Source organism: Capricornis sumatraensis, chromosome 2 (genome assembly GCF_032405125.1).
Source record: "Capricornis sumatraensis isolate serow.1 chromosome 2, serow.2, whole genome shotgun sequence".
Classification (NCBI taxonomy): domain Eukaryota; kingdom Metazoa; phylum Chordata; class Mammalia; order Artiodactyla; family Bovidae; genus Capricornis; species Capricornis sumatraensis.
In genome coordinates, this window is record NC_091070.1 from 119,632,541 (window position 1) to 119,776,719 (window position 144,179).

The 144,179-nt window shown below is 40.9% G+C and overlaps 2 protein-coding genes and 1 non-coding gene across 3 annotated transcripts; all 3 read left to right on the plus strand.

Moving 5' to 3' along the window:
• Window positions 1–53,201: 53,201 nt before the first annotated feature.
• On the plus strand, window positions 53,202–55,299 carry LOC138098078 (hornerin-like). The gene is made up of 3 exons (XM_068994323.1): window positions 53,202–53,339; window positions 54,738–54,978; window positions 55,235–55,299. Exons 1-3 carry the CDS (start codon window positions 53,202–53,204, stop codon window positions 55,297–55,299), a joined length of 444 nt encoding a protein of 147 aa, XP_068850424.1.
• Window positions 55,300–55,413: 114 nt separating this feature from the next.
• LOC138098087 (hornerin-like) lies at window positions 55,414–118,777 on the plus strand. Its single transcript, XM_068994335.1, has 7 exons — window positions 55,414–55,593; window positions 55,929–56,389; window positions 56,474–57,088; window positions 57,158–57,462; window positions 57,574–58,287; window positions 107,124–107,189; window positions 118,557–118,777. Exons 1-7 carry the CDS (start codon window positions 55,414–55,416, stop codon window positions 118,775–118,777), a joined length of 2,562 nt encoding a protein of 853 aa, XP_068850436.1.
• TRNAS-GGA (transfer RNA serine (anticodon GGA)) lies at window positions 61,382–61,453 on the plus strand. The gene has a single exon. It is a non-coding gene; the product is annotated as a tRNA-Ser (tRNA).
• Window positions 118,778–144,179: the final 25,402 nt, after the last annotated feature.

Genomic DNA, 144,179 nt, shown 5'->3' on the forward strand with positions numbered 1-144,179 from the left:
TAACATATATCACATTGTTTATATGTCTGTTTTCTTCATTATATTATGAACACTTTGAGGACAGGCAGCATAATTTCTTCATTGATGGCCCTATGGTAGGCATGATGATTGATGAGTAGTCAGCTAGTAACTGATGTTTGTGGAATGAATGAATGATCCCTGAATACTGTGACCTGTTCTTCATCTGAACCTCACTCTGACACCTGCAAAAAAAATGTCCCTCCAGAATACACTCTATCTTCTGTCTATAATATCCTTACATACAAATGGAGCAGGTAGGAAAGGAAGTAGGAGTTTATTCCAAGTTCTAGCCCTTCCTAATCTTCCACAGTCTCCTGTAATCAATGGTGTATGCTAGTCCCTGTCTGAATAAGTGACACTGGTGCAGTCTGGTCATAATGGCTATAAAGTCTCTGTCCTAGCTTCCTCCTAGATCCTTCTTTTCCAGTTTCCTAATGCTGCACCACTCTGTCACCAAAACTCACTGTTTCTATGGAACACAGAATAGAGCCTGGTTAATACTTTAGTGCTGGTACTGGTCATTGCCAATGTGGCCACTCTAAAGATCTCATAATCCCTCTGTTCATAACCATTTGAAAGTTAAGTCATGAAGGCTTTCCCTTAACTACAATGAGGTGATCTGTTACATTTCTATCATCCTTTCTATTATTTTTTCTCTTTTTACTTTTGTTTCTAATTGTTAGAAAAAACTTTCAAAAGACACAGTACTGCATAGATGCCATTTCCTTCTCATCCTAGAAAGCCTCTGGCCATCTTTTCAGTTGTGCTTGAGGGGTTTAATAAACCACTATGGCTTTTAGAAAAATAATGCCTTTGGGCTGGAGGAAGCACAAACTGGAATCAAGATTGCCAGGAGAAATATCAATAACCTCAGATATACAGATAACACCACCCTTATGGAAGAAAGTGAAGAAGAACTAAAGAGCCTCTTGATGAAAGTGAAAGAAGAGAGTGAAAAAGTTGACTTAAAGCTGAACATTGAGAAAACTAAGATCATGGCATCTGGTCCCATCACTTCAAGGGAAATAGATGGGGAAACAGTGGAAACAGCATCAGACTTTATTTTGGGGGCTCCAAAATCAGTGCAGATGGTGATTGCAGCCATGAAATTAAAAGACGCTTGCTCCTTGGAAGGAAAGTTATGACCAACCAACCTAGACAGATTAAAAAGCAGAGACATTACTTTGCCAACAAAGGTGTGTCTAGTCAAGGCTATGGTTTTTCTAGTAGTCATGTATGGATGTGGGAGTCGGACCATAAAGAAATCTGAGCACCAAAGAATTGATGCTTTTGAACTGTGGTGTTGGAGAAGACTCTTGAGAGTCCCTTGGACTGCAAGGAGATTCAACCAGTCCATCCTAAGGGAGATCGGTCCTGGGTGTTCATTGGAGGGACTGATGTTGAAGCTGAAATAGCAATCCTTTGGCCACCTGATGCAAAGAGCTGACTCATTTGAAAAGACCCTGATGCGTGCTGCTGTTCATGGGGTCGCAAAGAGTCAGACACAACTGAGCAACTGAACTGAACTGAATTGATAAAAATACTTCTGGAAATACTTCCCCACTATTCAAAAGACATGTCTTTTAATTTTTGTTTTCTCTGAATCTCTCTTTCATTCTCATCTGGAGTGTGTGTGTGTATGACTCTTGCATCTGCAGTAGCTGAAATAACATGTTACACATGCATACACACACACCCTCAAAACCACATGTCTGTCCCATGTTCCTTCAATTCTATTCTCAATTTCCAATGCTGAGGCCACTTCATCTTTTCTCCATACCTAAATAAAACTGTCAGTGAGTACCTAGGAATTATTATGTTCAGTTCAGTTTATGCGAACTGTCGTGTCCGACTCTGTGATCCCATGGACTGCAGCATGCCAGGCCTCCCTGTCCATCACCAACTCCCAGAGTTTACTCAAACTCATGTCCATTGAGTCGGTGATGCCATCCAACCATCTCATCCTCTGTCATCCCACCTTCAGTCTTTCCCAGCATCAGGGTCTTTTCAAATGAATCAGTTCTTCGCATCAGGTGGCCAAAGTATTATGTTTCAGCTTTAGCATCAGTCCTTCCAATGAATATTCAGGACTGATTTCCTTTAGATGGACTGGTTGGAACTCCCTGCAGTCCAAGGGACTCTCAAGAGCCTTCTCCAACACCACAGTTCAAAAGCATCAATTCTTCGGTGCTCAGCTCTCTTTATAGTCCATCTCTCACATCCATACATGACCACAGGAAAAACCATAACTTTGACTAGATGCATCTTTGTTGGCAACTAATATTTCTTCTTTTTAATATGCTGTCTAGGTTGGTCATAACTTTTCTTCCAAGGAGTAAACATGTTTTAATTTCATGGCATCTATTTGCCATGAAGGGATGGGACCAGATGCCATGATCTTAGTTTTCTGAATGTTGAGCTTTAAGCCAACTTTTTCACTCTCCTCTTTCATTTTCATCAAGAGGCTCCTTAGTTCTTCACTTTCTGCCATAAGGGTGGTGTCATCTGCATACCTGAGGTTATTGATATTTCTCCTGGCAATCTTGATTCCAGCTTATGCTTCCTCCAGCCCAGTATTTTTCATGATGTACCCTGCATGTATGTTAAATAATTAGGCTGATAATATACAGCCTTGATGTACTACTTCTTTTCCTATTTGAAACCAGTCTGTTGCTCCATGTTCAGTTCTAACTCTTGTTTCCTGATCTGCATGCAGATTTCTCAGGAGGCAGGTCAGGTGGTCTGGTATTCCTATCTCTTGAAGAATTTTCCACAGTTTATTGTCATCCACACAGTGAAAGGCTTTGGCATAGTCAATAACACAGTAGATGTTTTTCTGGAACTCTCTTGCCCACTTATTATGTTGGGTATTTAAAAAACTGAGAGGCAATCCAGACTGGCATAAAATATCATGCTTATATATAGAATAAGCTCATCCTTACTTTCCCTCTACCTACAACATTTCTCTCTCCCCCTCTCTTTATCTTTCCTTTACATACACACACTCACACACACAGAGACACAAAGATTAAAGTAAGAAGAAGCTGAAATCACTGAGGACAACTTGAAATCTTTCCTTGGAATCAACACTACTTTTCTTCACTACTGTCCTGGTAAATACCAGCTATAGGTAGAGATGTTCCTACCAGATAGTGCTCCACCACCAGATAGCTAAGCAGGAACATCACCTACAATATGCCAAGGAACCCAAGAGAATATTCAACCACGAAAAATTCCATCCCCAAAATAGCACCTCCCAGGAGATGACTACAACTCCAATAGGAAATCATTTAACCACAAATCCCAGCTCCCCTTCACTCCTACAGCCTCAGTCACACATCTCAAAGGACTGCTTCCTTGAATCGTGACAGCTTGACCCACATCAGCAGCCTATAGGCCATATGGCAGCATAATGCCCTTATAGCCCATTGGATAGGAAAAGGGAGGGACAACTACAAATTAATGATTGCAACTGAAATCCTGTAATTTCTGATTTGTCAATAATGCTTGACATTTGGGGATTGTCTTCATACCTTAATACATCTCGGCAGCCAGAAGATATAACTGTGGACACCTAAAATGCCTCTGAAAGCATTTTATTGTCTGGGAATAATCAGGCAAAGAGTTAAGTTCTGTCTGAGGATAGAGAAGATGCCCTAAATCTCAGATTGTATTATCCCTTGATCAGTAATTTTAAAGATTTAGGGGGTAAAGTTTCTTTGGCATTCTAAAGATAAAAAGCTAAGATGCAAGAGGGATCAGGTATGTTGGCAGGAAGTGGAATATGGAAACATATACCATATACATAGGATGTGGTGGGAATTCCACATAAAGTGGAATTGATAGTCCTATTATGCCTGCAGTTACCAAACTGCACTGACCAAACAGGCATCTGAGCTGAGTTGAATCAAGTCAGGCAAAGAAATTTACATGAATAACAGAATCATAGCTCTCACCCATGTGAGAGGGATTTATCAGACATCCTCCAAATGTTCCTCTACTTAATGACCCTCCAAAATATCCTTGTCTGATGCTCATCTCCCAGTAATAGATGCAACCTGTGCAATATGAAGTGCATTTTGAGGGAAAATCTGAGTTGCAGGCCTAAGTCCTGAACTGTCGATTTATCAGCCATGCAGCATTGGACCTCCTGATTGTCAACCACAATATGAGGAGCCTAGACTAATTGACTGCCAACAACTCATTCAATTCAACATTCTCTAGGCAGTGATAGGGAATTATCTCCAGAGATAATTCTTTTCGTGACTGGATAATTCTGCCTATTAAAATGTTCTTACTGATTCAAAGTTAAAGTACACTTGCCTATGCTTTCTACCAATCTGAGTTTTTATACAGCCCATTACAAGAGATTCCCATAACCACTGAAAACAGATAATCTTCTCCCACCAGCTGCTTCTCACTTTGTTCCCTTTGTTGTTGTTGTTGTTGTTGTTTAGTTGCTAAGTCGTGTCCAACTCTTTTGTGACCCCATGGAGCATAGCCCCACCAGGCCCCTCTGTCCATGGGATTTCCCAGACAAGAATACTGGAGTGGACTGCCATTTCCTTCTCCAGGGGTCCTTTCTGACCCAGGGATCAAACCTGAAGCTCCTTCATTGGCAGGTGGATTCTTTACCACTAAGTTACCTAGAAAGCCCTTGTTCCCTTTACCACCCATCTGGCCGATCATCTGCTTACTTGATTCAGAACACATAGCAAGCTGTCCACATCCGTATTGAGAAGTGAGTGTCAGAACTGAATGAAAAGCTAAAGAAACCATCTGACAAGGGCCAACTGAAGGACACCACCCCTTATTTTGTTCTAGTTAATGTACTTTTCTTAATGCATCCTGAAGTAGCATTACCTTTTGGGCCACAACATCACACCACCACTTCCACAAAACCCCTTCTTTACTCATGGCTTCTACCCTGTACTTGCGAAGTAGAATTTAGAACCAAAGTCAGAATTTTACTTTTAACTCAGTAAGATTCAATTTTATTAAATTTGAGCTACTTATGTGATATGTTAAAATCTCCTTGGATCTTCAGTCTCTCCTAAAAATATTTGCCATCTTCTACCGTTTATTTTCTTTTTCTTCTTTTGGCTGTACCACCCAGCATGGGGATCTTAATTCTGAAACCAAGGATCAAATCATGCCCCCTGCAATGGAAGCACAGAATCCTCACCACTGGACCACCAGGGAAATCCCTCTGCCCAAATTTTCATCCAAGTCACTAATAAGAATATAATGATCATAACATGGTCCAGAAAACAGTCCTGGAGCCAATTACTAGGACTGTCCTCTATATGGATAGGAAATTGTAAGATTTGTGTCCTCTGATCATTAAAACATTGCAGCCTAGATTGCCCCAGCATTGCCACTGTCTGGACTCCACTTTTCTCAGTTCACTCACTGCTGCCCCTGCAATGATTCCACCATTAAGGTCACCCAGGACATAGGATACTTTGAAATAAACCACTGTTTCAAATGCCAAAAATATAAAAATGTCTTTCTAAAACGGAGAAAAGTTCACTCCTAGAGTAATGTGGTATACGGGAAATAATGCAGAAGCTGGAGTCAGAATGACCTGGAATTGAATCCTGGTTCTGTAACTTACACGCTGGATAATCTTCTCCCTATCACTATCAGCTCCCTCATCTCAAAATTAGGGATGATAATAAGGACCTCACAGGATTGTTTCTGAGGATTAGAAGAAATATGCGCAAAATCCTAGCCCATTCTTGGCACATACTGAATGGGCATACAGTATAGATTATGACTATTATTATATCTTGGTGAGAGAGAGACAGTAGCTCCTGGCACACAAAGATAAACCTAAGAAGAAAAGAGAAGAAAATGAAGATCTATGTTCTGTGGATGTTAACTACTAATGTTCCACAAAAGGAAAGAAAATGAGGACATTAAACAAAGATTTTAAAGCTCTGACATATGCATACCTCACCAACTCTAAACAAGATCATCTCACCCCATACCCGCACCCCTGCCAACCATCACACCCATGCATTCATTTCATCATGTCTCAGGAACTATTACAGGGTCCAAGAATGCGAAAGATGATTCAAGACCCAGTCAATACCAGAATGAGAAGAAATACAAAATGGGGCATTGGGCACTACAGATACATAAGTAATTAAAGTATCATCAGTGCTGTAAGGGAGATTAATATAAAGTATATGAGAGGACAGTGATCTACCTGGAGATGTAAGGTGAGGCTTTATGAAGGAGGTGGTGATTCTGGAGAGGCTTAAATAATGAAAAGAAGCTAAGATTGAGGGACTCCCCAGTAGTAAGGACAGCATATAGAGAATCTGAATAGTAGTAGACCATTAAAAGGTTATGCAAGGAACATGGATCAGTATAGAGTGACTTTCCCATAAAATGCAGGTGATAAGAGAAGTAACTAAAAGGATACAGATTCATTGCTACTGTGAAGGGGCTTATACGTCCGGTAAAGAAATTTGGAATTCTCCAGGCAAGTAGGAGCAATTAGAAGGAATGATAAGAGTAAAAGATGAATCAAGCAGGCTAATAGTGGAAGGGTTGGTTATGACATTTTTTACTAATGTCCAGATCGGAGAAGGCAATGGCACCCCACTCCAGTACTCTTGCCTGGAAAATCCCATGGGCAGCAGAGCCGGGTAGGCTGCAGTCCATGAGGTTGCTAAGAGTAAGACACGACTGAGCGACTTAACTTTCACTTTTCAGTTTCATGCATTGGAGAAGGAAATGGCAACCCCGTCCAGTGTTCTTGCCTGGAGAATCCCAGGGACAGGGGAGCCTGGTGGGCTGCCGTCTGTAGGGTCGCACAGAGTTGGACACGACTGAAGCGACTTAGCAGCAGCAGCAGCAGTCAAAAGATGGTGAAGTCTAGAGCTAAGATTGCCATGCTAGAGGTAGAGGAATGTCTGCATAATAGACCCTCATATAGAAGTGACGCATCATGACATGCCGTGAAGGCTAAAGAGAGAGAGAAACGGAAATGACTTTGTGGGGCTTTAGACACTCAGCAGATAGAGGTGTCAGGTAAGTGCTCTCAGGATTCAGAGATGGAATTTATTAATAAAAAGGGGCCTGTGGTAGGTGCTTGTAACGTTGGCATGTAACATGGGCCATGATCCCAGACTTCAGCACCCAGTAAGCTCCTCCAGGCTACAATCTCCTTGCTCTTCTGGTGAAGGAAGGAAGTAAGAGGGAATACATTTCACCTTGTCTACTTGTTCCTAAGCAAGGTGGAGATCTGGGTGTACATGTGGTCTCATCCTCCTCAACCTGGAAGATGGTATATTTTGGTACAAGGCATGATAATTAGTTCAGTTTGAATAGTACGGACTGAGATACAAGGGGACATCCAAATAGAAATGTAATCTGTTCAATATACAGTCTAGGAATAAAGAGAGAGGCCAAGGATAGGCATCTCCTGTATATTTATGAGGTCAATGAGAAAAGCCACAGCTTATTCCACAGGAAGAGTAGGTAGAACATGCCTCTGATACCCCAATTAACAACCTTGAAAACAAGACTAATGATTCTTGTCCAATAAGTTTATGCCATCTCCTAGTGATCACTGCTTTTAATTCAAGAGCCCACCTTGTTCTGTTTTGAAAAATCAAAATTAAATTTGCCTACCTTCTCTGAATTCATTACACTTTGTAGAAGATCAACATTCATCATGGCAAATTCTCTCAGGATTCAGAGATGAAATTTATTAATAAAAAGGGATCTGTAGGTAGATGCATGTAATGTTGGCTTAAATATAAACCAAATTTAATTTTTTTCAAAAATGTGTACTCTACTACTCCTCTAGAGACAAGGATAAGGAAGCACACTTATCAGTAGATATTTATCAAGCATTTACCTTTCGAAGTGGGAGTAATAAAAACAACAACAACACCCAGAAGGTGTGGACCCTGCACACAAAGAGCCTGTGCTAGCCAAAGGGAATCTTTCATGAAAGCTACAGTATGCACAGGAATGATGTAAACCTAAATTGTAACTTGGTAAAAACAAGTACAGATGAGTACGTGAGCAAGTTGGGAAGTAAACAGGTCGCTAGAGAAATAGAGGTGGAGATTTGGGTGGATCTGAGTTTGGTTAGGAATGAATCAGACCATCCTACAGAGGATGGCTCCTCCCCTGGATGGACCTGCTATAAAAAGGCGATGATCCCAGACTTCAGCACCCAGCAAGCTCCTCCGGGCTACAATCTCCTTGCTCTTCTGGTGAAGGAAGGAAGTAAGTAAGAGGGACTAACTCTCACCTTGTCTACTTGTTCTTAAGCAAGGTGGAGATCTGGATGTACATGTTGTCTCAGGTCAAAAGTTCTGGATGTTTGGGGTCCTTTATTTTTAGCCGCTATGTTACTAAAAGTTTATTTTGACACAGAAGGAAAATGAGGGCATAAATTTGCTTTCCACCTGGCTACTCTGTTAATATTATTTATTTATCTGTTTACCTATTCACTGAACAAATATATATTAACTACCTTCTATTTGCCATATGTTGTCTCTTGGCTGATTATGCAGCAATGAACAACATAAACTTAGTAGCAGAAGAAAACATTCAGTAAACAAGAAATGAATATAAATTTAAACAGTGATAAGAACAATGAAGAAAAAAGACAGTGATATAGTAAAGTAATAGAATAGTACCTGAGATTGAAGGGTTAGGAAAGGACTCTTTGGGGAATTATCTTTTGAGCAGAGATCTTAAACACAGAAGAAACTAGTCGAGGCAAACAAGAGGATTCTAAAGCAAGAGTAAATCCTTTAAAGGACAAAAAGATGCTTGGGTGCCTAGAGCATGTTTAACATGAGGAATAGTGGTATATAGTGAGTCACAGAACTAGACAGGCCATGTAAAGAGGGGCACAGTAGAGTTTGTACATTGTCTGAAGTAGATGAGAAGACATTGGAGAGTATTAAGCAGGAAGAATAACAAGATCACTCTGAGCTGCTATATGGAAAATAGGATCATAGGCAATGGTGGGAGAAAGGAGATGGACTGCAGTTTAGCTGAGAGATGACAGGGTAATAGACATAGTGAGAAATAACTCTTTGTTCAAACACAAATCTAGAAACTATGTATCTCTCCATTCTCTCCTTTACACCACACTGATTTATCGCTCTGACCAACCAAATCTGACTGTAAGACATGCCAATCCATCTGTCTTCCTATCCACATTACCATCTTAATCTAGGCTATCCCTTCATTCCCACCTCTATTATATGGAAATACCACAATTTTTTTACTCATTTTTTATTGATAGATATTTGGGTTGTTTTCCTTTGGGGAGATAATATAAATAATGGAGCTATGAACATTTTTGTTCATGATTTTTAGTTATAAATGTGTATATATTTCTACTGGGGTTATTCCTAGGAGTAAATCGCTGGTCTTGGGTATTATCAAACAATTCTTGAAAGTATTTCTGCCAGCTTATGCTCCTTCTAGGATTGTATGAAACACCTAGTTTCTCCATATCTTCACCAATATGTAGAATTAGTATTCTTTTTTCTTTTTGTCTTTTTAGCCATTTTGGTGGGGGTGTTATAGTCTCACACTGTTAATTTTAATTTGTAGCTCCTTGATAATTAACAAAATTGAGAACTTTTTGTGTCTATTAGCCATTTGTATATCCTATTTTGCAAAGCTCTTGTACTGTCTAACCATTTTGCTATGGGGCCATCCATATTTCTTGAATTGATTTATAGGAGTTATTTTTATATTCAAGAGAGAGCCCTTTATTGGTTAAATGTGTTGCATATATTCTTCCACTCAATGGCTTTCCTTCTCTCCTTAATAGAGTCTTTGAATAAACAGACATTCCTATTTTTAATGCACTCCAATTCATCAATCTTGTTCTTTATCATTAATATTTTTTAAGTTAACTACCCCAAGTTCTTGAAAATATTCTCCTATGTTATCTCCTTCACCATTTTTGAAAGACTATGTTTAGACTTTGTAGGCAAATAATCTCTCTTTTTTTAAAAATATTCACTTATTTGTTTGGCTGTGCTGGGTCTTAGTTGCAGCGCATGGGATCTTTGATCTTCATTGTGGCATGCGGGATGTTTTAGTTGCAGCATGTGGAATCTAGTTCCCTCACCAGAAATTGAACCTGGGCCCCTGCATTAGGAGTGTGGAGTCTTAGCCACTGAAGTTCAGTCTCCTTTATTTTTCACATGTAAAATCCACCTGGGAACAAATTCATTTTTCCATATGGGAATTCAATTAACCCGGCACCATTTATTCCAAAGACCATATTTTCCCTGCCAACTCTCATCAAAACCTGTTTCATAAATTAAATGTGCATAATGATATATCTGATCTTTCACTTATCTATTTGTTTAATGTTGCATCAGTGTCATGCTGTCTTCTTTTATAATACACTTAACATCCTATATGTCCACAAAGTTGCTCTTCTTCAGTGTTGTTCTGGCTAATCCTGGACCCTTCCCCCCGCCCCACATTTCACAGATTCTGAATGAAATCTTACTGCACGTAAAAATGAGTTTGGGGAGATCTGACATCTTGACAACATTGACACCTTCAACACACAAACAAGACACAATCTTCCATTTATCCATATCTTTTTAAATTAGTCTCAATAATGTTTATAATTTTCTGAGTACGTATATTTCATATTTTTTGTTAGATTTCAGTTCTGTTCAGTTCATTTCAGTCACTCCGTTGTGTCTGACTCTGCAATGCTATGGACTGCAGCACGCCAGGCTTCCCTGTCCAACACCAACTGCCAGAGTCTACTCAAACTCATGTCCATTGTGTCAGTGATGCCATCCATCTCATCCTCTGTCATCCCCTTCTCCTCCCACCTTCAATTTTTCTCAACATCAGGGTCTTTTCAAATGAATCAGTTCTTTGCATCAGGTGGCCAAAGTATTGAAGTTTCAGCTTCACCATCAGTCCTTCCAGTGAATATTCAGGATTGATTTCCTTTAGGATGGACTGGCTGGATCTCCTTGCAGTCCAAGGGACTCTCAACAGTCTTCTCCAATACCACAGGTCAAAAAGCATCAATTCCTCGACATTCAGCTTTCTTATGGTCCAACTCTCACATCCATACATTACTACTGGAAAAACCATAGCTTTGACTTGACAGACTTTTGTTGGCAAAGTAATGTTTCTGCTTTTTAATATGCTATCTAGGTTGGTCATAACTTTTCTTCCAAGGAGTAAGTGTCTTTTAATTTCATGGCTGCAATCACTATCTGCAGTGATTTTGAAGTGCAAAAAGATAGTCTGTCACTGTTTCCATTGTTTCCCCACCTATTTGCCATGAAGTGATGGGACCAGATGCCATGATCTTAGTTTTCTTAATGTTGAGTTTTTTTTTTAATTTAAATTTATTTATTTTAATTGGAGGCTAATTACTTTACAATATTGTATTGGTTTTGCCATGTTGAGTTTTAAGCCAACTTTTTCACTCTCCTCTTTCACTTTCATCAAGGGGCTCTTTTGTTCTTCTTCTCTTTCTGCCGTAAGGGTAGTGTCATCTGCATATCTGAAGTTATTGATATTTCTCCTGGCAATATTGATTCCAGCTTGTGTTTCACCCAGTTCAGCGTTTCTCATGATGCATTCTGCATATAAGTTAAACAAGCAGGGTGACAATATACAGCCTTGACGTACTCCTTTTCCCATTTGGAAGGAGTCTGTTGTTCCATGTCCAGTTCTAACTGTTGCTTCTTGACCTGCATACAGATTTCTCAGGAGGCAGGTCAGGTAGTCTGGCATTCCCATCTCTTGAAGAATTTTCCACAGTTTCTTTTGATCTACAGTCAAAGGCTTTGGCATAGTCAATAAAGCAGAAGTAGATGTTTTTTCTGGAACTCTCTTGCTTTTTCGGTGATCCAGTGCATGTTGGCAATTTGATCTCTGGTTCCTCTGCCTTTTCTAAATCCAGCTTGAACATCTGGAAGTTCATGGTTCACATACTGTTGAAGCCTGGCTTGGAGAATTTTGAGCATTACTTTACTTGTGGGTGAGATGAGTACAACTGTGTGGTAGTCTGAGCATTCTTTGGCATTGGCTTTCTTTGGGATTAAATCTTTGTTAGATTTAACTTCTAGCAGTTTCCTGACTTTTTATACTTTTGTAAATAGCATCATTCCTTATTTCAATTCTGTTTCTTGATTTTGTATAGAAGCACAAATGAATTTTGTATATTTATCTTGTATCCAGCAACATTGTTAATTTTATGTATTCTAGTAATTTATACATTTTTTAAAATTTTCTACTTATGGAAGTCACATCATTCTTAATAATGACAGTTTTGTTACTTCATTTCCAATTATTCTGTTTCTCATTCTTTGTCTTAATTTTTGCTGTACCTAGGAACTTCAAAACAATGTTGCATAGTATACTAGCAGGTGTACTGATCTCATTCAAAAACTGAGGGAGAAAAGTATTCACCATGTAACCATTAAATATGCTGTTTACTATAGTACCATCAAGCTGAAAGTGAAAGTGAAAATTGTTCAACTCTGTCCGACTGTTTCGGACCCGATGGACTATACAGTCCATGGAACTCTCCAGGCCAGAATACTGAAGTGGGTAGCCTTTCCCTTCTCCAGCGGATCTTTCCAACCCAGTGATCGAACTCAGGTCTCCCGCATTGCAGGCGGATTCTTTACCAGCTGAGCCACAAGGGAAGCCCAAGAATACTCGAGTGGGTAATCTATTCCTTCTCCAGCAGATCTTCCTGACCCAGGAATCCAACCAGGGTCTCCTGCATTGCAGGCGGATTCTTTACCAACTGAACTATCAGGGAAGTCGGACAGGATTGAGCGACTTCACTTTCACTTTTCACTTTCATGCACTGGAGAAGGAAATAGCAACCCACTCCAGTGTTCTTGCCTGGAGAATCCCAGGGACGGGGGAGCCTAGTGTGCTGCCTTCTATGGGGTCGCACAGAATCGGACACGACTGAAGTGACTTAGCAGCAGCAGCAGCAGGTACAACTCATATTTGTAAATAAAAATTAATGTTGGATTTTTTTATGGACAAGAATATATTTTTATTATAATTACTTCTTTATAATGCATTTTATTCATTCACTGCCAGAATTTTCAGATTCCATTGGAATGAAAGAAAAATTGAGCCAGGAATATGCTAAGCTTTAATTTGCATGTCCATTGTAGGGGTTTTATCAAATGTTTTTTGCATCTATTAAGAGGTTCAAAAAAACTGTTTTCCCAGTATTCTATCAGTTCTCATATATTAAAACAAACATGATTTTTAAGAATAAAACTTTCTTAAGTATAATGCATATTCTTTTTGTACAATACTAGATTGAGTTTATTATTTTCTTTCAGATTCTTTCTATATTCATAAAGGAAATTCTTCTGAAAACGTTGTTTCTTGTAATATCCTTGTCAGGTTATGGGTACTGAGGTTATGTTGGATTCATAAAATCAGTGTTCTCCTTTTTTAATTTCCCTGAAACAATCTGTGGTATTAGAGTTATTTCTTACATATTAAACAAAATTCACTACTAAAGCCAACTGATTTGTAGTCACCCCTCCCTTCAATATGGAATACTTCCTGTTGTTTACATTTGCATAGGAAGCATTTTTCTAGAAATATGTCTTCATTTAACTTTTCAGAAATTTTCTATAAAGTTTATAATATGCACTTATCTTTCTAGCACCTATAAAACATAAGGCAATATCCCCTTTTATTTTCCTGATATTGACTACTTATGCCTTTCTCCTCTTTTCTTATTTACTCAGAGTTTCTCAGTTTTATCAAATTTTCAAAAATCTTGGCTTTTTGATCTCTAAATTTGTTTCCTATTTCATTAATATCACTTTTTATCTTTATTATACTTTCTTTGGACTGAATTTGTTGTTCTTTTCCAAACTTCATAACATATATGGTTAGGTTATTGATTTTTCAGCCTTTCTTTTATAATATATGTAATAAAACTATAAATTTTTCATTAGGCATGGAATGACTGTATCCCACAAGTTTTGCTATTTCATATTTTCTCATTTGTATTTAGCTCAAAATATTTTCTCATTTACACTGCAATGTATTGTATGACCTATTTATTATTTAGAAGTTACTGCTTAATTTCCAAACATTTGTGGAGATTTTTGTATGTTTCTTTCTATCGTTGAAATCTAGCTTCATTTCACTGTGGTACAAAACAAATTCTGCATGATTTTAATCCTTTAAAATTTGTTGAAATTTTCTTTATGATTAGCATATAGTAAATTTTCAAAAGTCTCATATTCATTTCAGTACGATGTGTATATTATATTTGTTACACACAGTGTTCCATATATATTAGTTACTGTCTTATGAATTTTGTGGAACTCTTCTATAGCCTTATAATATTTTTGTTTACTTGTTCTATCGGTTGCTGAGAGAAGTATGTTGCCTACTATAATTACAGATTTGTCAATTTGTCCTTATAATTCTGTCATTTTTTATTGTACATATTATGAGGCTATGTTATTAAGTACGTATCAATGTAAATTCTTATATCTTCCTCATGAACTAGCCATTTATTGTTATGAAATATCCTTCTAGTTATACTTTTGTCTTAAAATCTACTCTACAGATGTTAATATAGCAAAAACAATAGCTCTCCTTTAACATTTGAATAACATATCTTTTTCCAACATATATCAGACTTAAGTGTGTCTCTTGCAGATTTAGTCCATTCTTATTCAGTCTCATTGCTGTTTAAATCTATCTGGTTTAAATCTACCATATTACTACGTGGTGTCTAATATCCTACCTGTTTTACATTTCTTTTTCTCTTTTCTAACTTTTTTGGATGAATTACATATTCATCAGTTAATTTTTGTCATATCAGCTTATTAATTGCACATCCTTTTACTGGTCTTTTCATGTTTACCTTAGACATTACAACACAACACCTACCCTTGGGCTTACTAGAGTATGTTACACTCCAACAATCCAAGTATCCTATAGCACCGGAACTCTGTTTACCCTTTCCAACCTTATTTATGACAGTTATATACTATCATAAATCTTGAAAGATATTATTATTGCTGTTTTTTCCATCACTATTCATTTAGATTTTCCCCTATACTTACACTTTTGACTTTTTCTTCATTCTTTCCTACCTCTCTGTGCTTCTGACTAGGATCATTCTTTAATATTTCCTTTAGAGTAAATCTTACGGTGTAAGGTAAATCTGCTTTGTTTGCTTGAAAACATCCTTACTTAAGCTTTCTTTTTCATATATACTTTCACTGGGTATAGAATTCTAGGGTAGAACTTACTTTCCTACAGGAAGATAAGAAAAACATTTCACTGTCTCCTGGCTTCCATTATTTCTTTTGAAAAGTCAGTAGTTGGTTTTTTGAAGATAATATGTTTTTTCTCTGGCTGGTTTTAAGATTTCCTCATTGTCTTAAGTGTTCAGACATTTTTTATTATGTATCTAGGTATTATTTTCTTGTATATATCTGCTTGGAGTTGATAATACTTCTTGAATCTGTGGCTTGATATCTTCCACCAGTTTTTAATAATTGCAGTTATTTAACTCCCCAAATTACTGTAGTTCCCTTCTAATCTGAATGTAAGCTTCAACAAATTATCACAATTTTGATAGTGTTATGATACCTACACACACACACATAAACACCAGCTTTCCAGTTGTCCTTAAAAGAATCTTACTTTGAAAGAACCCTAATTAGTGATTCTACAAATTGATCCTTTAAAAACTGAATCAGATTGCTCTGTTTAAAAAAAAATCATTTAGTGACTTCCCATTACACTTACAATAAAAACCACAAATGTTACCCTATTTAGAAGATCATCATTTTCTAACCTCTGTCTGTAAGTCTGACTTTAAGTTGTATTACTCCTGATTTGTTCTGGAATTGGTATTTTTTTCTATATCACTAATCTTCCAAGTTGATTCCCACATTCACATGACTGCACTGTTCCTTTTACCTAAAATTATTCAAATAATCAACAAGGTTAATTCCTTCTTATTTTTCTATTTTAAGCTCAAATGTCCCTTTTTAACACAAAATCTCCTCTGATCAATCTAAAGCACATCCCTCACAATAACACTATATATTAAGAGCACCATTCTTATTTTAATGGTATGCATGTCACTTCTCAATATCTAATTTCTTCATTCATTTGTTTACTGCCTTCAGAAGAATAGGTACTTCATTCATCTTGTTTATTATTATATCCCCAGAGCATAAAATAGTACCTAATCCTGTAGTAGGTGTTGAATATTTGTTAAATAAATCAAGGTATGAATGAGTGAGTGTAGAAATCAAAGGTAAGGTCATGCTTGGAGGTATCAATCTAGAAGTAATTAGACAGTATCTGAAGTCAAGAGGTCCAATGAGATTTCAGTGAATAGATATATTTTAAAAGAGAAGGTCAAGGACATAGGCCATGGGGATTTTCCAACATTTTGAAATTAAGCAAAAGATGAGAGATTAGTGAAGAATATTGAGAAAGAGCAGCTGATAGACTAGAGGTATATAAGAAGAATGCAGTGTTAAGATCCAAGAAACAACCAACCAAAAATTCCATGAAAAGGGGAATGAGCAATTCTACACCCCTAAGAGGATGAAAGATGAGGAGGATGAACAACTGACCACTGCATTTAGCAACTTATAGACCATAGGTTATTTAACACAAATCAGTTTCAAGTTTGGAGACAAAAATTTGAGAGAACTGGTTGTAAATGAGTGGTAAACATAAAATGAGGGCAAGCACAGAAAATTCTTTGAAGACTCTTTGCTGAGAAAGTAAACCATTCACTAGGAGAGCTGGATAGAGTGGAATATCTTGATGGTGGGTGAAATATTGTTCAAGGGAAGATCTTCAAGATGGAACAAACTCCAGCATGTTTTTGCTATGAATCAAAATTAATTACTAGATAAGGCAATAGTGTGGAGGGAAGAAAAGTGGCCAATTTAAGGGATATTTTAAAAGTGCACTCAATAAAACATGTTGATGAATTAGATACAGGATGTGAAAAAAAGGATAACCAAGACTAAATCCCAGGTTTGTGGCTTGAGCAATCAGTAAGATAGGGATAACTGGGGAGGAGAGGTAGGTGGCATAAAGCATTTGGAAATTAAGGCTTCTGTCATAAACATGGTAGACTTAAGGTCTCTTTTAGGCCCAATCAGAAATATTTAATAGGTACTTAGACATACATATGTCAAGCTTGGAGGAGACTTTATGGCTAGATATATAAATTTCAGAGTTGTCAACCTACATAGGATTTAAAGTTACACAGCCAGTTGAGACCCCTCCACTCCTCCCAAGGGAGCATAAAATACATAAAAGGAACTAAGGACTCAATCTCAGGCACATCAACATTAGAGCCTGGGATAAGAGACTAAGAAAAATAGTCAGTGAGGTCAGAAGAAAAAAACTAAAGAGAATGGGGTCTCTGAAGGAGGATGTAGCCACCTACATCAAATGCTGCTGATATGTCTAGTGTATGTGAAATGAAAATGGATAGTTGGACGTAGTAAGATAAAGGGTATTTTTTTAATCATCATGAGAGCTTTAGTGGATTTTTGGGACAGAAAGATAATCTGAATAAAAGAAAATAGAAAGTGAAGAAAAAATATAGGTATATCTTGTGAAGGGTTTTGGTATAGTAGAGAAAAGATAAATCAGGTGGTGCACAAAGGAAGATGTAGGATGAGGGAAGGGATATAAATAAGAGAGATTTCAGCATGAACACATGCTGTAGTGAACGTTTCAGAAAAAAAAATTGATGAGGTAGGAGAAAAAGTGAATGACTACAAAAGCAAATTGTTTGAATAGGCAAGAGAGAGGGAGATCCAGTGTCAAAACAAAGGACAGAAGGACAATTTATCCACAAAACAGCGGTGAAAGTTAAAGTATATGGATACAAATGCAATAGGCTGGATGAACAGATTCTGGAAAAATAAAATTCTTTCCTAATAGATTACAAGTTTTTAATGAAATAAAAATCAACGTCATCTTCTGAGATAAAGGAAAGGAAGAATCTATTGCAGCTTTTGCCAAAGGTCTGTGAGAGTATCTAAATTCCACTGTGAAAAACAACAATACAGTACATTAATGCATATATATGAAATTTAGAAAGATGGTAACGATAACCCTATATGTGAGACAGCAAAAGAGACACAGATGTATAGAACAGTCTTTTGGACTCTGGGAGAAGGCGAGGGTGGGATGATCTGAGAGAATAGCATTGAAACATGCATATTATCATATGTGAAACAGATCGCCAGTCCAGGGTTGATGCATGAGACAGGGTGTTCAGGGTTGGTGCACTGGAATGACCTAAAGGGATAGGATGGGGAGGGAGGTGGGAGGGGGGTTCAGGATGGGGAACACATGTACACGCATGACTGATTCATTGAATGTATAGCAAAAACCACTACAATATTGTAAAGCAATTAGCCCCCAATTAAATAAATTTTTAAAAATAAAGCTATTGAGTAGAAAAGTAAAAAAGAAAAGTGAGTTTTGAGAGATATTTTGATATTTTGTGACTTATGATATTCTAGGCATGCAAATAAAAGAATAGTTTGATGTGGGGGGAAAAAAAAAGAGAGATCAAGGCCAAAATGTTGGCAGTCCAGTCAAACTCTGTGTTGATATTCATCATGCAGGTAATGGATAGAAGTTTTCCGTGGCCACCTTCCATTTTTAAAGGTGGACTACCTAGGAAAAGATATAGGTTTATAAATGTGAAAATTTATCATCATAATTGATATGACCTACAAAACAAAATAAATTAATGTGCACTTTAAATTCTTTCTAGGTTCACCTATAATTCCAAAAGATGTTGACTCTCCTGGAAAACATCAAAGGCATCATCAAAATATTCCACAAATATTCAAAAACAGATAAGAAGGCTGACACATTGAGTAAAAAAGAGCTGAAGGAACTGCTGGAAGTGGAGTTTCGGCCCGTCTTGAAGGTAAAAGTTATTTGCCAGATTAAACAGTATATCATTTTTGTTCTGCATCAAAAAAATGTCAAAATATTACTGTGAAATCTTTATGAGTTGTTTTTCTTGGCATAGGAACAAATATAATTTTATTTCAAAACAGATATAATTTGTTCAGCTCTTTATACCTCTATATATATCATACACACACATTGTCTATGGAAAAACACAAATATTTGTTAAAAAGAAGTAAACAAAAGTTAACTTATCATAATAGTCCCTCTAATTTCTAGAATGTAAAGAGGGTATGTCTAAAAGATAATTCCATGGAAAAATTTACAAAATGCTGACACCTGAAGAATTAAAAGAAGAACATGCCCCATCAGATATTTTGTGTCACCATACTAGCATTTAAGATTTAGGTCTTTTAGGACAGTACCAACAGCTCTTTACTAAGTCAAGATAAAACAAACATCATTAAAGAAAACATTCGGTTCTACTTTTATATAGCAAGAATTCACATTTCCAAAGTTCACTTTAATTATTTAATCTTCCACTTCAGTCACTCTCATGTACTCTTCCTGTCTTTCCTGTTTACAGAATCCAGATGACCCAGACACCACTGAAGTTTTCATGCATATCCTCGATGTAGATCACAACAAGAAAATAGACTTTACAGAGTTTTTTCTTATGGTATTCAAGTTGGCTCAAGCATATTATAATTATACTCAAAGACAGAATTTACAGACAGCAGGACAAAAACAGAAAAAGTATACATACCGCTATGAAGATGAAGAAGATGATACAGAAGAAGAAAAAGAAGAAACAAAAAGAAAGTACAGTCATTCAAGAAGTGGTGGAAAGAATCAAGACAGATCCAAGAGCCCAAGAGGAAGAGGAAAAAAGAGACATGGATCTAAATCTGGAAGCAAACAAAGAAGAGCTGACACACCAACCTCTGGACACAGACATGGATGTAGCAAAAAACATCATGAGTCAAGAAGGGAAAAGAAAAGGAGATCAAGCTCTACTGAACCAAAAGAAAGAAGGCACATGTCAAGTGTTAGCCCAACCAGGGGATATGAAGAAAAAGAAGAAGAATGTGGTTATGAAAATAAAGGTAAAAGAAGTGCAAAATGTATAAGATCAGAGTATGATGACTCCTATCAAGTTTGTGAAGACAAAGTGACTACGAATTTTCAATCCAGTCACAGTAAAAACTATGGGTCAAACATCATGAAGAGCAGAGACACGGAAGGACATTCACGAGATACAGGTAGGAAATTCGTATTCACTCATGGAAGATCAGGGTCCAGTTCAAGGAATCAAAATGATTCTGTCCAGACTCATGCAGGAGATAATTCTACCCACTCAGAATCCCAACAAGAGACACACAGTGAATCTGTCAACAGAAGGTCAAGAAACACTGGGCAAAGACAGGGGAGCCACCATGAGCAGTCAAGAGACAGCTCCAGACTCTCTGGAACTGGACATGGACAAACTTCAGCTGAATCTGGAAATGGCAGACATAGAGAATCCAGTGTTAGTCAAGCCAGTGACAGTGTGGGACATGCCAGAGATTCAGGTAGGCGTTCGGAGACAACTCACGGAAGACCTGGTTCCAGCTCAAGGAATCAACATGGTTCCTCCCATGGTCAGACAGGGGACAGTTATAGGCACTCAGAGACCAATCAAGGGAGCCACAATGAGAGACACGCCAGAGATTCAGGTAGGCATTCTGAGACAACTCATGGAAGACCTGGTTTCAGCTCAAGAAATCAACATGGATCTTCCCATGGCCATACTGGAGACAGTTCTAGGCACTCAGAGTCCCATCAAGAGAGACATAGTGAATCTGTCCATGGAAGGTCAGGATCCAGCACTGGGCAAAGGCAGAGGAGCCACCATGAGCAGTCAAGAGACAGTTCCAGACACTCTGGGTCTCAAGAGGGACAAACCTCCACTGGATCCAGAAGCAGCAGGCACAGCGAATCCAGTATTAGTCAGGCCAGTGACAATGAGGGACATGCAAGAGATTCAGGTAGGCATTCTGAGACAACTCATGGAAGATCTGGTTCCAGCTCAAGAAACCAACATGGATTTTCACATGGCCAGACAGGAGACAGTCCTAGGCACTCAGAGTCCCATCAAGGGAGCCATGGTGAATCTATCCACCAAAGGTCTGGATCAAGCACTGGGCAAAAAGAGGGGAGACACCATGAGCAGTCAAGAGACAGCTCCAGACAGTCTGGGTCTCAACAGGGACAAACCTCCATAGGATCCAGAAGCAGTAGGCACAGGGAATCCAGTGCTAATCAGGCCAGTGATAATGAGGGACATGCAAGAGATTCAGGTAGGCATTCTGAGACAACTCATGGAAGATCCAGTTCCACCTCAAGAAACCAACATGGATTTTCCCATGGCCAGACAGGAGACAGTTCAAGGTACTCAGAGTCTCATCAACGCAGGTACAGTGATTCTCTCCAAGGAAGGTCAGGATCTAGCACTGGGCAAAGACAGGGGAGTCACCATGAACAGTCAAGTGACAGCTCCAGACAGTCTGGAACTCGACATGAACAATCCTCAGCTGGATATGGAAGCAGGAAACATAGGGAATCCAGTGCTAGTCAGGCCAGTGACAGCGAAGGACATTCAGAAGACTCAGGTAGACAGTCTGTGACATCTCATGGAAGACCTGGTTCAGCTTCAAGAAATCAACATGGATCTGTCCATGGACAGACAAGAGACAGTTCTAGGCACTCAGAGTCCCATCAAGGGAGGCACAGTGATACTGTCCACCAAAGGTCTGGATCAAGCACGGGGCAAAGACAGGGGAGCCACCATGAGCAATCAAGAGACAGCTCCAGACAGTCTGGAACTGGTCATGGACAAACCTCCACTGGATCCAGAAGCAGTAGGCACAGGCAATCCAGTGTTACTCAGGCCAGTGACAGTGAAGGACATTCAGAAGACTCAGGTAGACAGTCCGTGGCAACTCAAGGAAGATTTGGTTCCAGCTCAAGAAACCAACGTGGATCATCACATGGCCAGACAGGAGACAGTTCTAGGCACTCAGCATCTCATCAAGGGAGGCACAGCGAATCTGTCCATGAAAGGTCAGCATCTAGACCTGGGCAAAGAGAGGGGAGCCACCATGAGCAGTCAAGGGACAGCTCCAGACAGTCTGCAACTGGACATGGACAATCCTCTGCTGGATTTGGAAGCAGCAGACATAGGGAATCCAGTGTTAGTCAGGCCAGTGACAGCGAAGGACATTCAGAAGACTCAGGTAGACGGTCCGTGACAACTCATGGAAGGCCCAGTTCCAGCTCAAGAAACCAACATGGATCTTCCCATGACCAGACAGGAGACAGTTCTAGGTACTCAGAGTCTCATCAAGGCAGGCACAGTGATTCTCTCCAAAGAAGGTCAGGATCTAGCACTGGGCAAAGGCAGGGGAGCCACCATGAGCAGTCAAGTGACAGCTCCAGAGACTCTGGAACTCGACATGGACAAACCTCTACTGCATCCAGAAGCAGTAGGCACAGGCAATCCAGTGTTAGTCAGGCCAGTGACAGCGAAGGACATTCAGAAGACTCAGGTAGACAGTCCGTGACAACTCATGGAAGGCCCGGTTCCAGCTCAAGAAACCAACATGGATCTTCCCATGACCAGACAGGAGACAGTTCTAGGTACTCAGAGTCTCATCAAGGCAGGCACAGTGATACTGTCCACCAAAGGTCTGGATCAAGCACGGGGCAAAGACAGGGGAGCCACCATGAGCAATCAAGAGACAGCTCCAGACAGTCTGGAACTGGTCATGGACAAACCTCCACTGGATCCAGAAGCAGTAGGCACAGGCAATCCAGTGTTACTCAGGCCAGTGACAGTGAAGGACATTCAGAAGACTCAGGTAGACAGTCCGTGGCAACTCAAGGAAGATTTGGTTCCAGCTCAAGAAACCAACGTGGATCATCACATGGCCAGACAGGAGACAGTTCTAGGCACTCAGCATCTCATCAAGGGAGGCACAGCGAATCTGTCCATGAAAGGTCAGCATCTAGACCTGGGCAAAGAGAGGGGAGCCACCATGAGCAGTCAAGGGACAGCTCCAGACAGTCTGCAACTGGACATGGACAATCCTCTGCTGGATCTGGAAGCAGCAGACATAGGGAATCCAGTGTTAGTCAGGCCAGTGACAGCGAAGGACATTCAGAAGACTCAGGTAGACGGTCTGTGACAACTCATGGAAGGCCCGGTTCCAGCTCAAGAAACCAACATGGATCTTCCCATGACCAGACAGGAGACAGTTCTAGGTACTCAGAGTCTCATCAAGGCAGGCACAGTGATTCTCTCCAAAGAAGGTCAGGATCTAGCACTGGGCAAAGGCAGGGGAGCCACCATGAGCAGTCAAGTGACAGCTCCAGAGACTCTGGAACTCGACATGGACAAACCTCTACTGCATCCAGAAGCAGTAGGCACAGGCAATCCAGTGTTAGTCAGGCCAGTGACAGCGAAGGACATTCAGAAGACTCAGGTAGACGGTCTGTGACAACTCATGGAAGACCTGGTTCAGCTTCAAGAAATCAACATGGATCTGTCCATGGACAGACAAGAGACAGTTCTAGGCACTCAGAGTCCCATCAAGGGAGGCACAGTGATACTGTCCACCAAAGGTCTGGATCAAGCACGGGGCAAAGACAGGGGAGCCACCATGAGCAATCAAGAGACAGCTCCAGACAGTCTGGAACTGGTCATGGACAAACCTCCACTGGATCCGGAAGCAGTAGGCACAGGCAATCCAGTGTTACTCAGGCCAGTGACAGTGAAGGACATTCAGAAGACTCAGGTAGACAGTCCGTGGCAACTCAAGGAAGATTTGGTTCCAGCTCAAGAAACCAACGTGGATCTTCACATGGCCAGACAGGAGACAGTTCTAGGCACTCAGCATCTCATCAAGGGAGGCACAGCGAATCTGTCCATGAAAGGTCAGCATCTAGACCTGGGCAAAGAGAGGGGAGCCTCCATGAGCAGTCAAGGGACAGCTCCAGACAGTCTGCAACTGGACATGGACAATCCTCTGCTGGATCTGGAAGCAGCAGACATAGGGAATCCAGTGTTAGTCAGGCCAGTGACAGCGAAGGACATTCAGAAGACTCAGGTAGACGGTCCGTGACAACTCATGGAAGGCCCGGTTCCAGCTCAAGAAACCAACATGGATCTTCCCATGACCAGACAGGAGACAGTTCTAGGTACTCAGAGTCTCATCAAGGCAGGCACAGTGATTCTCTCCAAAGAAGGTCAGGATCTAGCACTGGGCAAAGGCAGGGGAGCCACCATGAGCAGTCAAGTGACAGCTCCAGAGACTCTGGAACTCGACATGGACAAACCTCTACTGCATCCAGAAGCAGTAGGCACAGGCAATCCAGTGTTAGTCAGGCCAGTGACAGCGAAGGACATTCAGAAGACTCAGGTAGACGGTCTGTGACAACTTATGGAAGACCTGGTTCAGCTTCAAGAAATCAACATGGATCTGTCCATGGACAGACAAGAGACAGTTCTAGGCACTCAGAGTCCCATCAAGGGAGGCACAGTGATACTGTCCACCAAAGGTCTGGATCAAGCACGGGGCAAAGACAGGGGAGCCACCATGAGCAATCAAGAGACAGCTCCAGACAGTCTGGAACTGGTCATGGACAAACCTCCACTGGATCCGGAAGCAGTAGGCACAGGCAATCCAGTGTTACTCAGGCCAGTGACAGTGAAGGACATTCAGAAGACTCAGGTAGACGGTCCGTGGCAACTCAAGGAAGATTTGGTTCCAGCTCAAGAAACCAACATGGATCTTCCCATGACCAGACAGGAGACAGTTCTAGGTACTCAGAGTCTCATCAAGGCAGGCACAGTGATACTGTCCATCAAAGGTCTGGATCAAGCACGGGGCAAAGACAGGGGAGCCACCATGAGCAATCAAGAGACAGCTGCAGACAGTCTGGAACTGGTCATGGACAAACCTCCACTGGATCCAGAAGCAGTAGGCACAGGCAATCCAGTGTTAGTCAGGCCAGTGACAGTGAAGGACATTCAGAAGACTCAGGTAGACAGTCCGTGGCAACTCAAGGAAGATTTGGTTCCAGCTCAAGAAACCAACGTGGATCTTCACATGGCCAGACAGGAGACAGTTCTAGGCACTCAGCATCTCATCAAGGGAGGCACAGCGAATCTGTCCATGAAAGGTCAGCATCTAGACCTGGGCAAAGAGAGGGGAGCCTCCATGAGCAGTCAAGGGACAGCTCCAGACAGTCTGCAACTGGACATGGACAATCCTCTGCTGGATCTGGAAGCAGCAGACATAGGGAATCCAGTGTTAGTCAGGCCAGTGACAGCGAAGGACATTCAGAAGACTCAGGTAGACGGTCCGTGACAACTCATGGAAGGCCCGGTTCCAGCTCAAGAAACCAACATGGATCTTCCCATGACCAGACAGGAGACAGTTCTAGGTACTCAGAGTCTCATCAAGGCAGGCACAGTGATTCTCTCCAAAGAAGGTCAGGATCTAGCACTGGGCAAAGGCAGGGGAGCCACCATGAGCAGTCAAGTGACAGCTCCAGACAGTCTGGAACTCGACATGGACAAACCTCTACTGCATCCAGAAGCAGTAGGCACAGGCAATCCAGTGTTAGTCAGGCCAGTGACAGCGAAGGACATTCAGAAGACTCAGGTAGACGGTCTGTGACAACTCATGGAAGACCTGGTTCAGCTTCAAGAAATCAACATGGATCTGTCCATGGACAGACAAGAGACAGTTCTAGGCACTCAGAGTCCCATCAAGGGAGGCACAGTGATACTGTCCACCAAAGGTCTGGATCAAGCACGGGGCAAAGACAGGGGAGCCACCATGAGCAATCAAGAGACAGCTCCAGACAGTCTGGAACTGGTCATGGACAAACCTCCACTGGATCCGGAAGCAGTAGGCACAGGCAATCCAGTGTTACTCAGGCCAGTGACAGTGAAGGACATTCAGAAGACTCAGGTAGACGGTCCGTGGCAACTCAAGGAAGATTTGGTTCCAGCTCAAGAAACCAACGTGGATCTTCACATGGCCAGACAGGAGACAGTTCTAGGCACTCAGCATCTCATCAAGGGAGGCACAGTGAATCTGTCCATGAAAGGTCAGCATCTAGACCTGGGCAAAGAGAGGGGAGCCTCCATGAGCAGTCAAGGGACAGCTCCAGACAGTCTGCAACTGGACATGGACAATCCTCTGCTGGATCTGGAAGCAGCAGACATAGGGAATCCAGTGTTAGTCAGGCCAGTGACAGCGAAGGACATTCAGAAGACTCAGGTAGACGGTCCGTGACAACTCATGGAAGGCCCGGTTCCAGCTCAAGAAACCAACATGGATCTTCCCATGACCAGACAGGAGACAGTTCTAGGTACTCAGAGTCTCATCAAGGCAGGCACAGTGATTCTCTCCAAAGAAGGTCAGGATCTAGCACTGGGCAAAGGCAGGGGAGCCACCATGAGCAGTCAAGTGACAGCTCCAGAGACTCTGGAACTCGACAGGGACAAACCTCTACTGCATCCAGAAGCAGTAGGCACAGGCAATCCAGTGTTAGTCAGGCCAGTGACAGTGAAGGACATTCAGAAGACTCAGGTAGACAGTCCGTGGCAACTCAAGGAAGATTTGGTTCCAGCTCAAGAAACCAACGTGGATCTTCACATGGCCAGACAGGAGACAGTTCTAGGCACTCAGCATCTCATCAAGGGAGGCACAGTGAATCTGTCCATGAAAGTTCAGCATCTAGACCTGGGCAAAGAGAGGGGAGCCACCATGAGCAGTCAAGGGACAGCTCCAGACAGTCTGGAACTGGTCATGGGCAAACCTCTACTGCATCCAGAAGCAGTAGGCACAGGCAATCCAGTGTTAGTCAGGCCAGTGACAGTGAAGGACATTCAGAAGACTCAGGTAGACGGTCCGTGACAACTCATGGAAGGCCTGGTTCAGCTTCAAGAAATCAACATGGATCTGTCCATGGACAGACAAGAGACAGTTCTAGGCACTCAGAGTCCCATCAAGGAAGGCACAGTGATACTGTCCACCAAAGGTCTGGATCAAGCACGGGGCAAAGACAGGGGAGCCACCATGAGCAGTCAAGGGACAGCTCCAGCCACTCTTGGTCTCAACAGGGACAAACCTCCTCTGGATCTGGAAGCAGCAGGCACAGGGAATCCAGTGTTAGTCAGGCCAGTGACAGTGAGGGACATGCAAGAGATTTAGGTAGGCATTGTGAGACAACTCATGGAAGATCTGGTTCCAGCTCAAGGAACCAACATGGATCTGTCCATGGCCAGACAGGAGACAGTTCTAGGCACTCACAGTTCCATCAAGGGAGCCACAGTGCATCTATCCTCCAAAGGTCTGGATCAAGCACTGGGCAAAGACAGGGGAGCCACCATGAGCAGTCAAGGGACAGCTCCAGATACTCTGGAACTGGTCATGGAGAAACATCCACTGGATCTGGAAGCAGCAGATATAGGGAATCCAGAGTTAGTCAGTCCAGTGACAGCAAGGGTCATTCGAGAGGTTCAGGTAATCAGATTGTGACCAACCAAGGAATGTCAGCATTCTACTCAAGGATCCAAAATCATGGTGCAGCCCAAGTTTGGAGACATGGCAGCTATGGCAGTTCCAGTTATGACTATGGACAGCTAGGGACTGGTTCTCCAGCTGAAAATTTCAGTCACAATTCCAGTCATATGGAAAACAGGGACAAACCTGAATATAGAGAACTAATGAGATCCAATATAACAGTCCATAATATACACCCTGGAACTTATGGCCATTCAAATTATATTTCAAAGCAGCTGGGCTTTGGACAGTCATGGAGAAACTATTATTATGAATGAGTATTAATAAAGTATTAATAAAGTAATTAACCCAAAGTTTAGGATTACAAAGGCATAACTTTGATTCAAGGAAATTTTCATTACCCTCAGGGTGTTACTTCTTCTTATCATTTTTTAAAAATTAGTGACACTATTTCTTTACATTGGTGATAATTTCTTTTTATTCTATAGGAAACTTTGAGCTTTGTGGTTAAGAACTGGTAATAGAAGAAATAGATATCATGGAGTGTTAAACTTGAAAAACCATGAGTATTTGTGGAGCTGTGGTTCAAGGAAGGATTTTTCTTTTGAGAGGTACATATCTGGACCTCTCCAGATTGGTACAGATTAATATTAATCAAAAATATTAAAGGAACCAATAGGACAAAGTCACTGTTACATCAAGCAAATCTGCTATATCTTATTATCAGTCAGCACACCTGCCTCAAGTATCCTTCTTTGGAACTCTGTATTATTCTGCATTTATTAATCACTTTGGGCATATAGAATATAAAAGAGTGAATGGCATGAAAATGGAAAATAAACAATTGATCACATATCATAGTTTGTCTCTTCCATGCTTATTTCTCATAGACCCTAAAAGACTTCTCTCCCCTTGGTAAGAATGACATCTTTTTCTTCTGTCACTGACAACTGTATGTCCAAATGGCAGATGTATACCATGCAAAGAAATAAGGAGTCCAAGGAAGAAATAATTTAATCAAATCCTGTATTTTTCTCCAACATAGTCTTTGTTCCATACAATCACCATCAAGATGAAAAAAGGCTTAGCGCCATCACAGACAGCAACATAATTATCAGAACATCAGTCCAAGTTACTATTAACCATGTCAAACCAAGATCAGCAAACAAAACACTGACCAGAAGTCCTTCTTACAAAGACATAAAGACATTTTCCAAAGGAAACTGAGACATGCTGTATTATAGTATGTGAAGATGTTTCCCTTTTTAAGGCCAAATAACATTCCACTGTGTGTATATTCCACCTTTTGTCTATCTATTCGTCTGTTAGAAAGACATTTAGGTTTCTTCCACTTTGGGGCTATTTTGAATAATGCCTCTATGAACATGGTTGTAGATATATATCTTCCACACCCTGCTTTCAATTATTTTGTTGCTGGATCATATGGAAATTTCATACTTAATTGAGGTACTAGCATACTTTTTTCCATAGGAGCTATAGCATTTTACATTCCCACCAACAGTGCACAAGAGTTCGAATTCCTCCAGGTCCTCACCAACACCTGTTATTTTTGTTTTTTTGATAGTGGCTATCTCAATGAGTATGAGGTGGTATCACATTATGGTTTTGATTTGCATTTCTCTAATAATTGGGGTGTTACACACCTGATCTTTTATATATCATCTTTGGGTAACTGTCTCTTCAAGACCTTTGCCCATTTTTTAATCAGTTCTTTAATTGCTGATATGTTAATAGGACTTCACATATTTTGGATACTAGCCCCTTAGAGATATGTAATTTACAAATTTTCTCCTGTAACATACATTTCTTTTTCATTCTGCTCTTTTTTAAAAAATATATTTGTTTATTTATTCATCTATTTGGTTGTAAGCCAGGTCTTAGTTATGGCACATGGGATCTTCGATCTTCACTGTGGTAAGAGGGATCTTTAGTTGCAGCATGAGAACTCTTAGTTATAGCATGTGGGATCTAATTCCCTGCCCAGAATTTGAACCTGTGCTCCCCACATTGGGACTGCAGAGTCTTAGCCACTAGATTGCCAGAGAAGTTGCTTTTCTATCTTTTCATGTATTGAACTTTTTAAGTCTGATATAGTCCCATTTGTTTAATTTTGGTTTCGGTGCCTGGGCTGGAGGCTGAATTTTATTCTGATTTGATAGGAAGTTTTTGAAGGATTTCAACCAGTAGAGTGATAATAATATGATTTTTCATTTCAAAAACATCATTTTAACTGCCTGATGGAAGATATGTTTTAGTGGGGTTTAAAGGCAAGACTGAAGAATAACAGGAGTCAATACAAAATATTATAGCAGCTGGGATGAGGGCAGAGGCAATAGAGGGAGTAAGAAATGGTTATAATTGGTATATATTTTAAAAACAGAATCAGTAGAACTTGCTTATGGATTTGTTCTGGAGTATATGAGACAGTGTAGATTCAAGGCTAACTCCCAGATCTTTGGGCTTGGAAGGGCTTGGCTGAGCAGTTCTAACTTGGGGTTTCTCATCAAGTTGTAAGTAATAATTAGATGTCAGCTGGGGTTTCAATCATCTGAAGGCTCAACTAGATAAAAGATACAAATACATGTGGTTCATCAACAAGACTGGCTGTCAGTTGGGAGCTGAACTGGGCCATTGACTGGAGCACCTCTATGTGTCCTCTCCAGCCTGGTAATCCCAAAGTGGTCTGATGTCTTACATGCCTGTCTTCCCCAGAGAAAGCATGCCAAGAAAACCAAGTAGAAGCTACATGGTTTTTTCTAAATTACTCTCAGAAATGGCATAAGAATCACTTCCTCTGTATTCTAGTGGGTTACAAGCAAGTCACAAAGGTTGGCCCAAATTCAAGCAGAAGGACCCCCATCTTTCAGAGAGAATTGCCAAGCAATTGAAGCACATTTTTCAAAACCACTACAGTTTGTCAATTTTTTCTACGATAAAAATTTTAAAGGTAAAGAATTTAAGTGAATTCCTCAATTAGAATATATGGATGAGAGGTCAGCTTCCTGTAGTTAAAGGAATATGCAGAAACTTGGAATACAATTAGATAATCTGTGTAGGCTCAAACGTGAAATCTAAGGAACTCAAGGAAAGAAGTTAAGTTTGAATACCATCAGCTTAAAGTCAAGATTCATCCAAGGCAGCACACTGAGTAGGAGAAAATACTTGCAAGTCATATATCTGATAAGGAGTTAATATCCAAAGTAGTGTATGAAGAATTCATACAACTCAATAGCAAAAACAAAAACAAGAACAAAAAACTAATTCTTAAAAAACAAGCAGATCTCAATAGAAAGTTTTTCAAAGAAGACATATAGATGGCCAACAGATGCATGAAAAGACCATCAACACAACTAATGAGGAAAATGCAAATCAAAACCACAGTGAGACATCACCTCAGACTTGCTAGAATGGCTATTATCAAAAAGATAAGAGATAACAAGTGTTGGTGAGAATAAGGGGGAGAAAAGAACCCTTATGCACTGCTGGTGGGAAAGTAAATCAGTACAGTCACTATGTAAAACAGTGTGGAGGTACCTCAAAAAAGTAAAATTAGAACTATATATAATCTAGTTAGAACTATATATAATCTAATCACTATCACTTCCAGATAGTGAAGGACAGGGAAGCCTGGCATGCTGCAGTCCACGGGGTCACAAAGAGTCAGACACAACTTAGCGACTGAACAACAACAATAATCCAGCAAGTCCACTTTGGGGTATTTATCCAAAGAAAACAAAAACAGTAACTCAAAAAGATATACTCCATATGAATCCACATATTCACTGCAGCATTACTTATAATAACCATGATCTGGAAACAACATGAATGTCCATCAGTAGATAAATGAATACGGAAAATGTGACATATATACACACAATGGAATATTATTCAGCCATTAAAAAGGAATGAAATCTTGACATCTGCAACAACATGGATGGACCTTGAGGGCATTATGCTAAGGGAACTAAGTCAGACAGAGGAAGACAAATACCACATGATCTCTCTTACAGGTGGAATATAAAAGAAATAAATTAAAAAAAGAGAAAACAAGCTCACAGATATAGAGAACACACTGGTGGCTGGTGGAGGTTTCAGGGTGGTCGAAATGGGTACTGGATGCCAAAACTTCTTCAGTTGTAAAATAAATAAGTCAAGGGGACATAATGCACAGTATAGTGGCTATAGTTAATAATATTGTGTTGCATATTTGAAAGTACTAAAAGAGTAAATCTTTAAAGTTCCCATCACAAGAAAAAACATTTACTATATATGGTGATGGATGTTAAGCAGACTTATTGAAGTAAACAGTTTGCAATGTATACAAAATACTGAATTAGGTTGTAAATCTGAAACTAATATAATGTTACCTGTCAAATACATAAATTAAAAAAAAAAAATTCATCCACAGCTAGCAACATTCTACTTCACTGGTAGTAAACTTCTATAAGTTGACCTTACTCAAAATATTGAATTACAGTGTTATTTTTTCTACCGTATAAAAAGAGAGTGGAACTTTATTGATTTCTCACTACACATCACCTTACTCACAATATAGTAAAGAAAAGGATTATAATTTACCCTTTACAAATTATAAAACTGATGAGCAAAGACATCAACAATAATTTACCTACAGGTAAGAGGAACAAAAAAGCCTCTTGATGAAAGTGAAAGAGGAGAGTGAAAAAGTTGGCTTAAGCTCAACAATCAGAAAACGAAGATCATGGCATCTGGTCCTGTCACTTCATGGGAAATAGACAGGGAAACAGTGGAAACAGTGTCAGACTTTATTTTGGGGGGGCTCCAAAATCACTGCAGATGGTGACTGCAGCCATGAAATTAAAAGACGCTTACTCCTTGGTAGGAAAGTTATGACCAACCTAGACAGTATATTGAAAAGCAGAGACATTACTTTGTCAACAAAGGTCCGTCTAGTCAAGGCTATGGTTTTTCCAGTGGTCATGTATGGATATGAGAGTTGGACTGTGAAGAAGGCTGAGTGCCAAAGAACTGATGCTTTTGAACTGTGGTGTTGGAGAAGACTCTTGAGAGTCCCTTGGACTGGCAAGGAGATCCAACCAGTCCATCCTAAAGGAGATCAGCCCTGGGTGTTCATTGGAAGGACTGATGTTGAAGCTGAATCTCCAATACTTTGGCCATCTCATGTGAAGAGTTGACTCATTGGAAAAGACCCTGATGCTGGGAAGGATTGGGGACAGGAGAAGAAGGGGATGACAGAGGATGAGATGGCTGGATGGCATCACCGACTTGATGGACATAAGTTTGAGTGAACTCTGGACATGAGTTTGAGTGAACTCCAGGAGTTGGTGATGGACAGGGAGGCCTGGCATGCTGTGATTCACGGGGTCACAAAGAGTCGGACACGACTGAGTGACTGAACTGAACTGAACTGATGGACTGAATGATAAAGCCTCAAAGCCCAGGCCCCATCTACTACAACATACTGGCTAGCAGCATTTCTGACACACAATGGATCCAGATTAAGCAAGTTTCCTTTCCTATTTTCCTCTAAAAATACAGCTCACGGCTCTAGTTTTAGAGTCTAAAAAGAGAGGGCAAATTTTCACATTCACTCAGCAATGCCTTTTTCCCTCCTTGGCAGTAAAACTTTAGTAGAAAATCAGTTGAACCTAAAATTCTCAAAATAAAAGCTTATCATAATCCAAGCAGAGTCTCTTCTTGATTCTAGAAAATATACCATTAAAATGTACAAAAGCATCAATCATTGACTAATGGTGCCATTTCAGGTTCTAAGCAGTTAAGAAATCATACCACCAAGATGACCACTTACTGCTAAGATGTTAACATTCAGGGGACTAGGAGACATGAGAAGAAAATGAGTAAATTACAATCATATCATATGCTATTACCAAAGTGACAACTCTTGGCAATAAGACTGCAGTTTTAATTTAACAAAAGACTTATCTATATAGCTTCATATGAAAATGAACAAAATAGTCCCTAGCTCTTTGTGGGCCCATATAGCCATCAATTTTCATTGCTCTTCCCTTCCAAAAATTTGTTCCTCTTTTCAGCACCTCTCCCAGCCTGTCATGTGAGGGAAGGTTTGGCTAAGTACATGTCAATGGATGTCTGGCTCTAGACAAACATACTTCCACACATCTTCAAACAGAAAGCTGAGAATAAGGATTAGACTAATCAGAATCTAGATAATATGGGTTGTTGGTTGGCTCCTGATGAACATTACTTCATTCTTTCATCAGGAGGATTCAAGGAAATTATTAATAATTTAATTGTTAGTCTCTATACTAAATATTAGAGTTACAAAAATGAGACAGATCTGTTTCTTTAAGAAATCACTAATGATGGAGGAAAGCCATAATAGCATGACAAGTAGATTAAAAAATATATTATTAATATGAAGTAGTGATTGAAAGTAAAGGTGCTAGTTAACAGTATTTACTGGTAAGGAAGACCTGGTTCAGATAAAACTTTTGAATTTAGAAGAAACATACACTGAATCTCTACAAATGCCTGGAAATGTGCCATGATGACTTAGATGGGAGAGTATTCCAGGGGAGTTAACCATCCTGTGCAGAACCCCAAAGACGAAATAAATTAATAAATAAAGGTGCAGTAAAGGAAGCGATAGTAGCTCGACATAGCTAAGATATGAGATGAATGTTGGGACACAGCATTAGGTGATTCTGGAAACCTAGGAACCAGATCAAAAGGCCCCTGGTAAGCCATCCTAAAGGATTTGGTCTCCACAGTCTGATAGGAAGAGCCAACAAAGGGTTTTAATAGAAAATATGATTACAGTTGCATTTTGAAAGATCATTTGGTGGCAAGACATGAAAGGGATGACATCAGTGGCAAGAAGACTAGCTAGGAGACCATTGCAAATCTACGCAAAATTATGTTATGGGTCAGTAACAGCAAAGCAGAACTGAATATCAAAGACATGACTGAGACAAAATGAATATGATTGGGGGATACACTGAATGTGGTGATTGTGCAAGAGGAAAGTCTCAGAAACTCTACTAGATTTCTGGCTTGGATTTCTAAGTAAATAGAGCATATCAAAGGTGGAAAACAAGACTTTAATAGATGACTGTACTTTACTAGGAACTTTCTAATAGTTTTAAAGTTGAATCACATCCCAATCAGAGGTTTTACTAGTCAGCTAAAGGCAAAATCTGGCCTACAGATGTGTTTTATTTGGTCTGCACCATTTTAGCTCAAGTATTCTGAATCTGATTTAGTTGGATGATTCCACATAAAAACATGAACAGCTGCCTTCCTTCTTGTATTTTTAATTGGAGAATAATTGCTTTATAATGTGTTGACTTCTGCTGTACAATAACTCAAATCAGCCATGAGTATATATATATATATATATACTCACATATATCCCCTCCCTCTTGAGCCTCCTTCCCACTGTCTACCCCCCAACCCTCTAGTTCATCACAGGGTGCCAGGCTGGGCTCCCTGTGTTATATAGCAGCTTCCCATTAGCTATCCATTTTACACATGGTAGTATATATATATATATATATATATGTCAATGCTATTTTCTCAATTCATCCCACCTTCCCCTTCCCACACTGTGTAAAAAAATCTGTTCTCTATGTGAGGACCTCTATTCCTGCCCTACAAATAGGTTCATCAGTACCATTTTTCTAGATTCCAAATATATGCGTTAATATATGATATGAGTTTTCTCTTTCTGACTTACTTCACTCTGTATAATGGGTTCTATGTTCATTCACTTCAGTTCAACTGACTCATATTCATTCCTTTTTATGGTTGAGTAATATTCCATTGTCTATATATACCATACCTTCTTTATCCATCTATCTGTCTATGGACATAGAAGTTGCTACCATGTCATGGCTACCGTAAATAGTGTAGAAATGAACATTGGCATACATGTGTCTTTTTGAATTATGGTTTTCTCAGGGTATATACCCAGAACTGGGATCACTGGGTCATATGGTAGTTTTATTCCTAGTTTGTTTTTTTTTTAAGGAATATTCATACTGTTCTCCATAGTGGCTGTATCAATTTACATTCCCACCAACAGTGCAAGAGGGTTCCCTTTTCTCCACATCCTCTCCAGCATTTACAGTTTGTAGATTTTTTTTGATGATGTGAGCTAAGGCACAGATTTATTAGCATCTTCTTCTGAGGACAGGGCTTCCCTTGTGGCTCAGCTGGTAAAGAATCCCCCTGCAATGTGGGAGCCCTGAGTTCGATCCCTGGGTGGATAGGATTCCCTGGAGAAAGGAAAAAGCACTATTTGGAGGAACTCTACTCACAAGTCACAATTTCCCCAAGGTTGTACTCCAAGTGACATGAAAACCTACCATGATTTTCTGAAGTTCAGAAAGGGGGTTGGGCAGCACCCAGATCACACTGTACCCACTGCAGTATGCTCCCTGAGCGCTCCAGGGAAGTATCCCCTAAAAGGAAAAGTCCTGAAAAAGACATTTACATTCTTAGATCTTCTCTTACTGGAAACACATACAAGTACATAAGTTCACCCAATTAAGACAGTCAACATTAGGCTGACAACTAAACTCTGATAATTATATAATTAATTATTAGCTACGAGTTTTAACATCACTAAACTTTGAGGAAATGTGCCAGATACTTGACAGAATTAACTTATTTAATGTTCTCAATAGCCCTTTAAAACAGGCATTTTATCCCCATCTTAAAGATGAGAGGTTTCCCAGGTGGCACTAGTAGTAAAGAACCCATCTGCCAAGGTAGGAGACGTAAGAGTCATGAGCTCGATTCCTGGGTCAGGAAGATCCCCTGGAGAAGGGCATGGCAACCCACTCCAGAATTCTGGCCTGGAGAATCCCATGGACAGAGGAGCCTGGAGGGCCACAGTCCATAGGATCGCAAAAAAGTCGGCCAAGACTGAAGCAACTTAGCATGCACACAAAGATAAAAGACCAACTCAAAAGCACTAGATAACTTGCCTGAGGTCATGGAGCTGCAAACGGAAGAGTCTGGAGGCAAACTCAGTGGGTCAGACTCCAAAACTTTAGCAGTCGACATTGTTCTAGGCTGGCTTATGGTCTGGTCTACTCAAAAGTAGTGGTGGGTGTGTTTTTTAGGTCAACCCCAAGATATAAACTTAACTCACAAGATTTTTAAAAATAGAATTGCACTAAAAATTTAGTTGAAATATAACCACACCACATATTAATTACACACAATTCAGTGATAGTTATCTTGAGTGACAGGGGTACATGGTGCATGGGCACTTAATGGGTCCCAAGAGAGGGAATGTAAAATAGCGGGAGAAGAGTTGGATCCCAAGGAATGAGGATGAAGAGTTTTGATGAAAGGAGAAAGACAGCCCCAAACCTCTTGAAAGAATATCCCTGAGGGAAGAGAATTCACCCTGAAGTAGTGAAAGAGCCTGGGTTCCACATCACTTCCCTGGTATGCTCACCACCACTGGGGATACCACTAAAAATATCTGATCCAGTGTGAAGGGCTTTGTCTTCAGTTGATCAGAAAATCCTAAAGTAGAGCTGGGAAACTACAGGACATGGTAAACATGATTCAAAACTGAGATGCTGGTGAAGGAATTAAAATGCTGATGGAGAGACTGAGCCAAACTTCACCATGAAATCAGCACTACTTGAGGATGCTATGGCTTCAACATAAAAGGGTGTCATTGATGACACAAGGTCATACTTGAAGGACTTTTGGAACTGTATCTCAGTGATTATTCTGGTTTTATAGAGGTTCACAGCCCAAGATAACTTTTTATACTATTGTTATTATCTGCTACCTTTTGAATAATCTCCCCCAGTTTATGTGGGCAGAAAATTGCAAATAATATGCAAAGTGGTACACAGAGTCTTGTGCAAAGCTAGGTCAATAATCTTGAAGATAAGGATGCTATTTTATTTCTAAACTCAGATTTTAACATTTATCACATTTATCACATTTATCACTATTAGAATGACCTCTGCTAAATTTTTACACCATTTCTTTCTGAGTCTATATCTTCAGTGGTGTTGAATCTTACATACAACATATTGGCCATCTATTCACTTTGTTGTTCAAGTCACTGATTAAAATGGCCACCTACTTACAAATCAGGGAAACAGTTTTTCAGCACACCAGCTAACCACCCTGCAAACTGTTAGCAACCCATGAGTCGACAAGATTCAGATGCCTTTCTTTCATCATAAGGACAGAGCCTGCCACCATTCCCCTGAGGGCCTCAGCTACCTCATACATTTCCAGCAATGTGGCTAGAGTCATTAAGTGCCAAAAGCTTCTGAGAAGGGGCTTCCCAGGTGGCTCAATGGTAAAGAATTCACTTGCCAGCGCAGAAGACATAGTAGATGTGAGTTCAATCCCTGGGCTAGGAGGAGCCCCTGGAGCAGGAAATGGCAACCTACTCCAATATTCTTGACTGGAAAATTCCATGGACAGAGGAGCCTGGCAGACCACACCGCATGGGGTCACAAAAAAAGCTGACATAACTGAGCGCACACACACACAAATAGAGGAGAAATTAAGAGGAGTGAATGCTTAAAAAAATTGATTTTTTTGTCCTTTTATTATGCTTCAGAGAGTGTTTAATATAGGGAACTATTTCCCTTACTATCTTCCTAACTAATAATGCATTCTTCTTCAAAACAACAATTCCAAAGTAAAAAAACATTTGGGAAATCCTGGTTAGACAAGGGTCTTAGGTGCAGCACCTCAGAGTCAGAGCCTTTCATAGTTTACTGCACATGGTGCCTCCAAGAGAACAGTGTGTGCCTTCCTTAATGGTCCTGAATACTGTAGCTTAACTTTTGGCTCAGACGATAAAGAATCTGCCTGCAATGCAGGAGACCCAGGTTCAACCCCTGGGTCAGCAAAATCCCCTGGAGAAGGGAATGGCAACCCACTTCATTATTATTGCCTTGGAAATCCCAAGGCAAGAGGAGCCTGGTGGGATCCATAGGATCGTAAAGTCCATGGCCTCAGAGGAAGTCACAGAAAGCATATGTGATGGCATTTCAGGCAGATCTTACAGTATATACAGGAGAACTTGTTGGACAGAGAATATATGCAGCAGAAAAAATAGCATAGGCAATGACATGAGATTAAGAGTGAGGGTGTGATCAAGAACAATTTTAACATTCAAAAGGACAATCCCATAAGAGACGGTGGTAGGAGAACAAGCTAAAAAAGTGGATTCCTATCCAATTTCAAGGAGGCTTGTGGGTCCAAATTTCAAATAATTTGAAATTATTCTATAGGCCAAAGAGAGACACCATGAGCTTTAAAGCAGGAAAATGACATGATAAGATTTATTTATAGGAAGATGAACTGGGCAGCAGTATAGAAGGAGTAGCAGGGAGATATCCAGGTGGTAGAGAAAGACTGATTGCAAAGCTGCTGTAAAGGTCAAGATGCAAGGTGACCAGGGTCAAAATAAAACTAGCAGTGCTGAAGACAGAGCAGAGCTGGGTCTAGAAGAAAAGTCTGGTGTAGGACTAACAGGATAGGATGTGGTGGTTATCTCAGGATGCAGGTTTAAAAAAAGGTGAGAAATGAAGAATGATGATAGAAGCTCATAGCCTGACGATGATGATATTACTGATACAACAAAAGGTAACAGAAGAAAAGATACTTCTCATTATATGTTATAAGGAATCAGTTTGAACTTCTTAGGTTTGAGAAAACAGGGACATCTAAGTACCAAGTGGAGAATGAATCATTAGTCAGTGAGAAATAATGGTCTAGAAAAATGAAGTGCAAGGCTGAATGTGTCCCCAAAGAGTCAGTGATGTTTTTGTAGCAGTAAAAACACTATATATGGTCTATGCCTAATATTCCAGAGTAACAACAATGATAAAAGAGAGAAAAATAGACTGTCCTTCCAACTTAGGATGATATAACTAAATTTTCCCACCTACAATGTCCTCTCTGTCCCATTTACCACAGTACTTCAGAGTGAAAAAAGTGAAAGTCACTCAGTCATTGTTTAACTCTTTGTGACCCCATGGACTGTAGCCTGCCAGGCAAGAGTACTGCAGTGGGTTGCCATTTTCTTCTCCAAGGGAGCTTTCCAACCCAGGGACTGAACCTAGGTCTCCTGCATTGCAGACAGATTCTTTCCTGTTTGAGCCACTAGGGAAAGAGAGAGAAATAGAAAGTGAAAGTCGCTCAGTCATCTCCAACTCTATACAGTCCATGGAATTCTCCAGGCCAGAATACTGGAGCAGGCAGGAATCAAACTGGGGTGTCCTGCATTGCAGGTGGATTACCAACTGAGCCATCGGGTAGCCCTGAGAGAAACAGACCCTCCTCCCAACTCAGGAGGACATAACTAAATTTTTCCTTCTACAATGTTCTTTCTGTCCTATTTACCACAGTGCTTCAAAAACTACTATTCAGATCAGTTCAGTCGCTCAGTCGTGTCCGACTCTTTGCGACCCCATGAATCGCAGCACGCCAGGCCTCCCTGTCCATCACCAACTCCCGGAGTTCACTGAGACTCACATCCATCGAGTCAGTGATGCCATCCAGCCACCTCATCCTCTGTTGTCCCCTTCTCCTCCTGCCCCCAATCCCTCCCAGCATCAGAGTCTTTTCCAATGAGTCAACTCTTCGCATGAGGTGGCCAAAGTACTGGAGTTTCAGCTTTAGCATCATTCCTTCCAAAGAAATCCCAGGGCTGATCTCCTTCAGAATGGACTGGTTGGATCTCCTTGCAGTCCATGGGACTCTCAAGAGTCTTCTCCAACACCACAGTTCAAAAGCATCAATTCTTTGGCGCTCAGCCTTCTTCACAGTCCAACTCTCACATCCAAACATGACTACTGGAAAAACCATAGCCTTGATTAGACGGACCTTAGTCGGCAAAGTAATTTCTGCTTTTGAATATGCTATCTAGGTTGGTCATAACTTTTCTTCCAAGGAGTAAGCATCTTTTAATTTCATGGCTGCAGTCACCATCTGCAGTGATTTTGGAGCCCAAAAATATAAAGTCTGATACTGTTTCCACTGTTTCCCTATCTATTTCCCATGAAGTGAGTGACTCACTAATCTCATAGGCAGGTTTCTTCAATACTCAGAGATGGAATTCACAGTAACCAACCAGGTCACATGGAATCCTAGCTGGGCATACTCTTTGACACTCTTGACCTCTCTTGGACCTCTTCACATGCATATTCTTTCATTCTCAGTTCAAGGATCTCTACTCTTCAGCAAATTACATCAAGCATTTGTTAAGTCACAATGGCAGACACAAGGATGTATAAGGGATGATAGATGTATACAAGGAACGTGTGATTTCCAAAGAAATCTTTCTGTAAAAATGTCTTGTAGATGGCACTAGTACTAATCTAAACCTGGAAGTTGTGAGTATTAGCAGAAACGAGTACTTAAAGAAGCTATGAGGGGCTTCTCTGGTGATCCAATGGTTAAGAATCCACCTGCCAATGCACGGGACATGGATTCAATCTCTGGTTTGGGAAGATTCCCACATACCATGAGGCAACTAAGCCCAAATATATATTTCACCATATGAATCAGACCATCTCATAAAGGATAAGTCCTCCTAAGTATGAAGCTTTAGCTGCTATAAATTGGCCACTCTCCTGACCTTCAGCAACCTGCCAACTCCTTCAGGCCACATCCTGCCAACTCCTTTAGCACCCTGCCAACTCCTTTGGCAAACTATGTAAGAAAAAATGTATACAACTATTCCTACTTAATATTACCCAAGGTGGAAATCTAGGAATGTGCTCTAAAGCATAATACCACTGGAAGCTTGGCTTTCTGTTTTTTCTTTATTTTAGGCTCCCTATTAGCATGACATTTTGTATAGAGAGCAAACTGATGACAGAAATGAGTCTTTTTGGAGATTACCCTTTACTCTCCTTGCAGAGCTGTACTATACAGCCCTAAGACATGTGAGGCCAAAAGAGAGTCAGCATCACTGATAGTCTCTGCTGTCTTCAGAGTGTGTGTTTGTGCCCAGTTGCTGACTCTTTTGTGACCCCATGGAGTTTCTAAGGCAAGAATACTGGAGTGGGTTGCCATTTCCTCCTCCAGGGGATCTTCCTGACCCAGAGATCAAACCGATATCTCTTGTGTCTTCTGTATTGGCAGGTGGATTCTTTACCACTGTGCTACCTGGGAAGCCCTGTCTTCCAGGGCTTTATCTAAATATCATACAGCTCTTCCTGTGGATCAGATGAGTCAGACTGCCTCCTGCACTGTTGAATCTAAAGATGCGAGAAACTCTTATGTCCCACTAAAACCTTTAGTTCAGTTCAGTTCAGTTCAGTCACCCAGTCATGTCCGACTCTTTGTGACCCCATGAATCTCAGCACGCCAGGCCTCCCTGTCCATCAATAACTCCCGGAGTTCATTCAAACTCATGTCCATTGAGTCAGTGATGCCATCCAGCCATCTCACCCTCTGTCGTCCCCTTCTCCTCCTGCCCCCAATCCCTCCCAGCATCAGAGTCTTTTCCAATGAGTCAACTCTTTGCATGAGGTGGCCAAAGTACTGGAGTTTCAGCTTTAGCATCTTACCTTCCAAAGAAATCCCAGGGCTGATCTCCTTTAGGATGGACTGGTTGGATCTCCTTGCAGTCCAAGGGACTCTCAAGAGTCTTCTGCAACACCACAGTTCAAAAGCATCAATTCTTCGGTGCTCAGCTTTCTTCACAGTTGGGATATATGAAAATTTAGATAAATCTTTAGTAAGATAGAAGCTTATTTCAGGAGACCAATCCCATGACTGTCTATTATCTACATTAATAATGGCTAAATTCTAATTCAATTCATCTGATTATAATTCAATGACTCCATTTATTCAGGTAGTATTTATTGAGTTCTACCATTGACTAGGTACTTTCATACCTGTTGGAGACACAAAGATGAATAAGCTGTGGGAGATACAAAAATCAATAAACCATCCTCACAAAGATCACTTTCCACATATGAGACAATTCCATAAAATGTTAACTACAATTTAGTACATTACATACTATATGTAGAACAATGTGCTAAGTGTGCAAAGGACGCAATATGAACATGTGCTAAGGAAAAATGAAGGAAGGAGACTCTACATAGATGAATATATTCATGTGTTCACTTTTGCAACAGATATAAATAAGTGCCTACTCTGATCCAGGTTCTATACTAGGCTCTGGGTTCACTGCAGATGGCAAAACAGAGAAAATCACTCTCTCAAAAAGCTTATACATTCTATAGGGGGTGATAGACACTACAGGAATTTCAAATGGTAGTACTGTAAAGAAAATAAATGTATCAGAGAATCTAGGCAGGAAGGAGAGTTACTCTGAGGAGGACTCTTTGAGCAGAGAACAGAATTACAAATAGAAGTCAGCTATGTGGAGAACAAAGAATCAATAACCAAGTCAGAGAACAAAGTCTTCAGGAAGGTACATCTGAAAAGACATGATACTCTTCTGAGATGAAAGCTCAGTGTATGTTTAGCGTGATGAAAGAAGGGAGAATAGAGGTACAAAATGAGAACAGAGAGGCAGATGGGGGTCCAATCACAAAGAGAATAGTAGTAAAAAGCTTTCAATTAAGTATGAAAAAGAGTTCTTGCAGTATTTTAAACAGGAAAGCGACATTTTGGTTTACATTTTTAAACTTTAGGCTATTACTGTGTTGAAAGTAGATTGTGGGACAAAGTAGTAAGAAAGAAGGACATTAATTTCACTGTATAGTTGAAACAGTGGTCTGGGACTAGGCTAGTGGCAGTAAAGATGGAAAAAAGAGATAAGTGGAGGGTATTTTGAAGGGAAGTCAATCACATTTGCTGCTGTACACCAAAGATGAGGAAAAGATGAATGGAGAATGACTTCTAACAACTGACTCTAAGTTGATAGACAATGGTCCCTTTTATGTTCCCTCTGGTTTGGTCATGTTAAGTTTGAAGCCTACAAACACCTTGAAATTCAAAAAAGGCATCTGGATAATATTCATGTGCCAAACTGAATGTTCATTTTTACTGCTTGATATCTTAGCAGCATTTAGCACAGTTGACCTCTTCCTCTTGAATCCTCTTGTATTCCATGACACCATATTCTCATGGGTTTCTCTTGCCTCATTATCACTACTTCTGGGTCTGCTTGGCGGGCTCTGCTTGACTGCTAAAGGTCAATTCTACAATTTAATTCTACAATTCTACCTTTTGCTTTTCTCCATATATCTCTACACATCTACTAGGGAGTCAAACCCAGTACCTTGGCATGCCATCAATTTGTCAGTGGGTACAGCTAGAGTCAGTCCAGTGACAGTAAAGAACAATCAGAAGATTCAGAAGAATAGTCCATATCCATGCATGACCAGTCTAAAGATAGCCATAGGCAACAGGGATCCAGCACAAGAGAAAAACAACAGTCTAACCATGGTCAAAGAGGAAACAACCATAGACAGTCAAGATCTCAACAAGCCCCAAAACTAGTCCTGGATAGATTGGGTCTATGCAAGAAAATCTGGGTCAGCAATAAGAGGATATGTATCCAAGCATGGCTAGTCAGGAAAGAGTTCCAGACATTCAGGATCATCTCATGGCCAATGTTTACCTACAGAGGCTAGAGTCAGTATAAGTACACAGTGGTGCCCAGGTACAGTCAATCTAGTGACAGTGAAAGACAATCAGAAAACTGAGATAGACAGTCAGCATCAAGTCATGAATAGTCTGAGTATAGTCATAAACAATCAGTTCAGTTCAGTCGCTCAGTCGTGTCCGACTCTTTGTGACCCCATGAATCACAGCACACCAGGCCTCCCTGTCCATCATCAACCCCCGGAGTTCACTCAAACTCACATCCATAAAGTCAGTGATGCCATCCAGCCATCTCATCCTCAGTCGTCCCCTTCTCCTCCTGCCCCCAATCCAGCATCAGAGTCTTTTCCAATGAGTCAACTCTTCACATGAGGCGGCCAAAGTACTGGAATTTCAGCTTTAGCATCATTCCTTCCAAAGAAATCCCAGGGCTGATCACAATCAAAATATGACAAAATAAGAAACAAGGTTCTAGTCCCAGACAATCATAAAATAGTGCTAGATCCTCAAGACAAACATCTGTCCATGGGCAGTTTGAATATATACACAGAGAATCTGGGCCCAATACAGGGCCCGATACAAGAAGACATGGATCCAGCCACAGTCATTTAAGAGAGAGCTCCAGACACTTCTCACCTCTGCAGTCTAGATTTAGTACAAACAAACAGTAGTAATCTAATTTTACTCAGTCCAGTGACAATGGACAACCAGGAGACTGGATAGACAGTCACTTACTTCCCATAGTCCACCTCAGTGTTACCAAACAATGAAATGGTTTCAGAGGCATTTCAGGTGTCCACAGTGCATCTCCTTATGGTGTGACGTGCTCAGTCTAAACTGCCAGGCTCCTCTGTCCATGGGATTTCCCAGGCAAGAATACTGGAGTGGGTTGCCATTTCCTTCTCCATAGCGGTGGTAAAGGAGACTCAAAGAGTCAACATAAACCTATAGACAATGTGAGTAGGGGCCATGGACAAACAGAACCAAAAAAATAACTCCCCAAAAGATCCATTCATGAACATTTCTGAAGACAATGTTAGAAATTCAGGGTCTAGCCATAAATAAATGTTAGAGCAGCCAGAATCCAACACCAAAAGAACAATGTATACAACAAGTTATTTCCATGAAAAATTTAGGCACAGTAATAATTAGGCAGGAGATAGTACACTCAGAAGACAGACAAGTCAAACCAAGGTCAATTTGGGTCTAATCACATACAGACAGCCATTAGTAGAGACAAAGGCAAACGTCTGGGTTGTAACTACAAACATCGTAGTTACAGAAGTGCTAAATATGACTACAGATGCCTGAACATAATAGAACAGAACATTAAGCCTTGATTCCAGTCACTGAAATTTGGGATTAAAAGTACAACAAGCTTAGGCTTGATCACTTAGGATCTGCTTCTAATCATTCAGAGTTCAGATCAACAGGTAAGACAGGAAGGCAAGGATTTCATTTTAGGTACTCACGAAATATCAATAACCTCAGATATTCAGATGACACCACCCTTATGGCAGAAAGTGAAGAACTTTAGCCTCTTGATGAAAGTGAAAGAGGAGAGTGAAAAAGTTGGCTTAAAGCTCAACATTCAGTATACTAAGATCATAGCATCCACTCCCATCACTTCATGGCAAATAGATGCGGAAACAGTGGAAACAGTGGCTGACTTTATTGGGGGGGGCGGCACCAAAATCACTGCAGATGGTGATTGCAGCCATGAAATTACAAGACATTTACTCCTTGGAAGGAAAGTCATGACCAACCTAGACAGCATATTAAAAAGCAGAGACATTACTTTGTCAACAAAGGTCTGTCTAGTCAAGGCTATGGTTTTTTCAGTGGTCATGTATGGATGTGAGAGTTGGACTACAAAGAAAGCTGAGCACTAAAGTATTGATGCTTTTGAACTGTGGTGTTGGAGAAGACTTTTGAGAGTCCCTTGGACTTCAGGGAGATCCAACCAGTCCCTTCTAAAGGAGATCAGTCCTGGGTATTCATTGGAAGGACTGATGTTGAAACTGAAACAGCAATACTTTGGCCACCTGATGCAAAGAGCTGACTCATTGGAAAAGACCCTGATGCTGGGAAAGATTGAGGGCAGGAGGAGAAGGGGACGGCAGAGGATGAGATGGTTGGATGGCATCACCAATTCAATGGACATGGGTTTGGGTAGACTCCAGCAGTTGGTGATGGACAGGGAGGCCTGGAGTGCTGCAGTTCATGGGGTCGCAAAGAGTTGGACAGGACTGAGTGACTGAAATGAACTGAACTGAACTCAAGAATAAGTTATAAACTTAATTTGATACCAGTGATCAGTCTGAATCTAACAGAGGTGGAAGACCATCAACTGCAGGATTCAATAAGAGTTAAATATGAGCACTCAAGTTTTGAAGTTTCTGCCAAGTCTGATATTACATGTGACTCAAAGCTGACCTATTAGGTCTTACAGCCTCATCAGATCACTATGACTGCAATATCTTGAGTTTATAGACAGAGGTTTCAAGTGTTTGGTTTCAGACTGTCTAACTGCATAAAAGTTGCCAATAAAAAGCATAAATATTCTGTCTTGCCTCATTCATTATCCATTATCTAACTTTGTAAGTGGTTAAAAAAAAATTGATCCAGACAGGCTGAGAACTAAGGATGGAACTTTGCAGAACGAAAGCATTTACAGGACTTGAAGATGAGCCTTCAAAATATCCTGAAACTTAGGTCATAAAGGGTTGACAAGTAAATAGAAGATAAGGAAGTCAGAGACAGGGAGTGCTCACTGCTCTCTTAGAAAGCAGAGTTATGAATGGGTGGGAAGAATAAGATGATGGAGATAACTTAGATGACAATTCATCGTCTCCTATCTCAAGCCCTCCCTTTCTCATGCATTGCTTTTCTCAGTGTGTATGATAACAACACAGTCATCCAAGCCAGAAGACGGGTACTCCCACTCCCTCATCTCTCACCTCACTGACCTTCCTGATTCGACCTCATCTCCCTACTGTCAAGTAACACAGCAGTGAATCAGATCATGCCTCCCCTCTGCTCAAAACACTACACAATAAATAAGCCAACCATAATATAGTATGTTAGACATTTGGATTGCATAGAACAAGCAGGGGACGCCTTATGAGGCGGTAATATTTCAACAAAGACTTGAAGGAGATAAAAGATTAAGCCAAATGGAGGCTGAGGGAAGACATTCTTAAAATAAAATTCCTAAGGGAAGAGTGTGCCTGAAGGTTCTGGAGAATAACAAGGAAGCAGTGGGGCTTCCGATTCTAAGCAGCAGAGTCTACGAGGAGAGGGCAAGTAAAAAGAGAAAAGGTCAGAAAGGAAAGTAAGGCCCAATCAGCTTCACACTCAAAAGATTCACTACATTTCCTCTGTTCTTCCAGCCCTCTCCTTCCTCTGCCCTTCCCCATCCCCATGCCCCTCCTCCACCCCCACTAACACACACACACACACACACACTAAAAGACAAAGGTTCCGGATCTCACTCCCAACAACCAAGGTCTTAGCTTACCCCCTCCCACACATGAAGTTCCAACAATCCCTTTGCTGTCTCCCATGCTAGCAGGTTTTTTGTGCCACCTCTGTAACACCTGGAGAATCCCTAGGGAGCACTCCCAATCACCCTCCTTCACCTGCCCACATTGATGGACTAGGTGTACATGCAGAAAGCCTCACATATTTAGGAACTAAGGGGTCCTTAAGCTATAAATGGCCATGTCAATAAGAGAATCAAATAGCAAGTTAAAGAGATAGAAACACACTAGTGAAAGATATTGACAGAATAAATAAAAGGATACAAGTAAGAATGAGCACTAGATTCCCAGTATATGGGGCATTTGTCAGCACTTCAAGGAGAAAAGTGAGAATCAGTTCAGTCTCTCAGTCGTGTCCAACTCTTTGCAACCCCATGGACTGCAGCACACCAGGCTTCCCTGTCTATCACGAACTCCCAGAGCTTGCTCAAATTCATGTCCATCAAGTTGGTGACGCCATCCAACCATCTCATAATCTTTCCCAGCATCAGGGTCTTTTCCAATGAGTCAGGTCTTCACATCAGGTGGCCAAAAAAAGAGAGAATACTGAGACAGAATAGGAAAAGGAAGGCCAGTCCTCAAGCAGATATATTCCAGGGCCTGGGACTGGAGCTTAAAATAGATCAACATATCATACAAAGCTATAAAATTATACAAGATCCATTGTTTATTCTTTTGAGATAAGGAAGAAATTAGCCCTGTACCTAGGGAGAATATGAGGGGAAAGGCTTCCTGGCCAGTTTTATATTACAGCTAACTTCTTTTGATTCCATTTATCCCCTAATCAAGACCAGAAACACTCTCTGCAGTTATTCCCATGTCTTTACACAGTCTCCTCTTTCAAAGACACTAAACTTTAAAGAACACTCAGAAATTACTTGAGGATTTGAAGGTAAAAGGACGAGGCTTTCCCTAGCATTTCCATCAGACTCAGCAGATGGCGCTATAGGAACAGTGCGCCTTGCAGACAAGGGTGAAAATGTGACTGAACAGGGGTGGAAAGGAGCTATTTATCCTCACCAGTCTTATTTGTTTATTGGTTGTTTTGTTTTGTTAAAATTAGAGTCCTCATGAACTGTCCTTCACACCCTTTCTTTTCCAAGAGAAGAAAAAAAAATTTGAGTTTGAATCCTCCTTCTCAATAACTGAGTGACTAGAAACAAGTTTTGTTTTTGAACTTCAGTTTTTTCATCTGAAAAATGGAGGTAAGATTACCCACATCATATGGTTGTTGTGAGGATTGACAGAATGAAGTACATAAGGGCACAGCAGATAATAGGTCTGTGGCGGATTCATGTCAATGTATGGCAAAACCAATACAATATTGTAAAGTAATTAGCCTCCAATTAAGATAAATAAATTTATATTTTAAAAAATAAAACAGTTCTAAAATTTTTTGAAATGCAAAAAAAAAGAAGAAGAAGAAATCTCTTCTCCTGAATCCTGTCACCTCCAAGGGGAAAACCAAGAACCAAACTGATGGTGGACTGGGGAACAGGACTTCATGCCCACCCTGTTAATGTAAAGAACATGCTCTGGTAAAATCACAAATCTCAGTTTTAGAAAGGACTTCTGTGACAATCATTCCAACTCTGACATTAGTAATTCTCAAAAGGTAGACAAGAGGCCAAAAGGCACACTCAACATGCTTGTTTTCTCATGACAATAAACTGAGAAGTAAAGCTCATCAAACACCAGTTGTTGATTTTGGAGGAAAATCAGGAAATAAAGTACTGAAAGGATTAAAACTGCTACATGATACATGAAAGTTCCTTTAATACCCCTGACAATAAATACAGTTACTTTGTAAAAAGCTCACTGCACTTTCAGCCAACACAGATGTTAAAAGTTTACCCCTAATATCAAGTCAAAATTTACCACCCTTGAACAGTCACTTTTTCCCCTTCCTGCCACCTCATGTATGCTGATTTTCACAGACATACACACTTTTCTCTCCCAACTGTTTGTGGTTCTGACGTCCCACACTTCCCAGACCTTCTCTTCCCTTTAGTTTCTCATCTCCTGTGAATAATTCTCCTCTCCTTTCTTGGCAAGTAAATACAGAACAGGGCCAGCAGGAGGCAAACTACAGCCCACAGGCCATACATAGGGCATCATCGATTTGTTAAAAATGGCACACAGCCAAGAATGCTTTCTATACCCTTAAGGATTGGGAAAAAAAAATATGTCACATGTGAAATTATGAAATTTAAGGGTCAAGTCAGTCAATAGGTTTTACTGAAACACAGCCATGCTGATCTGTTTACACATCATCTATGATGCTTTCACGCTACAAGAACAGAGGTGAGTAGTTGCAACAAAGTCCACCTGGTCTACAAGCCTATAATATTTAATACCTGATCCTAATAATTTAATAATTATTAATTATTAAATTAATAATTTTAATACAGAAAAGCTTGCCAACCCCTCCTGCAGGGGCCCCAAAAACATGTTTCACCCACAATGCGTTCTTCCCTCTGTGGTGACAGCCAGCTCCTACAGGAAATTAGCCCTCAACAAATTCCACCTCCCCTGCAATTCCACAGTCTCGGTCACACCTCTGATGAAGCGTGACAACCTGGCCCAAATCAGGCATCCAGAGGAAACATGGCCACAGAATGGATACTGACTCTGCAGCTCTCTGAGTAACACTTAGAACAAAGCATGCAGCCTAATAATGGTTGAATTTGGAATCATATAATTTATCATTTCCCAATAGTTGCTACCACTCCTTCCCAATCCCTGATGATCATAATGTGTAAGCTGTAAGTCTATGTCACTTCACCCAGCTTCAGTGAGACTTGTGCTACACATTTCCAACAGACGGAGTGTAAAGTCTTCAGGGACGATTCCTAGTGTAAAGGAAGATTTAGTTAAGATTTAGTTTATATCCAGGGAAAATCATGTCCTCTGAAGAGAACAGAGGAAGAGAGAAGGCAGACCCTAACCTGTGAAAAAACAGAAGTGATCAGTGCAGATACTGCAGTCATGAGCTTTACTCCTCTTTCAATTCAATTTGACAGACATCTATGGGGACCTTTATGTGCCAACCAATGTGGTGTGTCTGCAAATGACACAGAGCTTATATAAAGCCTGTTCTCTGTTCTAAGGAGTTCATAGCCTGGAAGTGACAAAGGCACATGGACAAATAAATACGTGTGTGTATGAATGGATATCCATCATATAACTAACAGCAGCTATTTCTGGGCAATAAGAGTACATGCATTTTCATTAACCTTTCTATATTTATCTATATTTTCTAATTTTATTAATATTAATTACATAGTAAGACAATTTTAAAAGGCTATGATAGTGTGTGATTAATACAAATAAGAGATAAAATTATATCTCTCTCTTAAGTAATTCAGGAAAGATTTCCTACAGAATATGAAAGGTAAGCTTCAAAAATGAATAGCAATTTTCCAAGCAGATAACAACAAAACATATTCCAAAATATATATATGAAATAGTATGATATATTCAGAAATGTTTATGAAGTTAATTACTGGTTGAGCACAAAGAAGAATAGGGAGTAAACAGATGTGGTTGTAGAGTGGCCAAAGGCCAGATTATGAGGAACTCTGAATACCATGCTAGAAAGAGCTTGGATTTCTTTCCAAGGTTAAATACTGGTTGAGTGAAAGCTGCATTTATGAATGGTCACTAAGGTTTCAGACAGTAAAGAATCCACTTGCAATGCAGGAAACCCAGATTCGATCCCTAGATCAGGAAGATCCCCTGGAGAAGGGCATGGCAACCAACTCCAGTATCCTTTCCTGGGGAATTCCATGGACAGAGGAGACTGGTAGGCTACACTGCATGGGGTCACAAAGAGTTGGACACGACTGAGTGGCTTAGCACACACACAGGCACACACTATGGTCTCATAAACAGACTCAAGTAAAGAGATAAAAGAGCCTCTGCAATCATTATCCATTCCAAGAGTTAATAATAGCATGGGTGACACCTTGACTGGAATCTTAAATAAGAAAAAAGTTTTAAAAAGACAGTTTGACTAGATGATCTTCAGGGTTCTTTCTAAAGATCTGATTTCATGATTTATCAACATTTGGTCTCTGGTGTCCCTGCACACACTCCACTCAACTTCAATTAAAGTTGATAATTCATAATCAGTACATTATGCTTCATACCTTGTTGAACAGCAAAGAGGTCTCTGGCAGGTGGGGTTGATACTAGCCCAGATTTGGGAACTGCTAATGCAATCTCAGGTGGGTGGGTAAGGAAGTGACAAGGTGGAGATGGAGGTGGAACTGGACTTGTGTGGGAATGAATTAGGACATCTCAAAGAGAGCAGCTCCTCCCTAAGATGGACCTTTATTCCTTCTATAAAAGGCCACTGTCCCCATTAGCAGCACCCTGTAAGCTACTTCAGCCTCCATCCTACTTGTTCCTCTGGTGAACCAGGTAAGTGAGGAGCATTTAGGGGTATAAATTATGAGAATCCATGACGTGCTCTAAGGCAAACAGGCTCTGGGTACCAGGCTCCTTTTTAATATATATACTTGGGGGAACTTTGGTATAAATTTAACTTTGTTGAGGAGGAAAGTGAAGACTGAGATGAGTAGTATGTCCTTCTTTGGTGTCATTTCCTTAAAGATCACAAGGCTCGTTATCCACCAGGAAATTTGCCTCCTTTGAGATTTTTCTCTCTGCTGTAAAGCCTGAGAGTCATGCTCATCATCTGCAGTCACACTCAACTCTTTGCTACACCATAGACTGTAGCCTGTCAGGCTTCTCTGTCCATGGGATTCTCTAGGCAAGAATACTGGAGTGGATTGCCATTTCCTCTTCCAGGGGATCTTTCTGACCCAGGGATTGCACTCACATCTCCTGGGTCTCCTGCATTGGCAGGAGGATCCTTTACCACTCACTGGACCACTTGGGAAGCCCGAAGACTGAGGGTCAGTCCTGTTTAAAGAATAAAAACAGAAGCTGAGCCTCATAGCCAACAGCCCCTAGCTCCATATTGCCTAGGCTTATGGTTGGCTTTGCCTATTTTGTCTACTTCCTCTGGCCTAGAGTCTTGAGCATCCAAGTGAGTCCTGGTGCCTCTCAGCTAGAGTCAGGCACAAACAAAGATGATGGGGCTGTCCCTGCCTAGAGTGAGGGTTGTATCTAGAGAGAACTGAGGAAGTGGATAGACTAGAGCACCTAGGATTCCTATAGCTCCACAACAAAGCTCTTAAAACTATCCCTGGTAGAAGCAGGGAGCCTGAAACAGAAAGTGATTGCTGCTGCGTTTACTAAGGCATAGAAAGAAGAGACACTGTTCCTAATTACATCACTTTCTTGCTACTTGGGTTGAACCAGTCATTCAACTCTGGATTGGTTCTTGATTGCGACAGGATGAAATTAATTATGGCTGACTAATGCTGCACAATTATTACAAATGACTCTACTTATCTATTTAAACATGAGAAAAGGATAATAGTAGGTGGATCTCTGTCCTTATTTTCCCTCTAGGTTAATTTGAATTTACAAAAGGATGTCAAAACTCCTAAAAAGCATCATTACTGTCATCGATATTTTCTACCAATATGCCAACCAGGATGGGGAGTGTGACATGTTGAACAAGGCAGAACTGAAAGAACTTTTGGAAAATGAGTTTGGTCAAATTCTGAAGGTAAGAATTCCATGTCAGGACTGAACACAGCTGCAATTCTTTTTGTCACCCCTTCCTACCCTTTTGTCATAGATGTCAAACTCATAGAGGACTTTTCCTACTTGGTGATAACAGAGTTTAGCACAGGCTTGCAGTAAGGTCAAAAGTTGATGCATAATTTTTCCATAACATGTCCAAGGGAAGTGATCCTACTAAACAATAGGGGGAAAATCAATGGATTAAACAATGTCCTGTGTGAGTAATTCTTCTGGAAAGAAACTGAGCTGGTTCTCAGAAAAACTGAAAAATAGATGAAATTTATCTTCTTCCCTTTCTTTGCCTTTCTTCAGATATCCTGACCACTGTCCATTTCTGAGATTCTGGCATAATAATGCTTCTGAGTTCAGGAAACTAGCATGTTACTCCTAAAACATAAAATAAAGTAAATACCACCCTCTAATGTTAGCTAAGGAGTAAATATTTGTAAACTTAGATCTAGCTCTTGATCTTCAATTCATTAAATCAAGCTGTGTACTGAATAGTTTTATTTGGATTCGTATGGAGGTCTTAAATTCGATACCAAATGTGAAATTCGTCATCTGCCCCTCTAAACTCCTTACTCCTCTTCAACCAAGGCATAATCTGGTGCAATTCTTGGCTTTCTCTCTCAGCAGGATCCTCCACTCTCCAACCCCATAAAATTCACCAACAGTCTCTCAACAGCTCATTTCTCTCCATCACTATTACTAATCCTTGGGTTCAGACCACCTTCTACTTCCAAGCTCAATATTATATGCAAATAGAATCATTTCACAGCTCAACTCAAAATCCTTCACAGTTCCCAGTGCTAAAATTCCAAATTTCCTTAGCACAACTCAAAACGCATGATCTAGTCCTGATTTATCTCTCCAGCCATATCTCTTGACTATTGAGACTCCACATTTAGCAATCCCGAATCTCTCAGTTCCTTGTATGAGCCATGCTTTCTTTCAACTCCAGCTCTCTTTTCATATTGTTCCCTCTGTCTGCAACAACCTTTCTCCCCTCCCCTTTCTCTACCTCTTTATTTGACTAATCCAACCCATCACTCAAAAGACATCACTTCCTCTCATTAACCATCCTTGAACCCCCAGTGGTTGTTATTATTTATAAATTAGCTAATCATATTCATTTGACTCATTCCTTAAAAAATAATTCCCTGTTCCTTGTCATCCCCAGTTGCATCCTCCTCTAGGTCTTCATTGAATATTCCTTTCTCTCTTTCTGCCAAGAATGGGGCAGTCCAGCCTAAAGGACTATGAGATTGAGCTTCACTTAATTAAGCTAAGCACTCACATTTCTACAGTCTTCCTTTAGCTGGTTAGCTCAGTGTGTGCTGCACACTCACAGAGCCTCCTTTTGTACTTTGTTCCTATACAGAATCCAGATGATCCAGACACTGTAGATATCATCATGCAAAATCTAGATCAAGACCATAACAAGAAAGTACAATTTACTGAGTACCTTCTGATGATATTCAAGCTGGCTCGGGCCTGTAATAAAATCGTCAGCAAAGATTACTGCCAAGCTTCAGGGTCAAAGCAAAGAGATCACAGTCACCAGGACCAAGAGGAACAGAGTGAAATAGAAGAGGAGGATGAAGGGCAAAAATCATCTTCCAGTAACTTAAGTTGGAGTGAAGGAGAGAATGATTCCCATTCCAGAGGCTCGGGAGGCAGCATTAGACACAGGTCTAGGTCCAGGTCCAGAATAACTGGGCATCAAGGAGGCTTGTCTAGTTCTGGGGACAGGCAAAGCTTTAGGGAAAGAAGGAGGGAGTCAAATTCAGGCCACTCCAAGGGTAGCAAGAAAAACAAGCATGGCTCTCATCAGCACAAAAGGTCTAGGAGTGAAGAAGTTGTTTATACTCATTCAAGCAACCACAGAACAAGATCAAACTCAGGAAATTGGTCAGGCACTTATGGAGAAGAAGGGCATGTGAGCCACTCAGAGGATCAGTCTTTCAGTTCTGATCAAAACTGGTCTGACTCAGATGAATCTCCGGGGAATAGACAACATAAGAAAAAACCAAGCCAGTCACCTAGTAAGGAGCATCATGGATTCATCTCAGGGAGTTGTGGAGGACAAGACCACTGGTCAAATTCAAATAAGCCTGCTGGTTATGGTCATGGCTATGGCTCAAGCCAGCCTTCTCAGCAGAGATGGCATGAATCAAATGAAGGATATCAATCAGGAAATTGTGAAGAACAAGGAAACTGTTCTACTTCTAGTTCAAGTGAGGTATCTAGTTATGACCAACGCAGGTCAGGCTCAAGACAGCCATCTAGCAGTATCCAACATGGGTCTGGATCAGGTCAATCCTCTGGCTATGGACAACATAGATCTAGCTCAAGTCAGGCTTCTGGCTTTAGTCACCACGGAACTGGCATAGGTCAATCCTCTAGCTATGAACAGCATAGTTCTACTTCAAGACAGTCACCGAACTGTAGCCAACATGGATCTAGCTTAAGTCACTCTACTAGCTGTGGTCAGTATGGATCTGGGTCAGGTCATTCATCCAGCTGTGGCCAACAGAGTTCTGGATCAAGTCAATCTCTTAATCATGGCCAGCATAGGTCTGAATCAAGTCAGACATCTAGCTATGGCCAACAAAGGACTGGCTCCAGTCAGTCTTCTGGCTGTAGACAACACAGGTCTGGCTCAGGAGAGTCTTCTGGATTTAATCAGCATAGAACTGGCTTAGGTCAATCCTCTAGCTATGAACAACATGGTTCTACCTCAGGACAGTCACAAAGCTGTGGCCAACATAGATCGAGCTTAGGTCAGTCCTCTAGCTATGGTCAACATGGCTCAAGTCAGTATTCTGGTCACAGTCAACACAGGTCTGGCTCACGTCAGTCTTCTGGCCACAGCCAACATGGATCTGGCTCAGGTCAGTCTTCCAGCTGTGGTCAGTCTTCCGGCTGTGGTCAGCATGGTTCTAGGTCGAGAGAGTCATCTGGCTTTGGTCAACATGGATCTGGCTTGGGTCAGTCCTCTAGCTATGGACAACACGGTTCTACTTCTGGACAGTCATCAGGCTGTGGCCAGCAGGGATCTAACTTAGGTCAGTCCTCTAGCTATGGACAACAGGGCTCAAGTCAATATGGCTCAAGTCAGTCTTATAGCCACAGCCAACACAGGTCTGGCTCACGTCAGTCTTCTGGCCACAGCCGACATGGGTCTGGCTCAGGTCAGTCTTCCAGCTTTGGTCAGTGTGGTTCTAGATCAAGAGAGTCATCTGGCTTTGGTCAGCATGGCTCAGGCTTAGGTCAATCCTCTAGCTTTGGGCAACATGGTTCTACTTCAGGACAGTCGTCACGCTGTGGCCAGCAGAGATCTAACTTAGGTCAGTCCTCCAGCTATGGTCAACATGGCTCAAGTCAATCTTACAGCCACAGCAGACGCAGATCTAGCTCAAGTCAGTCTTCTGGCCACAGCCGACATGGATCTGGCTTAGGTCAGTCCTCTAGCTATGGACAACATGGTTCTACTTCAGGACAGTCATCAAGCTGCAGCCAACAGGGATCTAACTTAGGTCAGTCCTCCAGCTATGGTCAACATGGCTCAAGTCAATCTTACAGCCACAGCAGACGCAGATCTGGCTCAAGTCAGTTTTCTGGCCACAGCCGACATGGATCTGGCTTAGGTCAGTCCTCTAGCTATGGACAACATGGTTCTACTTCAGGACAGTCATCAAGCTGCAGCCAACAGGGATCTAACTTAGGTCAGTCCTCCAGCTATGGTCAACATGGCTCAAGTCAATCTTACAGCCACCGCCGACACAGATCTGGCTCAAGTCAGTCTTCTGGCCACAGCCGACATGGATCTGGCTTAGGTCAGTCCTCTAGCTATGGACAACATGGTTCTACTTCAGGACAGTCATCAAGCTGCAGCCAACAGGGATCTAACTTAGGTCAGTCCTCCAGCTATGGTCAACATGGCTCAAGTCAATCTTACAGCCACCGCCGACACAGATCTGGCTCAAGTCAGTCTTCTGGCCACAGCCGACATGGATCTGGCTTAGGTCAGTCCTCTAGCTATGGACAACATGGTTCTACTTCAGGACAGTCATCAAGCTGCAGCCAACAGGGATCTAACTTAGGTCAGTCCTCCAGCTATGGTCAACATGGCTCAAGTCAATCTTACAGCCACCACCGACACAGATCTGGCTCAAGTCAGTCTTCTGGCCACAGCCGACATGGATCTGGCTTAGGTCAGTCCTCTAGCTATGGACAACATGGTTCTACTTCAGGACAGTCATCAAGCTGCAGCCAACAGGGATCTAACTTAGGTCAGTCCTCCAGCTATGGTCAACATGGCTCAAGTCAATCTTACAGCCACAGCAGACGCAGATCTGGCTCAAGTCAGTTTTCTGGCCACAGCCGACATGGATCTGGCTTAGGTCAGTCCTCTAGCTATGGACAACATGGTTCTACTTCAGGACAGTCATCAAGCTGCAGCCAACAGGGATCTAACTTAGGTCAGTCCTCCAGCTATGGTCAACATGGCTCAAGTCAGTATGGCTCAAGTCAATCTTACAGCCACCGCCGACACAGATCTGGCTCAAGTCAGTCTTCTGGCCACAGCCGACATGGATCTGGCTCAGGTCAGTCTTCTAGCTGTGGTCAGCGTGGTTCTAGCTCAAGAGAGTCATCTGGCTTTGGTCAACATGGCTCAGGCCTAGGTCAATCCTCTAGCTACAGACAACATGGTTCTACTTCAGGACAGTCATCAAGCTGCAGCCAACAGGGATCTAACTTAGGTCAGTCTTCCAGCTATGGTCAACATGGCTCAAGTCAGTATGGTTCAAGTCAGTCTTCTGGCTGCAGACAACAAGGATCTGGCTCAGGTCAGTCTTCTAGCTGTGGTCAGCATGGTTCTAGCTCAAGACAGTCATCTGGCTTTGGTCAACATGGATGTGGCTTAGGTCAGTCCTCTACATATGGACACCATGGGTCTACTTCAGGACAATCATCAAGCTGTGGTCAAAATATATCTGGATCTGGTCAGTCTTCCAGTTATGGTCAACATATATCTGGATCAGGTCAGTCTTCTAGCTATGGCCAATGTGGGTCTGGATTAGGTCAATCTTCTCACTATAGTCAACAGAGGTCTGGATTAGGACAGTCTTCTGGCCATGTCCAGTGTGGCACTGGCTCAAGTCAGTCCTCTAGCCACAGTCAATTTGGGTCTGGATGGAGTCAGTCTTCTAGCTATGGCCAACACAGATCTGGCTCAGGTCAGTGTTCTACCCAGAGTCAGCATGGATCAGGCTTGGGTCAGTGTTCTACTTCTGAACAACATGGGCCTGGCTCATGTCACTCATCTAGCTCTGGACAATGTGATTCTGGATCTGGTCAGTGTTCTAGCTATGAGCAATATGAATTACAAGGGAGATGTAGGTCAAGTTCAAGTGGCATTCACGGTGGGTATAGTAGACCCCAAATAGGCTCAACTCCCAATCAATCAAGAAGAAACAGCCAGGAATGCTCAGGATACAGTCAAAAAGAAAGAAGTAGGAGTTGTAGCCCAACAAGTAGCAAGTCTGATGGATATGAGAGTATTTGTGGACCATCAGAAACGTGTAGGCAACAAAGCCAAGGATGCAGCCAGGGTCAAACGGAATCTGGCTACAGCTATTTAAATTGTAAAGAAGGGCAACCAGGAGGTAGTTATAGACAAGAGGAAAGCTCCTCAAGTTGTGGCTTTAGACAGTTTACACCATGCTATGGAGAATCTAGATCTAACACTAGCAATACATTGTTAATTTGCAAGGAGGATAACAGACAGGGTGGCTATTATGACCAGAGAGAAGGAGGTCACTATGGAGGGAGAGATACAAACTCAAGTTTCTACAAGTTACGGAGCAGCACTCCACTCTATGAGTATGTCAAAGAGCAGAGGTGTTAATTCAAGTGATGAATAGTAAATGGAAGTGAACTCAAGTAGTAGTTTAAAAAATATGAAACTTACATACAAGCAATTCATTACCAAACTTCTTTCTAAAAGTAGATATATCTATTTCTGTCTTTTCCTTTTAAACATGTAACTGTAATTAATTCCTTGTTATTGTGTTCCTTCCAAAGAATGTAGGGTATGGGGACTACTTTGCTAGGAAATACAGAGTTAAATAAATGATGTATGAAAATAAATTCAGAAGAATAATGCAAAACATTTAAGGAGCTTGGGGTTTAGGTGAGGTGTCTTTTTGACAGCTCCTTACTCATCATATGATGCCAAAACTAATCTTTCATCTCTAAAGAGCAAAAAATTATACATGTGTTACCAGTTCTGGAGCCAAAGCTTCGCTTATAGAAACATGGACCATAATTTTCTGTATACTCCACAATGGATGGTGGCAGAAAAGACCCTAAAAGCAAAGATGTAGCATCAATAGCATCTTTGCTTATCAAAACCACCAAGCTCCTTTTCTTAGCTGCATTTTTAATGAATAAACTAACAAGAGGCATTAAAAATTGGCACCAGGTGCTTCTCCCTAACCTGTGAGTGAGAGCATTTTTTTCTTAAAGGGCAGGGATGAATCAATTCAGGATTGAAGGATCTAAATGTTAGCTCTGACTTGGTTTCAGCAAGAAAGATTTTGACTCCTACTACTAAGAATTTCCTCCAGGTTAAAAAAAAAAAATAGAGAGAGAGCATGAAAACACAATGGCTCCAAACTACCTCTGTAGTTCACTGGCCTTCCTCAGAGGAAAATATCATTTATACAGCAATGGAACAAAATACTGTCAGCAACTACTTTACAGTTTCTTAGTTTGACTGTAGTATATTTGTTTCAAGTCTCTGGATTCAAATAAACGACTGCATTAAAACTGACAATAAATAATGATGATGAAATACTGAGGTTTGTCTCATCTCTGCTTCAGTTCACTCTCACACACAGGTGGTCATACTAGAAACTAACTTAAATAGTTATTGTCCAAGACCCAGTCCTTCACAAATAACCCAGAATATACAAATATTTTTTAATTCGAGAAAACAAGACAAACAACCTAGTTTTAAAATGAACAAAAGCTCTGATTTGACACTTACCAAACAAGATGACCAATAAGTACTTGAAAAGATGCTCAATGTCCTTAGTCATCAGAGAAATGCAAATTAAAACATAGTAAGATACTACCACACAAACACTAGAATGGCCAAAGTTTAAAATGTGGGCAATACCAAGAGCTGGTATTACTGGTGAAAAGTAAAATGACATATTCACTTTGAAAAATAGTGAGGCAATTTCTTCAATTCAGTCCAGTCACTCAGTCATGTCCGACTCTCTGTGACCCCATGGACTACAGCATGCCAGGCCTCCCTGTCCATTGCCAACTCATGTCCAGTTTACTCAAACTCATGTCCATTGAGTCGGTGATGTCATCCAACCATCTCATCCTCTGTCATCCCCTTATCCTCCTGCCTTCAATCTTTCCCAGCATCAGGGTCTTTTCAAATGAGTCAGTTCTTCCTCTAATTTGATATTTATAAGTTCTTTGTATGGTGATGGTTCTTTGTATGGTGGGGAAAAACAGGAAAACATATAAAAAGAAAGTTCACCAAAATAGAAATTTTAACAGCCAAGTGGCATTTTTAAAACAATGCTCAGAGAAACATAAAATTAAGATATAATGAAATATCATTTCATACCAATCAGATTACAAAAAATTATTCTGGCATAGAACATTAGAGAGGATATTGAGCAATGAAGATCTACATTGGTAACCACTTAGGAAGCAATTTGGCGATGACATGAGAGTCAGAAAATGTTGCAAATAACTTAAAAGTTCAAGAGAAGAATAGATAAATCAATTGTGATATATCCATACACTAGAATGCTATACAACAGTTAAAATTAATGAGATATACCTGAGGCAGGGGTGGAGGGAGTACAGATTACAACACCAAAAATTATGCTACGTTGGCATATGGATTATTCAGAGCTGAAGGTAATCAAGGCCTAGCTGACTCGGGAAGAGCTCCTTTTCTGGGGTTTGTTTGTTTTTGCCACTCCCACTTCCCTGGTGGCTCAGAGGTTAAAGCGTCTGCCTGGAATGCAGGAGACCCGGGTTCGATCCCTGGGTAGGAAAGATCCCCTGGAGAAGGAAATGGCAACCCATTCCAGTGCTCTTTTTTTTTTTTTAATTTATTTATTATTTTTTACTTTATTTTACTTTACAATACTGTATTGGTTTTGCCATACATTGACATGAATCCACCACGGGTGTACATGCGTTCCCAAACATGAACCCCCCTCCCACCTCCCTCCCCATAACATCTCTCTGGGTCATCACCATCCACCAGCCCCAAGCATGCTGTATCCTGCGTCAGACATAGACTGGCGATTCAATTCTTACATGATAGTATACATGTTACAGTGCCATTCTCCCAAATCATCCCACCCTCTCCCTCTCCCTCTGAGTCCAAAAGTCCACTATACACATCTGTGTCTTTTTTGCTGTCTTGCATACAGGGTCATCATTGCCATCTTTCTAAATTCCATATATATGTGTTAGTATACTGTATTGGTGTTTTTCTTTCTGGCTTACTTCACTCTGTATAATCGGCTCCAGTTTCATCCATCTCATCAGGACTGATTCAAATGTATTCTTTTTAACAGCTGAGTAATACTCCATTGTGTACATGTACCAAAGCTTTCTTATCCATTCATCTGCTGATGGACATCTAGGTTGTTTCCATGTCCTGGCTATTATAAACAGTGCTGCAATGAACATTGGGGTACATGTGTCTCTTTCTATTCTGGTTTCCTCGGTGTGTATGCCCAGCAGTGGGATTGCTGGGTCATAAGGTAGTTCTATTTGCAATTTTTTAAGGAATCTCCACACTGTTCTCCATAGTGGCTGTACTAGTTTGCATTCCCACCAACAGTGTAGGAGGGTTCCCTTTTCTCCACACCCTCTCCAGCATTTATTGCTTGCAGATTTTTGGATCGCAGCCATTCTGACTGGTGTGAAGTGGTACCTCATTGTGGTTTTGATTTGCATTTCTCTGATAATGAGTGACGTTGAGCATCTTTTCATGTGTTTGTTAGCCATCTGTATGTCTTCTTTGGAGAAATGTCTATTTAGTTCTTTGGCCCATTTTTTGATTGGGTCGTTTATTTTTCTGGAATTGAGCTGCAGGAGTTGCTTGTATATTTTTGAGATTAGTTGTTTGTCAGTTGCTTCATTTGCTATTATTTTCTCCCATTCAGAAGGCTGTCTTTTCACTTTGTTTATATTTCCCTTTGTTGTGCAGAAGCTTTTAATTTTAATTAGATCCCATTTGTTTATTTTTGCTTTTATTTCCAGTATTCTGGGAGGTGGATCATAGAGGATCCTGCTGTGATTTATGTCGGAGAGTGTTTTGCCTATATTCTTCTCTCGGAGTTTTATAGGTTCTGGTCTTACATTTAGATCTTTAATCCATTTTGAGTTTATTTTTGTGTATGGTGTTAGAAAGTGATCTAGTTTCATTCTTTTACAAAGTGGTTGACCAGTTTTCCCAGCACCACTTGTTAAAGAGATTGTCTTTACTCCATTGTATATTCTTGCCTCCTTTGTCAAAGATAAGGTGTCCATATGTGTGTGGATTTATCTCTGGGCTTTCTATTTTGTTCCATTGATCTATATTTCTGTCTTTGTGCCAGTACCATACTGTCTTGATGACTGTGGCTTTGTAGTAGAGCCTGAAGTCAAGCAAGTTGATTCCTCCAGTTCCATTCTTCTTTCTCAAGATTGCTTTGGCTATTCGAGGTTTTTTGTATTTCCATACAAATCTTGAAATTATTTGTTCTAGTTCTGTGAAAAATATGGCTGGTAGCTTAATAGGGATTGCGTTGAATTTGTAAATTGCTTTGGAGAAATATACCATGTTCATGTATCGGAAGAATCAATATAGTGAAAATGAGTATACTACCCAAAGCAATTCACCGTTGCAATGGTGAATGGAATTGTTTCCTTAATTTCTTTTTCTACTTTCTCATTATTAGTGTATAGGAATGCAAGGGATTTCTGTGTGTTGATTTTATATCCTGCAGCTTTACTATATTCATTGATGAGCTCTAGTAATTTTCTGGTGGAGTCTTTAGGGTTTTCTATGTAGAGGATCATGTCATCTGCAAACAGTGAAAGTTTTACTTCTTCTTTTCCAATTTGGATTCCTTTTATTTCTTTTTCTGCTCTGATTGCTGTGGCCAAAACTTCCAGAACTATGTTGAATAGTAGCGGTGAAAGTGGGCACCCTTATCTTGTTCCTGACTTTAGGGGAAATGCTTTCAATTTTTCACCATTGAGGATAATGTTTGCTGTGGGTTTGTCATATATAGCTTTTATTATGTTGAGGTATGTTCCTTCTATTCCTGCTTTCTGGAGAGTTTTTATCATAAATGGATGTTGAATTTTGTCAAAGGCCTTCTCTGCATCTATTGAGATAATCATATGATTTTTATTTTTCAATTTGTTAATGTGGTGAATTACATTGATTGATTTGCGGATATTGAAGAATCCTTGCATCCCTGGGATAAAGCCCACTTGGTCATGGTGTATGATCTTTTTAATGTGTTGTTGGATTCTGATTGCTAGAATTTTGTTGAGGATTTTTGCATCTATGTTCATCAGTGATATTGGCCTGTAGTTTTCTTTCTTTGTGACATCTTTGTCAGGTTTTGGTATTAGGGTGATGGTGGCCTCATAGAATGAGTTTGGAAGTTTACCTTCCTCTGCAATTTTCTGGAAGAGTTTGAGTAGGATATGTGTTAGCTCTTCTCGAAATTTTTGGTAGAATTCAGCTGTGAAGCTGTCTGGACCTGGGCTTTTGTTTGCTGGAAGATTTCTGATTACAGTTTCAATTTCCGTGCTTGTGATGGGTCTGTTAAGATTTTCTATTTCTTCCTGGTTCAGTTTTGGAAAATTGTACTTTTCTAAGAATTTGTCCATTTCTTCCACGTTGTCCATTTTATTGGCATATAACTGCTGATAGTAGTCTCTTATGATCCTTTGTATTTCTGTGTTGTCTGTTGTGATCTCTCCATTTTCATTTCTAATTTTATTGATTTGATTTTTCTCTCTTTGCTTCTTGATGAGTCTGACTAATGGTTTGTCAATTTTATTTATCCTTTCAAAGAACCAGCTTTTGGCTTTGTTGATTTTTGCTATGGTCTCTTTTGCTTCTTTTGCATTTATTTCTGCCCTAATTTTTAAGATTTCTTTCCTTCTACTAACTCTGGGGTTCTCCAATTCTTCCTTTTCTAGTTGCTTTATGTGTAGAGTTAGGTTATTTATTTGACTTTTTTCTTGTTTCTTGAGGTATGCCTATATTGCTATGAACTTTCCTCTTAGCACTGCTTTTATAGTGTCCCACAGGTTTTGGGTTGTTGTGTTTTCATTTTCATTCGTTTCTATGCATATTTTGATTTCTTTTTTGATTTCTTCTGTGATTTGTTGGTTACCACTCCAGTACTCTTGACTCCAGTACTCTTGCCTAGAGAATCCCATGGACAGAGGAGCCTGGTAGGCTACTAGTCCATGGGGTCGCAAAGAGTCGGACACGACTGAGCAACTTCACTCACTCACTCACTCACTCACTTAACTGTCTAAAAGAGTTTAGGTACAGGGCCTACTCGGGCTTCTCGAGTGGCTCAGACAGTGAAGAATCTTCCATAATACAGGACAGCTAGGTTTGATCCTTGGGTTGGGACGATCCCCTGGAGAAGGGAATTCTCACCTGGAGAATTCTATAGACAGAGGAGCCTGGTGGGCTACAGTCATTGCAAAGAGTCAGACACAACTGAGTGACTAACAAACACTTTCACTTTTCACAAGGCCTATACTAGGATCAAAGCTATTAGCAGAAATAACTGTTTGTATCAGGAAGACTTATCTCCATGGCCTGGAAAACATTTGTTTACCAAACATTTGCTCTTCTCATCTTCTTTTTTTTTTTTTAATTTTTTTTATTTATTTATTTTTCTTTTTTTTTAATTTTAATTTTAATTATTTTTTAAATTTTAAAATCTTTAATTCTTACATGTGTGCCCAAACATGAACCGCCCTCCCACCTCCCTCCCCATAACATCTCTCTGGGTCATCACCATCCACCAGCCCCAAGCATGCTGTATCCTGCGTCAGACATAGACTGGCGATTCAATTCTTACATGATAGTATACATGATAGAATGCCATTCTCCCAAATCATCCCACCCTCTCCATCTCCCTCTGAGTCCAAGTGTCCGTTATACACCGCTGTGTCTTTTTTCCTGTCTTGCATACAGGGTCGTCATTGCTATCTTTCTAAATTCCATATATATGTGTTAGTATACTGTATTGGTGTTTTTCTTTCTGGCTTACTTCACTCTGTATAATCGGCTCCAGTTTCATCCATCTCATCAGGACTGATTCAAATGAATTCTTCTTAACAGCTGAGTAATACTCCATTGTGTACATGTACCAAAGCTTTCTTATCCATTCATCTGCTGATGGACATCTAGGTTGTTTCCATGTCCTGGCTATTATAAACAGTGCTGCAATGAACATTGGGGTACATGTGTCTCTTTCAATTCTGGTTTCCTCGGTGTGTATGCCCAGCAGTGGGATTGCTGGGTCATAAGGTAGTTCTATTTGCAATTTTTTAAGGAATCTCCACACTGTTCTCCATAGTGGCTGTACTAGTTTGCATTCCCACCAACAGTGTAGGAGGGTTCCCTTTTCTCCACACCCTCTCCAGCATTTATTGCTTGCAGATTTTTGGATCGCAGCCATTCTGACTGGTGTGAAGTGGTACCTCATTGTGGTTTTGATTTGCATTTCTCTGATAATGAGTGATGTTGAGCATCTTTTCATGTGTTTGTTAGCCATCCGTATGTCTTTTTTGTAGAAATGTCTATTTAGTTCTTTGGCCCATTTTTTGATTGGGTCGTTTATTTTTCTGGAATTGAGCTGCAGGAGTTGCTTGTATATTTTTGAGATTAGTTGTTTGTCAGTTGCTTCATTTGCTATTATTTTCTCCCATTCAGAAGGCTGTCTTTTCACCTTGCTTATATTTTCCTTTGTTGTGCAGAAGCTTTTAATTTTAATTAGATCCCATTTGTTTATTTTTGCTTTTATTTCCAGTATTCTGGGAGGTGTGTCATAGAGGATCCTGCTGTGATTTATGTCTGAGAGTGTTTTGCCTATGTTCTCCTCTAGGAGTTTTATAGTTTCTGGTCTTATATTTAGATCTTTAATCCATTTTGAGTTTATTTTTGTGTGTGGTGTTAGAAAGTGATCTAGTTTCATTCTTTTACAAGTGTTTGACCAGTTTTCCCAGCACCACTTGTTAAAGAGATTGTCTTTACTCCATTGTATATTCTTGCCTCCTTTGTCAAAGATAAGGTGTCCATATGTGTGTGGATTTATCTCTGGGCTTTCTATTTTGTTCCATTGATCTATATGTCTGTTTTTGTGCCAGTACCATACTGTCTTGATGACTGTGGCTTTGTAGTAGAGCCTGAAGTCAAGCAAGTTGATTCCTCCCGTTCCATTCTTCTTTCTCAAGATTGCTTTGGCAATTCGAGGTTTTTTGTATTTCCATACAAATCTTGAAATTATTTGTTCTAGTTCTGTGAAAAATATGGCTGGTAGCTTGATAGGGATTGCATTGGATTTGTAAATTGCTTTGGGTAGTATACTCATTTCCACTATATTGATTCTTCCAACCCATGAACATGGTATATTTCTCCATCTATTAGTGTCCTCTTTGATTTCTTTCATCAGTGTTTTATAGTTTTCTATATATAGGTCTTTGGTTTCTTTGGGTAGATATATTCCTAAGTATTTTATTCTTTTCATTGCAATGGTGAATGGAATTGTTTCCTTAATTTCTTTTTCTACTTTCTCATTATTAGTGTATAGGAATGCAAGGGATTTCTGTGTGTTGATTTTATATCCTGCAGCTTTACTATATTCATTGATGAGCTCTAGTAATTTTCTGGTGGAGTCTTTAGGGTTTTCCATGTAGAGGATCATGTCATCTGCAAACAGTGAGAGTTTTACTTCTTCTTTTCCAATTTGGATTCCTTTTATTTCTTTTTCTGCTCTGATTGCTGTGGCCAAAACTTCCAGGACTATGTTGAATAGTAGCGGTGAAAGTGGGCACCCTTGTCTTGTTCCTGACTTTAGGGGAAATGCTTTCAATTTTTCACCATTGAGGATAATGTTTGCTGTGGGTTTGTCATATATAGCTTTTATTATGTTGAGGTATGTTCCTTCTATTCCTGCTTTCTGGAGAGTTTTTATCATAAATGGATGTTGAATTTTGTCAAAGGCCTTCTCTGCATCTATTGAGATAATCATATGATTTTTATTTTTCAATTTGTTAATGTGGTGAGTTACATTGATTGATTTGTGGATATTGAAGAATCCTTGCATCCCTGGGATAAAGCCCACTTGGTCATGGTGTATGATCTTTTTAATGTGTTGTTGGATTCTGATTGCTAGAATTTTGTTGAGGATTTTTGCATCTATGTTCATCAGTGATATTGGCCTGTAGTTTTCTTTCTTTGTGACATCTTTGTCAGGTTTTGGTATTAGGGTGATGGTGGCCTCATAGAATGAGTTTGGAAGTTTACCTTCCTCTGCAATTTTCTGGAAGAGTTTGAGTAGGATATGTGTTAGCTCTTCTCGAAATTTTTGGTAGAATTCAGCTGTGAAGCTGTCTGGACCTGGGCTTTTGTTTGCTGGAAGATTTCTGATTACAGTTTCAATTTCCGTGCTTGTGATGGGTCTGTTAAGATTTTCTATTTCTTCCTGGTTCAGTTTTGGAAAATTGTACTTTTCTAAGAATTTGTCCATTTCTTCCACGTTGTCCATTTTATTGGCATATAACTGCTGATAGTAGTCTCTTATGATCCTTTGTATTTCTGTGTTGTCTGTTGTGATCTCTCCATTTTCATTTCTAATTTTATTGATTTGATTTTTCTCTCTTTGCTTCTTGATGAGTCTAACTAATGGTTTGTCAATTTTATTTATCCTTTCAAAGAACCAGCTTTTGGCTTTGTTGATTTTTGCTATGGTCTCTTTTGCTTCTTTTGCATTTATTTCTGCCCTAATTTTTAAGATTTCTTTCCTTCTACTAACTCTGGGGTTCTCCAATTCTTCCTTTTCTAGTTGCTTTATGTGTAGAGTTAGGTTATTTATTTGACTTTTTTCTTGTTTCTTGAGGTATGCCTATATTGCTATGAACTTTCCTCTTAGCACTGCTTTTATAGTGTCCCACAGGTTTTGGGTTGTTGTGTTTTCATTTTCATTCGTTTCTATGCATATTTTGATTTCTTTTTTGATTTCTTCTGTGATTTGTTGGTTACCACTCCAGTACTCTTGACTCCAGTACTCTTGCCTAGAGAATCCCATGGACAGAGGAGCCTGGTAGGCTACTAGTCCATGGGGTTGCAAAGAGTCGGACACGACTGAGCAACTTCACTCACTCACTCACTCACTCACTCACTTAACTGTCTAAAAGAGTTTAGGTACAGGGCCTACTCGGGCTTCTCGAGTGGCTCAGACAGTGAAGAATCTTCCATAATACAGGACAGCTAGGTTTGATCCTTGGGTTGGGACGATCCCCTGGAGAAGGGAATTCTCACCTGGAGAATTCTATAGACAGAGGAGCCTGGTGGGCTACAGTCATTGCAAACAGTCAGACACAACTGAGTGACTAACAAACACTTTCACTTTTCACAAGGCCTATACTAGGATCAAAGCTATTAGCAGAAATAACTGTTTGTATCAGGAAGACTTATCTCCATGGCCTGGAAAACATTTGTTTACCAAACATTTGCTCTTCTCATCTTCTTATGAACTGTCTTCCTCCCTTTGAAGTCCCCTACCCTCGTCTCTGGGCTTCCCTGGTAACTCGACTGGTAAAGAATCCACCACAATGCAGAAGACCCCAGTTCAATTCATGGCTCAGGAAGATGCCCTGGAGAAAGGAATGGCTACCCACTCCAGCATTCTTGCCTGGAGAACTCCATGGACAGAGGAGGCTGGCAGGCTACATTCCATGGGGTAGCAAAGAGTTGGACACAACTGAGCAACTAAGCACAACATAGCACAGCACCCTCTTCTCCTTTGCTCAGAACGTTTATATAAGCCTCAACTGCCTGACTGCCTTTGAGTCTCATATTCTTATGGAACTCCCATATGTATGAAATTAAAATTGTTTTTCTCCAGTTAATCTATATCAACTTAATTAATAGGCTAGCCACATAAACTAGAAGGGAAGAAGTTTTCTGCTCCTAAGTGTATTCACATCTTCCTCAACTTATGATGGGAGCTACATCCCAATAAAATCATTGTGAGGTTAAATACATTACACTGAAAATGCATTTAATACATCTATACTACCAAACATCATAGTTTAGTCTAGCCTACTTTAAATATGCTCAGAACACTTATATTAGTCTTTAGCTGGGCAAAATCATCTAAAACAAAGCCTATTTTATAACAAATTGTAGTACATGTAATTTATTGTACTGCATGTAATTTATTGAACATTATACTGAAAGAGAAAAACAGAATGGTTGTATCAGTTGTTTACCCTCGTGATTGCATAGCTGCCCAGGAGCTATGGCTCCTTGCCACTGACCAGCACCTAGAGAGAATTGTACCAAATGTCACTAGCCTAGGGAAAGATCTAAATTCAAAATTCAAATAACAGTTTCCACTGAAGGCTTATTATTTTCAAACCATCACAAAGCTGAAAACAGTATAAGCCAAACCACTGTAAGTCAGAGACTATCTGTGTATCTCAATATGGAGAAGTCCCCAAAATATAAACATTACATGAAAACCTGTAAAACATCTCTATACTGTGTGTTACCCTTTATAAAGTCTTATAATATACATCATAATACCTATATTATTATTTGTGGTGGTGGTTTAGTCGCTAAGTAGAGTCTGACTCTTGCAACCCATAGACTGTAGCCTGCCAGGCTCCACTGTCCATGAGATTCTCCAGGTAAGAATACTGGAGTGGGTTGCCATTTCCTTCTCCAGGGGATCTTCCCAACTGAGGAACTGAACCCGGGTCTCCTGCATTGCAGGCAGATTCTTTCCCAACTGAGCTATAAGGGGAGCCCATTATTACTTGTCAAATATGTGTTAACTTAATTATTATTTGTAATTAACACATATTTGGTAAATATAAAAGTCCTTATGGGAATGTAAAACACCAGATTCAGAACAGCAGTTACCTCTGGAGAGAGGGAAGAAAATGGGACTGAACAAAAAAACAAGTCCACAAGTTTTCTTAAGTAAGTTGATATTTATTCTTATATTACTCCCTATACTAATTTATAAGCCATAATTATTCAATATTTCACAAAAATAAGGACACAAAGATCAACGTGAGCATGCCATCAAAGACCATTCAAGGAAGAAAGTGTTCTGACAAGCTACTCAACTGACATATGGTTGAAATAAATGAATCAGCACATCAACACCCAATGAGATTCACCATCCAAATCATACAACCACCTGTGTGATTTAGACTTGACACTCACCAGGGAGACTTCTGAAATGCTGGCTTCCTGTTATTTTCCGCAAAGGAGGAAGCACTGACTAATCAGATTAAAAAGGACACCTAGCGACTTCTCTGGTGGCCCAGTGGTGAAGACTCCATCTGCCAGTGCAGAGGACACAGGTTTGATCCCTGGTCCGAGAAGATTCCACACACTGTGGGGCAACTAAGCCAGTGTACCACAACTACTGAGGCCTGTGTGCCTAGAGCCCATGCTCGGTGACAAGAGAAGCCACCACCATGGGAGACCCATACACCACAACTAGAGATGAGCCCTCACTCTCTACAGCTAGAGAAAAGCCTGCACAGCAAGAAAGACCCAGTGCAGCTCAAAATAAATAAATAATGAATTTTAAAAATAGAGACAATCAGTGTTTCTGATGGCACATTTCTGACTGGAAATTAATAAGCTGGCATTCTAGTTTCATATTGCAGACCTGGTTAGGTTAGTTACAGAGAAACAGCTTTCCTGAATCTAAGTAACTCTTGAGACACCAACATCAGTGAACATCTAAGTCTACAAGGATGAGGACAAAATCTGACCCTTTTACCAGGCAATATCTCAACCGTATTCTTTACCTCTTCTAAATTTTAGGGTTCAGGAGAAAGAAAATTAAGATTAAGCAAAAATTTTCAAATAAATACCTCATTGTATATCTAAGTCAAATTTTTCATACTATTCCTCTTCTCCTTGTTATGACTCCAAAATCTAAGAATTGTAATATTTCACCTAGAAAAAAAATAGAAAGGGATAGACTAACTGTTGAGGGTAGAATCTTACAGGATCTCAGTAACTTATCCAGAGTCTGCATCCCAATTCAGAAAATAAAGTCAATTTTTTTCTGTCCACTCATATGTAATCAATTTCTGGAAGACAGATTCATACTAAAGCAAAGTCTTAATGGTCCAGGTTTTTTTATGCAAGACAGATATGCATTGAGAACAGGACCAGTTGTCTATCTTGGGAACTTCTCTCCCACTGGGTGGGTTCATTTAAGAAACAGCAGAGATTCTTCAATGAGCTTTACAGCAAAGAAGCTTGATTCTCAAAGAGCTGGCCTACCATGAAATAGTAAACTGATGATTTTAATAATCTGTCTTCAAAGGGAAAGAGTATGAAACTAACATTTTATGAACTGGGAATATAAAATCATGCACTTTATATATATTATTAATATATTACTTATTGCTTAATTTCACTCTCATAGAAACCTTAGGACTAGAGGAACTACACTCAGTTTATTGAAGAGAAAACTGAAACCCTGAAAGGTTAAGTGACTTGCCTATATTAGTAGAGCCAAGATTTATACCCAGTCTGACTCAAAAGCACATGTGTTGTTACCATATGTCGTCCACTCTGGTAATATTTTTCTTTAAACAACTACAGTCAAACACCTAGGACTGGATCAGCCCCATGGTCTAGATACTGCTGGAGACACACCAACTGGTACTCATCCTCTGACTCTCCTTTTCCTACCCTCCATGCAAAGATACTTAATGTCCTTAAGGAACATTTGAGAAACACTCTTGCTCATCAGCAACACACCTAAGAACAATCCTAAGGGAGGATCCCTGCTGCAGATAACTCATCTCCTCACATTTTATTTGTCTCATCACAGTTAATGATTCTCATTAACTTCAATTCCAGAGGGTGGCATTTCTGACCTAGTCCTCCCTGGTGCAAGCCTCATTTAAGGGGCTCATTAGTCATTAAGGGACTAATTATAAACAACCTCCCACAGTCTAGCACTCTTTAAAAACAATGATCCAAGGTCAATACCTAGAATCCCCTGTCTCAGCCCTGCCACCATCACCCCCTCCTGTGTCCTCCGACTCCCCCACTCTGTAAGCTTTATTGCATAAATGAAAGATCCCTGAGCAACCCTCCCAGCTCCTGCTTGGTCCTTGTCTACAACTCTTAGTCAGAGCATTCCAGATGTTGAAGATATTAAACCACCAGGTACTCCAAGACACAGCTGTGACAATCTGCCATACAATATACTCTCAGATTGCATAGGCAGAGAACGAAACTCCATGTGCAAAGACATCAAAGAGGTAGGGTGTTCAGGGAACAAAGAGTAGATGTCTTTGACTGAAGCAGGCAGGCAAAAAGGATCAGGAACTGTGGCTGTAAATGCTAGTTAGGAAAGACTTAAGTGGACTGTGAGGAACACAAAGAAGAAAAGTCAGTGAAGAATGTTGATAAAGGTGAATAGAGGAAGAAGGAGAAAGTGCTGCTTTCAGAAGCCAAGAGAACTCCAGTAACAGGCATGAATATAAAATGTATTTTATAAAGTTATAGTAAATAAAGCCAGAGAGAACTAGAAAAAGAGTAAACAAATAGATCAACATGTCTGAATAAACAGTCCAGAAATATATATGTGTGTGTGTGTGTGTGTGTGTGTGTGTGTATACACACATATCGGAGAAGGCAATGGCAACCCACTCCAGTACTCTTGCCTGCAAAATCCCATGGATGGAGGAGCCTGGTAGGCTGCAGTCTATGGGGTCGCTAAGTCAGACACGACTGAGCGACTTCACTTTCACTTTTCGCTTTCATGCATTGGAGAAGGACATGGCAACCCACTCCAGTGTTCTTACCTGGAGGATCCCAGAGACGGGGGAGCTGGGTGGGCTGTCATCTATGGGGTCGCACAGAGTCAGGCACGACTGAAGTGACTTAACAACAACAAGAACAATACACATATATATACATAAAATATATACATTTTTTTAAAGGACACACAGAGTATCTGCTACATAGTTAACATATGTAAAGCACTTAGAAAAGTGCCGGGTCCACAGTCATCCTCCAAGTGTTATTATTATTGTCCTTGTTACTATTTGTTGTTGCTGTTATTGTTATTACAAGTCAGTATGGAAAGGAAAAATTCTTTCAAGAAGTCTGACAGGAAAGAGAAGTACAAGAGTAGGCAAGGAAGAGAGAAGAAGCCTTTACAAAGAAGGAAATTAAAGTACGTGTTGAAAACCTAGGAGACACCCAATAAAGTTTACTAAATGAGTGAAAAATATTAATAATTGGAAATATTTGAAAAAATATTAATATTTGGAAGCCATATTTTCAGAAGGAGACTGAAAAGAAAGAGATAGTCGATGCCAGAAAGAGGTTTCATTGCTGCCTCAAGGACCTGGAAGAAATGACAGAAATGGAAACAAGAGCACATATACCGAAATCGGCCTTAGGAAAAGGTAGGTTTCCCTATACACTTGAGGCTCAGTTCAGTTCAGTCACTCAGTCGTGTCTGACTCTTTGCGACCCCATGAATTGCAGCACGCCAGGCCTCCCTGTCCATCACCAACTCTCGGAGTTCACTCAAACTCATGCCCATCGAGTCGGTGATGCCATCCAGCCATCTCATCCTCTGTCAGCCCATTCTCCTCCTGCCCTCAATCCCTCCCAGCATCAGGGTCTTTTCCAATGAGTCAACTCTTCACATGAGGTGGCCACAGTATTGGAATTTCAGCTTTAGCATCAGTGCTTCCAAAGAACACCCAGGACTGATCTCCTTTAGAATGGACTGGTTGGATCTCCTTGCAGTCCAAGGGACTCTCAAGAGTACATTGAGGCTAAAAGGAGGTAAAAATGAGTGAAGACATTCTTATCTCAGTGTTACTAAAAGAGGTTCCTAGGATGAGAATAATCACCTGAGGTACTTATTCGAAAAGCCAATTCATGGATTCTATCCCAGACCCATTGAGTCAGAATTTCTAGAAGACAGGATCTAGCAATCTACATTTAAATGATCTATGATCCAGTGGATTCCTTTGAGAAGAATGGAGGTTAGGAGAAATCACATCTATTGTCCCTATGGAGGGGCTTCCCAGGTGGCACTAGAGGTAAAGAACCCACCTGCCAATGCAGCAGATAAACATATGCAAGTTCCACCCCTGAGTCAAGAAGATCCTCTGGAGGAGAGTCTGACAACTCACTCCAGTATTCTTGCCTGGGGAATCCATGGACAGAGGAGCCTGGCAGGCTACAGTCCATAGGGTTGCAAAGAACTGGACACAACTGAAGCAACTTAGCAACCACACATGCCCCTATGGAGAAAACAAAACTCACCCCTTGTCCATCACTATTACAACCAAGTACAACAGATACCACTTTTGCAGATGGGAAAAAAATCTTTACTCCTGAGATAACCTGAAAATAAGGAACAAGATTCTACCTAGAATTAGTTTCTTTAAGTCAATGAAGTCTTGAGCCCTTTCCTATAAACTGCAGACTCCCTAATGTAAAAATGTTTCTCCCTGACTTTCACGATAATGATATCTACAAGTATGATAATTAACCATGTGGGGAAATTGCTGTTTTACCACAAGAAATGACCAACTGTAATCCTGGTAACCTCAAAGACATTTTTTTTTCTTTAAATGTCTTCCATGTCATTTATTCAAACATTCTTCTCAAGAGTGGACCCCTAATGCTTTTTTAGGCATTTCTCCCTCTTAACAAAAAAGGACGTGAAATAATCTGCTCAAGAGAATATGGGGAGGGAGGGAAGGAAGTTTGAAACAAGTGGGAAAGGTGTGGAGCACTGAGAGGTCTGTGAAGGGCATCAACTAGGAATGAGGAAAGAGATTGTCAGGGAGGATTCAGAACTGACATAAGATGGAAAATCACAAATGTGTAGAGAACAGCGAATGCACCACAGTACATGATATTCACCAACACACAACAACCTGGCAGAGCAAGCATAGAAAATAAAGTGAAGTTAATGGCAGATATGGAATTGGCAGGGCAGGTGAAAGGACAACTGAAGGGTCCCAGACACTGAATGAACCCTAGAGAGGGTTACAGGAATGGGAAAAAGGGACAAGACCTCTTCTGAACCCAAATTGTGTATCTGTGAAGGTAGTGATAATTTTGCCATCAAATTTCCCCCTAATTCCATTACTGTGGTAAAGACAGGCCTTCCAAGCAACAGCAGCAGCTTTTCAGGTAAAGGTAAAGTAACAATATGGAATATACTAGGACTGATGTATCAATGCTGGGTCACTTATTCCTTTTTAACCTCACAACTCTTTGGAGCAGAGATCCTTAAGCTTTTCTGTGTGCTAACTGGGGTTCTCAGAAGTGAACTGTGAGTCCAAGGACACAAAGCTCAGCCAGGATGTGTAGGTCAGATGGGACTGACCACAAAACTCATTCTCAATCCACCAGCCCACACTGCCTTCACTGGGAGCAGCAGGCTCCACTCCACAGAGTAAAGAGAAGCAGCATCACAGAAAACCAGATGTCTAACAGAACATGGGGTTGCAGGGAGTTTCCAAAAGAAGAATTAAAGATATAGGGACCTTTCTTGGAAACAGAACTAAAGAAAATGAGACAAGCAAAATACAGAATTAACAGTGACAGGAAAGCAAGTAATAAGCAATACGCAGTTGTAGATATTATATCAGATTGCTGATTGAAGGAATATGTACATGGAGGACATGAGGGAGAGGACAGGGAGGAGAAGTAAGTGAGAAGAAAACAAGCTCAGCACATCACAGTCATTATCTGTGACATCTCTCAGTGGAGGTGGAAGCCCTGTCTAGATGAGGAGTCATCAAGCTTAGGAGGAGGAGCTGATCTTGATGCACCCTTAATCCAAGCCTTCTCTTCTGCCCACTCTGGGAGCAATTGGGGTGATCAGATTTGCACCTCTTTGAGATGCTTACCCAATGCTGATAATACTCATACTGCATTATAACATGACTGAGACCCATACTTTCAAAAGTGTGATTATGGACTCCAACCCTTTCAATTACCCCATGAGAGATAATCCCATATACACACTTTACTGATGAGGACAGTGAAGCACAGCAATTAAGTAATTGGCTATGGTCACCAGAGCTAGCATTTGAACCCAAGTGGTGTGATTCTGAAGTTTTTCTTCTTAACACAAGGCACAAACTACAGCTGTAAAATCTGTCCACTGTCCAGAAGTACCCACAGGGAGCAAGTTCAAGAAGTCCAATCCATGTCCACTTAACAACCCATGTATCCTTAGCAAAAAACTATATCTACCTGAGTACTTTTTTCTTTTCCCCAGGAACCCCCTATTTGCCAAGTGATGTTTCCAGAGGACTAGATCCATGCAAAGAGGAAGCCTTTCTCACACAAAGATGCCAAAGTCTAGCTGTGGTCCTACCTACCTGCCACAGGCAGTAAAGTGCTCAGTTCTGGGAAATCAAGTTGGCACTGAAGGAGTGAAATGACAGGAGGGAGAAGCTAGAGGTATTTCAGAATATTGTCAACAAAGAGATGACTCCAGTTCAGGAAGTGGTTCTGGCTCTGGAAACAGGTCTAGGAAAGTGTCAAAGGATGAATGGAGAGGGGTCACATATTTGAGGTTGAGTCTAAACAGACCCAAATGGACAAGGTGAAACCATATCCTAAGACTTCAAAATAGAAAAGTGACACGGTCAGAATGGTAAAGAGGAAGACAGACAAGCATCCAGGAAAGGAAGAGGAATAATTGGATGGAACTTGCAGGTGTCCTGTGATGCCACTTATGAGCTAGGAGAAACTCAGCCCCCTCACTCATTCCAAGACGTGTCAGATCACGTTTGTCGTCCACAGTCTGAAAGGACTGTCAGTTAGTAACACTAACAGAGGCATATGTCCCCTCATCTCTAATATACCCACATTAGAGAGACAGGACTATGCACTGACATTGGAAATGTTTATTTAAAGAGATTCCTTTATTTCTGGGAAGAGTACAATGTGTTACGCAAAGAACTGCTTACCCTGATCAAGGTCTTATTCAGAAAATACAATGATGCCTTTCTGTTAAAAAAAAAAAAAAAAACCTCACCATCTTTCACACTAACTCTGGGGCAAAGAAAGAATACAGACACCCGTGGTGGATTCATGTCAATGTATGGCAAAACCAATACAGTATTGTAAAGTAAAATAAAGTAAAAATAAAAATTAAAAAAAAAGAAAGAATACAGACCCACAAACTGTATCCTACTCTTTATTTTTCTCCAACTCCCGTCCATCTCTGTTTAGGCAGTCTTTTCTCTATTCTGCATAGAGGCAGAGTAGGAAAAAATAAAGGTTCCTTGAAATAGCAACATCTTTCAAATTTGAATGTCTCACACCTGCACCTTGCCTTCTGCATTCAGAAGAAAGGGATGCTGATATCTTTGTCCTCAGGTCCCTCAATCTGGACTGTGCAGCCCTCAGAGCACACCTGTGTGAAGCCCACAGTGGGCTGGGAAAGACTTCATTAATACTACACATGGCTGACCCCAGATGTTTCTGTACCTAAAAAAAAAAAAAAAAACTTTCATTTCCAAGTATTTTAAAAGTCAGCACAATAAAACTCACTAGACAGTCCAAAATAACTGGTTAACAAATCCATCTTTGCTCTGTTTGTACGCAAAGTAGTAAGAGAATTAAATGCTTGATACTGCTTGCCTGGAGAATTGCAGGGACAGAGGAGCCTGTTGGGCTGCTGTCTATGGGGTTGCACAGAGTTGGACATGACTGATGCGACTTAGCAGCAGCAGCAGCAGCAGGGAACTAGAACTTAGTGGTGAAAAGTAATGTTTCATGGCTAACCAGTTTGGTAAAAGCACCAAGCCCTCTGGTCTACCTCGACACCACCACCACTCTTGGAATGAAGTGTCCAGCTAAGCTCGCTGAGCTGGAGAGTCATTTGAGGAAGGAGAGGAGGGGGAAGTAGGGCAGGACTGCAATGAGGCCAAACACAGTCTTCGGACTGGGCTGCCTTCTCCTACTACAAAGCAAAACCAGGACAGACCAGAGATCTTTCCATCTCTGTGCAGCACTGTGTATACATAGCTAGGCAGTAACACTTCCTTCACTGTGTCAGGGAATTATATGTGCATTCCACCTGAAATAATCCCGTCTGGACCTGGGACCTCCCTCTGTGCCCACTGTCATCTCCTGCAGGAACCCACTCCTCACTCAACAAATTTAAATATCTCTTCCTACCACACCCTTGGCCACATCTTAATGAGGCCAGGCCACTTGTCTCAGAGCAGCAGCCCAAAAGGGCAAAAGAAACAAGCTTGTCTCAATGGCCCATTAAGTACCCAGAGCAAATAATTATAGTTAAACCTTACTGAGAATTAATATGTGCCACCACTGCTCTAAGAACTGGATCATGGCAACTCTGTGAGGGAAGTATTATTCACACCCATATTTTACACAGGAGAAAACTGAACCATAGGGAGGTTACACAGCTTTCCCAAAGATGCACAGCTGGTAAGTAGCACAACAAGGATTTGAGCCCAGGCAATTCAAGGCTATGGTTTTTCCAGTAATCAGGTATGGATGTGAGAGTTGGACTGTGAAGAAAGCTGAGCACCGAAGAATTGATGCTTTTGAATTGTGGTGTTGGAGAAGACTCTTGAGAGTCCCTTGGACTGCAAGGAGATCCAACCAGTCCATTTTAAAGGAAATCACTCCTGGGTGTTCTTTCGAAGGAATGATGCTAAAGCTGAAACTCCAGTACTTTGGCCGCCTCATGTGAAGAGTTGACTCATTGGAAAAGACTCTAATGCTGGGAGGGACTGGGGGCTGGTGGAAAAGGGGATGACAGAGGATGAGATGGCTGGATGGCATCACGGACCTGACGGACATGAGTTTGAGTGAACTCCGGGAGTTGGTGATGGACAGGGAGGCCTGGCATGCTGCAATTCATGGGGTCGCAAAGAGTAGGACACGACTGAGCGACTGAAATGAACTGAACTGAACTGAATCTGATTCCAGAGCCCATACTCTTGACCACTGTGTGATTCTGCCCCTTGGAAGAAATCACAACAGTAACATGATGGTTACCTGTAGAAATATGTAATTTACAATTCACAGCCCTGCCTTCCAATGAGTTTTCCCTCCTATCAATGTTTAAGTTTGAGGCTTTCAGCCTTCACATCTAAAATGCAACAGGGTATATACGTGTTATCTTGTCATACGGAGTAAAAAAAACAAGGTCTCAGTGGGATTACTGTCCCCATGTCAAGTTCAGGAGCAGCCAGGTCCTGTGCTCACGTCTTCACCAACACTGACTCCAAGTTTCCAACTTTGCAAGCCTGATTGATTGTGTCAGCACTAACATATTTGAGCACTGAGAGGGCAGAGAAGCTTGGGTGCATGTGTGCACACATGCTAAGTCTCATCAGTAGTGTCTGATTCTGTGCAATCCTTGGGAGAAACAGATATTTAGTTTATTCACTCAATCAACAAGTATTTTCACAGCACTGAGTATTTGATACTGTGGGGGACTCTGGGGACACAAAAGGAAACCAGAGTCTGGCAGCATTCATTCCAGGAATTGCTAGAGTGCCGGAGTCCAGCTGCAGCAGCCAGGGGATCAGCCTGAAGGGATGAGCGGTGTCAGCGGGAAATGATGTAGCCTCTGACTCGAGGTACGGGACTACATGTTTATTTCAAGCATCAGGTTCTCTTTTACACTTTTTCAAAAGCATTAGGTCAGAGGTTTGACATTTTCAGTTCCCCCTCACCCAGATTATTGTCTCATTGTTGCCCTTCAAACAGAGTTCCTGCTTCAGGGATTCTCTCAGAATTGTGTTTACTTGTCATTACATTGTAACTCCTGCTTATGTCTGGGCTGTATACCACATTCTTCATTTTATTTCTTATCTTTTTAAATCCTGCTTGCCCCTAGTATCCTAAACTCACTATCTCTTAAAAAGGCTTCTAACTGTTCTTAATTATTCCTAAACCCTAAACTCAGCAAACTTCTTTTGCCATAAACATTTCCCTCACAAACAGGTCTCAGATAACAATTTTTCCCATGGCCTCAAGGTGTGGCCTACGTGCTCATCCTGGGACATTCTTTGTGAAAATCCTTGAACAAATGTCAATGGTTGCTTTATAGATTATTTTCTGGGCACAACTGTAGAAGGCTTTGTGCTTTCTCATGCTTCTCTCACGAACAATAAGCACCTTAATATTTCTTCCAGCCAACTCAACCAAAGAAAGGAAAGAACAAGTCAGGATAACAAAACATAACTCCTTCACCCCGGGACCGTGCCTGCGGAATGAGGAGAGGGGGCTGGGACTGTGCCTCCATTTTGTCAGTAATGCCTAATGTGGCTCCCAACACTAGAGGAGACTGAGCAAAAAAAAAACAAGCAAATAGGTAAGAAACAGGATGCCATGAACAAACAGCCCAGGGAACCTCTTTTATAAGCAGCATTTGGAAATGTTGTAAATTTGAGATCCTCAAAGATAGGCAGGTGGATATATAGGTCCTAATGACATGCCCCTCTTATGACTTTATGTCAAGTTCCCAGGAAAATCCCTATTTAGAATAGTTCGCTGCTGCTGCTGCTGCTGCTGTAATGCAACCTTCTTGACCTGTGCTCCAGGCCCTGTTCCAGCCCTGGCCTACCTACCTTCCTCTTCACACCACCACTTCCAAACACACCCTCTCCATTCCATTAGGCTAATATCTCATTGTCCCACAAAACCTCATGTTCAACCCACTCTGTTCTCTCACTAAACCTATTAATTCTACCCACTCTTCAAGACCAAGCTTCCTCATTTTTATCTACTGCAGGCTTACAAAGCTCCCTCTCCTCTACACTGCTGCCGCTGCTGCTGCTAAGTCGCTTCAGTCGTGTCCAACTCTGTGCAACCCCATAGACAGCAACCCACCAGGATATGCCGTCCTTGGGATTCTCCAGGCAAAAACACTGGAGTGGGTTGCCATTTCCTTCTCCAATGCATTGAAAATGAAAAGTGAAAGTGAAGTTGCTCAGTTGTGTCTAACTCTTCGCAAACCCATGGACTGCAGCCTACCAGGCTCCTCTGTCCATGGGATTTTCCAGGCATGAGTCCTCTACACTACTAGTTCTCAAACACTTAAATACCTCAAAGTTTGCTGAGTTTCACTGCTGTTTCACAAGCACCAAGGACTTTAACAAAGACAATCACAATCTCCTCACAGAACATGTGGGCAGGAAAGGAAGGGGATTCAGTATATGACCAGAGTTCTCAGGGTCAGAGGCTGAGAGAACTGACTTGGGCTCAGAGAAGCAGCTTGAAGGCACCAGGAACAGTGCAAAAGCCCACAAACCAGTGTCCAAGAAGCACAATTTCCAAACAGGAAGACACAGAGTCTCCAGTCAAGTGAAGAGATTTCTACAGTTGTGAATAAAAGTGGCAGAGAGATAGTTCTGGCAGGGGGATGGCAGTTGGGGGTAGGGATAAAAGCCCAGGTAGGGTATGTAATTACAGCCTAGGAGTAGAGGATAAAGCATAAGTCTTGTCTCATAGACCTGGTCCAACACAGGCTAGAGCAAGTGCACTCTCTGACCAGGGGATACGCAGGGGCATCATTTATCAAGAGGCAACAAAAAGGATCTGGGGGAGAGTTCAGGAACATAGACACCAGAGCTGGGGGATTAAGTTTGATCATCTGACTCAGTTCTAAGGTTAAGCTGTAGACAAAGATTATCACTGGACTTTTGTGGGGAAAGTAGATGAAAGAGAAAAAATGAAGAGCAAAATGTTCATGGATAGATTATTAGGCCCTTAGGTGCAAGGCTGCTGCTAAAATTCTATCCTCCACAGCATGAAGCACATACTCATTTATTACATAAAAAAAGACAGATCACAGAGTTTGGTATCACCCAATTGGGGAAATATGCCAAGCAAATGTGAGTCATAACTTAAGCAAGCTATGTATTACTGCAGATTTACAAGAAACCTCCATCACCCTGGGAAACACAGAGTGGTAATGTCTGTGTGAGGTAATTCCTATGGTGAGGAAGATGGGGGTAGAAATGAAGAGGGGAAATTACACCAACTTTGCCAGCAACCTCCTATAAAACCTCAGACATGTCATTTCACTTCTCTAGCCTCAATCAGAGTAAATGTAACTGTTACAAATAAAAATACCCTTCACCCAGATCTCTGCTTGGCTAATTTCATTTGTTTTTAATCTTGCTCACATCCTGTCTCCCTAATGAGCCTGACCTAGCTATCGTATTCAATACTACAACCAGCCTATCCCAAAAGACTCTGGTTTATACTTTTCTTCTCTATAACACCTCTCTGTGTGTGCTCAGTCATGTCCAACTCTTTGCAACCCTTTGGACTGTAGCCTGCCAGGCTCCTCTGTCCATGGGATTTTTCAGGCAAGAATACTGGAGCAGGTTGCTCTTTTCTTCTCTGGGGGATCATCCTCACCCAGGGATCAAAAATACATTCCCTGTGTCTCCTGCATTACAGGTGGATTCTTTACCCACTGAGCCAGCAGAGAAGCCTATAACACTTCTAACACACTATATAATTTATCTACTATCTTTATTGCTACCTGCTAGAATGGAACCTCCATGACAGCAAGGATCTTTGTTTTAGTTCATTGATATCAAGTCTCTGAATGGCATCTGGAACAGAACAGGCATCCAAAATAATATCTGAAGAATGACTATATGAACGAACCAAATGAAGGCCAAAGTCTTGTGAAAGAGAAAAAAAACAATCAGAAATCTCTTGCTCACATTCTCAAGCATCCTTAAATGAACACCTGCTTGTTACTGTTTAGTCACTAAGTCATGTCTGACTGTTTACTATCCCATGGACTAAGTCCACCAGGCTCCTCTCTCCATGGGATTTCCCAAGCAAGAATACTGGTTGCCATCTCCTTCTCCAGGGGATCTTCCCAACCCAGGGATCAAACTCATATCTCCTGCACAAGCAGGTGGATTCTATACCACTGAGCCACAAGTGAAGCCCTAATACCCTCTTTTAATTTTTAATTTTGAATTCTCAAGTAAAACTTTTTTTTAATTTTTATTTTTTACTTTATTTTACTTTACAATACTGTATTGGTTTTGCCATACATTGACATGAATCCACCACGGGTGTACATGCGTTCCCAAACATGAACCTCCCTCCCACCTCCCTCCCCATAACATCTCTCTGGGTCATCCCCATGCACCAGCTCCAAGCATGGTGTATCCTGCATCGGACATAGACTGGCGATTCGATTCTTACCTGATAGTATACATGTTTCAATGCCATTCTCCCATATCATCCCACCCTCTCCCTCTCCCTCTGAGTCCAAAAGTCCGCTATACACATCTGTATCTTTTTTGCTGTCTTGCATACAGGGTCATCATTGCTATCTTTCTAAATTACATATATATGTGTTAGTATACTGTATTGGTGTTTTTCTTTCTGGCTTACTTCACTCTGTATAATCAGCTCCAGTTTCATCCATCTCATCAGAACTGATTCAAATGTATTCTTTTTAATGGCTGAGTAATACTCGATTGTGTATATGTACCACAGCTTTCTTATCCATTCATCTGCTGATGGACATCTAGGTTGTTTCCATGTCCTGGCTATTATAAACAGTGCTGCAATGAACATTGGGGTACATGTGTCTCTTTCAATTCTGGTTTCCTTGGTGTGTATGCCCAGCAGTGGGATTGCTGGGTCATAAGGTAGTTCTATTTGCAATTTTTTAAGGAATCTCCACACTGTTCTCCATAGTGGCTGTACTAGTTTGCATTCCCACCAACAGTGTAGGAGGGTTCCCTTTTCTCCACACCCTCTCCAGCATTTATTGCTTGCAGATTTTTGGGTCGCAGACATTCTGACTGGCTAATACCCTCTTGATGGGACCCAAAGAGGCAAACACGACCACGGTGCTCTGGGGCCATCTGCTGGCAACTCTATTTAGTAGTTACCTCCACAATTAACCTGACAGGAATTTCCAGTGGGTAGCAGAAGGCGATGGCACCCCACTCCAGTACTCTTGCCTGGACAATCCCATGGACGGAGGAGCCTGGGGGGCTGCAGTCCATGGAGTCGCTGAGGGTCAGACACGACTGAGCGACTTCACTTCCACTTTTCACTTTTGTGCATTGGAGAAGGAAATGGCAACCCACCCCAGTGTTCTTGTCTGGAGAGTCCCAGGGACTGGGGAGCCTGATGGGCTGCCGTCTGTGGGGTCACACGGAATCAGACACAACTGAAGTGACTTAGCAGCAGCAGCAGTAGAGTTGCTGGGAACTTCTCCCTTTGGCCAGTGAGGACATTCTGGGCTACACATGTAAAAGGGAAAAGAAAGCTAGACTGTAAATCAGGAGCTTCCAAAAGTTTTTGGAAGAGAGAGCTAAAACCATCTCAGCAAGGAGATCCAACCAGTCCAACCTAAAGGAAATCAGTGCTGAATATTCATTGGAAGGACTGATGCTGAAGCTGAAACTCCAATACTTTGGCCACCTGATGTGAAGAACTGACTCATTTGAAAAGACTCTTATGCTGGGAAAGATTGAAGGCAGCAGGAAAAGGGGATGACAGAGGATGAGATGGTTGGATGGCATCACCGACTCAACAGACATGAGTTTCACTAAACTCCGGAGTTGGTGATGGACAGAGAGGCCTGGCATGCTGCAGTCCATGGGGTAGCAAAGAGTCAGACAGGACTGAGCAACTGAATTGAACTGAACTGAAGGACCATATATCCCAGTGTTTCCCAGAACTCCTTTCCACTTAGGATAATCACACTAAGTAATCAAGTACTGAGATCTTACATGTCAGGCACTGTTTAAAGAACTTTCATGTACTTTGTTTAATCTTGTAAATCCATCCATTGGATTTAACACATACTATTACCACAATTTTATAAGAAAACTTCCTTTTAAAATAATTGTCTTCCATTATGTAAAGCAATGGAGCCATTTAAACAGTGATTTAAAAGGGGCTTCCCAGGTAGCAACAGTGGTAAAGAATCCACCTGCCAGTGCAGAAGACATAAGAGATATGGTTGGATCCCTGGGTCAGGAAGATCCCCTGAAGGAGAATATGGCAACCCACTACAGTATTCTTGCCTGGAGAATCCCACGGACAAAGGAATCACCTGACCTGCATCCTGAGAAATCTGTAGGCAGGTTAGGAAGCAACAGTTAGAACTGGACATGGAACAACAGACTGGCTCCAAATTGGGAAAGGAGTACATCAAGGCTGTGTATTGTCACCCTACTTATTTAACTTCTATGCAGAGTACATTCTGAGAAATGCTGGGCTGAATGAAGCACAAGCAGGAATCATGATTGCCGGGAGAAATATCAATTACCTCAGATATGCAGATGATACCACCCTTATGGCAGAAAGTGAAGAACTAAAGTGCCTCTTGATGAAAGTGAAAGAGGAGAGTGAAAAAGCTAGCTTAAAACTCAACATTCAGAAAACTAAGATGATGGCATCTGGTCCCATCATTTCATGGCAAATAGATGGGGAAACAGTGGAAAAAGTGACAGACTATATTACCTTGGATTCCAAATCACTGCAGGTGGTGACTGAAGCCATGAAATGAAAAAATGCTTGCTTCTTGGAAGAAAGTTATGACCAGCCTAGATAGCATATTCAAAAGCAGAGACATTACTTTGCCACAAAGGTCCATCTAGTCAAAGCTATGGTTTTTCCAGTAGTCATGGATGTGAGAGTTGGACTATAAAGAAAGCTGAGTGCCGAAGAATTGATGCTTTTGAACTGTGGTGTTGAAGATGACTCTTGAGAGTCCCTTTGACAGCAAGGAGGTCAAATCAGTCCATTCTAAAGGAAGTCAGTCCTGATTATTCATTGGAAGGACTGATGCTGAGGCTGAAGCTCCAATACTTTGGCCACATGATGCAAAGAACTGACTCATTTGAAAAGACCCTGATGCTGGGAAAGATTGCAGGCAGGAGGAGAAGGGGATGACAGAGGATGAGATGGTTGGATGGCATCACCGACTCAATGGACATGAGTTTGAGTAAACTCCAGGAGCTGGAGATGGACAGGGAGGGCTGGTATGCTGCAGTCCTTGGGGTTGCAAATAGTTAGAAATGACTGAGCGACTGAACTGATTGCTCTTTTGAAATACTTGGGTTATTTACTCTTGAGTGTTTTAGAAAGAAATTACTAGTACAACAATGCCTCTTCTCAAATATTATTTTTCCCTGAGGCTTTTTAAAAGTGAGTGATTAACACTAGTGTAAACGAAATAATTAAATAATACATGGATTTTGCATTTAAAAATCATGGCACTGGTACTCAAATGACTAAAATCCAGGGAAACTATCAGACTTACAAGGAAAATGAAGGGAATATGTGGGTATGATGGTTACTTTTATGTGTCAGCTTGAAAGGTGTTTTTCCCTGACATTAACATTTAAATCAATGCACTTTGAGTACAGCATATCCATATGACTTTCCATAACGTGAGTGGATCTTATCCATTCAGCTGAAGGTGTGAACAGAATAAAAACACCAACCTGAGCAAGAGGGAATTTTCCAGTGGAATGCCTTCAGACTGCATCTGTAACATAGGATCTGCTGGGTCGCCAAGGTGCAGATGTTGGACTTGCCTGGCTCCAGTGAGCCAATTCCTTATAAGAAACATTTTCCTACATATAAACATGTTGTATTGGCTCTGTTTCACTGAAGAATCCTAACTCATGGAGTACATGCATGCTAAACCACCTCACTTGTGTCCTACTCTTTGTGACCCTATGGACTGCAGCCTGCTAGGCTCCTCTGTCCATGGGATCCTCCAGGCAAGAATGCCCTCCCCCACGGGATCTTCCCAACCCAGGGATCAAATGTCTCCCCTGCATTGGCAGGCAGGTTCTTTACCACTAGCACCACCTGGGATGCCCAGCTAATAGAATAAGTCATCTCAAGTAGTCTTTCCAGCTTTCACACTAGGTAGAGCTGTGAGGCAGAGAAGGTGATGGCACCCCCCTCCAGTACTCTTGCCTGGAAAACCCCATGGACAGAGGAGCCAAGTAGGCTGCAGTCCATGGGGTCTTGAAGAGTCAGACACAACTGAGCAACTTCACTTTCACTTTTCACTCTCATGCATTGGAGAAGGAAATGGCAACCCACTTCAGTGTTCTTGCCTGGAGAATCCCAGGGACAGGGGAGCCTGGTGGGCTGCCGTCTATGGGGTCGCACAGAGTCGGACATGACTGAAGCAACGCAGCAGCGGCAGGAGCAGCAGAGCTGTGAGGAGGACAGCAGGGGAAAGAAAGTTTGACTGAAATATCAATACCTGATGCTCTGAAGTCCAGAAGGGATCACTCTATTTCCTGTTCAGTAGCCACATTCACCCCCATTTCACTGCTCTGTCCTTCCCTTCCCACCAGGGCCCTTGCACACCTGGTTTTGGAGCACTCCCACTGCTCACTCTTCCTGGAGGAGAACTAAGTAGTGCAAAATAGGTGGGGTCTGGACCCATGTCAGGATATTTTAATTTCCTGGCTCTGCTCCCTGATGACCTTGCAACATTGGTTTATCAGAGTCCTGTCCCTCTCCAGAATTCGATTGTATCTACAGAATAAAAGGGCATGACTACCAGATATCTAAGGTCTCTGGAGGATATGAGTGCCTTTCCCCATGCCTGGCCTCTTTCCACCCCTTTCTTGATTTGCCTCTGAAATAGTAGAAAGACTTATCTGATTGATAAATTTAGTAAGGGTAATTGGCTCAGGTCTGCTCTCCTTCTCCTGGGAGCGTCAGGGATCCTCCATGCCATAACAGGGTCCTACATCTGTGCAGGAAAGCTGCTTCAGCCCAGTACTGCCATTAGGTGGGTAACTCTGCCTAACCATGGGGTCTACCATGAGCAGTGATCTACCTAACAACAGAACCTAGAGTTATGGACTATAACTGTATGACCATCAGTAAGAAAGTGGCATTCTGGCTACCATATTTCCTCCTGTTTAATGTTCTAAACCTGTTCAGAAATAGAGCAAGGGGCAGGATGTGATTTATGACATTCTTCAGCAAAATGCAACGATTCTTCGAGCCCTTCCACCACTTCAATTCATTAAGACAATGAAGACATCTAATGAGTTTATTCTCTCTAATGGATCAATGTGGAGAAAGAAATGGCACCCACTCCAATATTCTTGCCTAGAAGATCCCATGAATAAAGGAGCCTTGCAGGCTACAGTCCATGGGTTGCAAGAGTCAGACATGCCTTAGCAACTAAACAACAACAACAATGGATTGATGTAATCTTTCATACATATTATAAGAAACTGAGAAAGGGAAATGCTCTATGGTAAACATCACACAGCTATACAGCCTCAGCAGAAAATATATATTGGAGTGAGGCCTTTTTTAGGATCCCTCAAGAAACATACATGACTATCAATCAGTCAGTGGTTTATTCAAAGTTAAAAGAAAATGAGAGTAGACTGTTTAGGTTCAAATACTTTCCCTCTCCATAACTAGCTATATGAAATTAGTAGGTCATTCAACATCTCTGTATATCAGTTTTTTCTTCTGTAGAATGGGGATAATAATGGGGACTTGAAAGACTTGCTAAGCACAATGGGGATCCCCTGATGTCTCCACAGTAAAGAATCCACCTACCCATGCAGGATTCATGGTTTGGGAGGATCCCCTGAAGAAGGAAATGGCAACCCACTCCTGTAGTATTTTCCCGGGAAATTCCATGAATAGAGGAGCCTTGTGGGCTACAGTACACGTGGTCCCAAAAGTAAGACACAATTTACTGGCTAAACAACAAACATGTTTCATATACTGTGTTAGTTCCAGATCCACAAGCATTTTACTTCTAGAACAAAATCTGTGGGATCTAGAAAAGAAACTTTTGACAGAAGTCATGGGAATAGTCAAATTAAACCAAATGTGAACATTTGGGCCAGGAATAAGGATACATTTCTAGACAAATCTGGGTTAGAAAACAGCACAATCTTCCCATAACAAAACCCTCAGACTGATATCAGATTGACTAACTTAGCTTCCAAACGCAGGCACTGCTTTGGGACACATGACACACACCTGAGCGATGTACACAGGGCTCTGCTCTCTGATGACCTGGCTTTAATTCCTCTAAACTGCCACTAGGTCTACAGACACACACTTCCCCTTTTTGGCTCCTAAGTCAACAAAAGTGGAAGCTGGAACAGAGAGGGGAGTAACTAGCCCAAGGACACATGGTTTGGTAGTGGACAGTTAAGGACTCTGCACTAGAACCCAGGTTTGAGAGGCTGATTAGTGCTCAGCTCAGCTGCAAAGTTCTCCTCGGCTAGGAGGACAAACAGATTTCACAGCAGGGATCCAAGGCTTCTCATATCACCATCCGTCTGCCTTTTGTTCTCTTCCAAACTTTCTGTGTCTACTCATTTTGGCCTCAATCGTGAGCTCTTTCAACCTTATAACCCTTTTCCCTTCTAATAACCAGTTCACACTCCAAAGCCAAGTCTACAGTCCCTCAGGCAGGAAGGAACGCTGCAGGTGGGCCCCACACTCCCAAGCCCATCAAGAGGGAGATGGGTGGAAATTCACCTCCTTTCAACTAAGAGGCAATGCAGCCTTCTCATCCCAATGTGCCTCATCATCTGCAAAGTCAGAATCCTGCCACCAACCCCAGCTCCAGCTCTGTCACCTGGAGGAAGCCTTCCCCTTCAGGTCTGGCCCTTTCATAATGCCCTCTGGTTTCTTCTGACCTGGGTGAGCTATTAGGCTCTGGGCTGACTGTTAGAAATGAAACTCCTCTTTAGATTTTGCATGATCATAACAATCAGTTTACAGAAAATAATAATAATAATGAAACATGAGCAACAAGAGTAAAAGTAATACTGTTATCAATTGGTCTTTTTTTAATTTAAGAGCCCAGGGGAACAGACCAAGATTTTACTTCACTACGACATGCAGTCTGCACCTAGCTGTCATAACTCTAAGACTGGCAGGAAAAGCCATACTAACCTGCACCATCTCTGGCTACAACGGACATCCAGAGTTCTGAGACTTAGCCAGTGGGCCAGGCTAGGACAACCAAGCTGGCTTTGGTTGAAACTGGTGCCGGGCCAGGAAAGACATTAGAGGGAACCATAGTTTCACTGGTATGAGGTGAAGTCCCTGATATCTGTGAAAAATGGCCACCCAGACATAGCATTCCCCAGAACTGGCTAAGCCAACAGAGCCCTGCCTCAAAGCTCTTCCAGAGCCTTTCCCAACACTTTTTTGTGCAGCTAACTTTAGCCTATCTCTGCCTGTGTCTTTCTCAAAGAGAAGAAAAGGGGGTGAGACAGACAGACTGTAGGTGAGAGAATGAATCTGATTATTTGATAATTCATCAGCACCACAAAGCCAAGAACTGAATCTGATCTTGCATCCCCCAGGCATGTGCTCAAGACTCAGCACAGAGCAAGCTCACATAAATGTTTGTTGAATAAACTAACATGAATGAATGTGACCAATCAGTTCTGAGTGCCAACTTTATGAGAGGAGTTGACAAATTATAGTGTGACCAAAGCTGGCAGCCAGGATTGTGAATGTTCTGGAGAGCTTGTCCTATACAAAAACTTTAAAATACAGAAGAGATAGAGACAGATAAAGGGAGATGTGAGAAGGAGCCTGGACAATTGTTTTCTTAAATCATCTGAAGGAAGAAACTGAGGAGCCCTGATTTAATTTGTTCCAGAAGGCAGAATGGGAACCAGGGAACAGAGTTCCCAGGTAGCTTTATAGCTCCAAGCAGATGGATATTCCCCATGGCTGTAACTACCCAGGTATGGGTAGTTCCCAGGGCCTCCTCCATCAGAGGGAAGGACCACACACAGGCTGGACACCACCATGGGGAAGGGCACCGGGACAGGCCTGCACCTTGTGAGAGGTTCAGGCAACAGACCAACTGCTGAGATTACCTGGAAGAGTCCAGATTCCTTCTTCTTTGCTAGAAAAACAAGTTTTCATGTGATATGAGTCCTGTGAGGCCCTGAGCAAAACTCAGGGAAAACCTGATTTCAGCATCACATTCTTGTCTTGGATGTGAGTAAATGAAGAAAACCTACTTAAGAATGTTAATGCCTTAATATGCCAATCTACATTTTGAAAGAGAGTGCCTCAGGAAAGCAATGAGCAAATCTACTGCTGGGTTTGCAGCACAGTACCATTTGGTGGCTCAGACAGTAAAGAATCTGCCTGCAATGCAGGAGACCTGGGTTTGATCCCTGGGTTGGAAAGATTCTCTGGAGAAGGGAACAGCTACCCATTCCAGTATTTTGGCCTGGAGAATTCCATGGACAGAGCAGCCTGGTGGGCTTATAGTCCATGGGGTCACAAAGAGTGGGACATGACTGAGCAACTTTCACTTTCGCTTTTCACCATTTGAATGGGGAAGTCCTCTTGAGATCCTCTGATCAATCAACCAACTATGTCCAGCATGCCCAGGGAACGGCATGGGGAGGCAGAGTCCTGGGTTTAAATCCTCACTCCACCTCATACTGAATATGTTAAGTTACTGATTAGTTACTTAGCTTCTCTGAGCCTCATTTTCCTTAGCTGTAAAATAGTGTTCCTGCCCTCCTTCTTGAACACAACCATACAAAGAGCAGCCCCACTCTCAATTTCTCAGTAGCAGAGGACAGTATTTAAAACAAGCCAGAAGAACCTCCCTGACAGCTGGTGAAAAAAATGAGATGCTACCCTACCAGCTGGACATTACTCTGCTCCAAAGTTGCTACAGTTATAAGACCCTGGGATATCTGTCAATAGCTGGCAGGAGAACATCACGTACTGTATCACAGAAGGCACATGGGTTCCCTTACCTACATCTACTAACACCTGCAGCTAGGACATTCCACTTGCTCCAGAGCCTGAAGAATCCTGCGAAAAACTGGCAGAAGACAGCAAAGGCCTGAGGAATGAAGACCACAAACACAGAAAGTTAGACAAAATAAGAAGGCAGAGAAATAGACTCCAGACAAAGGAATAAGATAAAACCCCCAAAGAACAGCTGAGTAAGATGGAAAAAGGCAATCCATCTGAAAAAGAATTTGGAATAATGATAGTAAAGATGATCCAAGATCTCAGAAAATTAATGGAGGCACAGACTGAGAGGATACAAGAAATGTTTAATAAAGAGCTATAAACTTTAAAGAACAAAAATATATGAACAATACAATAACTGAAATGAAAAATACATTAGAAGGAATCAATAAATGAAGCAGGTAGATGAATAAGTGAGCTGGAAGACAGACTGTCATGGAACAGAATAAAGAAAAAAGAGTGAAAAGAAATGAGGACATTCTAAGAGACTGCTGGGAAAACATTAAATGCACAAACATTCACATCATAGGGGTCCATGGAGGAGAAGAGAGAGAAAATATCTGAAGAGATAATAGTCAAAAACTTCTCTAACATAAGAAAGGAAACACTCACTCAAGTCCAGGAAATGCAAAGAGTCCCATACAGGATAAACCCAAGGATGACTACATCGAGACACATACTCATCAAATTGACAAAAATTAAAGACAAAGAGAAAATATTAAAAGCAACAAGGAAAAGGTAATAAATAACATATAAGGAAATCACCATAAGGTTATCAGTTGATTTTTCAGCACAAGTTCTGCAGGTCAGAAGGGAGAGGCATGATATATTTAAAGTGGTAAAGAACATAGATGAAACACTCTTTGATATAAATCATAGCAATATTATCTTGGATCAGTCTCCAACTCAAAAGAAATTAAGTAAAATAAACAAATGGGACTTAAGAAAGCTTTTGCACAGCAAAGGAAACCATCAACAAAATAAAAAGACAACCTACAGAATGACAGAAAATATTTTCAAATAATGTGACCAACAAAGGGTTAATATTTAAAATATACAAACAGTTCATACACTTAACATCTAATAAAAAAATGTAATAAAACAAATGGACAGAAGACTTGAATAGATATTTTTCAAAGAAGACATCCAGGTGGCTAACAGGCACATGTAAGGATGCTCAACTTCACTAATAATTAGAGAAATGCAAATCAAAACCACAACGAGGTATCATCTCACACCTGTCACACTATCTACAAATAATAAATGTCAGAGGGGTTGTGGAGGAAAGGGAACACCTTCAAACACTGCTGTGGCAATGTAAATTTGTGTAGATACTGGGGGAAAATGTATGGAAGTTCATTAAAAAACTAAAAATATAACTACTATATGAACCAGCAATTCCACTCCTGGGTATATATCCAGAAAGATCAAAAAGACTCATTCAAAATTAAGCATGCACACATATGTTCACAGCTGCACTACATACAATAGCCAAGACATGGAAGGAACCCAAGTGCCAAACAAGAGACAACTAGGCCAAGAAGATGTGGCATATATGCTGTCGTTGTTGTTCAGTCACTGAGTCATGTCCAGCTCTGTGCAACCCCGTGGACTGCATGTGTGTGTATGTTACGTATATGTGTGTGTGTGTGTGTGTGTGTGTGTGTGTGTATGTATATAAATAACTCAGCTGTTAAAAGAATGAAATACTGCCATTTGCATCAACATGGATGGACCTAGAGAATATCATACTTCATGAATAAGTCAGACTAAGGAAAACAAATATGATATACTACCACTTATATGTGAAATAAAAAAAATACAAATGAATATAATACAAAACAGAAAAGGACTCACATTCATAGAAAAGAAAATTGTGGTTACCAAAGGGGAAAAAGAAGAGGGAAGGGACAAACTGCGAGTTTGGGATTAACAGATACAAACTACTACATATAAAATAGTTATGTAGTAAGGATACACTGTTTAACATAGGGAATTATACCCACTATAAAAAATATAAAGGCATTATAAATATTACAGTAATAACCTTAAAAGGAATAGAATCTGCTAAATACTAAATCACTATGCTGTACATCTGAAACTAACATAATATTTTAAATCAATATACTTCATTAAATTTTTTTATTTAGGTCTCTAAGTCAAATCACCCAATTTACATTTAATATTCATCTCTTACATAATATTTATACTCTTGATAAATAATTTAATGATAAAACCACCTTGTAAAATTGAAAAAAAAATAAAGTGGTGGAAGGGAAAAACCTACAACGAAGAATACTCTACCCAGGAAGACTGTCATTCAGATTCAACTGAGAAATCAAAAGCTTTACAGATAAGCAAAAGCTAAGAGAATTAGCACCACCAAACCAACTTTACAACAAATGCTAAAGGAACTTCTCTAGATGGAAAAGAAAAGCCCATAACTAGAAATAAGAAAATTACAAATGGGAAATCCCACTGGTAACCGCAAATATATAGTAAACATAGGAAATCATCCACACACAAATATATCAAAACCAACAACTGTGAGAAGAAGAGAGTACAAATGCAGGATATTGGCAATGTATTTGAAACATAAAAAATTCTAAAACAGTAGTTGAATACAATTTTTTGTAATATAGGTCTACCAGTGAGAAAAACTACAATTTCAAGGACTAACATTTAACTGAGGCTCAAAGTCATTTTTTCCTATCACCAAAATCTACTGCAAATGGTCATCTATTAATTACTGATGTGTAATGATATTTTACATATTTCACATCTCACATGGTACATATTGCCAAGTACCAATATCAATCCACAAATACGAATTTAATGGAGCATATTCATTCCTTGAAGGTATTAATAGAATTCTACTAGATTAATCTCTTGATATTTACTTTAAAACATGGCATTATATTAATAAGTAATTCCTTCAAATTGAAGATTAAGGAGAAAGCTCTTCAATTATATGGATTTTGAAAAATAGAAATTTCCTTACACATGCGTTTGAGGTCTAAAAAAATGCTGCTGGAACTGTAGTCTGAGCTCAGAATATACATATGCTACAAATCTGTATGGCAATGAAGACCCCACTTCTTATTTTAACTCTGGACAACATGGAAGCCAATAAAAGTTTGTTCTAACGTTATGATTCAAACAATGTTAGTTGTCTTTGAAATAACTTTACCACAGTATAATTTTCACACCTAAGCACTCACTGTTTTCCTTGTTACTTTAGATTAAATTAATTTAAAAACATTATCAAGTCTGCCACAAAAGCTAATTTCCAAAGCCATTCATGTTCAGAAACAGTGGCTGAAGATGATTCTTTTCATTCAGTAAAAATTTCAATCTCAGCCTTGAACTCAAGACATCACAGTGAAACATGGTCATTGTTAAGCCTTCAACTGTTGTGTGATAGGGCAAATGAGGGTATTCAGCTTCAGCTTCTGACCTCAAAATCCCAGAAGTGAGCATGACTAAGTTCATAAGAGTGAAAGAATTTCACCACTGACACCACTGGTTTCATAACATCAAAGGCAAACATTTTCAGAGTATCTGCTGATGCATAACACCATAATTAGTCATAGGCTTTAACAATACATTTTCATGAGCTTGAACATTTTTCCAACTCAGCCTTTTCTTTTTTTCCACATGGATTTTTACCATCAGTTATCACATAGCTTAGCAGATTCTACTTCAGAAATTAGTATTTTCTCTACTTTGAAAATATCCTTGCAGGTAGTTGTTACATGCAGATTATTCACAGAAACTAATTCTTGAGAAACTTCTAACTCAGCATTTACTCCTCAGATTAACAACTAAGCAGCCTGAGACCATCCATCAACTCTCAGGAACAACAGAAAATCATTCAAAATTATTTCTTTGTTTTTAACTGAACATTGGTGAAGTTTCTTCAGTCTTTTCCAAAAGCCTAGTCTTTTACAGCAAGTTGATTTTCTCTGGACATATTTCATCACCTGCTGCAATTGAATATGATTTAATTAACTCAACATAGGCAAACAGCTTTCCTTGCTTGACTAGCAAATGAGTCACTCAGAAACTTCCCTTGGCTGTGGTCTCATTTTCATTTTTTTGTAAAGAAATTCTGCTGTGATAAAATATTTCATTTTAGGGTTTCCTTGGTGGTCCAGTGGTTAAGAATCCACCTGCCAATGCTGGGGACACAAGTTTGATCCTGGTCCAAGAAGATCCCATATGCCATGGGGCAACTAAGCCCAGGCACCACAGCTACTGAAGCCGGCTGGCTCTAGAGCCCATGCTCCACAATGAGGAGTTATGGCAATGAGAAGTGCACACACCTCACAATTAGAGAGCAGCCCCACTCGACACAACTAGAGAAAGCCTGTGCACAGCAAGACCCAGCACAGCTGAAAATAAAAATAAGTAAATAAAACAATGCAGAGAATGTATTTGATGAACCTCAAAGCATATCAGAGATTAAAAACTCAAACTAGAAATAGATGGGAATGGAAAGTTTATTGAACTTGTAAAGTTTATATATCAAAACCTTACATTGTACCTCACAATTTATGAAAAAAACATTGAAGCATTTCCTTCAGAAACAAAATCAGGGACCATATCGCTGTTAGTATTTTTAAAAGTATGAGGTGCTCTGATGGATGCTAAAAAGAAGCATATTGATTGGGTGAGGGGGAGAGAAAAAGAAAATTATTATTTGCCAGTGATATAATCTTCAAGCTAGAAAAGACACAATCAGAAAACTATTATAACTCGTATAATGATTCACAATTTGTCAGTAAGGTCAACATACAAATAATAAAAGCAATTTTTCTCACCAAAAATAACCAATTATAAAGTGTATTTAAAAAAACAAGGTATCATTCAGGCTACCAACAAAAACATAAGTTAGAAATTAATGACAATACATAAAACCTTCATAGAGAAAAATTTTAAATCTAACAAATAACATAGAAGATCATCTGAATAAATGGAGAGACATTCCGTCTCTTATTTGGGATATACCAAATATTATAAATATATCAGCTCATCCCTAATTAATCTAGCAAGTGAATCTATAAATTTAATATAATAACAAATATACCATAAAATTTTTAGAAAGGCGATAACCTTAATCTAAAAATTTTTTGGAAGAATAAAGATACATGAATAGGTAAGTCAACAAGTCAACAAAAGAAGAGCAAAGAGGAGGAATGTGCCCCACTAGGTGTTAGATACTATATGAAGGTGAAAGAGAGTGAAAAACCTGGCTTAAAATGCAACATTCAAAAAACTAAGATCATGGCATCTGGTCCCCTCATTTCATGGCAAATATATGGGGGAAAAATGGAAACAGTGACAGACTATTTCCTTGGGCTCCAAAATCACTGCAGATGGTGACTGTAGCCATGAAATTAAAAGACGCTAGTTCCTTGGAAGAAAAACAATGATAAACCTAGACAGTGTGTTAAAAAGCAGAGACATCACTTTGCTGACAAAGGTCTGTATATTCAAAGCTATGGTTTTTCCAGTAGTCATGTATGGATGTGAGAGTTGGACCATAAAGAAGGCTCAGCACTGAAGAATTGGTGCTTTTGAACTGTGGTACCGGAGAAGACTCTTGAGAGTTCCTTGGACTGCAAAGAGATCAAACCAGTCAATCCCAAAGGAAATCAATCCTAAATATTCATTGAAAGGACTGATGCTAAAGCTGAAGCTCCAATACTTTGGCCACCTGATGTGAAGAACTGACTCACTGGAAAAGACTCTGATGCTGGAAAAGATTGAGCTCATGAGGAGAAGGCGGCAACAGAGGATGAGATGGCTGGATGGCATTACCTACTCAACGGACATGAGTTTGCGCAAACTCCAGTAGATAGTGAAGGACAGGGAAGCCTGGTGTGCTGCAGTCCATGGGGGTCTCAAAGAGTCGTACACGACTGAGTGACTGAACAAGTCATAATAATAAGTGTGATATTGCAACAACAAATAAATCAGTGAAACGTAATGGAGAGCTTACAAATATAACCGTTAGAATTTAACACACAATAAAGTGGGCACCACACACCAGTGGGAGAAAGACTGTTTCATCGATAGAGTTGCAAACCTAGCTCACACTATAAATTAAAATAAAATTTATCTAAAATGATTTCAAAGCTAGACTGCAAATACGATAAAGATGTAAATGTGAAACATAAAACAATAAAGTAAATAGAAGAAAACATAGGAAGATATTTTCATACTCACAGGGCAGGAAAAGACATTGTAGACAGAACTCTACAAGCACACAACAGAAAACAAAAATAATGATCACTTTAACTACATCATAATTAAAGACTTCCGTTCAGTGAAAGGCAGCATGAACCGACAGGTAACAGATTGGGAGAAATTATTTGCAGGGTCTAAATCCAACAATGGAGTAGCATCTAGAACATAAAAGGAACTCCTTCAAATCAAAAAAATTACCTGAAAAATGAGAAATGTATTTGAACAGGCAATTTATGGAATAGATAACCAAAGTGGTTTTAAAATATTAATAGAGATATTCAAACTTATTATTAATTAGGGAAACACAAATTGAGATGCTAGTGAAACAGGCTAGATAGTGCCAGGAGTTGGCTGGGACAGATGTGTGTTCAGGAAACCTCAAGCACTTCTGATAGGAAAGTAAAACGGTGCAGCTGTGGTAGCGCCAATCAGTATTTTGTCAGATAGAGCACAGACATACCCTACCACCAGGTAACTCTACTCCTGTGTTTAGAGCCTGTGAGAAACACTCCTCAGATATCCCTAATGGACATAAGAAGATATTCATCATGACATTGCTTTTAGTGCTGAGAAATTAGAAGCAAATGAATGTCCATTACTAGGGGAGCTCACAGGGATACAGAGTAGGTACATGACGACGGCAAGTTATAAGCAATGGGCTAGATACACAATAGAGCAGGATGGATGCTAAGTGAAAGAGGTAAGAAACAGAACGAGATCTACCATATAATAGCACTACATAAAAGAAAAGTACACACATACACATAAATAACAACGCATATTTTAAAGACAAATTTTAAACAAAGTGAGAAATATGTGACATGTGCTCCCTGGTGTTCACTGTAGCACGATTTACAATAACTAGGACATGGAAGAAACCTAGATGTCCACCAGCAGGTGAATGGATAAGGAGGTTGTGGTACATATGCACAATGGAATATTACTCACCTATTAAAAAGGAATGCATTTAAATTCAGTTCTAATGAGGTGGATGAACCTTGGTGTCCTAGGTGTTGATAGTCTCAAGTCAGCAAAAAGCCTGAGGTCGAGGTCTATCAAATGTAATATTATAAGATCACAAAACTTTCCGTGAGAAGGGCTGGCAGGTGTGAAGGCACAGGAAAGAATAGAAGACCTAAGAAAAAACAGATTCTGGATCTCTGACTTCAGAAGACTAAAGGGAAGCTGGACAAAAGAAAATTAAATCATTTTCTAAATAGAAACCATGCTTAGACTGCCAGGTAGCTTCTAACATTGAACAGGGCAGAGGTCACAGACACACACTTTTCTTTCTGCAGAGGTTCCAACATCCAAACAGGCTTCCAACATCCTCAGGCAGGCCCTTACTCTTTCTCATAAAAGAATGTATCCTTTAAAAAAAATCATAATGTGATGAATATTGGTTCAGTCTTCGGTTTAGAGGGAAAAGGAAGCCATTAAAGAATTTGCGGGAAGCTTGATTTTCCTCTTTCTCCCTTTCTCTATTAACACCCTTTCCTTAAGGTACCCTGGTTATCTTACTATGCTTTTCTATATTTATTGAAAAGTCCTGAATGAGTCTGGCAGATAGTACTCAATCCAAGGATCAAAGGGTATGGTATCATCAGGACTGAGAGCATCTCTTAATTTCCAGCTCTGCTTTCCTCTCTGCTGACTCCATTTTTGGTGTCCTATCATTGTAAGATTGCTGCAGCAAAATGGCTACCATCAAAAGTCTACAAATAAAAAAATGTTGGTGAGGATGTGAAGAAAAGGGAATGCTTTTACAGTGTTGGTGGACTGTACAAATTGTTGCAGCCACTATGGAAAATAGTGTGGAGGCTCCTCAAAAACTGAAAATAAAACTATCATATGATCCAGCAATTGTACTCCTGGGTATATATCCAAAACTAATGAAAATACTAATTTGGAAAGATTCATGCACCCCAATGTTCACAGCAGCACAATTTACAATAGCTAAGATATGGAAGTAACCCAAGTGCACATCAGTAAATGAATGGATAAAGAAGACGTGATACATATAAACAATTAAATATTACTCAGCCATTAAAAAATGAAATAATGCCATCTGAAGCAACATGGATGGACATGGAGATTCTCAAACTGAGTGAAGTGAGAAAGACAAATATCACATAATATCACTTATATGTGGAATCTAAAAAACAATACAAATGAACTTATTTACAAAACAGAAACAGACTCACAGACTTAGAGAATGAATTTATGGTTACCAGAGAGAAAGGGGTAGGGAGGAATAGATTGAGAGTTTGGGATTGACATGATGTACACACCACTATGCTTAAAATATATATCCAACAAGGACATACTGTATAGCAGAGGGAACTCTGCTCAATACTTTCTAATTACCTAAATGGGAAAATACTCTGAAAGAGAATAGATACATAAATATGTGTAACTGAATCTCTCTGCTATATACCTGAAACTAACACAACATTATTAAACAAGTATACTCCAAAATAAAATAAAACTAGAAAAAAGATGTGATATCTGTATCTATATATATACACACACACAATGAAATGGTTGTTGTTTTTTAGTTGCTAAGTTGTGTCTGACTCTTTTGCAACCCCATGGGCCATAGTCCACCAAGCTCCTCTGTCCATGGGATTTCCCAGGCAAGAATACTGGAGTGGGTTGCCACTTCCTTCTCCAGGGGATCTGCCCAACCCAAAGATCAAACTCGCATCTCTTGCATTGGCAGGTGGATTCTTTACCACTAAGCCACCAGGGAAATAGTACTCAGTCAAAAAAAAAGAATGAAATTCTGTGATTTTCGACAAATGTGCATGGACCTAGAAAATTATCATTAGTGAAATAGTAGAGAAAGACAAATACTGTTTACATCTTATATGTGGAATCTAAAATATAAAACAAACAAATGTATATAGCAAAACAGAAACAGACTGACAGACACAGAAAACATCTAGCAGTTACCAGTGGGAGAGTGAAGAGAGAGGGGCAAGAAAGAGGTATGAGATTAAGAGGTATAAACTACTGTGTATAAAATAGATAAGCAACAAAGATACATTGTTATAGCTCAGGGAATTATGGTCATTATCTTTTAATAACTTTTTATGGAGTACAATCTGTGAAAATACTGATTTGCTATGCTGTACACTTGAAACTAATATCATATTACAAAGCAACTATACTTCAAAATAAGGAAAAGATAAATACTTCCTACTCTTCTCTCTTGATGGATATACAAACATATGTAAAAATCAAATCAAAATAAAGAGTCCCTCACACTGAGTTACCAATTCTGTAAGATTTTATAATAACACTAAGTACTGAGAACTGCCATGTATTGAACATCTGCTAATAATATCAGGCAAAGTGCCAAATCATTTACATAGAATTCCTTTAATACCATCAACAACCAGGCAAAGTATGTACAATTATTCTTACTTTAAACCCTCACGGAGTTAGCAATTTGTTCACAATCACAGAGCTGGGAACTAGAGGAGCTAAAGGTCTAGGGCAATCTGTAGGACTTGTGAAACTGAGCTCTCAAGCCTAAATCATGGATTTGGGGGTCCAGGCACCAGTGAGACACCAACATTGTGACCACAGAGTTATCTCAGTTCAATCATTTAGTGTACTTAATCTTAAAAGTTAATTAGTCATTTCATGGGGAAATAAAATACTTGAGGACTATTAAATTCATACTGTAAAAAGAACTGCAAATAGTTTTCTATGAATTGCTTACATGAATTCCTACCAGAGTATACTTTGTAAGAGTAACTAATGACCAAGTCAATAAAAACTATATGCATTAAAGAGGTAGAATCTGGGAATACGGATTTAAATTATTTTTTTTTAATTGAGGACAAAAACTATTTCAGTTTCTCAAGGGTTGTCACAGAAGAGCAAAATCATTCTGAGAAAAGCCAAAGACAGAATATCTGGGTTGCAGACTAACACACTGGTTTGATAATCAACACTGTGAAATGTCAAGAAAAGGTGAATGATCCAGCCCTGGGGAACTTTGCCCCAGGTTGTCAGGATACCCTAAAATAAGAAAAATTCCTCAAAATCAATGCTGTTAGAAATTGAGAAAATCTGGAATGTAACTAAATATCGAATGATATTCAGGACAGCCCCTCACAACAAAGGATTATCCAGCCCACAAGATCAACAGTGATGGGGTTGAGAAAGCCTGTCCTAAATCACTATGGTCTCAGAATGTAGAATTCTTGGGCTTACTCGGAAAAGTACCATTTATGGTGGTCTTGTGTTGCCTATTTGTTTTATAGATTTTTGTTTCAGTAAACTCGATTAATTCCTATCATCTAACTTTGAAGCGAACCACCATGGCATTTTTAGAAAAGTTAGCTCAGAATATTCTCTATGAAAAGAGCAGGCTCTGACTTCTCTAAACTAATAGGTACTGGGCTGCTGAGAAGTACCACAGGCTGTGACTTTGGCCACTGGAAATACTAGACTCTCTCCTAAGCTGGGCAGAAGGTCCACTGAATCATGGTGACTCTTTCTCAGGGACATTTTTGTTCCTTGCTACTTCACTGACTAGTCAACTGTCTGGAGTCAACTGTTACAACTTAGAAGTCAGAGAGGTTTTTCCACCTAGTTACCACCATGCTACATCACCATCCATTTTCAGACTCACTAAAACAGATAATTTGTAATCAGCAATTATTTCTTTATTTGTCCTGGGTTGATTAGGCATTGTTATTTACACTTCCCAAGAACAAGATGGAATTACATAGAAATTCCAATGGAAACACATGAGATGTCATTGACTCCTTTATTGAGCAGGTCTGACGTACACCCGTGGCAGATTCATGTCAATGTATGGCAAAACCACTACAGAACAGTCTTTTGGACCCTGTGGGAGAGGGAGAGGGTGGGATGATTTGCGAGAATGGCACTGAAACATGTATAATATCATATAAGAAACGAATTGCCAGTCCAGGTTTGATGCAGGATACAGGATGATTGGGGCTGGTGCACTGGGATGACCCAGAGGGATGGTATGGGGAGGGAGGTAGGGGGGGGGGGGTTCAGGATGGGGAACACATGTACACCCATGGCAGATTCATGTTGATGTATGACAAAACCAATACAATATTGTAATTAGCCTCCAATTAAAATAAATTTAAATTTTAAAAATAAATAAAATAAATTTATATTTTTTTAAAAAGTATACTTGTGAAAGTCGCTCAGTCATGTCTGACTCTTTGCAACTCCATGGACTGTCCACGGAATTCTCCAGGCCAGAATACTGGAGTGGGCAGCCTTTCCCTTTTCCAGGGGATCTTCCCAATCCAGAGATAGAATCCAGGTCTCCTGCATTGCAGACAGATTCTTTACCAGCTAAGCCACAAGAAGTATACTTACCTGCCTAGAAGTGAGGAGCTCTATCTGAGTTAATTACTAGGATATAGTACTGTCTGTCAGTGTTCTTTTTGTTTCTTTGTTTTCCTGTGCTCCTATCTATTACAGAAATAAATCAGTCTTCTATTTCTCATCCTTGAGGTATTCTGCTTCTTAATTGTACCAAAAGAGTACATGTACATAAACAAATTTTGGTGACATCCATACTCATTCTCGAATTTTTCCATACATTTGAGCTGATAGTGTTTTTAGAGTTTCTGAAACATATGTTAAGCCAATACATACATTTGGGACCTTAGCTCTTGCTACTCCCTTTAGCTGTAATGCTTCTCTTGTCCTCCTCTTATAGGAGAGCAACTATCTTCATTTTAATCAACTTAAATAGCCATCTCCTCAAGAAACTTTTCTTTATCTTTCTTCTAACTATGACTGCTTTATTACTTTCATGGATTTTAAGCAATTTTTCCTCTTTGGACCCCTTTCTCTACTAAAATTAAAATTTATACTTTAGAGTTGAATTGTTATAAAACTGAATTTAATAATATATTAAAATATCTTTCTACCTAACCTAAAAGCTTACTGTTTTAAAAGAAATTAAAATATTTTCATAGACCCCTAAAATTATTGTGGGTCCTAAGCACTGTATCTTTATGCCAATTGGATATGAGATTCCTGACCTCAAGAGTTAGAATTGGTTATTTGTGCTATTATTTCTCTTATCTCTCACTGAAAAACAAATAACATAAACAACTGTAATAATCTTTTCTAGATAGCTATCAGCCCCTTAAATACAGGGTACTTGACTAAAAAAAAAAAGAAATTGAGAAAATCTAGTCATACTTTAGGCAATGCTGAAAAATCAAGTGGAAATGTTGGTGTGCCAAGAGTCCCCCTCTACTTCAATCTACTTCAACAAGACCACCATTGATGAGGAAATCTACGTGGTTAACAACAATAGGATAGAACAAAAACCAATATTGTGGTTAACAATAATAGAATCATTTATCTCATGAAGTCACACTTTAAGGACTTTGTAGCCTTCAGTCTCAGCAATTCTTCTGGACATATGGTAGTTTAGAGTCATAAGTGACTTTTTTATATTTGCAATAAGCAGAAATTATAAACAATATGCCAGAGTGGTTCACCTTCTGAACCCATCAGTCTAGTAGACTACGCGAAACTTCTGGCCCCACAGCTAAGTCACACACATTATTCTGGGCCCTCCCCCAGCTACACCTGGGTGAGAAGGGTGTGATACAGCTGGAGCTACTCGACACCTATAATTATGAAGATTATCAGCCAAACATCTGCCTAATCTACAGTGTGTAGGTGGTGGATTATGATGGATGAATAACCAAGAAATTTGCAAGGGGGAACTAACGTCCAAGTTGATAAAAAAAAAAGTGGGTGCAGAGCAGGTAGAGGGGTCTTCAGGTGCTGGAAGTTCAATGAGATTCCTCATTACCCAGAACAAGTATTGACCTTCAGGAGAAGGATTTTAAGAATGGAAGTTGCCCAAAGTTCAGGAATCAGTATTAGGTCACCTGTTCTGCTAGTCTGGCTTTGATCCCTCTCAGTAGTGATAATCAGGTCTCTGCCTGATTCCTGGTCCTTTGGTGTCCCATGTGAGGACATTGTTTTTCTGCCTTTTCTGCTTCCAAAATTAAAATCTTGGTCTGAAATAGGAGCCCTAAAATCCTGCTACCCACTAACTGATATTGTTGATCGCAATTCCCCATCACTTACCCATCTAAGTCTCCTGTTCCTAGGTTCTCCATCACTGAGTTCTGTCCACCAGTCAGACCCTACTGTATTGAGACTGCCCCTCTTCCTCTCTAACCTGTCTGCCCACAATGGCAAAACTCGAACCTATTGCCCTTGTTCTTTGCCTTCCCTCAACCTCTGTATCCAATGCATTGTCAAGCTCTAATTCTGAAATGTCTCCTCCCTTCAATCCTACTGCCAACACCTTAGTTTGAAATATCATTATCTCCCTTCTTTTTCACAAAATGGTTGCATCCTTGCCTATATCAATCTCAACTTACCATCCATAATCTTAGTAGAGTTAATTTTACTAAATAAGAATTAGATCTTGACACATTTTTAGTTAAAAACTCTCCAGTTGCTATCCAATGTAAATAAGATAACATCACATGACTTACTATGACTTTTGAGGTCTTTCCATACAGACTTTCAAGGTTCATCTCCCCCTGCTCTTTTCCAAAAATATACATTCTTTAAAACTCAGCTCAAGTATCAAATCTTCTTCATCTCTCTAAAAGAGGATAAGCTAAAATGAACAAGAGAGAACTAAGTATCTTCTGCCCAGTAAGGAAACAGTCAGGAAATTGCAAAGGTAACCTATAGAATGAGAGAAAATATTTGTAAAACATTTATCTGACAAGGGGCTAGTATCAAAAATAAAGAACTCATACAACTTTATAGCAAAAATACCAAATAATCAAATTTAAAATTGGCAAAGGGACTAATGGAAATTTTTCTGGAAAAAGACAGGCAAATGGCCAATATATACATGAAAAGGTGTTCAGTCTCACTAACCATCAGCAAAATGTAAACCAAAACCACAGTGAGCTATATCACTTCACACCTGTTAGGATGGCTATTTTCAAAAACAAGAGATAACAAATGTTGGTGGTTGTTGAGAAAAGGGAAACCTTATACACTGCTGGTAGGAATGGAAATTGGTACAATCACTATAGAAAACAGTACAGTGATTTCTCAAAAAAACAAAAAACAGAACTATCAGCAATCCTACTTTGGGGTACACAGCTAAGAAAAGAAAATCAGAATCTCAGAGATATTTACAGCATTATTCACATCACCAAAATATGGAAACACCTTAAATGTTCTTCAACAGATGAGTGGATAAAGAAATTTTTATTCATATATAGATATATAACACATATAGTAAAATGTACATTCATATACATATATGAATATATATCATGTTGTTCACATGTCTGTTTTTAGATTATGAATTCTTTGAGGATGACAAGCATAACTTCTTCACTGATGCCACCATGGTAGGCATGACTGGTGAGTAGTCAGCTGGTGATATATATTTGTTGAATGAATGAATGATCCCTGAATGCTGTGACCTGTTCTTCATCTGAACTTCCCTCTGACATCTGCAAAAAAATTCCCTCCAGAATACATTCTAATCTATCTCTGCCTATAATATCCCTACATATAAAGGGAGCAGGTAAGAAGGGGAGTGGGTTTATTCCAAGTTCTAGCCCTTCCTATTCTTCCACATTCTCCTGGAATCACTGGTCTATGCTAGTCTCTGTCTCAACAGGTGACACTGGTGAAGTCTGGTCATAATAGCTATAAAGTCTCTGTCCTAGCTTGCTCCTAGATCCCTCTTTTTCAGTTTCCTAATGCTATACCACTCTGTCACCCAAACGCACTGTTTTTATGGAACATGGAATGGGGACAGGTCAATCCTTTAGTGCTGATACTAGTCATTGCCAATATGACCATTCTAAAGATCTTATAATCCCTTTGTTCATAACCATTCAAAAGCTAAGTCATGAAGCCTTTTTCCTTAACAACAATGAGGTAATCAGTTGCATTTTCTATCATCCTTTCTATTATTTTTTCTCTTCTTGTTTTTGTCCATAATTGTTAGAGAAAATTTTCATATAACACAGTACTGCATAGATGCTACTCCCTTCTCATCCAAGAAAGCTTATGGCCTTCTCTGGAGCTGTACATGAGAAATTGATTAAACCATTATGCTTTTCAGAAAAATAATGTCTTACGGATATAAGTGCTCCTGGGAAATATTTCCCCACCATTCCAAAGATCTGGCTTCCCAGGTGGTGTTAGTGGTAAAGTGTTAGTGCCTGCTAATGCAGGAGACATAAGAGACACAGGCTTGATCCCTGGGTTGGGAAGATCCCCTGGAGAAGGAAATAGCAACCTACTCTAGTATTCTTGCCTGGAGAATCCCATGGACAGAAAAGCCTGGTATACTATAGTCCACGGGGTCACAAAGAGTCAGATACAACTAAGTGACTTAGCACATTCAAAGGATTTGTCTTCAATCATTTCCACTGTGTCTGTCCCATACATATTCAAATTGTGTGTGTACGTGTGTTTATGTGTATGACCTGTATCTTTAGTAGCTGGAATCACATGAATTACACATACACATACACACACACACACACACACACACACACACACACACACCACACTTTTGCAATAGGATTCCTTCAGTTCAATTATTGATTTCCAATTTGTCAATTGGGCATGTAAAAAAACTGAGAGGCAATCCAGATTGGCATAAAATGTCTTGTGTACATCTAGAAAAAACTCTTTCTCACTCTCATCCCCCTTCTCTTCCTTTCTCTCTCTATTTCTCTCTCTGTCTCTCTCTCTCACACATACACACACACACACATATACACAATTGAAGAAGAACCTGAAGTCACGGAAGACCACTTGACTTTTTCCTTGTGATCAGCACTACTTTTTTTCACTATTGTCCTGGTAAATACCAGCTATGAATAGAGGTGTTCCTGCCAGATATTTCTCCACCACAAGATAGCTAAGTAGGAATATAACCTACAATATGCCAAGGAACCCAGGAGAATATTCAACCTGGAAAAATTCTACCCCAAAAAACAGCACCTCCCAGGAAATGACTACAACTCCAATAGGAAATCATTTAACCACAAATTCCTCCCCTTCACTCCTACAGCCTCAGTCACACATCTCAAAGGACTGCTCCCTTGAATCGTGACAGCTTGACCCACATCAGCAGCCTACAGGCCATATGGCAGCATAATGCCCTTCCATCCCATTGGATAGGAAAAGGGAGGGACAGCCACAAATGAATGATTGCAACTGAAATCCTATAATTTCTGATTTGTCAATAATGCTTGACATTTGGGGAGCTTTCTTCACAACTTGGGCTTCCCAGGTGGCTCAGTGGTAAAGAATCTGCCTGTCAATGCAGGAAACACACAAGATGCAGGTTCAGTCCCTGGGTGGGGAAGATCCCCTGGAGGAGGAAATGGCACCCCACTCCAGTATTCTTGCCTGGAGAATTCCTTGGACAGAGGAGCCTAGTGGGCTACAGTCCATGGGATCACAAAGTGTTGGATATGAGTCAGACTTAGCACTTCATACCTTAACAAATCCTGGCAGCCATGCGATGTAACTGTGGACACCTAAAATGCCTCTGAAACCATTTCATTGTCTGGTTAACACTGAGGTGAAGAGTAAGGTCTCTCTGAGGATAGAGAAGACACCTTACATCTTGGAGTTTACTATACCATGGTCAGTGATTTTAAAGGTTTAAAAGGAAAATTCTTTGGGATTATAAAAGTAAAAAGCTAATATGTAAGAGAGATCAGGTGTGTTAGCAGGAAGCAGAATATGGAAGCATATTCCATATATATAGAGTGTAGTGGAAATTCCACTATAAAGTGGCATTGATAGTTCTGTTACCCCTGCAGTGGTAAACCACACTGATCAGTAGTAAACTGCACTCAGGCCATCTGAGTTGAGCTGAATCAAGTCAGGCAAAGCAATTTACCTGAATCATAGAATCACAACTCTCAGTTTGAAAGAGGGATTTATCAAACATCCACCCAAATATTCCTCTACTCAACAACCCTCAAAATTAACCCTATCTCCAGTAATAGATGCAGATGCAAAGTGCATTTGGAGTGAAAAATCTGAGTTGGAGGCCCAAGTCCTGAATTGTTGCTTTAAAAGGCATGTAGCATTGGACCTCCTAACGGTCAACCACAGAACAAAGAGCCTAGACTAACTGAATGCCAACAACTCATCCAATTCAACATTCTCTAGGCAGTGACAGGGAACTGTCTCCAAACCATCTTATTTTCATGCTTGGACAATTCTATTAAAATGTCCTTTCTTATTTAAAGCCAAAATACACTTTCTTATGTTTTCTACCCATTTATCTGAGCGTTTATACAACCCAATTATCAGAGCTTCCCATATATTTGAAAGCAAATATTCTATTTCCACAACTTGCATCTCATGCCATTCCCTTTACCACCCATCTGGTCAATCACCCTACTTACTTGATTCAGAACACACAACAAGTTGACAACATCCCTGTTGAGAAGTTGGGGTCAGAACTAAAGAAAAAGCTATAGAAACAATCTGACAAGTACCAAGTGAAGAACAGCACCACTTATTTTGCTCCAGTTAATGTGCTTCTTTTAATGTAGCCTAAACATTTGGGGCCACTACATCTCACTGCCACTGCCACAGTATCCCCTCTCTTACTCATGGCTTATACCTTGTCCTTGTAAAGTTTAATTTAGAACCAAAGTCAGAATTTTACTCACTGTGCTGCTAGCATCTCCAGCCTTTGGCCTGCAGGAGCAGAACTAAACCCACCCAGGACCCTGTAGTTGAAATCTTGGCCCATCAGCTGAAAGATGGTGGGATTTGTCTTGTACAAAGGCCTTTGCTGCTTCCTTTTTTCTCTATCCAACCTACTCTGGTCAGTTGTGGTATTAACTCTGTCCTCAGTTTGAAGCTCAGTCCTCAGTTTGTCTCTTTCTGGGCTTCCTTGGTGGCTCAGTGGTAAAGAATTTGCCTGCCAATGCAGGAGATGCAGGATCAATCCCTGGTCAAGGAAGATTCCCTTGGAGAAGGAAATGGCAACCTACTGCAGTATTCTTGCCTGGGAAATCCCATGGCCCAGGGAGCCTCACAGGCTGTAGTCCATGGGGTCACAGAGAGTTGGATACAACTTAGCAACTAAACAAAACATTTTTATTAGATTTGAGCTATTGGTGCGACACAATACAATGTCCTTGAAACTTCACTCTGTCCTAAAAAATATCTGCCATTTGCACATATTTTCATCCAAGTTATTGATAAGAATATAATTATCATAACATAGTCAAGAAAACAGTGCAGGAGCCGACTACCAGGTCTGCCCTCTATGGATAGGAAATTGAAAGATTTGTGTCCTCTGGTCACTAAAACATCAGAGCCCAGATTGCCCCACTCTTGCCACTCTTCTGATCCCACTTTCCTCAGCTCACTCACACTGCTGCCCCTGCAATGAAGTCCAAGGTTGAGTTCACCCAGGATGTAGGACACTTTGAGAGAAACACTGTTTTAAAACACCAAAATACAAAAATGGCTTTGTGGGGGGAGATTCACACACCCAGAGCAATGTGTTACACTGGAAATAATGTGGGAGTTGGAGTCTGAATGTCCTGGGATTGAATCTTGGTTCTGTAACCTACTCGCTGGGTAATCTTGGGCGCTGCATTACTATCAGTTCCCTCATCTCAAAATTACAGATAATAATAATGACCTCACAGGATTGTTCTGAGGATTAGGAGGAATGTGTGTAAAACCTTAGCACATTCTTGGCACATAATGAATGGCCATGCAACATTGATTTTAACTATTATTATAGCCTAGTAAGAGAGAGACAAAAAGTTCTTGACAAAAAGACAATTAAGCCCAAAAGAAAAGAGGAGAAAATGAAGACTTGTGTTCGGTGGATGTTAACTAAATGTTCCACAAAAGAAAAGAAAGAATTGGTGGTCTCATAAGGTTAAAAATGAGGTCTCTGAACAAAGTATTAAAACTCAGGCATATTTCTACCTCCTTGACAAGATCAACTTCACCCTATCCCCAACCCACCCTGCACTTCTGTTTTGATCATGTCTTAGGAACTATATGGGTCTAAGAACACAAAAAGTGAGTCAAGATCCAGTCGACCATGTGAGAAGAGACACAAAATTGGGACACAATTTTGTGCAGACACAAAAATAAATCATTAAAATATCACCAGTGGTATAAGAGAGAGAAATACAGAGTATGTGAAGGAACAATGATCTATCTGGAGATGTAAGGTGAGGCTTTATAAAGGAGGTGGTGATTCTGGAGAGGCTTAAAGGATGAAAAGAAGCTAAGGGTGAGGGACTCCCCAGTAGTAAGGACAGCATGTAGAGAATCTGAATAGTGCTGTACCATTAAAAGGTCATGCATGCAATAAATGCTGGAGAGGGTGTGGAGAAAAGGGAACCCTCCTACACTGTTGGTGGGAATGCAAACTAGTACAGCCACTATGGAGAACAGTATGGAGATTCCTTAAAAAATTGCAAATAGAACTACCTTATGACCCAGCAATCCCACTGCTGGGCATACACACCGAGGAAACCAGAATTGAAAGAGACACATGTACCCCAATGTTCATTGCAGCACTGTTTATAATAGCCAGGACATGGAAACAACCTAGATGTTCATCAGCAGATGAATGGATAAGAAAGCTGTGGTACATATACACAATGGAGTATTACTCAGCCATTAAAAAGAATTCATTTGAATCAGTTCTGCTGAGATGGATGAAACTGGAGCTGATTATACAGAGTGAAGTAAGCCAGAAAGAAAAACACCAATACAGTATACTAACACATAGATATGGAATTTAGAAAGATGGCAATGACGACCCTGTATGCAAGACAGCAAAAAAGACACAGATGTGTATAACGGACTTTAGGACTCAGAGGGAGAGGGAGAGGGTGGGATGATTTGGGAGAATGGCATTCTAACATGTATACTATCATGTAAGAATCGAATCGCCAGTCTATGTCTGACGCAGGATACAGCATGCTTGGGGCTGGTGCATGGGGATGACCCAGAGAGATGTTATGGGGAGGGAGGTGGGAGGGGGGTTCATGTTTGGGAACGCATGTAAGAATTAAAGGTTTTAAAATTAAAAAAAAAAAAGGTCATGCAAGGAATGTGGATCAGTCTAGAGCGACTTTCCCATAAAATAAGGTGATCAGAGAAGCTGCTTAAAAGATACAGATTCATTCCTACTGTGAGGAGGCTTATACATCAAGTAAAGAAATTTGGAATTCTCTAGGCAAGCAGCAGCCACCAGAAAGAGTGAAAAGGGTAAAAGACGAATCCAGCAGGCTATTAGTAGGGGGGCTGGTTATGGTACTTTTTACTAATGTCCAACTGAAAGATGGTGAGGTCCAGAACTAAAATTGCCATGCTGGAGATAGAGGATAGGCCTGTATATTAAGAACATAATACAAGTCTAGGGAGAAGTGATATGTCAAGTATGACGTGAGCATAAGGGCTTAAGACAGAGAGAAACAGAAAAAGACTTTATGTGGCTTTAGATACTCAGTGGATGGACCAATACATGGACCTCTGGAGGATAGTATATTTTGGCATAAGGCATGAAAATGAGTTCAGTTTTGAACAGTATGGACTGAGGTAACTAGGGGACATCCAAGTGGAAATATAGTTTAGAAATTAAGAGAGGCCAAGGATAGGCATTCCCTGTATAGTTATGAGGTCAACGAGAAAAGCCACAGCTTATCCCACAGGAAGAGTAAGTAGAACATGTCTCTGGTACCCCAATTAACAACCTTGAAAACAAGACTAATGATTCTTACCTAATAAGTTCATGTCAGCTTCTAGTGATCACTGCTTCTAACTCAAGAGCCCACTTTCTTGCTTTTTTGAAAAATCAAAATTAAATATGCCTATCTTCTCTGTGTTCACTATACTTTGTAGAAGATCAACATTCATCATGGCAAGTTCTCTCAGGATTCAGAGATGGAATTTATTAATAAAAGGGACCTGTAGATAGGTGCTTGTAACACTGGCTTAAATATAACCCAAATTTAATTTTTTCAAAAATGTATAGTCTACTTTTCCTCTAGAGACAAGGATAAGGAAGCACACTAATCTGTAGATATTCATCAAGCATCTACCTTTCAAAGTGGGGGTACCAACAACAAAACCCAGAATGTGTGGACCCTGCACACAAACAGCCTGTGCTAGCCAAAGGGAATCTTCCATGAAAGCTACAGTATGCATGGGAATGATGTAAACCTAAATTGTAACTTGGTAAAACAAGTACAGATGAGTACGTGAGCAAGTTGGGAAGTAAACAGGTCTCTGGAGAAATCAAGGTGGAGATATGGGTGGATCAGAGTTTGGTTAGGAATGAATCAGACCATCCTACAGAAGATGGCTCCTCCCTAGATGGACCTGCTATAAAAAGGCGATGATCCCAGACTTCAGCACCCAGCAAGCTCCTCCGGGCTACAATCTCCTTGCTCTTCTGGTGAAGGAAGGAAGTAAGTAAGATGGACTAAATCTCACCTTGTCTACTTGTTCTTAAGCAAAGTGGAGATCTCAATGTATGTGTGGTCTGAGGCCAAAAGTTCTGGATGTTTGGGGTTTTCTGTTTTAAGTGGCAATGTTACTAAAAGTTCACTTTGATATAGAACAAAAACGAGGGCATAAATTTGCTTTTCACAAGGCTACTCTCTTAATATTGCTGGATTACCTATTTATCCATTCATTGAATAAATACATCTTAACTACCTTCTATTTGCCATATGCTGCTCTTGGCTGATTATGTGGCAGTGAACAATGTAAACTTAGTAGGGGGATACATTCAGTAAACAAGAAATAAATGAAAATTTTGAATAGAGATAAGTACAATGAAGAAAATAAGACAGTGATATAGTAATGTAATAGGAGGATAGTACTTGAGATTGGAGGGTTAGAAAAGGCCTCTCTGGGGAATTATCTTTTGAGCAGAGATCTTAATGACAGAAGAAACAAGTCAAGGCAAAAAAGAGGATTCTAAAGCAAGAGTAAACTTGCTTTAAAAGAAAAAAGAAGATAGTGTGCCTAGAGCATGAGTAAAAGAGGAACAGTGGTCTATGGTGAGTCACAGAGCTAAATGGGTAGGCCATGTAAAGAGGGGCAGAGTGGAGTCTGCACATTATCTGAAGTAGATGAGGAGCCATTGGAGAGTATTAAGCAGGAAGAATAACAAGATCATTCTGAGCGTCTATGTGGAAAATAGGATCATAGGCAATGGTGGGAGCAAGGAGATGGACTGCATTTTCAACTTCATCAGAGATGAAGGGGTAATAGAAATAGTGAGACATCACTCTTTGTTCAAACCTAAATCTAGAAGCTATGCATGTCTCCATTCTCTCCTTCACACCAGATTCACCACCCTGACCAGCTAACTCTGACTGCTATACATGCCAATCCATCTGTCTTCCTGTCTACCACTTCCATCCTAGTCTAGGCTATCCTTCACTCTCACCTCTATTATATGAAAATACCACAATGTATTTAGTCATTTTTTTATCGATAGTTATTGGGTTGTTTCCATTTGCAGAGGTATTATAAATAATACAGCTATGAACATTTTTGTACGTGATTTTTGGTTACAAACGCATATCGATTTCTACTGGGAATATTCTTAGGAGTAAACTGCTGATCTTGCATGCTAAGTTGCTTCAGTCACGTCTCCTCTTCTTAACTTTTTTGAATAAATTAAATTTTTATCAGCTAATTTTCCTCATAGAAAAGAAAGTGTTAGCACTCAATCATGTCCAACTCTTTGCGACTCCATGGACTGGAGCCCACCAGGCTCCTCTGTCCATGGGATTCTCCAGGTGAGAATACTAGAGTGGGTTGCCATCCCCTTCTCCAAGGGATCTTTCCAACCCAGGAATCAAACCCAGGTCTCCTGCACTGTAGGCAGATTCTTTACCATCTGAGCTATCAGGGAAGCCCAACTAGTTTATTAATTATATATTCTACTACTCTTTTCATGCTCACCCTAAAGATGACAGTATATATAATTGACTTATTAGAGAATATCATAAAAAATATTTTAACCACTACCTACCCCCAAAATTCAAGCATTCTATAATAGTTGAATTTCACTTGATCCTTATGTAGTATTATCTAATACTGTTATACATTTTAATTCTTTCCATCTCATATCCTGAAGATACCATTATTGTTATTATTTTTATTCAATCAATCTCCATTTAGATTTCCCCACACATTTACTCTTTTAATTATTCTTCATTCTTTCCCACTTCCCTGTGCTTCCAACTAGGATCACATTTTAACATTTCCTTCATAGCAGATCTATTTGCTTGAAAATATCCTTACTGATTTTTTTTTTCATGAATACTCTCACTGGGTATAGAATTCTAGATTAGAACTAATTTTCCTACAGAAAGATGATGAGAATATTTTCTGGCTTCTATTGTTTCTTTTGAAAATTCATCTGTCAGACTTACTGCTAGATGAGCCTCTGAGGGACTATAAATATAAAAGAAGCTTAGGAGTGAATCTCAAGAAATATCAACATCAGGGGCCAAAAGAGGAGACTAAGAGAAAGTGAGTAGTGAGGCTGAAGGAGAAACAAGAAAATGTCAGGTCTTTTTAAAGGAGGGTGTAGCAAGCGGCATCAAATGATACTGATATGTCAAGCAATTTGTGAAATGAAAATGGATAGGTGGATTTGGTAGGGTGAAGGGAATTTTTTAGCTTCATGAAAAGTTTTGGTGACTTTTGGAGAAAGAAAGAAAATTTGAGTTAAAAAACTAAGAAGTGAAGAAAGAAAATATGGGCATATATTTTGAGTGATTTTGCTACAAAAAAGAAAATATAAATCAGGTGGTGCCTCAAGGATTATGTGGGACAGCAGGAGAGGGTGTTCAATAAGAGACATATCAGCATGAATATATGCTGAAGGGAATTATCCAGTAGAGAAAGATAAATTGATGACGCATGGAAATGGATAACTGAAAAAAGAGTTTGAACAGTCAAGAGAGAGAGTCAGGTCCACTGCCAAAATAAAGGATAGAAGTACAAAGAGTTAATCTATCTGTGTAACAGCAGTGAGGGTTAAGCTATATGGATACAAATGCAATAGGTTGGATGATCAGACATTGCCAAAAATGAAGGAATTATTTTGTCACAGATCCAAAGTTCTCAGTATATAAAATGGAATTCTGCAGGCAAGAATATTGGAGTGGGAGGCCACTCGCTTCTCCATGGGATCTTCCTGACCCAGAGACTGAACCTGGGTCTCTCGCATTGCAGGCAGATTCTTTACTGTCTGAGCCACCAGAGAAGCCCCTCAAATCAAGGATATATCCTCAAATAAAGGAAAATAAGAAGCTATTGGAGCTTCCCCAGTGTATATAACAAAAAGTAGGTTAAGGAATAGAGGGAGTGACAAAGGAACACTGAGAGAGATTAAACATAATCGCTAACCAAGGAAAAGAGTAAAGTGAATTTATAAAACATAAACAGACAGTGAGATCAAAGAATTATTGAAGTCAGAGTGTAAGAGGAAGTCAGTGTGCAATTCTGAAGACTAAGATTTTGGAGATACTGTAATTATAATCAAGTTCAAGGTTCAATACTATCATAAATAACAAAGAATGAAAATCTCTTAAATCTTAGGGGTGTTATTTCATAAGAAGCATGTAACTTTATTTTAATTCAACATTTAGAATCTATTTTTTGATCTGCAATCTTATTCCTACTATATGTACTGTAATGAATGATAAAATTGTATGTAATTCTACTCATTTTTTATTTTCCTTACCCAGCCTTTACTGTGTCAGGTCTTTCCTGGCCTGAAAATTGTGTTTTTTATTCCACTTTTCCCTCTAATGTTTAAAAAGTTATAAATTCTACTCTGTCAGGGTTTCCAATAAACTAATCAAAATTACATGTGTAACCATGTCAAAGACTGATCATCACCTATTTCTTCTTATCAAACAAGGCAAGGTTCATAAATGCTTTCTGTGTGACTAATATGGCTATGACTTACACATTGTTGTTTCCTATACTATTTTAGTTTGTCTGTTTTCATAAAATAACATAATTGTCATTTTATAATAAACTTTATGTAGTATTATTATAGGATAAATGCTTATTTAGATTTACTGATAATGCTTGGGAGCTTCTTTGCTTCCTTAAAGAGATAAAATGACATTGCTTATATGCTATTACTTAAGAGGAAAAAAAACCAAAGTTTACTCTAATCCTGAAAATAAAAATCATGCTATACAATGAAAAATGCTGAAAACCTCATGAATTATTCAGGAAAAAAAAAAAAACTAGGCCAAAACTCACTGAGTGCTGGGCCATTTGGCAAACTGACTTACAGCAAATGGTCCCTCAACACACTAATCATTTTTGAAAGCAGCTTTTAGAAAGCTGATTTTCAGCAAATTTGTGTCAACAAAATTTATATTAGCTGATGTTAGTGTCCTTCTATAAACTTCTAATAATAAATTGTCAGATGAGCATTACATACTTATCTACATCACACTGAGGTCTGTGACAATATACTGATCCAGCCATTAGAGTATTCATGGACAAGAAATTGGTAGTCTTAGTAATTGAATAAAACAATACTAATTTTACAATACAAAAGATAGAACTATTTCCTCTTTTGTCTTTATCTCAATATTAAAGCTGTCCAAATAGGTGTAGATCTTAAAATTGTGGAAATTAATTATAATAACAGTAACAACACAAAAAAGAAAAGAACTGGGTTAAATTATATTTTCTTTTCTTTTACAGAAGTTGAAAAACACATAAGATGGCTACTCTGGAAAGAAACAACTTTCCCAACACGGAAACAGAATCAAGCACTACACAAAGAAATGGACACCACCATGCCCAATCAGAAGACAGCTCCAGACGCTCTGGAACTGGCTATGAACAAACCTCCAATGGATCTGGACACAACAGAAACAGAGATTCCAGTGTTAATGAGGCCAATGAAGGCGAAGGATATTTAGGAGATGTAGGGAGGCATTCTGTGAACACTCAAGGAAGGTCCGGATCCACTTCAAGGAACCAACGTGGGTCTTCCCATGGCCAGGCAGGTGACACATCTAGGCGCTCAGAGGCACGTTATGGGCAGGGGGACACACATAGGCAGAGAGAATTTGTCCACGGAGACTCTGGATCAAGAACTTCCCACGGACAGGGGAGTCGCCATGAACAATCGAGAGACAGCTCCAGACGCTCTGAGACTGGCCACGGACAAAGTTCCACTGGATTTGGAAGCAGGAGACACAGGGAATCCAGTGTTAGTCAGGCCAGTGACAGCGAAAGATATGCAGGAGATGAAGGCAGGCGTTCCGTGACCACCCAAGGAAGGTCCGGATCCACTTCAAGGAACCAACGTGGATCTTCCCATGGCCAGTCAGGAGACACATCTAGGCGCTCAGAGTCACGTCATGGGCAGGCAGACAGCCATAGGCAGAGAGAATCTATCCACGGAGACTCTAGATCCAGAACTTCCCACGGACAGGGGAGTCGCCATGAACAATCGAGAGACAGCTCCAGACGCTCTGGGACTGGCCACGGACAAAGCTTCACTGGATCTGGAAGCAGGAGACACAGGGAATCCAATGTTAGTCAGGCCAGTGACAGCGAAGGATATTCAGGAGATGAAGGCAGGCATTCTTTGACCACCCAAGGAAGGTCCGGATCCACTTCAAGGAACCAACGTGGGTCTTCCCATGGCCAGGCAGGAGACACATCTAGGCGCTCAGAGTCACGTCATGGGCAGGCAGACAGCCATAGGCAGAGAGAATCTATCCATGGAGACTCTGGATCCAGAACTTCCCACGGACAGGGGAGTCGCCATGAACAATCGAGAGACAGCTCCAGACGCTCTGGGACTGGCCACGGACAAAGTTCCACTGGATTTGGAAGCAGGAGACACAGGGAATCCAGTGTTAGTCAGGCCAGTGACAGCGAAGGATATTCAGGAGATGAAGGCAGGCATTCTTTGACCACCCAAGGAAGGTCCGGATCCACTTCAAGGAACCAACGTGGGTTTTCCCATGGCCAGGCAGGAGACACATCTAGGCGCTCAGAGTCACGTCATGGGCAGGCAGACAGCCATAGGCACAGAGAATCTATCCACAGAGACTCTGGATCCAGAACTTCCCACGGACAGGGGAGTCGCCATGAACAATCGAGAGACAGCTCCAGACGCTCTGGGACTGGCCACGGACAAAGCTCCACTGGATCTGGAAGCAGGAGACACAGGGAATCCAGTGTTAGTCAGGCCAGTGACAGCGAAGGATATTCAGGAGATGAAGGCAGGCATTCTTTGACCACCCAAGGAAGGTCCGGATCCACTTCAAGGAACCAACGTGGGTTTTCCCATGGCCAGGCAGGAGACACATCTAGGCGCTCAGAGTCACGTCATGGGCAGGCAGACAGCCATAGGCAGAGAGAAGCTATCCACGGAGACTCTGGATCCAGAACTTCCCATGGACAGGGGAGTCGCCATGAACAATCGAGAGAAAGCTTCAGAGGCTCTGGGACTGGCCACGGACAAAGCTCCACTGGATCTGGAAGCAGGAGACACAGGGAATCCAGTGTTAGTCAGGCCAGTGACCATGAAGGATATTCAGGAGATGAAGGCAGGCATTCTTTGACCACCCAAGGAAGGTCCGGATCCACTTCAAGGAACCAACGTGGGTTTTCCCATGGCCAGGCAGGAGACACATCTCGGCGCTCAGAGTCACGTCATGGGCAGGCAGACAGCCATAGGCAGAGAGAATTTATCCATGGAGACTCTGGATCCAGAACTTCCCACGGACAGGGGAGTCACCATGAACAATCGAGAGACAGCTCCAGACGCTCTGGGACTGGCCACGGACAAAGCTCCACTGGATCTGGAAGCAGGAGACACAGGGAATCCAGTGTTAGTCAGGCCAGTGACAGCGAAGGATATTCAGGAGATGAAGGCAGGCATTCTTTGACCACCCAAGGAAGGTCCGGATCCACTTCAAGGAACCAACGTGGGTCTTCCCATGGCCAGGCAGGAGACACATCTAGGCGCTCAGAGTCACGTCATGGGCAGGCAGACAGCCATAGGCAGAGAGAATCTATCCATGGAGACTCTGGATCCAGAACTTCCCACGGACAGGGGAGTCGCCATGAACAATCGAGAGACAGCTCCAGACGCTCTGGGACTGGCCTCGGACAAAGCTTCACTGGATCTGGAAGCAGGAGACACAGGGAATCCAGTGTTAGTCAGGCCAGTGACAGCGAAAGATATGCAGGAGATGAAGGCAGGCGTTCCGTGACCACCCAAGGAAGGTCCGGATCCACTTCAAGGAACCAACGTGGGTTTTCCCATGGCCAGGCAGGAGACACATCTCGGCGCTCAGAGTCACGTCATGGGCAGGCAGACACACATAGGCAGAGAGAATTTGTCCACGGAGACTCTGGATCCAGAACTTCCCACGGACAGGGGAGTCGCCATGAACAATCGAGAGACAGCTCCAGACGCTCTGGGACTGGCCACGGACAAAGTTCCACTGGATCTGGAAGCAGGAGACACAGGGAATCCAGTGTTAGTCAGGCCAGTGACCATGAAGGATATTCAGGAGATGAAGGCAGGCATTCTTTGACCACCCAAGGAAGGTCCGGATCCACTTCAAGGAACCAACGTGGGTTTTCCCATGGCCAGGCAGGAGACACATCTAGGCGCTCAGAGTCACGTCATGGGCAGGCAGACAGCCATAGGCAGAGAGAAGCTATCCACGGAGACTCTGGATCCAGAACTTCCCATGGACAGGGGAGTCGCCATGAACAATCGAGAGAAAGCTTCAGAGGCTCTGGGACTGGCCACGGACAAAGCTCCACTGGATCTGGAAGCAGGAGACACAGGGAATCCAGTGTTAGTCAGGCCAGTGACCATGAAGGATATTCAGGAGATGAAGGCAGGCATTCTTTGACCACCCAAGGAAGGTCCGGATCCACTTCAAGGAACCAACGTGCATCTTCCCATGGCCAGGCAGGAGACACATCTCGGCACTCAGAGTCACGTCATGGGCAGGCAGACAGCCATAGGCAGAGAGAATTTACCCATGGAGACTCTGGATCCAGAACTTCCCACGGACAGGGGAGTCGCCATGAACAATCGAGAGACAGCTCCAGACGCTCTGGGACTGGCCACGGACAAAGCTCCACTGGATCTGGAAGCAGGAGACACAGGGAATCCAGTGTTAGTCAGGCCAGTGACAGCGAAGGATATTCAGGAGATGAAGGCAGGCATTCTTTGACCACCCAAGGAAGGTCCGGATCCACTTCAAGGAACCAACGTGGGTCTTCCCATGGCCAGGCAGGAGACACATCTAGGCGCTCAGAGTCACGTCATGGGCAGGCAGACAGCCATAGGCAGAGAGAATCTATCCATGGAGACTCTGGATCCAGAACTTCCCACGGACAGGGGAGTCGCCATGAACAATCGAGAGACAGCTCCAGACGCTCTGGGACTGGCCTCGGACAAAGCTTCACTGGATCTGGAAGCAGGAGACACAGGGAATCCAGTGTTAGTCAGGCCAGTGACAGCGAAAGATATGCAGGAGATGAAGGCAGGCATTCCGTGACCACCCAAGGAAGGTCCGGATCCACTTCAAGGAACCAACGTGGGTTTTCCCATGGCCAGGCAGGAGACACATCTCGGCGCTCAGAGTCACGTCATGGGCAGGCAGACACACATAGGCAGAGAGAATTTGTCCACGGAGACTCTGGATCAAGAACTTCCCATGGACAGGGGAGTCGCCATGAACAATCGAGAGACAGCTCCAGACGCTCTGGGACTGGCCACGGACAAAGTTCCACTGGATTTGGAAGCAGGAGACACAGGGAATCCAGTGTTAGTCAGGCCAGTGACAGCGAAGGATATTCAGGAGATGAAGGCAGGCATTCTTTGACCACCCAAGGAAGGTCCGGATCCACTTCAAGGAACCAACGTGGGTTTTCCCATGGCCAGGCAGGAGACACATCTAGGCGCTCAGAGTCACGTCATGGGCAGGCAGACAGCCATAGGCACAGAGAATCTATCCACGGAGACTCTGGATCCAGAACTTCCCACGGACAGGGGAGTCGCCATGAACAATCGAGAGACAGCTCCAGACGCTCTGGGACTGGCCTCGGACAAAGCTTCACTGGATCTGGAAGCAGGAGACACAGGGAATCCAGTGTTAGTCAGGCCAGTGACAGCGAAAGATATGCAGGAGATGAAGGCAGGCGTTCCGTGACCACCCAAGGAAGGTCCGGATCCACTTCAAGGAACCAACGTGGGTTTTCCCATGGCCAGGCAGGAGACACATCTCGGCGCTCAGAGTCACGTCATGGGCAGGCAGACACACATAGGCAGAGAGAATTTGTCCACGGAGACTCTGGATCCAGAACTTCCCACGGACAGGGGAGTCGCCATGAACAATCGAGAGACAGCTCCAGACGCTCTGGGACTGGCCACGGACAAAGTTCCACTGGATCTGGAAGCAGGAGACACAGGGAATCCAGTGTTAGTCAGGCCAGTGACCATGAAGGATATTCAGGAGATGAAGGCAGGCATTCTTTGACCACCCAAGGAAGGTCCGGATCCACTTCAAGGAACCAACGTGGGTTTTCCCATGGCCAGGCAGGAGACACATCTAGGCGCTCAGAGTCACGTCATGGGCAGGCAGACAGCCATAGGCAGAGAGAAGCTATCCACGGAGACTCTGGATCCAGAACTTCCCATGGACAGGGGAGTCGCCATGAACAATCGAGAGAAAGCTTCAGAGGCTCTGGGACTGGCCACGGACAAAGCTCCACTGGATCTGGAAGCAGGAGACACAGGGAATCCAGTGTTAGTCAGGCCAGTGACCATGAAGGATATTCAGGAGATGAAGGCAGGCATTCTTTGACCACCCAAGGAAGGTCCGGATCCACTTCAAGGAACCAACGTGCATCTTCCCATGGCCAGGCAGGAGACACATCTCGGCACTCAGAGTCACGTCATGGGCAGGCAGACAGCCATAGGCAGAGAGAATTTACCCATGGAGACTCTGGATCCAGAACTTCCCACGGACAGGGGAGTCGCCATGAACAATCGAGAGACAGCTCCAGACGCTCTGGGACTGGCCACGGACAAAGCTCCACTGGATCTGGAAGCAGGAGACACAGGGAATCCAGTGTTAGTCAGGCCAGTGACAGCGAAGGATATTCAGGAGATGAAGGCAGGCATTCTTTGACCACCCAAGGAAGGTCCGGATCCACTTCAAGGAACCAACGTGGGTCTTCCCATGGCCAGGCAGGAGACACATCTAGGCGCTCAGAGTCACGTCATGGGCAGGCAGACAGCCATAGGCAGAGAGAATCTATCCATGGAGACTCTGGATCCAGAACTTCCCACGGACAGGGGAGTCGCCATGAACAATCGAGAGACAGCTCCAGACGCTCTGGGACTGGCCTCGGACAAAGCTTCACTGGATCTGGAAGCAGGAGACACAGGGAATCCAGTGTTAGTCAGGCCAGTGACAGCGAAAGATATGCAGGAGATGAAGGCAGGCATTCCGTGACCACCCAAGGAAGGTCCGGATCCACTTCAAGGAACCAACGTGGGTTTTCCCATGGCCAGGCAGGAGACACATCTCGGCGCTCAGAGTCACGTCATGGGCAGGCAGACACACATAGGCAGAGAGAATTTGTCCACGGAGACTCTGGATCAAGAACTTCCCATGGACAGGGGAGTCGCCATGAACAATCGAGAGACAGCTCCAGACGCTCTGGGACTGGCCACGGACAAAGTTCCACTGGATTTGGAAGCAGGAGACACAGGGAATCCAGTGTTAGTCAGGCCAGTGACAGCGAAGGATATTCAGGAGATGAAGGCAGGCATTCTTTGACCACCCAAGGAAGGTCCGGATCCACTTCAAGGAACCAACGTGGGTTTTCCCATGGCCAGGCAGGAGACACATCTAGGCGCTCAGAGTCACGTCATGGGCAGGCAGACAGCCATAGGCACAGAGAATCTATCCACGGAGACTCTGGATCCAGAACTTCCCATGGACAGGGGAGTCGCCATGAACAATCGAGAGACAGCTTCAGACGCTCTGGGACTGGCCACGGACAAAGCTCCACTGGATCTGGAAGCAGGAGACACAGGGAATCCAGTGTTAGTCAGGCCAGTGACAGCGAAGGATATTCAGGAGATGAAGGCAGGCATTCTTTGACCACCCAAGGAAGGTCCGGATCCACTTCAAGGAACCAACCATCTTTCCATGGAGACTCAGGTCCCAGCAGTTTCCCAGAAGAGGTGGGCCCCTATGATCATTCAGGAAACCCTTATTAGACAAGTTAACCCAAAAAAAGAAAAAAAGTATTATTTTAAAGAGTAGCAGAATGTCAAGGCTTTGAAACAAGAAAATTTTCATTAATCTTTCTGGAAACTTTCATTTTTTTCTCTTTATTTGGACTTAGTGGACTATTTTTTTAGCCTGGTTTTTTCTTTTCCTTTTTAGAACAGTTGAATATGATAGTCAGAAACTGGTTTTGGATGAAATCTATATCATAGATGCTCTAATTTAGAAAGTGAATATTTAGAGTTTGGCATTCAAGTAGCATTTTTCTCTTGAGAGGTTAATTATCCAGATTGGTTCTTCAATATATTCAGTAATATCAAAGGAAATAGTATATAGTCACTTTCCATTTATCAAGGCTGCTTTATATTGTAATGGGTTTGCACACCTGCTTCTATTATCCTCTTATTAGAACTCTGTATTATTCTGCATTCATTAATCTCCTTGGGCATGTAGAATCCAGTAAAATAATCTACATCAAAACTGAAAATAAACAATTGATCATATATCATAGTATGTCTCTTCCATGCTTATTTTTCATATACCCTAAAAGACTTATTTCCCAACGTAAGAATAACACCTTTTTCCTCTTTCACTGAAAACTATTTGCAAATGGCAGATGTATATCACACCAAAAATAAATAAATAAGGAATACAGGAAGAAGTAATTTAATTAAATCCTGTATTTTACTCCAGCATAGTCATTGCTCCATGTATTCATCATCAGGATGAATAAAACAAGCTCAGTTCTTCTAGTTAGACTCAAACAATATTATGTCTATGCTTGCGCTCCATAAGCAACACAAAAGGGGCACTACCCACAGTGAGTATCCTTCTTCCTTGCCTGAGGTGCTGTCCCCAAATAACTCCTACAAAGCTACAAAGTTGGCAGCACCAAATATGCAGGTCTCATGGATTTGCCACAGACATAGATATGGAAAAAATGCTTCTTTCCATTTTTGTGACACATTTGCCTCTTTAGCCTCAAAGGCAACCAACTGAACTCCCACTGAAGGCCCTTCTCTAGAGGAGTCAGGACTAACATTCTGAATAATTTAAATTATAACAAAGGAAACAGTGCTGACCTAGCCTCACTAAGGGGGAGGTTGATACAAAGACAGTGATGGCTATTACACCAGAGATAGTGAGATACATAAGAGCTCAGTCAGTTCAGTTCAGTCGCTCAGTTGTGTCCGACTCTTTGCAACCCCATGAATTGCAGCACGCCAGGCCTCCCTGTCCATCACCATCTCCCAGAGTTCGCTCAAACTCACATCTATTGAGTCGGTGATGCCATCCAGCCATCTCATCCTCTGGCATCCCCTTCTCTTCCTGCCCCCAATCCCTCTCAGCATCAGAGTCTTTTCCAATGAGTCAACTCTTCACATGAGGTGGCCAAAGTACTGGAGTTTCAGCTTTAGCATTGTTCCTTCCAAACAAAACCCAGGACTGATCTCCTTTAGGATGGACTGGTTGGATCTCCTTGCAGTCCAAAGGACTCTCAAGAGTCTTCTCCAACACCACATTTCAAAACATCAATTCTTCGGTGTTCAGTTTTCTTCACAGTCCAACTCTCACATCCATACATGACTACTGGAAAAACCATAGCCTTTACTACATGGACATTCGTTGGTAAAGTAATGTCTCTGTTTTTGAATATGCTCTCTAGGTTGTTCATAACTTTTCTTCCAAGGAATAAGCATCTTTTAATTTCATGGCTGCAATCACCATCTGCAGTGATTTTGGAGCCCAAAAAAATAAAGTCTGACATTGTTTCCCCATCTATTTCCCATGAAGTGATGGGACCAGATGCCATGATCTTCATTTTCTGAATGTTGAGCTTTAAGCCAACTTTTTCACTCTCCTCTCTCACTTTCATCAAGAGGCTTTTGAGTTCCCCTTCGCTTTCTGCCATAAGGGTGGTGTCATCTGCATATCTGAGGTTATTGATATTTCTCCCGGAAATCTTGATTCCAGCTTGTGCTTCTTCCATCCCAGAGATTCTCATGATGTACTCTGCATAGAAGTTAAATAAGCAGGGTGACAATATACTGCCTTGACATACTCCTTTTCCTATTTGGAACCAGTATGTTGTTCCATGTCCAGTTCTAACTGTTGCTTCCTGGCCTGCATATAGGTTTCTCAAGAGGCATGTCAGGTGGTCTGATATTCCCATCTCTTTAAGAATTTTCCACAGTTTATTGTGATCCACACAGTCAAAGGCTTTGGCATAATCAATAAAGCAAAAGTAGATGTTTTTCTGGAATTCTCTTGCTTTTTCCATGATCCAGCAGATGTTGGCAATTTTATCTCTGGTTCCTCTGCCTTTTCTAAAACCAGATGAACATCTGGAAGTTCACAATTCATGTATTGCTGAAGCCTGGCTTGGAGAATTTTGAGCATTACGTTACTAGAGTGTGATATGAGTGCAATTGTGTGGTAGTTTGAGCATTCTTTGGCATTGTCTTTCTTTGGGATTGGAATGACAATGGACCTTTTCCAGTCCTGTGGCCACTGCTGAGTTTTCCAAATTTGCTGGCATATTGAGTGCACCACTTTCATAGCATCATCTTTCAGGATTTGAAATAGCTCAACTGGAATTCCATCACCTCCACTAGCTTTATTCATAGTGATGCTTTCTAAGGCCCACTTGACTTCACATTCCAGGATGTCTGGCTCTAGGTGAATGATCACACCATCGTGATTATCTTGGTCGTGAAGATCTTTTTTGTACAGTTCTGTGTATTCTTGCCACCGCTTCATAAGATCTTCTACTTCTGTTAGGTCCAGACCATTTCTGTCCTTTATCGAGCCCATCTTTGCATGAAATGTTCCCTTGGTATCTCTAATTTTCTTGAAGAGATCTCTAGTCTCCCCATTCTGTTGTTTTCCCCTATTTCTCTTCATTGATCACCAAGGAAGGCTTTCTTATCTCTTCATGCTATTCTTTGGAACTCTGCATTCAGATGCTTATATCTTTCCTTTTCTCCTTTGCTTTTCACTTCTCTTCTTTTCACAGCTATTTGTAAGGCCTCCCCAGACAGCCATTCTGCTTTTTTGCATTTTGCCGGGGTCCAGCCCTGGTGGATCCAGGGTGATTCGAAGGTGGGGGGACGGAGTCGGCATCTTTGGAAAAATACATATTTAATCACAAATATATAGAGAGATTAGAAACGGATAGTGTAGTAGGAAAATCAGTGGAGAAAAGGGACTGAATAACTTGGATTACGTGGAATAGCATCCATGCTCCAGATGGGAATTCAGCCAGAAAAACGAGGAGCAAGAAAGAACGACATGGGGGAATCAGTCTTTCTGGAAACTGATCCATTTTCTTTATTTTTAGGTTTGCTTATATACCTTTTGTTACACATAGGGATGAATACAGAGTCACGGGGGGGTCAGCAGTCCTGACCTTTATCAAAATCAGGTGCTTCACATAAAAAGGTCTTAGGGATTTTATGATCCTTTCTTTCTGATAACCAAAAAACTTATTTTTTCCAAGGGTGTTTTTTCTTAAACCAGGCACCACCCTCCAAATAGTTACATTCCTATAGGGTGAGGGTGTAGTGAGTTACAATCAAGAAAGGAATTTATTTAACCCAAGGTTAACATGATTAGTCTTAAAGGTTAATACTTATTTCTCCTATATGTTAGTTATATTCATTATAAGGGCAGGGAACATGGAGATATAGCAGCAAACATCAGCCCAACAAATGAAAATCCTTTCACCAATGTTCCCCTTAAGATCTATTTAGTCTTAAGATAGTGATAAAGTTACATTTTTACATAGCAAGGACACAGTGATTTATAACAAAGTACAGTGATCTATTACAAAAAAGAAAATCCATTCACTCAAAAAGTCTAGTATTGCTAACATCAAAAACTACTATATTTCCTTTGCTATATACCAAATACATTGATTAATACATTCCCAGGTGCCTAAGGATATGGAGGCCTAGCGGCAATCATTGACTCAACAAGAAGAAAAAGCCCTATGCTAATTAAGACTCTCAAAACACTCCAAAACTCTCTGTGCTGTTTATGGTTAAGAGGTAGTAAACAATCATGTGGCAGGATTATGGATAATCCTGTCACACAAGCTAGTCTGTCAGCAGAGAGGTTTGACCTGAGACATCCTTGTCCCACCCAGAGCAGGGAATTAGCAGCAATTATTAACACAACAAATGAAAAACCCTTCACCAATATAATTCCTAACCAACCCACTATACTAATAATTTCTAACTCCCCAAAAGAATTTGCCTTTAGTAAGTCTAAAACATCTCATGCCTCTCAGATTGGGAGGCTGTAAACAATCACATGTGGCCGGACAAACCTATACAGGTGGGCTAGATAACCTTCAGAGGAGTCTGTAAGCTGATACACTCTTGTCACACCCAGGAATTTTTATTGCCTTGGAGCTGCACGTTTACTCCTTCTCCGAGAGAAACAGTTATGGAGGAGAGCCCCCCGTAAAGTCAGAGGCATAGGTGAGAGCATAAAACAGACCCTGGTTTTGGGGTTAGATGCTTGGGAACAGGGGGTTTCCTGAGGCTTGATCACGCCTTTGCGTATGTCAAGCCTCCTTCCTCATGATCTTTGCCATGGGCAGAGTTCCTCACGCTGGCCCCCGGCAGCATTTCTTTTCCATGGGGATGGTCTTGATCCCTGTCTCCTGTACAATCTCATGAACCTCATTCCATAGTTCATCAGGCACTCTATCTATCAGATCTAGGCCCTTAAATCTATTTCTCGCTTCCACTATATAATCATAAGGGATTTGATTTAGGTCATACTTGAATGGTCTAGTAGTTTTCCCTACTTTCTTCAATTTAAGTCTGAATTTGGCAATAAGGAGTTCATGATCTGAGCCACAGTCAGCTCCTGGTCTTGTTTTTGCTGACTATATAGAGCTTCTCCATCTTTGGCTGCAAAGAATATAATCAATCTGATTTCGGTGTTGACCATCTGGTGATGTCCATGTGTAGAGTCTTCTCTTGTGTTGTTGGAAGAGGGTGTTTGCTATGACCAGTGCATTTTCTTGGCAAAACTCTATTAGTCTTTGCCCTGCTTCATTCTGCATTCCAAGGCCAAATTTGCCTGTTACTCCAGGTGTTTCTTGACTTCCTATTTTTGCATTCCAGTGCCCTATAATGAAAAGGACATCTTTTTTGAGTGTTAGTTCTAAAAGGTCTTGTAGGTCTTCATAGAACCGTTCAACTTCAGCTTCTTCAGTGTTACTGGTTGGGGCATAGACTTGGATTATTGTGATACTGAATGGTTTGTCTTGGAAATGAACAGAGATCATTCTGTCATTTTTGAGATTGCATCCAAGTACTGCATTTCGGACTCTTTTGTTGACCATGATGACTAAGGGATTGACCATTTGTTCTAAGCAACTCCTGCCCGCAGTAGTAGATATAATGGTCATCTGAGTTAAATTCACCCATTCCAGTCCATTTTAGTTCGCTGATTCCTAGAATGTTGACGTTCACTCTTGCCATCTCTTGTTTGACCACTTCGAATTTGCCTTGATTCATGAACTTGACATTCCAGGTTCCTATGCAATATTGCTCTTTACAGCATCGACCTTGCTTCTATCACCAGTCACATCCACAGCTGGCTATTGTTTTTGCTTTGGCTCCATCCCTTCATTCTTTCTGGAGTTATTTCTCCAGTGATCTCCAGTAGCATGTTGGGCACCTACTGACCTGGGGAGTTCCTCTTCAGTATCCTATCATTTTGCCTTTTCATACTGTTCATGGGGTTCTCAAGGCAAGAATACTGAAGTGGTTTGCCATTCCCTTCTCCAGGGGACCACACTCTGTCAGACCTCTCCACCGTGAGCCGCCAGTCTTGGGTGGCCCCACAGGGCATGGCTTAGTTTCATTGAGTTAGACAAGGCTGTGGTCCATGTGATTAGATTGACTAGTTTTCTGTGATTATGGTTTCAGTGTGTCTGCCTCTGATGTGCTCTCGCAACACCTACCATCTTACTTGGGTTTCTCTTATCTTGGACGTGGGGTATCTCTTCACGGCTGCTCCAGCAAAGCGCACCCACTGCTCCTTACCTTGGACGAGGGGTATCGCTCACCACCACCCCTCCTGACCTTGAATGTGGAGTAGCTCTTCTAGGCCCTCCTGCGCCTGCATAGCCCTACCCTAGAGCTAAACTATCATCCTTTTCTTATGATGCCATAAATAACAGAAATTGCTTTCTTTCATATTTCTATCCCCTCGAGGACAGAATTACCAGACATTCCTCTTTGATAGCTGACAGAAAATCATCTACCTCAAAAGGTGCAAACAAGATTCACTGGGAACATTCTAGACTTAAGTCTTTCTGCTCTTCTTCTCTTGTGGAATTTATCTTTGACAATGTTCCTTAACTCAGTCAACCAACTCCTTCACATGTGAATCAAAACCCTTCTTACCAAATAACTAAATGTCTCTAAGTTTTTCTTTGACCAGGACAATCTCACAGGGCAGACTCCATCTTCCCTTACCTGCAGGAAAACTCTCTCCAAAGCATATCGATCCAAGGGAGAGATAAAATGAGAATCTGAACCAGTTTAGTGGTCATGAAATATCTGAACAATAAGATCAACAGAATTTGATTATTGATCAAATCTAGAAGTAAAGAAGAGGAAGAAAAAGAGGATTGTTGCTTGAGCAACTGAATGAAGAATGAGGCCATTCAGTGAGGTAAGGAATAAGATTAGAGACAGAAAAACAGTAAGATCAGTTTTGAACATCATGAGCTTGAGAATCCCAGGAGAGATTCTGGTGGAGCTTTCTTATGAGCAAATGGATATAAATATCTCTATTTCAAACAAAAGATCAGACCTCAGCCATCCATATATAGGTAGTTTACTAAACTGGTTTAATGTTCTGAAGCCAGATGCTGTCTAGGCATAGTCAGAGCTTTATCATTAATTTGCTGTGTACTTTAGGCAACTTACTTAGGATCTCGATTTCTCATCTGAAGAGTACAAATAGAGACAATACATACCTACTTAACATTGTTGTGAAGACTGTGTCAATACATGAAATGTGGCCTAGAACATAACAAACATTCAGTAAACGTTTACAATTATGGATGGAGCTACAGGTATGATTGAATGAAAGGGTACAAAGTGAAAACCAAGAATAGAACATTGAGAAGTTCAGTTCAGTTCAGTCACTCAGGCATGTCCAACTCTTTGTGACCCCATGAATTGTAGCATGCCAGGCCTCCCTGTCCATCACCAACTCCCGGAGTTCACTTAGACTCGTGTCCATCGAGTCGGTGATGCCATCCAGCCATCTCATCCTCTGTCGTTCCCTTCTTCTCCTGCCCCCAATCCCTGCCAGCATCAAAGTCTTTTCCAATGAGTCAACTCTTCGCATGAGGCAGCCAAAGTACTGGAGTTTCAGCTTTAGCATCATTCCTTCCAAAGAAATCCCAGGGTTGATCTCCTTCAGAATGGACTGGTTGGATCTCCTTGCAGTTCATGGGACCCTCAAGAGTCTTCTCCAACACCACATTTCAAATGCATCAATTCTTCGGTGCTCAGCCTTCTTCACAGTCCAACTCTCTCATCCATACATGACTACTGGAAAAACCATAGCCTTGACTAGACAGACCTTAGTCGGCAAAGTAATGTCTCTGCTTTTGAATATGCTATCTAGGTTGGTCATAACTTTTCTTCCAAGGAGTAAGCATCTTTTAATTTCATGGCTGCAATCACCATCAAAGCCTACTATTAAAAGTTCAGCCCACAGCCACATAACAACTAGGTGATAGAAATAAGATTTGAAACTGAATTTTGTCTTCCAAGTCCAAGAAGAATTTTGCCTTTTTACTGAAAAGGAGACAAGTTTTATCAAAGTTTCAATAGTTCAACTGCCAAGAATGGTCAAGTAAAATGAGGGATGAAATATGTCCACTGGTTTGGTAACCTGACATCTGAGACTTGAAAACAGCTATTTCTGTGGAGAGGTGACAATATATAAACTTTGTTGGAAAACTTAGGAATGAATTATTTTGGGAGAGTTGGACATAATAAAGGAAGTTCAGAGTAGTGAACTGGCCTCATTACTTTTGTGAGAAAGTCAAAAATTAATTTCTAACCAAATCCCTTAGGGTTTTCCCATTCCTAAGTGCCCTGGAATACATGGATTCTGGGCAGAGAGCTGGAAAAGCAGTCAGCATAATTTTTTTAGAATTAAGCAGAAACAAGATCATGGAAGTCACATAAAGACAATGGAGTTTTATATGTGGTTAAAAAAATACACAACGTGAAATTTATCATCTCATTGATTTTTAAGTATACAATTCAGTGATGATGTAAACAGCCAAACGATGTAAAGAGCCAAAAATTCTCTTCCTCTTACCAGATCTCTTATGTGTTCCTTTGTTCTGAAATACTTGGTGGGATTAAATATCAAGAGGGAATCAGAGCGAGATTAGGAGGAAGAAACCTAAAACAAGCTTCTAGGACTAATCACTCTTACAGGTCTTAAACTGAAGGACTATAATAAATTCAAGAAATTCTCCTTGGTCACAAAGTTCACCTGGGTGAGAGAGGTGTGGGGTTGAACCTTGGGAAACATGCATTCATCTTGTGTGTACCCTTGGGTAGCTATCTCCCTGGAAAAGAGTTCATAATCTGTCATCTGTGTGAGAAGAGTAAATTTTCACATTAAATTCTTTATGAAGAATTCTCAAAATAAAGGCAATTAGAGTAAGAAAAGAACTATTAATATCTTTACAGGGAGAAACTGCATGCTCCCTGTTGTTGTTCAGTCACTCAGTCATGTCTGACTCTTTGCAACCCCAGGGACTGCAGCACACCAGGTTTCCCTGTCCTTCACTATCTCCCAGAGTTTACTCAAACTCATGTTCATTGAGTTGGTGATGCCATCCAACCATCTCATCCTCTGTTGTCCCCTTCTTCTCTTACCTTCATCCTTCCCCAAATCAGGGTCTTTTCCAATGAGTCAGTTCTTCAGATCAGGTGGCCAAAGTACTGAAGCTTCAGCTTCAACATCAGCCCTTCCAATGAACATTCAGGATTGATTTCCTTTAGGATTGACTGGTTCGATTTCCTTGTAGTCCAAGGGATTCTCAAGAGTATTCTCCAACACCACAGTTCAAAAGCATCAATTCTTCGATGTTCCGCCTTCTTTACAGTCCAACTCTCATGACTCCTGGAAAGACCATAGCTTTGACTATACTGACCTTTGTCAGCAAAGTAATGTTTCTGCTTTTTAATACACTGTCTAGGTTTTTCATAGTGTTACAAATTCTTTGTCACTCTTGGCCTCAAGAGATAGAGTCTATGTCCACTCCCCTTCAATCTGTCCCATGTCCCATGACTGATTGGGCCAACAGAGTTAAAATGTCATTTTCAGGCCTAGTCTTCAAGGACTGGTAGTTTCTACTCTGGCCCTAAGAGATGGAACATGTAAACAAACAATGGCCAGACCATGCATAAGAATAGAACTCTGATCTGCACCTGCAGAAACCAGCCCAGGAAACCAACCCCTTATCTACAATAAACCCTGGGAAACCACAGGAAAATGTGACAGCATTTCATTACTGAGGGAGGCTGATAAAGTAATTTAAATGTTAATGGAGAAACTGATAGAGAAACTACCACAAGCATTGCTTGAAGAATCTTTGGCTTCAACATAGAAATGCATCATTGGTGACACAAGACCATACTTGAAGGACTTTTGAAGCTATCTCAGTGATTATTCTGGTCTTACAGAGATTCACAGCTCAGGATACTTATTTATATTATTGTTATTATCTCCTACTTCTTGAATATCCTCCCCTAAGCTACCAATAGGTGAGAAATTACAAATAATACGCTGGTAACTCTAATCCTCTTTGCTCCACAAACAAGTCCCTGAGCACACCACCGTGTCTAGTTCTAGCTGTTGCTTCTTGATCCGCATACAGGTTTCTCAGGACACATGACTCCTGTAAGGTAAGGTGGTCTGGTATTCATATCTCTTGAAGAATTTTCCACAGTTTGTTGTGATCCACACAGTCAAAGGCTTTAGCGTAGTCACTGTAGCAGAAGTAGATGTGTTTCTGGAATTCCCTTGCTTTCTCTGTGAGCCAATGAATGTTGGCAATTTAATCTCTGTTTCCTCTGACTTTTCTATATCCTGTTTCTACACCCAGAAGTTCACAGTTCATGTACTGTTGAAGCCTAGCTTGAAAGATTTTGAGCATTACCTTGCCAGCATTTGAAATGAGCACAATTGTATGTTAGTTTGAACATTCTTTGGCATTGCCGTTCTTTGGGATTGGAATGAAAACTGATCTTTTCTAGTCCTGTGGCCACTGCTGAGTTTTCCAAATTTGCTGACATATTGAGTGCAGCACTTTAACCACATCATCTTCTAGGATTTTAAATAGCTCAGCTGGAATTCCATCACCTCCACTAGGTTTGTTCATAGTGATGCTTCCTAAGGCCCACTTAACTTCACATTCCAGGGTATCTGGTTCTAGATGAGTGACCACACCGTCGTGGTTATCTGGATCATTAAGACCTTTTTTGTATAGTTCTTCTGTGTATTCTTGCCACCTCTTCTTAATCTTTTCTACTTCTGTTGGGTCCTTACTGTTTCTGTCCTTTATCTTGCCCATCCTTACATGAAATGTTCCCTTAATATCTCCAATTTTCTTGAAGAGATCTCTAGTCTTTCCTATTCTATTTTTCCCTTCAATTTATTTGTATTGTTCCTTTGAGAAGGCCCTCTTATCTCTCCTTGCTCTTCTCTGGAACTCTGCATTCAGTTGGGGATATCTTTCCCTTTCTCCCTTGCCTGTCATTTCTCTTCTTTCCTCAGCTATTTGTAAAGCCTCCTCAGACAACCACTTTGCCTTCTTGCATTTCTTTCCTTTGGGATGGTTTTGGTCACTGCCTCTTGTACAATGTTACAAACCTCCATCCATAGTTCTTCAGGCACTCTATCAGATCTAATCCCTTGAATCTATTTGTAACTTCCACTGTATAATCATAAGGGATTTCATTTAGGTCATACCTGAGTGGCCTAGTGGCTTTCCTTATTTTCTTTAATCTTGAATTTTGGAAAAAGGAGCTCATGAACTGAACCATAGTCAGTTCCAGGTCTTGTTTTTGCTGATTATATAGAGCTTCTCCACCTTCAGCTGCAAAAATTATAATCAATATGATTTCAGAATGGCCACCTGGTGATATTCACATGTAGAGTTGTCTCTTGTGTTGTTGAAAACAGACATTTGTTTTGACCAGTGTGTTCTCTCAGCAAAACTGTTAGCCTTTGCCCTGCTTCATTTTGTATTCCAAGGCCAAATTTGCCTATTACTCCAGGTATCTCTTGACTTCCTTTTTGCATTCAAATCCTGTATGATGAAGAGGACATCTTTTTTTGTTGTTAGTTCTGGAAGGTTTTGTAGGTCTTATAGGTCTTCATAGAACCAGTCAACTTCAGCTTCTCCAGCATTAGTCATTGAGGCACAGACTTGGATTACTGTGATGCTGAATGGTTTGCCTTGGAAATGAACCAAGATCATTCTGCTGTTTTTGAGACTGAACCCAAGTACTACACTTTGGACTGTTATTAATTGTGAGGGCCACTCCATTTCTTCTCAGTGATTCTTGGCCCACAGTAGTTGCCTATTATCATGAGATTCTGTACAGAAAGGAAACTGAGGAGAGAAATGTACCTTTTCTGAGTCACTCAGTACTCTCTTTGCAGAGCCTCACTGTACAGCTATAAGACAAGGGAGGCCAAAAGAGGGTCTGCATCATTGATAGACTCTACTGTCTTCAGAGAGCTTTATCTAAATAACATACAAGTCTAACTGTGGACCAGATGAGTCAAACTGCCTCCTGTACTGTTGAATCTAAAGATGTAGGAAACTCCTATGTCCTCCTAAAACCTATGGGACATTTGAAAATTTAGACAAGTCTTCAGTGAAATAGAAGCTGATCTCAGGAGACCAATCCTGTGATTCCCTATTATCTAGACAAATGATGGTAAAATTCTAGTTCAACAATTCATCTGATTATAATTCAATGACTTCATTTATTCAGGTAACATTTACTGAATTCTACTATCAAACAGGTATTCTATATATGCTAGAGATACAAAGATGAATCAGCTCTTAAGATACAAAAATCCATAAACTACAAAGATTACTTATCACATGAGACAATTTCATAAAATGCCAACTATAATTTAGTATATTACATACTAGATGTAGAACAATGTGCTAAGTGTGCAAAGGGCACAATGTGAACAATGTGCTAAGGAAGGACACCATACACGGATGAATATATTCATTTGTTCATAAGTGCCTACTCTGAGCCAGGCTCTGTTCCAGGTTCTAAGTTTACTGCAGATGGCAAGACAGACAAAATCATCCCCGCAAAGAGCTCACATATTCTTTTTTTAATTAATTAATTTATGTATTGGGCTATGTCTGGTCTTATTTGCAGTATGTAGGCTCTCTAGTTGTGATGCATGGGCTTAGTTGCCCCATGGCATGGGCTTAGTTGCCCCTAGTTCCCTGACTAGGGATCAAACTTGTGTCCCCTGTATTGCAAGGTGGATCCTTAACCACTGGACCACCAGGAAAGTCCCAGGAGCTTATACATTCTATAGCAGGAAGAGAGACACCACACAACTTTTAAGTAATGTATCAACCTGCCTGACTTCAGGCTCTACTACAAAACTACAGTCATCAAGACAGTATGGTACTGGCACAAAGACAGAAACATAGATCAATGGAACAAAATAGAAAGCCCAGAGATAAATCCACACACCTATGGACACCTTATCTTTGACAAAGGAGGCAAGAATATACAATGGAGAAAAGACAATCTCTTTAACAAGTCGTGTTGGGAAAACTGGTCAATCACTTGTAAAAGAATAAAACTATAACACTTTCTAACACCATACACAAAAATAAACTCAAAATGGATTAAACATCTAAACATAAGACCAGAAACTATAAAACTCCTAGAGGAAAACGTAGGCAAAACACTCTCTGGCATAAATCACAGCAGGATCCTCTATGACACACCTCCCAGAGTAATGGAAAGAAAGCAAAAATAAACAAATGGGACCTAATTAAACTTAAAAGCTTTTGCACAATGAAGGAAACTATAAGCAAGGTGAAAAGACAGCCTTCAGAATGTGAGAAAATAATAGCAAATGAAGCAACTGACAAAGAATTAATCTCAAAAATATACAAGCAATTCCTGCAGCTCACTTTCGAAAAACAAATGACCCAATAAAAAATGGGCCAAAGAACTAAACAGACATTTCTCTAAAGAAGACATACAGATGGCTAACAAACACATGAAAAGATGCTCAACATCACTCATTATCAGAGAAATGCAAATCAAAACCACAATGAGGTACCATCTTACACTTGTCAGAATGGCTGCTATCCAAAAATCTAAAAACAATAAATGCTGGAGAGGATATGGAGAAAAGGGAACCCTCTTACACTGTTGGTGGGAATGCAAACTAGTACAGTCACTATAGAGAACAGTGTGGAGATTACTTTAAAAATTGCAAATAGAACTTCCATATGATCCAGCAATCCCACTGCTGGGCATACACACTGAGGAAACCAGAAGTGAAAGAGACATGTGTACCCCAATGTTCATCTCAGCACTGTTTATAATAGCCAGGACATGGAAGCAACCTAGATGTCCATTAACAAATGGATAAGAAAGCTATAGTACATATACACAATGGAACATTACTCAGCCTCTAAAAAGAATACATTTTAATCAGTTCTAATGAGGTGGATGAAAGTGGAGCCTATTATACAGAGTGAAGTAAGCCAGAAAGAAAAACACCAATCCAGTATACTAACACATATATATGGAATTTAGAAAGATGGTAACGATGACCCTATATGTGAGATAGAAAAAGAGACACAGATGTATAGAACAGTCTTTTGGACTCTGTGGGAGAAGGTGAAGGTGGGGTGATCTGAGAGAAAAGCACTGAAACATGTATATTATCATATGTGAAACAGATCGCCAGTCCAGGTTTGATGCATGAGATAGGATGCTCAGGGCTGGTACACTGGGATGACCCAGAGGGATGGGATGGGGAGGGAAGTGGGAGGGGTGTTCAGGGTGGGGAACACATGTACACCCATGGCTGATTCATGTCAATGTATGGCAAAACCACTACAATATTGTAATTAACCTCCAATTAAAATAAATTAATAAATAAATAATGTAAAAAAAGTAAATATGTAAGAGTATCTAGGCAGGAAGGAGAGTTACTCTGAGGAGGCATCAATTGAGCAGAAACCAGAATTACAAACAGAAGTCAGCTATGCATAAAACAAAGAATCAGTAACCATGTAATTACCATCAGTATGCTCAAAATTCTCCAAGCCAGGCTTCGGCAATACGTGAACCGTGAACTTCCTGATGTTCAAGCTGGTTTTAGAAAACGCAGAGGAACCAGAGATCAAATTGCCAACATCTGCTGGATCATGGAAAAAGCAAGAGAGTTCCAGAAAAACATCTATTTCTGCTTTATTGACTATGCCAAAGCCTTTGACTGTGTGGATCACAATAAACTGTGGAAAATCTGAGAGAGATGGGAATACCAGACCACGTGACCTGCCTCTTGAGAAACCTATATGCAGGCCAGGAAGCAACAGTTAGAACTGAACATGGAGCAACAGACTGGTTCCAAATAGGAAAAGGAGTATGTCAGGGCTGTATATTGTCACCCTGCTTATTGAACTTATATGCAGAGTACATCATGAGAAACGCTGGACTGGAAGAAACACAAGCTGGAATCAAGATTTCCGGGAGAAATATCAATAACCTCAGATATGCAGATGACACCATGTTTATGGCAGAAAGTGAAGAGGAACTAAAAAGCCTTTTGATGAAAGTGAGAGAGGAGAGTGAAAAAGTTGGCTTAAAGCTCAACATTCAGAAAATGAAGATCATGGCATCTGGTCCCATCACTTCATGGGAAATAGATGGGGAAACAGTGGAAACAATGTCAGACTTTATTTTTTGGGGCTCCAAAATCACTGCAGATGGTGATTGCAGCCATGAAATTAAAAGACACTTACTCCTTGGAAGAAAAGTTATGACCAACCTAGATAGCATATTCAAAAGCAGAGACATTACTTTGGCGACTAAGGTCCATCTAGTCAAGGCTGTAGTTTTTGAAGTGGTCATGTATGGATGTGAGAGTTGGACTGTGTAGAAGGCTGAGTGCCAAAGAATTGATGCTTTTGAACTGTGGTGTTGGAGAAGACTCTTGAGAGTCCCTTGGACTGCAAGGAGATCCAACCAGTCCATTCTGAAGATCAGCCCTGGGATTTCTTTGGAAGGAATGATGCTAAAGCTGAAATTCCAGTACTTTGTCTACCTCATGCAAAGAGTTGACTCATTGGAAAAGACTTTGATGCTGGGAGGGATTAGGGGCAGGAGAAGAAGGGGACGACAGAGGATGAGATGGCTGGATGGCATCACTGATTCGATGGACTCGAGTCTGAGTGAACTCCAGGAGTTGGTGATGGACAGGGAGGCCTGGCGTGCTGCAATTCATAGGGTCACAAAGAGTCGGACACGACTAAGTGACTGAACTGAACTGAACTGATTCATGTTAGAAAACAAGGTCTTTGGGAAGGTACAGGCTGAACAGACACAATATCCCAAGCTGAAAAATTCAGTATGTCTTCAACCTGATGGAAAAAAAAAAAAAAAAGGGAGGGAATAGAGGTACAAAACGAGATCAGAAAAGCAAATGGGGATCCAATCACAAAGGGTAGAAGTAAGTTATCTACTATTCTAAATATTATGGAAAGCCCTTGGAGAGCTGTAAGTAAGGCAGTACCACCCTGATTTACATTTTTTTAACTTTAAGCTGACTGCTGAATAGAGTAGATTGTGCAATGAAGCAAGAAGAAAGAGGGAGAGTAACTGCCATAATATAGCTGAGATGGTGGTGGCATTGACTAGGTTGGTAGCAGAGAAAATGGAAAAATGATGAATGGAAGATATTTTGAAGAGAAAGTTAATATGACTTGTTCATGGATTATATACTGAGGAAATGAGGAATGAAGAATGATTTCCAACAATACAGTCTGACCAAGTTGATAGATGATGGTACCTTTTATGGTTCTATTTATATTGGTCACGTTAGGTTTGAATGCCTACACACATCCTGAAATACAAAAAGGCAGATGAATAACATCCATGTGCCAATGTTCATTTTTACTGCTTGATATCTTAGCATTTAGCACAATTGACCTCTTCCTCTTTATTCCTCTTGGCTCCCACAATACCATATTCTCATGGAGTCCTCCTCCCTCAGTGGCCATTACTTCTGGTCTGCTTAGCTGGCTCTGCTTGATCTAAGGTTGAACAATTCTATCCCTTACTTTTTTCCCATATATCTCTGAGAGAGTCATTTCCTAGGCAGGTTGATAAGAAGTCTACGGGTCCCCAAGGAGACTGGGATCTGGAATTCTCAAAGAGGAAGAAAGAACAAACTTTTTTTTTTCCTCTACATTCCTTAGGATTATATAACAATAATGCATCCTGCCTGAGGACAGTCTCTGGATTAAACCTTCTGGCTAATCCTGTTATCTTAAAATGTAAATTATGGGAGTAGGTCTGGTGAGGTCTTGACAACCTTCAGACATTCTTTGGATTCACTGGAGAGTATATAACTCCATTGCTAACACTAGCAAGGAGGTACTCTTTCTGCTTCCTTCTCATGCCTATGTCAGAAGCTTTCTCTATCTTCTTTATACTTTAATAAAACTTCATTATACAAAAGCTCTGAGTGATCAAGCCTCGTCTCTGGCCCCAGATTGAATTCTTCTCCAGAGGCCAAGAATCCTGGTGTCTTTGCATGGTTCAGCAACAATCCTTCATCTCTACACATCTACTAGGTAGTCACTACCCAGTCCTGTAGCATGCCTTTGGTGTCAGTGGGTACACCTAGATTCATCCCAGTGACATAAGGGAAACAAAACTCTAACCATGGCCAAAGAAGGAACAACTTTAGATAGTCAAGACCTCAACAGGCTAAAATAAGTAGTTCTGGATTAGCTGGTTCTATGCAAGAAAATCTGGGTCAGTGATAAGAGGACATGAATCCAATCATGGACAATCAGGAAAGTTCCAGACCATTCAGGATCATCTTATAGCCAATCATTACCTACAGACTCTGGAGTCAATACAAGTAGACAATGGTGCCCAGGTATAGCCAACCTAGTTATAGTGAAAGACAATCAGAAAACTCAGATACAGTCAGCATCAAGACATGAATAATCTGGACATAGCCATAAATAATCAAAATCTGACAAATTAAGAAACAAGACTCTAGCCACAGACAATCACAAGATAGTGCAAGATCCTCAAGACAAACATTTGCCCATGGACAATCTGGATCTACATATGGTGAATCTGGACCCAATATAAGAAGACATGGATTCAGCCACAGTCAGTTTAAGAGAGAGCTCTGGACATTTCTCACAGTCAGTCCTTGACCTCTGCAATGTAGATTCAGTACAAACAGTAGAGATCTAATTTTACCCTAACCCTAATTTTACTGTGATAACGAAGGACGATAAAGAGATTGGATAGACTATTCCCAAACCCCACCTGAATATAGGCATGTACAGTCTGGATCTAGCGCAAGAAAAAGATGGCTCTAGCCATGGACAGTTAAAAGATAGGCCAAGAACTCATCAAAGATGGTTATCCACTCAACCACCCAAACTTTGTTCAACATATGGGAAAGAAATAGATCCACTTGTGGACAATCAACAGGCAGCACCAGAACTTCATGGTCCACTCACAAACAGGCACCATTAACATATCCTAGATCCAGGTGATGCAGACATCAACGGACACAGTTATACTCAGACCAATGATGATGAAATACAATCTGAAGATACAGTAAAAGTCAGAATAAACCCACTGGCAGTCAGTATAGACAAAGATAGTTGGACTCAAACACAAGAAAAAAACTAGGATTCAGTCTTAGAAACTGAAGAGATAACACTATAAACCCTATAGACTCTAGGGCTAGATAGACATCCATTAGTGGTCAGTCTGAATATCCAAGTGGATAGTCAGGATCCAACACTAGAAAGAAAAAACAGCTTAAACAGACATAAGACAGCTCTGGGCAATCAGTATCTCCTCGTGCTGCTGCTGCTGCTAAGTCGCTTCAGTCATGTCCAACTCTGTGTGACCCCAGAGATGACAGCCCACCAGGCTCCCACATCTCTGGGATTCTCCAGGCAAGAACACTGGAGTGGGTTGCCATTTCCTTCTCCAAAGCATGAAAGTGAAAAGTGAAAGTGAAGTCACTCAGTAGTGTCTGACTCTTCATGACCCCATGGGCTGCAGCCTACCAGGCTCCTCCACCCATGGGATTTTCCAGGTAAGAATACTAGAGTGGTTTGCTATTGCCTTCTCCATATCTCCTCATCAGTTCAGTTCAGTCGCTCAGTTGTGTCCGACTCTTTGCGACCCCATGAATCGCAGCACACCAGGCCATGACCAACTTCCGGAGTTCACTCAGACTCAAGTCCATCGAGTTGGTGGTGCCATCCAGCCATCTCATCCTGTGTTGTCCCCTTCTCCTCCTTTCCCCAATCCCTCCCGGCATCGAAGTCTTCTCCAATGAGTCAACTCTTCACATGAGGTGGCCAAAGCACTGGAATTTCAGCTTTAGCATCATTCCTTCCAAAGAAATCCCAGGGTTGATCTCCTTCAGAATGGACTGGTTGGATCTCCTTGCAGTCCAAGGGACTCTCAAGAGTCTTTTACAACACCACAATTCAAAAGCATCAATTCTTCAGCGCTCAGCCGTCTTCACAGTCCAACTCTCACATCCATACATGACTACTGGAAAAACCATAGCCTTTACTACATGGACCTTACTTGGCAAAGTAATGTCTCTGCTTTTGAATATGCTATCTAGGTTGGTCATAACTTTTCTTCCAAGGAGTAAGCATCTTTTAATTTCATGGCTGCAGTCA

Excerpts from the sequence above, each read along its gene's own strand:
- LOC138098078 (XM_068994323.1), top strand. The coding sequence starts at position 53,202 with ATGTCAAAACTCCTAAAAAGCATCATTACTGTCATCGATATTTTCTAC. Across the intron at positions 53,340-54,737 it reads AGTTTGGTCAAATTCTGAAG|AATCCAGATGATCCAGACAC; the intron begins GTAAGAATTCCA and ends GTTCCTATACAG. Across the intron at positions 54,979-55,234 it reads AGGGCAAAAATCATCTTCCA|CAACCACAGAACAAGATCAA; the intron begins GTAACTTAAGTT and ends TACTCATTCAAG.
- LOC138098087 (XM_068994335.1), top strand. The coding sequence starts at position 55,414 with ATGGATTCATCTCAGGGAGTTGTGGAGGACAAGACCACTGGTCAAATT. Across the intron at positions 55,594-55,928 it reads CTGTTCTACTTCTAGTTCAA|CATAGGTCTGAATCAAGTCA; the intron begins GTGAGGTATCTA and ends AATCATGGCCAG. Across the intron at positions 107,190-118,556 it reads CACCATGGTAGGCATGACTG|AAGTTGAAAAACACATAAGA; the intron begins GTGAGTAGTCAG and ends TTTCTTTTACAG.